The 113013-nt window shown below is 37.6% G+C and overlaps 4 protein-coding genes across 9 annotated transcripts; 1 reads left to right on the top strand and 3 right to left on the bottom strand.

The window, feature by feature from the left end:
* Positions 1-25274: 25274 nt before the first annotated feature.
* MKKS (MKKS centrosomal shuttling protein) lies at positions 25275-30483 on the bottom strand. The gene is made up of 4 exons (XM_065632871.1): positions 29483-30483; positions 28792-28967; positions 28007-28117; positions 25275-27531 (listed from the first exon to the last, which is right to left on the bottom strand). Exons 1-4 carry the CDS (start codon positions 30471-30473, stop codon positions 27091-27093), a joined length of 1719 nt encoding a protein of 572 aa, XP_065488943.1. The 5' UTR covers positions 30474-30483; the 3' UTR covers positions 25275-27090.
* Positions 30484-30503: 20 nt separating this feature from the next.
* LOC135987745 (uncharacterized) lies at positions 30504-30852 on the bottom strand. The gene has a single exon (XM_065632876.1). The coding sequence runs from the start codon at positions 30850-30852 to the stop codon at positions 30700-30702; it is 153 nt and encodes a 50-aa protein (XP_065488948.1). The 3' UTR covers positions 30504-30699.
* A 1022-nt stretch (positions 30853-31874) lies between these two features.
* LOC135987744 (uncharacterized) lies at positions 31875-33447 on the bottom strand. Of its 4 annotated transcripts, none has more exons than XM_065632872.1 (2): positions 33359-33447; positions 31875-32083 (listed from the first exon to the last, which is right to left on the bottom strand). In XM_065632872.1, exon 2 carries the CDS (start codon positions 32064-32066, stop codon positions 31875-31877), a length of 192 nt encoding a protein of 63 aa, XP_065488944.1. In that variant the 5' UTR covers positions 32067-32083; positions 33359-33447. The 4 variants fall into 4 exon arrangements, with proteins under 4 accessions (XP_065488944.1, XP_065488945.1, XP_065488947.1 ...); XM_065632873.1 differs by having other exon boundaries at positions 31875-32079; positions 33359-33440; XM_065632875.1 differs by having other exon boundaries at positions 31875-32079; positions 33298-33376.
* Positions 33448-33699: 252 nt separating this feature from the next.
* On the top strand, positions 33700-109599 carry SLX4IP (SLX4 interacting protein). Of its 3 annotated transcripts, XR_010605981.1 has the most exons (10): positions 33700-33756; positions 34955-35135; positions 38374-38422; positions 70813-70902; positions 73911-74034; positions 90229-90306; positions 93030-93118; positions 105784-105893; positions 107385-108266; positions 109389-109599. XR_010605981.1 is itself a non-coding variant. In XM_065632007.1 (9 exons), the coding sequence occupies exons 3-9, from the start codon at positions 38396-38398 to the stop codon at positions 108196-108198; spliced, it is 1332 nt and encodes a 443-aa protein (XP_065488079.1). In that variant the 5' UTR covers positions 33700-33756; positions 34955-35135; positions 38374-38395; the 3' UTR covers positions 108199-109366. The 3 variants fall into 3 exon arrangements, 2 of the variants coding, with proteins under 2 accessions (XP_065488079.1, XP_065488080.1); XM_065632007.1 differs by lacking the exon at positions 109389-109599 and having other exon boundaries at positions 107385-109366; XM_065632008.1 differs by lacking the exons at positions 70813-70902; positions 109389-109599 and having other exon boundaries at positions 107385-109366.
* The last annotated feature ends 3414 nt before the right edge of the window (positions 109600-113013 follow it).

Here is a 113013-nt window from a genome sequence, read left to right as displayed (position 1 = left end):
TTTTTGGGATTTTTCCTTTCTTTGTTTCTGTTTTGGATTCCTTTTTTCCCCCCTCTCCTCATTTTTTTTTTTTTTAATGATGTTTGCTGAATTGACAACACTGTTGGAATGCTAAACGTGCTGTTAACCTTTAAATATACAGTATTGTTCTTGTAAAACTGTGACATTCCACAGAGCTACTGCCATGCTCCTGTCTTTGGGTATCATGATGTTTGAGCACTTAAACCTGCTGTCTTCAGTTCTTCATTGCCATTATCTGTTGTTATGATTTCATGATTAGACAATGTGGAATTATATTACTATAACAAGCATTGCACTAAAAAGTGATGTGATTTATGCATTTATGCATGAGGAATAAATAGACTTTTAGACTCCTACTTAAACAAGAATTTTCCCATGGCAGTAGCACACCAACAATGACAACAAAAGCATGCTCAGTATTCGGACTCTTTTGGGACTATGTTATACCAGCAAGTTTGCAGTTGTGCCACTTTTTTCTTGTTGATATATATATAGTTATTAATCATGATTTTTTTTTTATTATGAAAAAAAGAGGGATTTGGCACTCACCATTTAGCCATTGCCAGCAAAATAAAAGCTTGGCTGAAAATACGTCAAAGACAAAAAGAAATAAGTGTCATATATTGGGTTTGTCTGCTGCTTTTGAAGACTATCTTTTGGAGGAAACGACTACCATACGAAATGGTGCAAAGAAATGTAATTTTTATAAGGCTCTCTCTTACTAGTCGCTATCCCCATGTGGTTTGTTATTGGTACAGTTCTCTGTTGCTTACCTAGAGCTATGCACACCAAATCGCTGAGATGTTTAGTAGCTGACTTAATTAAAAAAATAATTTAAAAAACCTAAATGAATGAACTCTAGATAAACTGTGAGATAAATATCATTTACAGCATGTAATATGAAATTCCTTATGTCTCCTGTCAGTTTGTGAAGTGATTGACATTTTGTAGTTAGTTTAAAAATTATTAAAAATTATAGATCTCCGAATCCATGTTTGCTTTATCTATTTGTTGCCCTACTTGTCAGTGACAACTATTTATTTGCCACTTACCTGGGAAAAGGAGAGGTGCAGTCTAAAGAATCTTTACAAACTGGATCTGTATTACACGTGGGAAACTAAAGATTTCTGTTTGCAATAATGTATAAAAGTAACTATTATAAAACCAGCATTTTACACTCAGCACATTCCAAGTGAATATTCTTTTAAATAACCTGTCTTGGATTGCCAAACACTGAATCAAAATATATTCTCTTGTTCAAGGGCAAGAAAAAAAATATAATAAATGTTATGGTACAAAAGGATACAGTTCTTTAGTCATTAAAAGCTATTCCTGTAGTGGATCTAGCCACGTGCTAATATACCTCTTCTCAGCAAACACTTTGAACTACGGAGTTTGTATAGTCTGCTAAGAATAATTTTCTCAAATGACTAACAACAGCTAGTGTTTACTGCCAGTGAAAAGTGTTAACATATTTTCCCAGGGTTTTTTTTTCCCTATATGGACAAATTATAATTAACTCTGCATGAGTGACAGTGCACTCATGTGTCTCACATGGCCCTAAGTCAAAATACACAAAGAACATAAATGCTTGCATAATTAAAATCGCATGATAATGTAGACAAGCTATATTTTCTTTACCAGCTTCTTATTTTTAGTATCTATTCAAAATTCATTTATGCAAATATTTTCTCCCACTACTTCAAACCAAAGAGTAAACTTCAAGGGAACATTTTTAATCTGCTGATCATTTCCAATCCTGTTCATTTAGGGATTCTAGTATTTGTGACAACACTATCGTTCTGCAACGCCAAAGGCTACTGATGGAGGGCAATAATCCTACCAGAAAATGCGTCACTATGGGAACATACAAATACAAGGACATTTGAGAAGGGCAAGAAATATATAAGAAAGTAATGAAGGTGATAATTGAGGTATTATTCTCATCTGTTTGACAGGAATGCACCCTATCTGAACTAGATCAGCCTTCCCAAAGCCATTCAAGCTCATAAAAAATGTAAGCTGTTACTGGGAAGGAAGTAATTATGTTTTGACATCTGGTTTTTGTCTTGAACAAAGATCAAAAACCAAACTATTGGAACTTTTTGCCAAGTGGAAAGTTTAAAGGATAGAAATATTGAAATGTTTCATTGCATTTGTCTTTGTATCTTCCTTCACTTTTTGCAGGGTCTCTTAGGAGTTGGCTGAAAATGACTTAAGTAAAAAAGTTTAACATACTGCATTTCTCTGACACTTTTGGAAATTGATTTATGTAGGATTAATTCATCTCAAAATAACTCAAAGAAAGGCTCAATCTCATGCAGTTTGTCATTAACAACAATCCACTTTTGTTCATTACGTTTCATGCACACCAAATCCTTGATGTAGCAGCCAACTCAATACGAAAAAAAAAAATTAAACACAACATTGCTTCAAATGTGGCACTTCCCTTTTTTCCCCCCCCTTTACCTCTCTGATCCGCCCCTGTTTTCCCTGAGGCTGGACAGGCACAGGGCACGTTTATCTGTAATGCTCGCTAGGAGGAAAGGGACGCTGCAGGAGCTGGAATTACAACTCCCCTAAGATCAAATGGTCACATTGATTGTGGAAACAAAAAACACTTAAGTTTTTCTCAAGCCAAAGCGCCTTTGCCTGGTAAGAAATTTCCCTTTGACCTTGTTGGATTTTGCAATCAGTCATTTCTTTTTGTCTCTGTACCTGTGCCGTCCGGAAATCCAGCTTTGAAAGAAGGAATTAAAAATACAAGGCTTCATGAAATATCACTTTTTTTCCTAGACTTTCAATGCAATTTCACCAATAGTTTGTATCATAGCAAAGATCCTCATGTTGGTGTTGGTTTAAGGTAGTTACAGGGAAAAGGTTTTTACATATTCTCAAGTGCCATAGCTGAATGAACTACCCAGCTGGATTACTTAAAATTTTGTTTCAAAACGGAAGTTCAACTAAAAGACAAACTTCTGTTGAGGTCTGCAAATCCACGATTAATGACTTCTTTGATTTCATGCATTCTCCTCCTTTGCTAGTCTAAGCTGCAAATGGAAATACCGAAGTAATCCCAAGGAAGGATATTTGAATGTTATTCTTCAACAGAAGAAAATTCGTAAGTAGCATAATATCTCATGTAAAAAAAAAAAAAAAAACAAAAAAACCAAAAAAACCCAAAAACACACACAAAAAAATCACCTTAATTAAATACCTGGCCTGATTTCAACAGTGAGAAACTAAAAGATAAATCTGGAAAAGCTAAATAAAAGTCGAGGTGGCATATCTCAAGGAAACTTTAAAACTTTCAGGATGTTGATGGTTCCTAACATTAGCATAAACACACAATTTCTAAACTCAAGAGAGACCACTACAGCTTTCTAGATTGATGTAAATGCAAGAAAAGAAACTACAGATCATACACAGCACCTTGTGGTTTGATAGAGCATATCTTATGAAAAGCAGATGGACTTGATGTAAAGGTACAGAGTAAAAAAAAAAAAAAAAAAAAAAATTATATTCCTTGAAGATTTAGTGGTATTACTGTATGTAGCAGACAATGATAACTCTAAAAACCAGTGATGAGTTGTTTTTTTTTTTTTTTAAGAAATGTAAAATTTATTAGCTTGCATGGGTTAAATAAAATGCATCCTTCACTTCTGAAGAAAATTAAATATGATGGAGTTTGCATGGTGAACTGGAAAGCATCCCTTTCGAGAGATGCCTGTGACAGACTTATTACAGAAATACCTTATATCTGGAAATATAGATGACAATTATTCTCCAAAATATTCTGTGTGCCCCACTATTAACTGATATCTTCCACAGGCTTTGGATTTGGACCCAAATCTGAAGAGATCACTCAAGATTTCTATTTGAGGGATTTAGAAGCAGACAAACCAATTCCTGCGCATTTCCCCCCCCCTCTTTCTTCACTGTGTGCACATGTGCTCGTATAAATCTTTTATTTTAAAGGCACTGAAAAGGGGAGAGACAAGTACTTAGTAATAAGGAAAATTATGCGTGTTAGAGACAGCTTAAGTATATGCACTGCTGCTGTGCATGCCTGTGGGCGTAGGTGCTCAGGATGTGACTCTTGCCTTCTGAGCCATTCTGTTGCCTTTCTAGAGAGAGATGGGGACAGTTTGCTTGGAAGTTGGTAGAACACAAATAGTATTTTAAAACCTGCAAATAGCTACAAGAAATGCAGATACAGGAGGTAAACCCTGCTGAGAAGTTAGGGCGTTGGGCTTGTTTGATTCGGGTGAGTGGGCCGTGTTCTGGCTGATTTATTTTGCCAAGCACTTGCCAAATAGTGTTAGGTTCTCTCTGCAACAGTATTGAGAGGTTACCTTTGTGTTATAAAATATGAAGCAGTTTTAATGTGTTTAGTTTGGAATGTTATTTTGTAATTTAAAAAAAAAACCAAAAACAACCAAACCAAAAACCACCAAAACCAAACCAACCAGCACACACAAGATGGCAGTGAAGGAAATAAAAATAAATCATTACATGGGACTACACTGATTCCAAGATCACTGCTGCCCATGCAAAACCTTTACATAATGGGTACCTATTTATATCAGGGCTCAGTTACTGCTGTGGTTAAAAACTCTGCTCTGAGTTCTTTCATGGGAGAGTCCCAGCCTTGAACTGTCTTCTCTTCATACCTACCAGACCACTGGCTCCTCTGTCCCCTTCTCCCATGGATGCTCTCAACTCTCCTTCCTCCCTCCTGCATCCCCCAGCACCCACCCAATTCCTCATTCCCTTCCCCTTTTTCTTGTGCTGAATTATCCTGCATCCAGTCCTGCCTCTCATGGCACTTGCTTCACATTGCTCCACCTGCAGATTTTTCATCCCTGGGCTTTCAATCAGGCTCTCTCTCCTCTGCGATTTCGGCAGGAGACACACTGAAGGAACAAACAGCCTCCTGCTTTCCACCCCACGCCGGCGTCACTCGCGGGGACACCTGCAAGCAAGTCTTGCTCAGCCCTGACAGTGCCACACGTGTTGAAAGAAGAATTTTTTGGATGGTCTGTCCAAAAGGATCTAAAAAGTCTCCATAGGCTGATGCAAACAAAGATGTTTGGACAGTTGAAGACAGACAGGCAAGCACTGGGTAGGTATTTCACAGCAAGGCAATAGCTGAGAGGCCCTCCAGCATGCTAAATTTTATTTTTCTGGTCCACAGCACTAGGAGATAGCAGTGCTTCAAGACAGTAGGAGAATCTTTTGTAACACAGGCAAAACAATTCTCCTTCCTCCTTCTCCAAATTTCATTCGTAAAAACTACCAAGATTTTGTTATGTTGTGTTAGTTTTGTTCAGTGTTGTGGATTTTTGGTTAGTTGGTTGTTTGAGGTTTTTTTTAATAACTGAAGCTTTCAAAAGGCTGTACTTTTAAAAAGCAGGTAAAGGAAGCAGGTTTCCTGGGATGGATATCCAGTACTGGGTTATTTGTTAAAATGAAATACTATATAAGAAATGGTTTGGTAAACTTCGCTACATGCATTCCTTAAGTTAATTTGCTAAGTGTTAACTTAAACATAGGCAAGCTGTAAGTTCCACTTACAGCACAGTAGGTTTTCCATCTAAATTCTGATCAAAAGTTCATTAAAACAAATAAAACAGTTCTTTTCCACATTTGTGGGGGGTTGACTAGACCTCCAAAGTGTGAATATGCATAAGTCCCACTGCACTAAGGGTATTTGGTATAAAAACCAACAGTATGCAAACATGAGAAAAGTATCTTCAAGGAAATTTACTTATTTTAACCTTACTGTACAGTACTCCCAGACTTTACTATACCAATAACAATAAATCCAGCTGATGACAGTATTTTATTAACTACTACTGATGCTCTGCAGGACTCCTAAAAGCCTAGGTGGCTCTAAAGTCAGCTTATAAACTCCATGAAAACACATGCTGAAAAGTTAATTTTGAAGAAACAGCATCTATAGTTCTGACACTCAGCCTTAAGCCTCTATCTTAAAACGCATTTTCAGTGTCCACTGCACATTTCTGTTTCTTGGATTAAATTAGAATATGAGCAGAAACTAACCAGAGACAGAATTTAATGAACTGCTGCTCCTCTTGGGCAAACCTTACAGCCTTTACCCTCAGAAGTCAACCCATGTTCACTGACTCTTCCTGGGCCTTGAGGTGAAAGACAAAAAGCCTTAAGCCCTAAAACCAAAATATAATTAGGTTTTAAAAGTCCCAATCACACAGCAGAAGTGCTGGTAACTCAGACAGCTGGAGAAGAGCAGAGGGTTGAGGCCAGAGGAAGACGCAGAGGACAAGAAATCAAAGCTGAAAATGGACATCAACCAAACACATGCTGCGAAGTGGAGCTGCTGCAAGAACATGGTGGGAGCTCAAGCCATAGCCCTGCAATAGTGTTTTGCTCCGCAGTGACCTGATTTAAAGACACAGAAACCAAATGGACAGTAAGAACTTGATAGAAGAAACCACTGTACACATGGACAGTGAGCAAATGCTTGAGTAAGAGTGGGGCCCCAGATGATATTAAGTTGGAAACCTATAGACTGTATACTATATTATGAATTTACTCTAGAATAGTTCTGCTGATGCTCGTTAGTAAAATTTAAAGCAAGAAAAGCAATCTAGTGGAACAAGAAAACTCTACCAAATTCTCAGTAACTTTTTCAGTCTATTTGCTTAAAATTTCCTTTAAAATACCAGGAGAACCTTAATTCAACTCCAGTCAGCCACAGCGTGTTGCAAGAGAGGGGCTGACTCGTTACGCAGTAGGTGCCAGCCAGATGTTCTCCCTGCCCATCAAACCCTCTGCAGCAGCATCAGCGCTTGTGTCACAGCAGCACCTCGAGGCTCCCACTGAGGTCAGTGTCCCTCTGGTACAGGCACGCACAGTCTGACGCTGCCCCAAGAAGTTTCCAAGCCTAAGCAGACAAGACAGGCAGAGGTGTAGCTATGGAAAAGGAACCGCATGTAGGCAGTTTGCCTAAAAGCCAATATCCATACATTGGAGAGAGAAACTGCCCTGGCACGGGGCGATCTGCTTTTCTTTCAAGTCATCTCTACCGATAAAGGTTCATCTTAGTTGAGTCTGGCTGGTAAATGTGTCAACAGAGCAGAAATCAGAATGAACACAGGTTTGTTGGGTTTTTGTTTGTTTGTTTTTTCCTGGCTATCTAGAGACTCTGCAATGATGCAAGTCATCCTACACTGATCAAAATCTACCTGCTATTTGTGGTCCGACACATACAGCATGTTTCTGCAGAGTTCTAGAAGTGAGAAATGCTGCGGAGAATTGAGCTCATTATTAAAGGAATAACATACCTAAAAATATCATTGCCATGTACCAGCTTTGATTATTACACCTTATTTAACTGTCCAAAACAACTAAGCACATTATTAACTATTCAGAGTTCCAGCCCAACAAAATACTAAGGAAAACCTGAAAAATGAAGAGCAGGGTTGCTGCCACCACAGGAATCTTTCAGGTGTCCTTCACCTGTTGGCAGCCCCTGTACAGTACCGCCTGGAAATGCTGCGTTAAATAGGGCCTGCGTAAGACAAACTCATGATGCTCTGAATACCATGAGCGGTAGGAGACACTTTAACATAATTTTAAAGTTATATCCACAAATTCTTCAAAATACAGAAAACCTTTTGAAGGAAGAAAAAGTGTAAGATGGGGTGGCAGGATGAGAGGTTTTATGGGTTTAAAGAAATCATGACAGAGCACTCAGCAGAGCATTTGTTGTCTTTTATTTGCCTAAGTCTTCTGACAGCAACTGCTAGTCAAGTATTCAACCCTGAGCCAGCGTGGCCCACTAGCTAGTTTCAATATTAAGTCTGAAATTGGATTCCTCAATCCTATTTGACTTAAAGGGAAACTAACTTGGACACAAGACTTCAGTCAACGAAGTGACACAGGTAACAGCAAAATTAATCTGAAAATCAAAGAATGTGCAGGTCCATACCAGCTCTAACACACATCTCCTCAAACAAAAACACTCTGAACTGTCACTGTTCTGTGAAAACTCTCTAGAACTAAGAATCCATTTTGTGTTGTACAACACAGTGATACAATCAGCTTTTTCTGAACTTAGTGATTCACAAAGCACCCAAAATCAACGTATCATAGGAGTTAAAAGAATTAAATATGATGGAAATGTCAAAGTAAATGGTTACATGATACATGAGGACACTGACTTGCTGCCAGTGAGTCGCATGAACATAGAAAATGTTAATAACTGCGGCAAGAAAAAAAAAAAAAACAAAAAACCACAAAACAACAATAACAAGCAGAAAACAAGGTGAGCTCTTAAACAAGCCCCATCCATCCTTTAACTGAGGAGAGGCTGGCAGAACTTCAGTCTGAACCGAGCATTTAAGAGGCAACACAAAACCCTCAAACCTCCTGGGTCTGGTAGAGTCTTTGGTTTTGGCCCATCGCTTACAGAATATCTTTGCAAATATTTCCATCCTCTCCACAGGTGGTACTTTCTAACACATCTATCTGCTTACTTGGCTGACTAGCCACATTAAATCTATTTTTACACTAAAGAAATGAAGTCTTTTGAGCAATTTTTCTCATAAGTGTTTTTGCATAAAGAATTTTCATTGTTCAATTAAAAAAAAAAGGTTAAAACAAAGTCTAGTGATTTCAAAACTTAAAAGTTCCACCACCGTTTCTTTTGTCTGAACCAAGGTTCAGTGCTGACAAGTAACGCAGTGCTGGTGCAGTCATAGGTAATAGGAAGCACTCTAGGAGAAGGAAGATTATACCTGGGGCAGCAGAAGAGTTATTGTGAGGTAAGGAAAAACAACCAACCAAACACCACCACCACACCAAACAAACCGCCCCCCCCCAAAAAAAACCACCACCAAACCAAACCCACAAAAACAAAACCTCAAACAACCTCAAACACCAGAAAGTGCACAAAACACTTGGGTGGCAACTTCCGTGGAACAAAACAGCAGCATTTCTGGATCAAATCCCGTTGTGCATTTTTTCCCCTGTAAATTTTATCTTGGTTTCTAGGTGAGCTACATATTTTATTTTTTCTCCTTTTAAATTCAGATGTTGGGATTTTTGGCAGGAATTTTTTTTCCCCCAAAACTGTTCCTCCATTTTCAACCATGTCTGTCTCTTTCAAGAAATGCCCAACACCTGCAAGGGCATATACACTGCAGCATCTGATTTTCACAGCTGAGAGTAACTTTGGCAAAAAGGTTATTTTGCAGCTCTGAGAGTAAAGAATATGCTGTCAAGACAAACGACAGGTGTTTAAATCATTCCTCTGTGAAGCAATGGTTTCCCACAGGGAGAAATCCCAGAAGTGTATTTTTGCATCTGCAAACGCCTTAGCCGCTCTTCTGCCCAGCACAGCGTGGAGAAAACGGAGACGATGGAGTCATTTGGGTTATTTGTTGTTGCTGTTTTTGAACAAATACTTCAGAAGAGGAACAGAACATTTCTCCTCTCCAGTCTGAAGCAGCTGAACTAAAATCAGCGTGGCTGTACAAGCAGTACTAAGTCTTAAAGAGAGCACATATGGATGTAAGGGTAACTAACAGCAACACTGAGAAAACACTTATGGATATTCCATCTAGTTTTGCTCCAAGGTACTTAAGTGCTTGGACAAGTGACACCTCCAGGAGACCACCTGTGACTGTCCCTGGGCCAAATGCTATTCAAAACCACATGAATTGTGACCTGGAATTGCTCGTGACCGCAGATAGTTACACATCCAGGTCTGTGGCAAAGCTTTAGGTCAGGCTGTGGTCTCTTGACTCTGGAGACACCAGGTTGTGCCATTGTCTCCATCAGAGCAGTCTCAGGACAAAAATCAAACCTAAACATCTATTATTTGTCCAAAAAAAAAGATTAAAAGCAATAAGCTCCATTTTTCTTTTTAGGCTGGGTCAAGATATGCAGAGCCTATATCAGGAAAGTAGGGCTATATAAATGCATAGGTAGCAAGGGGAAGAAGAAAAAAAAAAGAGTCAGAAAAAAGGACATAAGGGCAAATTTAAAGAGAAAACAGCTTTAAGTCTGTCATTTTCAAGAAAGAGGTGCTAAGACCTGCAATAATGAAAGAAGGGGTTCTGAAGCAGCAGCTTGAAATTCACCAGTTTCTGTGGGAGTACAGCCTGAGTTCTTGGCTCTTTCTGGCTCCACTTAAGGGGCACATGTTCAGGTGTTCACTGCTGCTTAGGAGAGCTCCCTTTCCTCAAGGGCTAGGAGGCATCTCCTGAGAGCACAGGTATTAAAACGAAACCAAACATACAAAAAACCCACCAGCCCCATGCGCCACATGCTGTCCAGCGGAGCGCTGGCTGTTAAGGGCTGAGCTGGAAATGCTGAAGCAAGATTTGTTAATACCGCTCTTCAGGGAAGCACTGGATTAGCAGCTGACATTGTGGTTGCAAAGAATGAATTATGTAAAATGGTCGTGTTGGTGTAAAGCAGATGTACCACCCACATGACTTCAGCTGCAGACACAGCAAGGAATAAAACAGAGTGGATTCAGTTAGGGGGAGGATTAAAAATATATACTTCCCAACATGCACCGCATCATATTGCTTATTCCAATGATATTTGAAAACAAAGCGATACATCAATTTCAGCATGGGAAGGAAGACAGAGTTCACCACTTGCAAACAGGGGAAACCATTTTCTTTTGCCTCTCTGTTCAGTTACATGACCCAGGAAACACCGTAAGAGCCTCCAGGAACAGCAATCAGCTATAGCCACTCTTGAAGAGATACTGAAGATACAGTCTAATCATTTTCCACTTCAACAAAAATTCTTTCACCTAATAAGATTAGTCTATGCACTTTGATAACAAGCTTCCCTTCAGAATTAGGTCTTCTATCAACTTAAACGAACCCAACTGCCAATTAAACAACCAGCACAGACATTCATCAGCCAGCAAGAATAAATATGGGAAAATTAACCACCGGGAAGAAGGAAAGACAAGACAGCTCATGTTTTCAAAACAAACATAAATGAGATTAATTTAGATTGAATCGTGGTCGACATCCCCTTTAAGTATTACACATGGAAACATTCATATTTGAAGAATATGATACACAGACTGACTGAGACTCCAGTGACAGCCACATGCACACATCATTCTTCTATTCCTTTACCTTATACAACTTACTACTCATGCTAGCCGTTTAGACAAGCTCAGTTTGTGGATGAAGAACAGCCAAAAATATCTGAGGCTGGTGGGAGAAATACAGAAAAAAAAGACTTGGTGCTTGCTTTGTTCAGTCAGCACTTTATGCCAACAGGAGATATTGGTCATGAATCCAAGAGAGATTCTGAGATTTCACCCCATCTCAGGGAAGAGAAAGTGCTCAATAGTCCGAGCAAGACAAAGTCTTCATCTGTTAAAATGACTTGTTACAATACACTTCTATTTTTCCCACTCTTTCAAAACCACAGGTTTCTGATTTGTTTTTGCCATTTAAATTGACTGGTTTCAGAAGAATGTATTTTATATATTTGAAGTAATAGTCATCCTCTCTATGGGTATGGAAGAGGAAACAGTATTATTAATGCTGCTCAATTCAGAATCTAGATATTAGTCTGAAAAAAAAAAGTAATAGTACTTGATTAAGAGAAGATTTATGAACAAGCAAATGAAATGGCATGGAAGTTGCCTAGAAATGTACGCTGCAGCATTTTATCTTGCAGCATTCTGAGCTGCCTATGAGCTCTGTACATTTGGGCAATTTTCATTGAAATTCAGCGCACTAGGCTGCAGGCAGGGAAGCCTGCCAACGATTTTATTTTAAAGATGCAGCAGCTCCATGACCTATTTATGCCTTCAAAAACTAGCAACTTCTCCCTCAAAAATAGAATAAAATAAAACCCAGTGCAGATTTCAGTACCTGTCCTGTGTTTTGCTTTCTACCCTTGCCACACAGATGATGTGGGAAGGCAGCAAGAATTGACAGTAGACAGCTATTAAGATCTGGCTGTTTTCCTTCTTCTTTCTTACATTTTTAATCTCCGCATGTCCAGAAGAAAAAGTGAAAGACTATGAGAGAATCTATTTTGTTAACTGCCAAATAAATTAGCATATGCCTATTATTTGATGAAAATATTAAAAAGAAAAGGGAGATCTTGTCTGACAGCACCAGGATAACAATGGCATTTGCCATCCCCTCCAAAACAGGTGGGTGCTCTTCTACCCCCGTGCCCCCGAGTTAATGCTGTGGCTGCACTGGGCTGGTCCTCTCACTGCAGAGATGGCAGAGGTCTCGGGAGCCCATTTTTTATATAACACTACAGCAGAGGAGAACAGGCTGTTCCTCAGGCTTCCTACGGCTCACACTTGCAGGAAGAATTGCACTCACTGCCAACAGGAAAGAAGAAAAGTAGCTTGTCCAAATCCTCAAGCTGGGATGGACATGGCAGAGTCAGAAAGCGTGAGGGCTGGGGGTAGAAAAAACCAAAATATATTAACCCCCCCAGCAGATACAGAGCTAATAGACATGACTGACTGTGCTATAGGAAAGTGTGTCTCACTACACACATCAGTGGGGAAAGCAAATGTGCTCCTCGCGTATCTCTCTCTGGGACAAAAATTTATCATGACTCTCCACTTAAGTCCCTTGGCACATACACTACTCTAACCCATGCTTTTAAAAACCAATATTAGTCATATCCAACCTCTAAATCCCCTACAATGCCTGCCCCCCCTCCCCTCTTAATAAGGTAGACCAAAAGACTGGTCTAGATTGGTCAAGATTAACTTACTTGGAAACTGTCAGATTCATATTTTCAAGCTGCTCTGTACTGCAATCAGTAAATGTGATTTTTTTTTTTTTTTTAAAACGGAAAACTGGGACTCCAAGTGTTCGTAACTGCAGGAAGAAGCCAAGCTTGTGAAAGCTTTTGCAGGAACTGCAGGTATATGCCTATTTCCACTGCTTCAAGACAGAAATCTAAAGAGTTAAATTTTGTGTATCTGCCAAGTTAAATCACTACAGCAGATTATTTAATGCTGCAATGGAAGAGTACTCCAGTCTTTCCAGACAAGAAGAGTGGACACTTGCACCATGATTTACATTAGATTAATCAGATACACACTAAAACTCCTGCTGCCAAAGGGTGGAACAGCTTATGGCTGTTTATGGACACCGTCAAACCCCAGAGGATACTCAAGGTCAGTAAACGGGCATGAATGTAAAAGTATCTTAACAGAAATTGAAGATTATCCCAAAACTATTGATTTGGGACAGGTTTCTTGCTGTACAATGCCTGCATTTGCGCTCTATTGCACATACAATATCCTCACTATAATTCTATTAGCTGTACAGGCTAGGCCTTGCTTATGATCCAATTACATCAAAAAATAATCACATTTTTGAGCAGATTAACAATAGAATACTTATTTGATTTTCCACTGTACATCTGTAGAGATGATTTGGACTCAACTTGAGATAAACAGTTTATGATGGCCACTTCTCTTGACTAAAGCTCCAAGCAAAAAAACCATTTATATACATTCATATAGATGTACATATATGAAAACATATTTAAACATAAAAATTAAGGCAGTGGATGACTTCCCAGGAATGCAGTTGGCTGATGCTGTGAAAACCAACAGGACAAGAGGAAACAAGGCTAAAGTAAAGCAGTCTACCTAGAATGGAGGGAACCCTCCTAATTGAAAAGAATTTGAATTAATTCACTTGTTACTTCTTGGTGGTTGATTTGTATCTTTAACAATAGTTCCTATCATTTAAGCAACCAATCAGGTTCCCCCCCCCCCACCCCCCAACCTCAGAGTGCAGCAACTTTGATTCCAAAAGGGAACTTTTTTAAAGAATAGTAAAATATCTCATCCAAACTCACTGATTTCCCTGTTTCCTGATACATATTTCAGAGACTCAATGTTCATCCTCTGTTCTAACTCTCAGGGCAGTCTTATGTTCAGATACCTTCTGGTGGTCCACACTCTACAGTCACGGTTGTGAAAAGTCACTTACTGCCTCAAATTTTGCTATGTATTAAAAGAAAACCACCAGCGTGATGTTTCCCCCTTTCTGCAAAGTTTTTGCAGCAGCTTTCTACTGTGTTTGCCGCTCCAAAGGTTAAGAGGCAGCCTTCCTAGGAGCAACAATATTAATACACGATGGTTGTCTGAGAATCCAAATAGACCAGACGTCACTCGAAGCAGTTCCCTAAAAAGATCAAGGGACAAAGATCAGTAAAACAGGGCTGGGATGAATAACAGTCAATCCACTACTGGGATGAAGTGAATCAGATCTTCAGAGAGCTCTAACAAATTTTTCAGGCTTTCTATATAGCTGAAGGTCTTTCACAAAGTCAGAAAAATGCAAGGAAGAAAAGGAGAACACTGATCTCAGTAGTTCTAGTCTCGAATCCAGTGTCCTAAAATATATGGAAGAACACCTCAGTCACTTTAGAGAAGCAACTGTAGCATTTAGAAGTGTGTCTAAATTCACAGAGTCACTGACAGAGTATTTTGGAAAATTTTGCTTGAAAAGCTTAATTTTATCTGGATAGAAGCAGAAGCAACATAGGAAACCAGTTCTAAGAAATAAAAACTGAAAAATACCTAGCAGCCATTTCTACAATAAATCAATCGGCCAAAAATCCTGGTAGTTTATTCTATGGTTGCCCATGAGTTTTTGTGTTCCTGGGGATGCAAGCTGAGGAATCTTGGAGTCTCCACGCATAGCAGCCAGAATGAAGAATCCCCTTTGTGTTTGTAAGAGGGTGCATGATCCTATTATTTTCTTTTTTTGAGATGGAAGAACACAAAGCAAGCTAGTGACATGGACTGTGGCACAAATTATTTTGTTAGATTGTCTCCAGCAAAAAAAAATTTAAAATCCTTGCTTTGGCTGGCTAAGCCTAGAAACCTGGTGATCAGCTACTGGACCAAGCACACTAAGACGACAATTCTGTATCCTGTGATCTCTGACTATTCCTGGACAATTCTGTTTCCCACAAGTTCCTTGCTTGACTTCTAAACAGAATGATGGCACAATTTCTTCATTAACTTCAAATATATCTATGAAATATCCTTTCTAAAAAAAAATATATCCTTGTAATTGCTATATTATAACTTAAGGCAGCCACTTAATATTCACCCTTATTGAGTAACCTTTAATTTAATGAGCCCATTTTGAGTGTCTAAACACTCAAATTGCAGAGCACCAGTTCTTTTCCCCAAAACCCTACGCTAATCCTATTTTCACCATATCCTTGGGTGATCAAGTAATGTTTCATTGTATTTTAATCTACAACGCACTGTGAAAAGAGGTCAGAAAGCCATAATCTCAAATGGATTCGATCAAGTTCCTACGGTGAAACTAGTTTAGTTAATAATTACTTTAATCTTATCCATATTTCCTTCCATGTTAAACATTCATTTGCTCCATGCTACTAAAACAACAAAAAGGGCTTTGTTATTTTTACTTTTTCTTTTATTCTTTGTGCAAAACTCCATATTTTCCTCACGAGAACACTTCAGTAACAAAACCACATTTTATTCCCAAGAATTCTTTCTTTTAGCAAGCAGATTATACACTATAACATTGAATTCTGAAAGCTGAGTTGAGTAGTTTACCTCTGTCAATCCTGCCTTTCAGATTTCAACATTCAATTAACCAAGCAGGTGGAATGAGATATCCAAGTAAAATGTAAAGACAATTCTTTTTTTTTCCTTTGTAAAAAAATTCTGCTGACACAACACACCAATACACAAGTCATCCAAGCACTGGATCAGCTACAGAGATAAGATGCCTTAGGATCACTGGAAAACGAGAAGCGCATGCAGAGAAAACACACAAGAAATTGGAGAGTAAGAGGTGTGGGTTTGAGTTTTGGGGTTTTTGTGTGTGTGTTTGGTTGGTTTGGGGGTTTTGTTTGTTTGTGGGGTCTTTTTTTTGTTTGGTGTTTGGTAGGGTTTTTTTGTTTATTTTTCCCCAGGGGAAAAAATACGTCCCAGTAAACTCAGGGCAAGCACTGGCCTGTGCAGAGCTCAGAGTTCACATCAAATAATCAAAATATCTCTGAACCAAGTGGACTGCCTGGATGTGAAGTGGCAAAAATATGCCTGGCACAGCCCCACACCAGGCATGGAGTTGCAGAATCACTCCAGCTGCTGAGTCACAGCAACAGGGGGTTGTGAGCAGCTGCAAAGCGCTTAAACCACAAACCTACCACAGGAGGACAATTTTCAGACACGACCAGTGATTTCTGCTATAAATCAGTTTGTGACCAGTGCAGATATCTGAACATTGGGATTTTTTTAAAAAGATAACGCACGGCACCTTTAGGAGATCAGGTCCCTTTGGCTATGGCAGGTGACTGTAAAGTCACAGTCACTTTTCCTGTCAGATACTGGATGTCAAGGTGACTCAATGCAAAACATCTTAACAGGACATATAGCTCACAACCGGCTATTTTCCTTTGTAATAAATATGCAAATTTAAGCATTGAACTACAGTAACAAGTACGTATTGAAGTGAGCCCAGACTTTTTCTAGTCTGGGAAGACCCATTTTAAACCAGAGAGCATAGTATGGGTTACACGGAGGGGATTTGCTTGAGCCATGACAATGTCATGTAGTGAGATGCTGCGGGTTATAATATAGGGCACGGCCCCAAGCCTATATTATTATCCTTCACATGACAGAAATATTGAACATGCATGTAACTCAGCTTTCTGAATCTCATGATACTCCTGGCTGTGTAATTCAAATTACTACCAATAAGAAAGAACATTTTCTCAATTTCTCCAAGTACACAAACCAAATATCTGGCTTTTTGCTTCTGGAGATCACTCCCGCTAATCTCATGGAAAAGAAAGTCATTCCCCACACTCTCCATCCCCTGCCAAAATTAGGACAGACCAATAGGTGAATCTATCAAATATATTAGAAAATAATTTGATCACAACATTTTCAGACATAGCCCAAAATGTATTTGCTTGTATAAGGAAAGTAAGTTTAAAATTTTGCCTTAAAAATAGAAATCCTGAGATGCAGTCATGGCCAGATATGGAAGGAAAATTGATGCTCTCGGTCGAAGTTCCTTTACATATCACATTAAAAAAAATGAACTTCTTAAATACTCATTTTAGATAGAAACCTTACAGAGTGAAAGAAATAGTACCTGTCATCCCAAAGCAATAGACTTGCTTGACCTTATGGAGAGAAAAACACAAAGCCCCACCTGCCCCCTCCAAACCACCACAAAAAAACAAACAAAAAACCAAAATCAAAAGCTAAACAAAAAAGAACCCCACAAACAACCATGAGAGAGAAAGATGGAATTCACACCACACTGTCATCATGAAAAGAGTTACTTGCATTCATCCTGGACACTCTGGTAAAACAGAAAATTCAAACTAATCTGGATCCCTAGCTTTTCTGCTTTGAAAACACAGAAAAAGCATGGGGTTTAGATAGATCTTGGAAGAACAGTAGCATCTGGATACACTGTGCATAACTTCATATATTGCTATTACCCAATGAAAAGGAAAGGGAAAAAACCAGACCAGACATTTCATAAAACGCTTTTCAGCCATCAGGACTTGTTTGATTCTAGATTTGTCGAAACATATGGCATAACAGCACCTCCTAAACAGAGGTATTCATTAAAGAAAATGGTCATAAACATAGATCCAAATAAACAGATTTCAGTGTGAAAAAGTCTCCAGCTTTATCCTCCTTTGTTTACCCAGGCTAGTCCTTCCTTAGAGCACTGTATACCACAGAGATAGCTAATGGTTTAATACTAACACAGATTATTACTGAGCACCATTACTGTTAGCTTAAAATTGACTTTATACTTTCCCTTATTGCTGACTTCTCTGGCTCCTCTTTTCCGACAACAGCCCTTGGCCGTCATGTCCCCGGTGTTACTTTTAGTGTACTGGCTATTATTTTCTAACTTAATCCACTTCGCTTTTAGAAACAAAACCAAACCACCACACCTGAGAACCCAAACGATTGTTTATTCCAAAGGGGATAACAAGAAATAGGAAGAATAGGCTAATGGCTGGCATGGACAATGGCTTAAAGATCTGTTCAATGAGCAGACATGGCACAGTGGGCCACATCTACTGTACAATGGGCTGAACTACCCGAGAATTAAGCTATTGAAAGCCTTAATTTAGAGCACAATATTGTTTTAGAGTCAATCACTGATTTGCATTAAAAGGCAAAAAGGATAAACTGCTGGAGTTCAGCAATAAAAGCAAAGGGACAGGCCAGACCACTGGGGGTTTTTAACATCTTTGGTCTTGCTATTCCCACCCATCAATCAGAACCAAAACACTTAGGGAATCCTGTTCTTTTAAAAGATTTGTCATGATACTTGCATATTTCCCTTGCCAGTTTTTGAACCAACATAAGCAACACTGCAATGTTTCACTGGTGTATTGAGGCTGGGGGACAAATACTGCTAAGGCCTGAGCTGCTCTGGAAATAGATGTGTCCCATACCAAGATAAATGTAAAATGTATATTTGCAACCCAACTTTATCACCATTCAAAATTCTACACGCATTTTGCACAAATCAAACCAAAGGATTAGCAGTAAGGTGTTTATCTTACTACAGCAGCCTGACTCCCATCGCATGACAGCGTTGCAGCAAGTCAGAGTAATTGATGACTTAAGTCTTATCATAGCAACCGATTTTGTTATTATTTTTTCTTGTTTTGCTAAAATGGGATTGGGTTTGGAAGATTTGGACACCTGCCACTTTCTCTGTCCTTCACTTATTGCCTATCTCCAGCAGACAAAAGTGTTAAAGTATACAAATAGCAGAGGGAAGAAAAGCAGCAAAAGCAGAGCAGCAGATCTTGCCTTTCATTTGCATAGTTACCCCAGACATAAATTCAGCAAAAGGCACTGGTTTTCTCTCTTATGCTTGTTTCCCTGGTCTAACAATTTGCTAAAAAGTGACTTCTAGAAGAATGGAGCTTCTCATCCTTGATATCAAGGGCATCTCAAAGGTTTCAACCTTTGATGCAATGTGAATTTCAGTATTAACTTCACATATGAGTACAGGAGAACTGTCACATATAGAGCTGCAAACCCCAAATGTCCAGATCAAACAAACCCCTACAGTTTAATTTATCAGGATGTGGATGTAAATCAGAAAACCTCAGGCCCTCTGTAGACAAAACAATAGTTTAGGACTCATGAGACAAAAGATCTAATACCACCTCTACTCACCCAAAGTGTGACCTATAGCATCTTAAATTAGGCCTCATCTTCTATCTGGAAGCCACATCTCTCTGCACCTGCTGTGTTGTAAGGATTATCTAAAAAAGTGAGCTTGGCTCTGCCCTTCATTGCATATGCAGGCAGCTCTGGTTGAAGAACAATTGGTTTTGTTTGCCAAAACAAGCAAACAAACCCACAAAAAAAAAACCACCCCAACCCTACAAACAAACAAAACCCAAACACACAGAAAAACCACCAAAACCAAAGCACCAACCACAAAAAAACCACCAAACCACACACAACACACACCAGAAACCAACAAAACAGAAAACTCCACACCAAACCCAGGAAATATGAGGTTTTTTTCTTCTCAAAAGACTCAGCCTGGTAGCTCAGGTTCTCCCACAGACCATGGGATGCTGCCACATAGCAGAAGGATTTTAACTAGATTCTGATGCAAAAGCCCTAATCAGTAGACTGTTGACTTCACTCAAGTGGTTCTCTAACTTCCTTCATCCCTAATTAAAAACCAAAAGCAAATAGGCTTATTTTACTGTATTTACTATAACAACAGCAAACGAGTCTGAAGTGAAGTTCCCAGTGTCCATTCAAAGGTCTGTTAAATTCGCCTTGTGGTCTCTTACTACCAGCACTTGCATTATGAATAATTTGCAGTTTCTCCTGCCGCAGAGGACGCTACTGCATCACGGGTGGTTTGTCCAGCCTACACTGTGCTTTGCAGGTGTATTTTTGAAGCCGTGTTTTGCAAGTTTATAACAACTTAGCACATTGGTTTACACAGAGCAATGTGACCGTTTAGGCATCGGGAACCTAAACCACTTAAAATACTTGCTATTGCAGAATAGCTAACCAGGCTGGCATACATTTACTATAACGTAAGTTTGCTAGGCATGCTGAAGAACAGGGACACCGAGAGAATTCAAGAATAGGATGTGCACATCTTTCAGATTTCTTTCCCTGCTGTCACACAATAAATCTGTTTGGACCTTAAGCTCAGCCCCCAAAGTAGTTAAAAGTGACCTCCATGATCTCATGATTCCTATGACCAAAGCAGAGTCTGAAAGTCTCCCACCAAAGCGTGACCCAGGGCCACAGAGACAGCCCGTATAAACACTTTATCTCATCCTGCCATTCTAGGATTTTCACCGTGACTTTTAGGTACTGGTGTTATTCAGAACTAGGCCGAGCAAGGCTCAGCCCTCGACATACGCCTTCACGGATCTAAAGTCTCAACTGAGCGCTTGCTTGCTTTATTGTTGTTCCGAATGCGGACATACCTAAAGAAACACACATTTAGGCATAACTGAGAAATAGTCCTAACAGCACTTATTATAACTGACAATCCAGATGCAGCCTGACCCAGAAAGTCCTTAAATTGCTGATTGACAGAAGCTAAGAGGGCAGTTAGGAAAGTTCTTGCTGTTCTTCCCTCAGCAGTTAAAGGCCACTGCAGAGAATAAAGATAATTGTGTCTCCTCTGAGCGTGTGCTTACTTTGTCTCATCCTCTGTCATATCTTGTGAGGTCAAGGACCATCTTTTTGGTCTGTGTCTTGTTTTATGCCTTCAGTACACAAACAGTGTCAAGGAATAAACCAAATTCTCAACATGGTGGTAGAGGAACAACGCTTTTCCATGCTCCTAGGATGCATAAGAGACAAAAGTCTCCTTGACATTCATAAGATCTGGCCCAAATTTTGAACATTTTGCTTTTTAGAAATCGGAATAAAAATCAGATTTGCAGTTTTTCTTATCATACAAAGTCACTGTAACACTTCTGTAACAACACAGGGTCATTAAGTCTAATTTTCTTAAACCAGAATGACATGGGGCTATACTGTTAGTTTACAAAAACCACCACCACCAAAACCACCACACATAAACCAAAACTAAACCCCTCTAGTTCTTTTCCTGTACAGCACATTTTGGCATTGCAAAACTTCCCCCCCTCCCAGTGCAAGAACAACTCCATCTTTCCTTAACTCAGGCACATCCCAGAATGCCCCCCTTGTTTAATAGGCACTGTGCCAGTACAAAGTAAATCTAGACAAACTCACTTTTTGGAGCCTCCTCATGGACAGCAACGCTCACGTGATGATAGAATGGTTGTGGGATCCTCTGTGTCTATGACATATGTGCTTGAATCATCAGACCGCGCTTAAGGAGGTGCAGGTAGGCCGTCTTCTCATCTGAAGTGCAGCCAGGGAGCCCCACACAAAGCAGCTTTTGGGCCGTTCCCCTTCTCAAAGATCCTGGGAAGCCACCTCAGCCTCCCCAGAAAGCTCCTCAGTCCTTCAACACACCTTCCACGGGCAGGTCCCAGAGATCTGCCTCTCAGGGGAACATGGCACCCTGTCACACCTGCCCTAGATAACAGCCATCAGCAACCACACCTTCACACCGCCCACACCCAAAAGACCTTGGGTTTTTCTTCGCCCCTGCTGCCCGCTTTTGGAGGTCAGCCATTAGGGCCGGTTGATTTCCAGGAGCGGCACACGTCCCTCCTGAAGCACTCACCGCTGAGTAAAATCTCTACTTTCCCAGCACCTCCTCCAGGATTAGGCTTTGCTAATGTCTCTAGTGCTCTTCCTTAGTTCTTCCCCCCACTCCAAGTTTCTTTAAAAATCAGCATTTTTTTCTACATCTTGCAACAACGCCTAAGAGCGGGCTCACAAAATGGCGCCCTGTGAGGTATCGCAGAGGCATCGGCCAGCGGTCCCTGCAGCCTCTGTGGGGAAAAGCCGGTTCTGGCCAGTCCCAGCAGCTGCACCACAGGGCAGAGCCCAGCCCCTCAGCCATATATATATACATGCATAAATAGATCTAAGAATGGACAAAACACCACTTGGCAGGAAGAAGCGAGGGGGGAAAGTGTGACAGACACTGGGGAAGGAGGTTTATCTCGACACAGGAGGTTTTTCATCTTGTTTTCTCCCTCTGTCCTGTTGAAACAGGGAGAGATTCACCTGTAGAAGTGCACTCATAATCCAATCAAACATACCAGAAACCCCGAGACAAACACTGCTAGAGCTTAGGGCCCGCTGGCACATGAACAAGGAATAATAAATAAGAGTGTAATAATTTTGTTTCTGCCTCTCAAAAGTCTTTTGAGGCCTGGAACTACCACAGTCCCTACAATTCCCCCAAAATCACTCTTATCACCCTCACGTACACCGTCCGTCAGCAGAGGATCCTGCACAATCCTCTATGCACAAGTGACACCTCAGTCTTGCCAAGACCTCACTACAGGCTAGTAAAGTCATATTTCCACAAATCTCCCATTTTTTTTTCTTACCCAAAACTCACCAAGTGTAACAGATCAGACTAACAATATCATAAGCCTTTAGGAGAAGATACTAAGGATGGCTTTTAAAGATTAAAAGCAAAGTGATTCAGCTACTCCCCTTACAAAAAGACTTAGCGGTTTATAAAAAGAAAGTTATTAATAAGAATAGCTGTTGATGTTGTGGTATGCTGCCACACGACATGTAACAGAGTTACAATAAGTAGCTAGTATCTAGTGTGTACCTGAAGAGAGACAATGTTTTCAGGACAGAAAATAACAAAGACACCAGTAACCAGCCTGCAGAAGCCAGGCTGTGGCCTTCAAAACATACAATGAAAGCTCAAATAAAAGGTTTTCACATGCGAGCAGATTTGAAAGTTCAAATTTATAAAGAATTTTGTGTTAAGGTATGAAAATAAAATTCCACAGGAAGTCTACAAGGTATTTTTGTATGTTTAATGTAAATCTAGGTCACAAATAACGTGAGTCAGCATAGTTAAAGATGCAAAGTTCCCAAGCCAGTTCAGGAACCTATTCTGCAATTAATTTTATTGAGGTCTGGACTAATGACATGGTGGCTCTGCCTACGTATGCTGTGACTATATTTATGCTTCCAGCATAAAGAATACATCTGTATATACTTTTGAGCTTGTAATGTGCATTACTAATTTATAGAATGCAATGTATGTAGACAACAATAAATGTATTTCTTAACTGATAATTCAATAATTAGAGAATTTAATTATTGTGTAATTCATCTCTGCTGACAAGCAGGTAGAAATAACTCTATTTACATCACTGCATAAAAGGTACTAAAATTCTTGAAATAGACATTGTAATGTGACTAACAACTGATTGCTCAAAAAGCCTGTCTGCACAGATTATAAGCAGGCTGGAGGCAGTCTTTTTGCAATGAAAACAGGCTGTTTCTGCACCTTCAGAACAGTAGTAAATGCAAATCCAGTTAAAGTTGTTCTTATGACATTGACTAACTCATGGATATTGATTTTTCTGAGATTGAAGAGTGTAGTATTTACATGACTCAGTTCACATGGCACTGCTGAAAATGTGACAAATAGTACATTTTGCTGTTCAGCACAGCAAAATAAGGGCACAAGTAAAATTCAGTAATCCACTTTTTGAGTAAGGTGAATTGTTTCGTATGTGCTCTACTGTGTTTGTGGTATTTCAAGTAGTATTTTTTCTTACAAGCTTTGGCAACAATAAATACTCTCTTCCCTTGCAGGGACAGATCTAAAACTATAACAACTGGCTAGCCTGAAAATGCTCAAACACTTCTGGAAAAACAACAAAACAAAATTAAACAACAAAGTGCTACGCTACCAATACAGTAAGGTTATGTTTCCCAAACCTTGACCAGGATTTTTGCAGACTCCTTAAACTAGTCTGCTAGGTAAAACTCCCCTGTTCACCCTGTATATTGAAACTGGATTTTTAAGGAGTCAACATAAATCCTGGCCAAATTTCCCCTAATGAAATAACAATTTTAGCATGGATTTGGGTTTGTTTTGAATTATCTATTTCTTTGTTCCTGTGCAGCAAGTAGTTCTTCGCTTCACATCTGGATCTTACTTAGAACACTCCACTCACAAATTTCCATGCCTTAAGAAGAGTTCTCTTTGTTCCCATTTTATAGGGCAATACAAAAATACTCCAGATACTGCTCAGCCTGACTCCACAAATCCACAAATCAGTAGCAGAGTCAGTGAAAAGCAGGTATTCTGCATTCTTTGCCAGTGCCAAAATAGCAATGTTTAATGGTATGTCTACTTGAAATAGGAGTCAATAACAGAAATATTAAAGATCCCTAAATTAATCAGCATTTTCAGGTCTTCTTCACTTGGAAGTTTTAAATAGCAAATGGAAACAAATACTGAATGAAAACTGAAACGCTGAAGAGCAACTATATTAAACTATCACCTTAAATGTGCTGATCTGATTTATTATAACATCAGCACTGGTTTTGCTCCTGCTAGGCCTGGAGCACTGACACAGCTGAGACAGCTAGAGATGAATGTTTTACTTCTTGCGCATTACCAGTAGAACTATTAAAATTTAAATTAAAAGCCTCTGAGTAAGCTGTGGAAATCAACAGATATGACTGAGGTAATGATCAGAAAACTCTTGCCTCTTAATACTTCTTGTGTAATGCTGATTTTTCTCACTGAACAAACTTTAAATGCCAAGGGGAACAGTAATAAAACCATAGTGGTTTCTCAAAGGACATACAACCACGGATATTTTGTTCTGTCAAGTTTAAAACACGGGAGAAAATCCACAATTTTTTGCACCCAAGTTTTATCAAGAAACATGGGAGTTAGACAGTTATTTTTATGTTGCTCTTGGACTGAGAGTCAAAATTCTATTTACTTGAATTCTAAACAGTATCCAAAGTTGTATTCATCCTGTGTGACCCAGTACAGTTAGGGTAACACTGAAGGCTGAGGAATATTTTAGCACAACTGAGAACTGAACATGAACTGCCTATAAGCAGCAGTGGCAGCTGCTTCTTTATCCTCAGTCACATTGAGAGACAAAAATTGTTATTAGACCTATCTATCTATAAAACAATCTTTGGCTCAGGTATAAGTGAATTTTTACCTACTCACCAAAAATTATTTTTTTTTTCCCCCCACAATTTTCTAATGTGTGATTTTCTTAAAACTGTGAGGGGGAAGAAAAGAAAAAAAGAATAAAGTCAGAGCTAACAATGGTTTTATAGGAGCTGTGAACCGACCTTCAGATACCAAGACAAAAGAACACCAGAGCAACTACCTCTACTTAAATATTGTTTTAATTTTCACTTCACAGCTGTAGTCACTAAACTCAACATTTTTGCACTGCATAACAAGCTGCTATTATAGGAAGTAAAATGCTCTAATTCAACACTCTGAGTTAGAGACTCAATTATATGAAGTATTACCAAGATTCTTCTGTGCCTTAAGATCTACACCATCATTTGGCTTCATTATTCCTGATGTGCTCATATGGTTCACAATACATGGGAGGATCAAGATATGAAAGCGGCCTTTTCAGTAACCAACTTTGAACAACCTCCATCTCAACCCTTGTAATATTCTTCCACCAATTCCCAAAGGATGCCTTATAGCACTGAAGCAATCATTTCAGGTCATAAAAAGATAAAGAACTTTAATTATTTTCTCACTGGAAAAAATGAGAAGTTATTTATTTATGCTCTTAAAATGAAAAATACTTTTGTACAAAAGGTCTGGAATTATCTGGTTTTAATTACGCATTTCAAAACTGAGTTACACAAGACAATTCTACTGCTTATACTCAGTAAATACATTAAACACTTAAGAGACCAAGAAATAAATAAGCAGGCTAGTCTATAAGTAACTTGGATGTTTTCTGGAAAAACACGTCAGGAACAATTTGTCCCTTGGGCCTGAAAATAAAGAGGGAGAAGGGGCAAAGAAAATGAGTTCAAGCAAGAAACTGTAACACTCATTTTGATCTTGCATGCAAGCTGAAAATGAGAAAAAGTTTCCATCATTCAGTTTACAGCCATATTTAAAGATTAAAACAAGTTTCAGCAGCTTAAAGCCAAACTTCATTAAAAGAAGAGAAACTATGCACAGTCAAAGAGTTAAATGAATAATAAGTGGGACATTCTTTCTTGCAGCTTTGCTTAAATGACAGAATCATCATTATTGATAGTGTCCTGTATTCTGCAGAAGACAATCAAGGTCCAATTTATAAGTGTTTTTTCCACCCAGTTTGCCATTTCTTTTCAAATCTTCTGTTGCTTACCTGCTACCTTAAGATCTCCAGGTTGAGTTTTAATAATTTGCTAAATAAATTATGTATATGAATTAAAATATTCCAGCCATTTAGAAACAGAAAGTGCATGTAGTATACAGTGATAAGTTCTCCAGAACAAAATTTGAAAACAAACGGCTCAAGATATTTACCCAGAAAAGCCTTCTTTTTCCCCTCCAAAACTAAAAATACCAGTGATAAAGTTCTGCTGCAACAAGAAAAATCTCAGCTTTTGCTGAGACTACATAAATTCTACTCTATAACATATTTTCTCAGCAAGTGAATCCATTTTCCTCATTCCTCTGAAGAAGCCACAGAGCTAACACAAACATCCCAAACTTTGTTTAATGCAGAGGGAATATCACACAGAACTTCTTAAATTCAGCACTTAGTTCCTGAAGGAGAACATTGAAATTGCCCAGAAAGGAGAAACTCAATTTTTGAAGTGTCATTCACTCTTCCGAACACACTAATTTGAATATGCGTAAGTCATATGTTACTATGATTCATTGTATACTTGGCTAATCATTTAACAGTTTCTAACAAAATGTTAAGCATTTGAAAATGCCTGAGGGCAGAGCAGAGTAACAATAAGAGTACTTAGTGGTCAACTGTTTGATTTAAAATTTCTGTCTGTTACTCAAATTCTAACCACTTATCTTAACATGTCATGTATTACCCTGCTTTCAATTGAGTATCCTGCTGTGCAACACAACCGACATAAAATCAGAGCTAATTTTGATCTTCAATTACATATGAGAGATCTAAAATCAGATTGGCTGTCTCTAGAGCTACTTGTAGGCCACTACACTTTGCAGCAAAACAGTCCAGTGTCAGAAAGTCAGCAACCTTTACTGGGGGATCTTTAAAGCAACCCAGTATAATCGGAGAGCCAACCTGGCCTTGCAAAAGCCTCCAGTTGAGATTCTCAGCATTGCCATTAGTCCCACAGCCACATTTTGAAACTAAATCTGACCAGTTAGAGACAGAGGGAAAACCTGATGGAACAAACCAACAGTGTCCATAAACCACGTCTGTCAGAATTTCTCCACCATCGTGACTCAGAGAGCAAGCTACAGACTCCAGAGAACGGCAAAACCCATCAGCGACCAATTGGTACTGTATCCGAGAGCAATCCATATCTTTAAAACTGCTGGTGGACAGACTACAGGTCTAAAACAAACAAACAAAAACCAACAAAAAAAAATCAGAAAATTAGAACACTTACAGGAATAATTGTAAACAAGCAGATATAGGGCTGTTACTCTTTTTTTTTTTAAACAGGTGGTTCGGTCTTAATGAAAATTGTTCGTGTGATGATTATGCCACAATAGGAAGGACTTCTAGCCAAGTCAGAGCTGAGTTCTGCATGATTATCTTTCAATATAAAAATTCTAGTCATTTTTATTTTAACACTTAAAGCAGCACCTATTGTAATAGATACCTAAAGATTAACAAGTACAAATACAGCATTAACAAAAGCCTGAAAGATGTCCTCAACACCAAGTGCTTCAAAAAGACCCTTTTGTTTTACATTAGACAGCAAAAATGCAACATATCAACCTAGAAGTGTTTTAACTGTAGCAGTGATTCTACAGGAATTCTTAAGTACATTAAGCAGCTTCGAAAAACCCCTTGTATTACATACCTTGTGTCTTATGTACGAAGCCAAATGAGTTTCCGTACAGCCACCTCCTAACAATGCCAAAGGTTCCTTGATTGTTAACTGTAACACGTGTTCTGCCGTTTCACAGGCACGCTGAAAATCATACAAATTTGTCATTAGACATACCACGATTAATAGGATTTTCCCTCATTAAAAAAAAAACACCTACTGGAATAAGATTTTCAATAGTTTCTGGGACAGACTTCACAAACTTGAATTACATGTGGATACAAAGCTGCTGAGTGATTTCCAAACCCATGTTCACTTAATGAAAAATTGTCTTTGTCCACACTCTGTATGGAGAAGCAGAAATGAAAAGCAGCCGTATTCTATTCCTTCTTTCTGGAAACAGGTTTATATATAAGAAGTCAATCAGTACCAATGACATTTCTAGAGCAACTATTCAATACAAAACTATGCTTGACTACCACTGCAGGTATTGCTGCTGACATTTTGCTGGGCAATTTTTTCTTTATGCTCTCATAGACCAAGTAATGAGAATTAAAGTGTTTATCCAGTCTCAAGAACGGGTGAAAAATGTTTGTCTTTAAACAACTTATTATATTAAAATAGAGGCTTTAAATGAACATGAGCACTTCAAGGATTTTGAAATTCTGGAAACAAGAATTGTTTTCTTGAAATTGTATACCTAAACATTTATGTACTGAAAAATCACTTCTCTAAACTCACTGTATCTATATTTCTCATTAATTTTTTAATTAAAACCACATTTTTAAGAAAAATTCAAAAACAAGAAATCTGCCTACCTTCAATTCATCCCACGCTGTTTCATTTCTGTTACAGAGTATCAAGCTGCAGACAACTGTGTCGTTTGGAATTATATGCACAAAACATTTTGAAGCAAAATTCTCAATGCGCACATCTTTTGAACTGCCATAACAACTGGGAGACAACGAATGTATAGAAGCTATAGGGTTTGAACCTGTCCAATCAAGAAGAGCAAAGAACAGTACGTGTTACTGTCATCAGAACAGCTATCTGTTGCATTTCATAAATGAATTTTCCTCTTGGCTTTTAAAATTATTTATACATTCTTGAATACCTGTCATTTCACTCTACACAGGAAATCACAAACAGAAACCAACATGTTTTCAAAGTGCAAGACCTAGTAATAGTTTAAGATAAAAAAGTAACCGCTTCATTCTCATTAGTTTGAAAATAATCTACATTTGCAATCAGTTACTGTAATCGGATATTCCTCATGCAGCACTCAGTAATCACAAGTGCTGTTTGTCATCACTAGAGCCCACAAAAGACCAATCTCGCCTTAAAATAAAATTTTCAGACTAGAAAAGAACAACTCTTGCTCAGCTACTAAGGCAGGATACAGACAGAAATAAGAGAACCCTTACTCTGAAACGACACCAACCTAGAGAGCTTTTCCTTATGACATGAACATCAAGGACAATTGTTCAGCACATAAAACTACCTCGTTACCTGTCATCCGACTCAGGGGTTCCATCAGAGACAGCCCAGCTCTGTCCACAGCCATGACGTGGTTCTCTTGCAGGTACTGTTTCAAGGAGGGATGGATAACTTTCTGGCACACCACAAGGCCAACCTCATCATCAACCAGCTGTTTTCCAAGATTAAGCAACTGATTCAGCTCTAACATCTCTAGAGAAATTCCTTGAGGGACTGTTATAGCTCCTTCTTCAGGGTTGCAGAGGTCTCCCGACATGGACACACAGAAAAGTGCTGTCTTGATCGTACTTGAACAAGTTCTTTTGACAGTAATTGGTTTTGCCAATTGAATTTCTGGTGCTTCTATCAGCAGCCCAGGAAGAACTGTAGAATCCACAACTTTTCTATCTTTCACAGGTACTATGACACACTTTCCTAAAACAGCGTTCGTCTCAACATGACATGGAACAGTGAACATAAAAGCCTTTAAAATCAGCGTGGTGAGATGATCAACTTCTGGTTTATTAAGCATGCAAGCAGGTTTGCTCATTAATACGCTACGTACCAAACAAAGAAGAGTCTCAACACTGCTAAAATCCACAGATACTCGGCAAGCACAGGCCTCGGATTTGAGGTAGTCCATACATAAACTCAAAAGATGTTTGCTTATTTTAACAACAGTGCAAGGTGCAACATTAAGGCTTTTAAAGCATTCAATCAAATTACAGCAAAGAATGGCAGTAAATAAGCCACAGTCACTGAAGCGGGATATATGGTTCTGTACAGAGGCCGTCAAAACCCTTAGCAGAGGGTGACTGACAGAAAGACAACTGAATAAGGCTGACGATTGTGAAGTTGTGCACACATAACCTCCCACACCATTGTGGAGCTGTTTGAGTCTACCAGCAGGACCATAACAAGATTTTAATATTCCACTTAGCAGGGACAGTGACTGACTAACAGTATCTTCAGTTAAAGGTTCACTAATAAATAACGGAGGCTTTTTAGCTTCAAGACGAGCCATTTTCAAAGTGAGATTTTAATTCTGACCAACAGATTTCATTTTTACTTGGATCTATAATTCACAGCACTCTTAAAATTTAAAGTAGTATATTTTAATTATTTGCAGCCAAGGATTATTTTAAATGTGAATACATACACTACAATAATGACACTTCTGTGACTGCTCATCATCTGTCTTTTAAAATTAGGATTGTGAAATTGGTACATAATGACAGCAGTAAGCTATTTCATTCACGATGATCTTCCTTTTTAGCTTCCGAATGCGATCGAACAGATTTTTTCGCAACAAAGTTTACGAGCATGCTTCCAAAATGGACACCTATAACTGACAGTCCTGCCACAAGCAGAAGGTTCTTTCTGTTCCAGATAGCTTTCCTCATCTTTTCTTCTGGTAACACTCAGATGAAAAACTTCAAAGCCAGCTACACCTACAAGGAAAACCAGAAAGGCATTAGGATAATCTTATGACAAGATGGCATAGCTTGAGTTACTATTTTTCCCACAAAAAAACCTCATGTAAGGACAAACAAATACCAAACTATAATGCTATTTAATTGAGAAAATCTATTATTATTATATATAATACAAGCACGTAGTACACAAATTATACATGTTTGTTAGTAACTCCAATTCCGATCCTCAGTTTATATACTGGTGTACCAGTAGGTCTACGAGTAAGAGGCCACTATAAACTGCACTTTATTGTATGAATGTGTCAAAACTGTAGTGATATTAACCTGTTTTTACTCAAAATGAAAATAAATTAACTATTCAGCATTGCTTCCCAATAAACCACTTTGTAAACAAAAGCTTTTAATGTTCAAACAACTTTAAGAAATCTCCACTTCTGAAAGGAAGGTTTCTAACTTTAGGATGCCCAAGACGCACATTTTTTTTCAGTTCTTAAACAATTCAAAACTTAAAGGGATATTTATTTACATTTCTATTTAAGGGTACAATATTTAGACTTCTTTCATGCTTGAGTTTCTTTTCTACTGTAATCACCATCCCTACTAACACCACGAAATACATTACTACATAGAGTCACAATTATTTCTAGGCAGTTTTGAACCTGACAGTTCCGGAGACCCAGTCACAAGAGTCTGACTGTTGCCTTGAGGTTATTGGAATTTATTTTTAAATAACGTTTAGATCTACAATAGCACCACTTAATCGATCTTATCACATGGAACTTAGAAGTAGTTTTTGAGACGTGATACACTTTTGAGTGCTCGAAACTAGCAGATTAACTCAGTTAAAAAGAAATAAAACTCTGAAAGACTGAAGTCAAAGCAGCAAGACTGTGCCTTTTAGAAAAATCTTATTTAATTGACTCATCTCCTGCCTTAAAGATATAGATACAACTAATTAGGTAACTTACCTACAATACATAGCACTAATGCTATTTTTCTTTATTTTTCTGATCACTTTGCATCACGTATGCCACAATGCCAGGTTCTGGAACAAAGCTCTCTGTCTTCACTTGGAAAATAGGACTGGACTTGATGTAAAACCAACCCCAGTGCACCAGCCCAAGGCCAGTTCCCATAACAATCAGAACTTTGTAGTCCTTCCAGATGGTTTTAAGACCCATTGCAAACTGGCATCTACCTAGGTAAAGATAATTTATTATTTTAAACATATTCTAGAAATGCCTTTTTTTTTTTTTACTCTATAATAATAGCACAGTACAGGTAAACCTGAACATTAATATCTTTAATTACAGCACAGCAGATGATTAAAACACAAAATGACACAAGAAAGTGTTACTTTGTGGACTTCAAAAAAAAAAAAGGCTATAAAAATAACCTCAATTCAGACATCTCAAAATGTTAATTGCTGCATTTGCTTCGAGCTTTGGCATGCTAAATCCTAAAGCCTTGTTAAGCTTGTGATGTTCATCTAATTACACACTACTGCTTCAAGTGGTAAACATTTGAAGTCTAAAACAAAGCCGTTTCAAAATACACCATTTTTTCCACATAGTTAATAAAATCCAACGACTAACCGAGCACCTAACAGAACATGGAACTTCTAATGGAACTCCTAACTTGCAGGCCAAACGAGCTGCAATGTATCTGACATCATTTTACGCCACCCAGAGCAGCAGCTCCACCTGGCTGCTTCAGCCCTCTTTGCCCTTCATCTTCAGAAACTACAAAAGTATCGCTACAAACATCATAAATACATCCTTGTCTGAAAAGGATGCGGACAAGAAAAACAGCCAGCAAGCCCTAAAGCCATTTTTTGTGTTGAAAAAACAAACAAACAAAAAAACAAACCAAAGAAACACAGATACATTGCACTATTTGGCAACAAGGCTGTTTCATGAATACCATACCTGTTGCAAACTAATGTGAAAATCTAAACTGTACATAAGGAAATGCGAAGTAAATAAGAAGCTATATATATTTATATGTTAAAAAAAGGTATTTATAGTATTTCAACATCTAAATTTTTGACAAGCAGCCTGTACAAAAACCCCTCTGCCATGCTGTGGAGATTTCACAGCTCCACACCACTTGGTACACGAGGCAAAGCAGACTCAAATAATAATAATAATTTAAACAAACAAACAAACAAAACCACAAAAAAACAAACCAAAACAAAAACACCCCACCCCCACCCCCAACCACCAAAAAAACCCCATAGAGCCTTGTAATATGTGTGGGGCAGCCGCCCCCCTGCTGGAACCTGCTGAGGAGACGCCGAAGGAGCGGCCTGAGCAGCCCCGTCCTCTGCCGGACCCACCGCCCTCGGTCACCCCGCCGAGCTCCCCCGTCCCTGAGCGGCCGAGGAGAACCCGCACGGCGGGACCCACGCACCGGAGGCTTGTCTCCCCCTTCCCCCACACAGGAGAAGGCGGCGGGAGGGGAGGTCGCTCACCTCGGCTCCCGCCCCGGGAAGAACCGGGCAGCCCACCCCAGCCCGACGGCCGGCGCCGTTAAACCGCCAGCGGCAGGAAGCGGCCCCGCGCAGCCCGGAAATGAAGCTGGCGCCCCGCCTCCCCGCCCGCACGGGACTCCTCTCTCCTGCCCGCTATTGGCCGAGCCCCGCGCCACGTGACAATGAGGCGCTCTCGCCCCTTTGGCGGGTACGCCGCCGGTCACCCGCGTGCGGCCATTTTGTGTCCGGGCAGGGAAGGGCGGGCGGTGGCTACAGCGCGGCGGGCATTTTGGATAGGGGAGAAGAAGCTCGCGCTCGGCAGCCATCTTACTTAGGGGCAGCGGGAGCCGTTAGAACCGTTGGCGGCAGGCGCGGCGCAGGGAGGAGGTGCGGAGGAGGTACTGAGGCGAGAAGCTGCTGCCCGGCTGGGACCCTCCGCCGGGAGGCTCCTCGGTCTCCAGGCTGGCTTTCCTCCGTAGATAAACGCGTGAGGTGACGCTGCGGGGGAGCCGCTGTGGTGGCGGCACCGGGCTCCCCCGCTCCCCCCTCAGGCGCCGCTTCCCTCCCGTCAGCCCCGCCCGCCGGGCCGCGGGCATCCAAAGCACCGGCCAGGCTTAAAAATAGGCATCTCTAGCTTATTTTTCTCCCTTGCTTGACTCCTGCTGCGGTCGCTCTGCGTTAAATTCTGATACACGTGTCTGCAGCGTTGTCTTGGCTGAAGTATCACAACGCTTGTTACCTGACCTCTTCTAAATGTTTTTCTTAGCTCTTCTGTACCTTTTCTGTATTCGCTCTTCTCTCCTGCTCCTCCTGCAGTCGCCGTTAAGAATATCTTGTATTATCTCCATGTGTTAGTGGATGGGTTTATTTTTAGTTTTGTGCATAGTTGCAGAGTTTACAACTGTAACCAAAGGACAAGTTTTTAATGCCTAATCTTACGGTTTTGTTTTTTTTTTTTTTTTTAAGTTTTGTGGAACAGCTGAATGTAATGTTCGTTGCATTCAGCTGTTCCACAAAACTGGGAAAAAAAAAAAAAAAAATTCATTCAGTGATGCAAAAGGCTAATAGGCAGCACCTGTCTGTAATGAGCACTCTGGTGTCCCTCAGAGTCTCTCATTCCAGGCAGTGGTGAATGGGGAGCGTTTTTGAAAGTGAACTGTTGAACTATAAAGGTGAATTTCCAGTTCATGAATGAATGAGTGGAGATAACAACGAGCTAGAAATACCTTAAGCTGCTGGAAGAGTAGTTTACAAAGGTTAAGTGGAGAAATTGGGAAACAGTGGGCCCTAAAAATCCTGAAGCTGCAAAAATGTGAAGATTCTGGTATGTCTTTTCAGAACTAGAAATGCTTTACTAAATATGTGAGTAGCTGAATATTACGCTGCTCATCCTAAGCTTGGGATCAGCTCTGGGAGGCCGACAGTGCTGGGTATGGGCTGGACAGCATTTCTTTCCCATACCTGAGGACTGGCGAGTTCAGAAAAATTATCTTTCATGTTGCGAGAGTGAACTTTGAACCCCCCAAATAGTTAATACGATCTTATTCTAGAAAGTTCATTATTTACCAGTTGTGTTTTTGTTTCTGCCTTTTTCAGGTGCCCACTGCACCCCACACATAGTAGAGGCACCCAAAGACAGGCAGCGTGCGAATAGTTTGTAGCTGTTGCGTTAGAACCTGCTGTATCTTCAAGTCGGCATGTGCAGCAGGAGTTTTCAGTTCCTTATTCCTGCTGAGTTCCAAATTCTTTCACCACAGGAAGCTACTTCTTTGCTAAGGTAAGATGCTCTTCATCAGCTGTCAGAAAACACTTCAGCTCACTCGATTTTCCTGAGTGTCATTCCACTTAATGTAAAACTTAGGAAAGAAAGATATTCTGCCACATTATTTTTGAAGTGTGTCTCACTCTAGCTAAAGGGAACCTAACTGTTTAATTCCATATCATGTTTTCTTGTACAGGCTGCTTATCAAAACTTTAGATGTTGAAACACTACAAATACCATGTCAATTTTTCTTAATATATGTATAGTTTCTGCTTTATTTGCTTATCATAACATTACCTTATGTACAGTTTTCTTTAGAGATTCACATTCGTTTGCAACAGATATGGTATTCCATGAAACAGTCTTGTTGCCAAATAGTGTGATTGTAATATGTCTGCGTTTCTTGGATTTTTTTGTTGTTTGTTTGTTTTGTTTTTTAAACACAGAAAATGGCAAAGTATTTGGGCCTTGCTGGCTTTTTTTCTTGTACAATTCATGAGTGTTTTTCCTCATTTTCTGATGTCTTAGTATTGCGTATTTTCTTTAATCTGTGACAGTTTGGTGACTCCTGATGGTTCACACAGTAGGAGTATTCTTTTTAGTTTTCTAAGGATTTACTTACATTTATTCTGTCTGCTGTATTTCCTTTGTCTTATCTATGCGGTCAATGCAAAGAATGAGGTAGTTGGCAAACTCCCGAAGTCAGCTTACTCCCATGAAGAGCAAATTGAACCAAAGGTAGCTTTTCTCGTGCACCTTTTTTCTTCTTACTTTTTTTTTTCTTCTATTATTTTGTAAATGAGATTTGGAGAGGATTTCTGCCTGCCAGCAGTCCTTCTCACATCAGTAGTAGCAGACTTGTTGCAACAGTAGTTATTCTGGATGGCAAATAGTTACGATTGGTGATGCCAGGCTAAGTTCAGCTGACTTATCCACCTGCTTTGTTCTCAAGCAGGACATGAGCATTTGGCCTGTTTTGTTGCAACTCTTCTTCGTATTATTGCTACTGTAAGGATTAATGATAAAACGTTAGCGGTCAACATATTGTTCTTCAGATCACAGGCCTCCTGCAGCATCATTATGAATTGTATGCCATGTGCAGCTCAAAAATTATGTACAGTATAGGTAAACTGTATTCCTGGAAGCATGAGGTGAAATACATTGTGTTCTACCATATCCGAAGGAACAGGTCATTCTGCGTAAATGTTAAGTCTGTTAAATACTGTCCTTGCTGTTGTAGGAACTCATTGTTGATGGTACGTTCCATGGCAAATAGTGTTTGTAATTACAGATATCCTAACTTCAGCTTATGATTCTAGCTGCTTGAAGAAGAAACTATAGCATTTAACGCTCTTCTACTTTTTGCTGTTTCTTGCCTACTGTTTTTCCTGGTTTGGGGTTGTGGTTTGTTTGGGGTTTTTTTGGTGGTGTTTTGGTTTTGGTTTGGTTTTTGGTTATTTTTGGTGGTTTGGTTTTGTTGGTTTTTTTTTTTTTTTTTGGTTAGGAAGAGGCGATAGGGGTTGTTAATAAAGCTCTAGATAATAGCCTTTCATTAAAACTACGAACCCAATCCTGAAATGCTGCTGAGACTTTTCTTTTTAAGAGAATCTAATGAGTTATACTTACTCAGGTTTTGTGGTGTTTTGAAAGGACTGTGACATATCTTATTATTTGCTTTTTGGTGTTGCATGATGGAGTGGGTGGTCCTTTCTTTAAGTTTTTGAACACCAAGAATAAACAAGGATCTGAGAAATACAGTTGGTTTTCATGTGGCAGCTGCCATTTCCCTTTAGCATCTTTTCTGACCTAGTTCTGGCAGCTGCTGTTTCAAGAATTTCTGAGTTTTATGTCCTACTGATTCTTTTTATGGTTGTTCTACTATGTTTACTTCTATAGTAGTGGCACCTTAGTACCCGACCGAATTGAAATATGATGACCCAAGTGGTCCAGAGTGCTGCTCCTTACATTGTGTTTCTCAAAATTGCTATCGGTAAAGCTGACAGAATTTACTCTGATAAGATAGAAAGGTTTCTGGGGCTGTTTAGCGCAAAGGAGAAGGACGGTTGTGTGGCACAAGGCATGGTATTCCAGCTTCTGTTTGCATGACTGTTATTTAAAACTCAGTTTGCTCTGTGTAACTTTCTGCTTAGTATTACTGTGCAGTTGTTAACAGCTCTACCTTTGAGATTTTTCAGAACATAGTCAAAACATTTTATTAACTATATTAATGTTTATTTTGAGTAGTAGCTTGCAGAATGGTTCTCAGTTCAAACACATTTTAACCTGGTTACAGTAACAACCATTTTACTTCGCATGGTTTATGATACTGTTACTCTTTCTGTTTCTTGCTACTTGCATATTGATATACAGGAAAAAAATCATTGCAGTAATTGGGATTTTTGCTAGAGCTAGTATATGGAATTGTGCCCTTGTTACTTCCACACTTTTTGTACTTGCTAAAATCTGGGGTCTCAGCGTTTGGATATTTGCAATGGAAGCACTGCACAGAAGTGTTTATTTAGTTCAAAACAATTGCTGTTGAATCTTAAGATCAAAATTATCTGTGCTATGCTATGGCGTTGTAACATCAAAATTATCTGTGCTATGCTATGGCGTTGTAACATCAAAATTATCTGTGCTATGCTATGGCGTTGTAACGTGGGTCTTTATCTTGTTTTGCGCTTTTTTGAAGTTAAATAAGGATAATGACTGCGTTGTGAAATGTGTAAGTGTAGTGACTGACAGAGACACATGTCACCAACCTGACTCGCGTCCTGAAATTTTGACAGCTCTATCTCAGTGTTTTACAATAACTTCAAGTATACAGTGAGGAACGGGTGTGTCTTCCTGTGTTCACACTATTTTCCTATACCATTCTTTACAAAATTGACCAGATTTGTCCATCTTATTAAGAGACTAATATTTTAGGAAATTTCAGACTGCAAAAGGCAGCTCTATTCTCAGTGTAATTTCTGTTGCAGGTACTGGTCTTAAAAATAGTTCTAATTTTGTGTTTTATGTGTTTGATGCTAAGTGCCTGAACAGTTATAAGGTTCACTGAAAGAAGCAAACACAGGTAGCCAAGTATTTCTCCTTTAAATAAGAGTTTTACCTGGTTTTCTTAAAGCAGAGTATAGGGTTTGACAAACAGCAGTAATGAAAAAAAATAGTAATAGATTTTAAAAATTCTTCTTGGTGTAGAGATCTGAGGTTTTCGTCTAGTGCTGATTGCTTTTAATTGATGTTTTTATAGGACCAAGTTACGCTGACCTATCATGGCATCCAACAAATTTGTCATTAAGGTAAGTAGAATGTCATAGCTTTCATTAAAAATAAAAAAATCTGTGATACTACTTAGAATGTGTGTACATTGATTTTTAAAACTTAATGCAAAGAGGTACATCCTTCAGGCTTCTGGTCATAGTAGCATATTTGGATCAGCTTTTCTCTCCGTTTGGAAGCAAACTTCTTGAATCACTGCTGCATCATGGCAGAGTGTGTCTGAGGTCCACTGAAGGTTAAAATCATGTAACTAAAAGTGATTAGTTGTGTAGGTAAAATTAGAAACTGCATGAATTCTCAGTGAAACAGTATTTGCTACCTGAAATAAAATTTAGGGTTGATTCTTCTGTTACTATAATCTTGCAATATTATTTGTGTACTTCCCAGATAATCTAGGAGTTCCTGGTTTAAGGCATAGCGGTGTTCTTAAAATATTTATCATGCTTGACTCCTCATTTACGTATTTTTTGCCGCTTTTCCCATTTTCAGGGAGTAGTTGTCTTACATCCGGTAAAATGCCTTTGCAGTTTATTTTGCAGACAGTCTCTGACTTTTGGTTGTGTATCTGAAGAGTAATGCTTTTCAAAACATTCTCTAAAAAACATAGCACTTAATTTTTCTACCGTAGCTATATCAGCTGATCAATAAATAAAAGTAGTTGTGAAACCTTCTCTTTTGGACTTTGTCTCTTGTTTCTGTGTTCCCGTATGTCTGGGCTAGTTTAGGTAATGCATACATTTCAGAGTGACTAATATAATATTTTATTCCCATGGAAATGTTTTTTCACATCATTTTCTTAAGAGAAGAGACTTCTTCCTCTGTGGATAAGCTTGGGTTTTTTGGAGGGCAGTTACAAAAACCTTCCTGACTGATCAGGCTGTGGAAGCTGTTGAAGCTTGGTTTTGTGGGTAACCAACCCGTTCAACAAGCAGACCAGACACTTAATTTTTGTGTGCTATGTGTTCTTTTCCAAGGAAAACTACTGTCATTTAGTGGGATGTTTGCTTTAATTTTTTTACCATTTAGCATTATTGTAAGCCTTAAATTGTTGATTGCTTGAGGGTAGGAATCGCCCCCTACAGCTATCTGCAAGGAGGTTGTAGTCTGGAGGGTGTTGGTCTCTTCTCCCAAGTAGCAAGTGATAAGAAGAGAGAAAATGGCCTCAAGTTGTGCCAAGGGAGGTTTAGGTATGATACTGGGAAAAATTTCTTCACTTGAGAGGGTTGTCGGGCATTGGAACAGGCTGCCCAGGGAAGTGGTCAAGATGTTTGAAAGATGGGTAAGTGTGACACTTAGGGACATGGTTTAGTGGTGGACTCGGCAGTGCTTGGTTAACAGTCAGACTTGGTGATCTTAAAGGTCTTTTCCGGCCTAAACAATTCTATAATGTCTATACTATCCATTACTTCTGAATTGATATAGGAGTTAGGAGAAATATCTTTGATTTTGAGCACATCTGAGCTGATGCTCTGAGTCTATATGCCACTGATGTGAGTAACAACAAGAGCTGAGGCCGAAGGCATTGTTTTTCTCAGCTGAGAACTCTTGATATCATCAGTATTAAGTTTCCAAGAAGACAAGTGGTGTGAGTTGAAATATTGTTACTAGATAAAAATCCTTAAGATATTTGATTACTGACCCGCCTTATTACAGCTTGCTGATTAGGCATAGACGCTTTACTGGTGTTCAGCATGTACCCTGGCAGTCACTAAGCAGTTTAACATCACTGAATATCTGAGCAAATGGATAGGTTCTTGTTGAGCATGCATTTGTAGGTAAGCAATATCACTGCAAATTTTGAGAGTGCCAGTAAGATACAACTTTATTTTCTTTCTGATAGCATTTGAGAAATGGGGATAAGTTTTTGCATGTACTGAATACTGAGAATTAACTTTGCCTTGACTAAAACGTATCAAATATATAATGTAAATATGTGAAAAGCTGATTGGAATTTATTTTGTGCACTGATGTGTAACATTCTACTTGTGAGATCAGGAATTTTATGTGTGAATTTTTGCTTCTTTACATTCACTGGATTTGTAGTTAATGTGAGTATTCCCTTTTTAAAGACTATACAACTTTCACATAATTTTTTTGAGGAAGATCCCTGTGCAGAAGATGTGCCATTAAAAGGCAGAGAATATTCTCAATCCCCTCTTCAGGGGAAGTATAGAAAATACTGTAATCTTACTTTCAGCTTCCTTGTGTTTGAAACTGATAGGGGTATTTTACTGCATCTGAAAATGTTTCATGCATGATGCCTCGTCTTCTACATTCTCCACTTTTAAGATTTTAGATTTTTGTAAGCATGTGTATGGTAATCTTTCTGATAAGAAAATGAAAGATACAGCTTATCAGTCTTTCAAGTCTTAGCTGACTGGAATGTAATTAAGAGGAAAATACCTATAACGTGTTTAAATGGCTTTGCTGCTTAACAACACGTATTCTATATGAGAATCTCTGTACCTCCAGTGTAATGGTCAGGTTTTTTCGGTAGAGGGAGTAGTTGGCCTATTTTTGAAAGGCGATTTTTAGCTTGGTTTTATGGGCATTTAAGAACGATTGAAATAAAAATAATTGATGGAGTAAAATAGCTTTAAACCTCAATACAAAAACTAAAGTTAGCTCCTAAACACACTTATTTCACTTGCCAAGTGGCTGGATGCCATCGTGTTGTGATGTGCAATAGACAGTATTTTATGCAAGTTAATTTGATCAGCAATTTTAAATTTTAGGAAATATTGATACTTCATAAAGCGTTGCATGGTAAAATACCCCAAATCTGGAAAACAATACATATGAATTTAATTAAGCTTTCTGTGTGTGTTGCTAAAATATTTTACTGCAGTTCTGAGAAATAAATCTTAAGTTTAATTGGTGAGGCTTAAAGCAAAATCATGAACTCTATATGGATTTGAAAAATAACATCACTAGGGCCTTGTTTAAAACCTTGGACAAACTAGAAAGAATTGCTCTTCCAGAATTGTGTAAATTTGACTTTATTCATGCCAAACTGCAGAACTAAATATAGTAGTTTTTATGGCTGTAATAGAAAAATTTCATTTACTGTTTTCTGCAATTCGTTCATTTGCCAGACATTGAAGCCTTTAAGTTGTTGCTACATTTCAATAGCTCAACTCAAAGGGAAGCTTTTTTTACTTTGCTGTTTCCTACTTTGAGAAATTAAGAGCTCTGTTCTGTCTCAGATTTGCAGGCCTTTGCAAGCACATATCTTAAACTAAGATAATTATAGTTTCAGTGTTCCCTCTGGTCATCCAGCATGCTCTGCAGTTGATTTTTCAGCAGTGTTCCTTGTTATAAATTTAAATTACTGCATGCTGGAAGTGCGTATTAAACTTTTTGGTCCTTCCTACTTCAAACTTTTTGCTTGCTTTGAATTGCAAGTTCCTTTGAAACAGCATATTTTTCTGTTTTGTATTGGGAACAAAAATGGAAGTACTGGGTATGATTGGACAGAAAAACGATAGTACAATTATAATGTAGTCAATTTTCCCCTTCATTTTGCTTGTGTATGTGTGTTGATGTGTGCTAATGTAATAGCAAAGATACTGGTTTATAATCAAAAGCATCTTAACATCTGTGTTTGCATGTCTTAGAAGTGCTTCATGAAAGGAAGCGTGCATAGGAAGAATGTCGATTATAGGCCCTAACAGCAGGTAGAAGAAAATGGAAAGATACCTTCCTGTCAGAAGGAAGGATCCATACTAGGATGTATGTACGGCGCTGTACGGGTCATGGGAGGATCTGCTCACAGACCTGGAGAAGGTGTTATTGTCTTTGGGCTGGAATAAGAAAATGTGCAGTTTATTTTGAAGGGGCCTTTTTTGATATTTCCATGCGTGTTTAGATATGTTAATAGATTTCTAATGCTAAAGCTTCACCGTATCTCTGGCCTTTTGAGTGCTTCCTTTCTTTTTAGCTACCAGTTGAAATGTAATACAGTGATAGGATGTCGACAAAGATTTCTCTATCAGATATGTCTGTTTGGATAATTCTTAGGTGACATTCTTTAAGACAGCTTAAAGTTCACATTTCTATGAAGTGTGTCTGCTGAATTAACTAATCAATATTTTTGTAAATATTTAGCTCTGTGAGAAAGTGGTATGTTTCCTTCTTCTTGTAAGTTGTTTGGAGGGGAAGAAAACTAGGGAGATGAGTAGTTTTTCTTATCTAATTTTTAAATTTTTTCTGATTCTATATAATGGCTAATGGAGGATAGTAGGTGCATTTTACTGTCATATTAAGTCTATAGATACGTGAATGCAGTGCCCCCAAGTAGAGAGTAAGAATAAGGATTACCCTTTGTTTAAAATAATTTTTTCATATGTTGTGACTGCTCAGAGTTACTAGACTGATACTACAGATGTTTCTTTTGCATGCATAGTTTAGCATACTGATTTCTAGTTTGAAAGGTAGGGTTTTTTTTAGAATGCTCAGTTAAAATAACTAATAAATATGATGTTTTTCTGATGTCCATTTATTTTTCACCCTTGTAAAACTAAGACATTTGTACGTGAAATTCCTGTAGTTGGAGTACTTACAAATGTTTCAATAGAAATGCGCCAAGATTAAGCTTTCTACAATCAGACAGAATTTGTAAGAGTTCTCCAACCTGATTAAAGGTGGTTCATTTTTAGGTGTACTGTATGTTCTTACATTTGCTTTTTGGGTCTTTAAAACCGAGAAATAGCTATATTAACCATTTAATGGTGGTTTTTTAGGGATGGTGTTCTAAAGCTACATTGCTCAGAACTACTATATATACAGGTGGTTGGAATTGTTATTATTGAGTAGCATCGCTCAACTGTGGTGTTTATTTCTCTATGAATTGATAAAAAATGATACTTGTCTAAAAGGGCTTAAATGTCTTAAGAAGTTAACGAGGGACCTGGTGGAAAATATGATTTAAAATTAAAAAAAGCAGAAAACAAGAATAATAGATGGAAGGACATCTGTCTAGTTTTCTTTAACTCTGCATTTAATTCCCAGTTTCATGGGACCAGATATGAAAAGGCTGAAGTGATGAGTAAATAAGTTCCAGAAGAAAGAAAAAAGGAAGTTGGGAGGTAGAGTTGGGGGGGTGGAAAATTAAGTGTATGGTCTAATTCTAAACCTCCTGGAGTCAATGGAAGTTTCCTCACTGACCTCGGAGGATTAATTTTCAAGCCTAGGGAAATGATGAGTGGATGAAGAGTTGAGAGATTAAAGTGTTAGCAGAAGAAGAAAGGAACAGGAAGTCAGAAGGATAAACATCAATAGTGGAAACACTGCTTTCATGGGGATCACTTCAAATAAGGAATAGAAGAATCATTCAACTTGCAATACTTTTTTTTTAGCAATTCAAATAAATTAATCTGATTAGTTTTAAAAGCTCTAGTTGTGGCATAAAATTAGGCTTTTGCTAATTGTGAGCGCTGTACTACTGTGACAGTGATATTGGATTCTCACACACACCATACTGAGTGATACTAATTTTTTTTTTTTAGACGTAATTAATGCAAAGGTGTAATCTCCATGATAATTGCTGTGTGCTTATTCCTGACCAGCACTATCATATTTTACACCTACACTGTTCTGCTTCTTGGAGTTCTTGGTGGTACTACCTGCTTGAGCCGAGTCCAACAGTGACAGAAGAAGGGATGGCGAACTTAGAAGCAAGACTTAAATCTCTCTGAGTCCAACAAAACATCAGGGCTTAGCAGAGATGCTGCATGGGGTCACTGAATGTCCTTAGGTCCTGGGAGAGGCTTCAGCTTGCACTGTAGGTGAAATTCTTCTGTTCTTTCCAGTGAGTTCAGATGGAGGTTAGTAGGCTGGAAGGTAAAGGGATCCGCATTTCGTATAGTACCTGGTAACGTCACGTACAAACAGTTTAATGATGCGGTGATGCAGTTTTTTGTCTTGAAGTTAGTATCATGAAAATTCAATATAAAATTTTTTGTGTTATTTCATGTGGCTTCTCCCGACGCTGGACAATGTAAATGGATTCTAGTATATGGAAATTATCTGAATATTTGATATATGAGCTTGTTCTGACTGGACTAAGGAGTAAAAGGGAGAAGAGAGACTGACGATACATTTTTATTCTTTCCTTATGTTTCATCCATGTGGTTCCCAACTTCCTTAAAAGGAGTCTATTTTTAAAAGCAGAATTATTGCTTGGTTTCAAGTTTCTGGACATTTTGTGATCACCGCAGCACTTATTCAACCGTGACTTTGCAGTATCATTCTTGACTCAATAGCCAAACTTCTCCTTAAATAATGGTACCACAGGACACAGCACCCTGTTTCGGTATTCTGCTGCAGTCATTGCTAAGCATGGGCTCTGATGACGCTCAACTATTGTGAAAACCCTTTAAACTGCTGACAAAATGATGACTCATGGTCACCTGATGAAAACAGATTCATTACCATGACTCCAGAAACTTTAGATCCCATGTAAGTGTTTCACTTCCCACACTAGTTCTTCTAAAAGGGATGATGATGCAGTTATTTTCTAACAGTTGACAGCTGCTCAATTAAGCTGCGACAGTGTGGTTGGCAAAAACGATAAATTCCAGACTTTTTTAATAATAGTTTAAGGAACTAAAAATCTGTATGAGCTGTGAAGAAGTCACCAGCATTATTTGCAGTGTTACTTGGAGTGTTTTCTGATCAAATTATACATTTCATTTTACCATTTCATTTACCACTACCGAATTAAGTTGGTCTTATAGTGGATCTGACCCAAACCTCACTGAAGTCAATGGGCTTTGGATCTGAGCCTGTAGGAGTGTGTTGGCAGCACATTGCAACTAAGGATGTACTAATTTATTTCACTAGCAGCCTTCCACAGCTCAATTTATCTGTCTTTTAAAAATCCAGTCTGCCTATAATGTCCATGTCTAAACAAGTTAGATTGGAAAAATATTGAAACATGATACTTTTAATTAATAAAATATAAATCGGTTTTAATTTCAATATGGAAAGAGTAAAATGAAAAACCCTGTGTTGCCGAGTTGTGATCAGCCAGGTGCTGTGAAAAGATGGATAAAGTGAAAATAGAATTATAAAAAACCCATGAAATTAGACATCAGGTGTGTATGATTCCATGTTATAAAGCAGAGAAAGGTGCTCAACAAGTAACAGAATGTAAGGTAGTGTAGAATGGTAGGTTCACTCTTAAATGATCTGCTGGTGATTTTTGTCTTATACCAGTTTCCCTCTTTTGACTAGAAATATTTTGACCTTGAAATGTTGAGAGACACCACGCTTAAGAAAATCAAAATATTAAGTGATTTCAAATGTGTATGAGTGAAACTTCTGCTAGAATGGATAATGTTGGTGTGTGTATGGGACCAATATAAAAATATTCTTTTATCTTTCCTTTTAAACAGATGTTGACTAAGTAAAATTCATTCTTTAAAATTTAACATGCAGGTTCCTACAGGGTTTTTTTTTTTTAGTTATGTCCATTTTGGTTCTTTTTTCCCATTTTCCAGGTGATCAATTTCAAACTTAGATGCTGAACACTATGTATTTATTCTGTGCTAAAAACTGGGACTCATCTAGTTTGAAAAAGAATGGTGTGATTAGAATGGAATATTAATTTCAGATGTTAAGAAAAAAACATAGAAGCAAGATAAATTTCTTAGCTACTGTAATATCAGTCATACAAACTATGTCAACAAATTACATATGGGAAAGTCATGGTTTACTTTTTTGTTGGTGGTGTTTGGGGCTTTTTTGTTCTCTGAATCCCTCTCCACCATTTTCATTACCACAAGCAGTGTGGTAACAAAGAGGCAAAAAGTTGCAGATTCAATAAAGAAATTTAGTAACAGTGTCAGAAATACATTTGAAAAACAAACTACAACATGGAGTGGAGCGGTATCTTAATTGACAAAAAAACCCTCTTACTGCAGAGGGCAAATTCTGTAGCATTTGTCCATATTATTCTAGCCCTTCTGCTGTTTTGTATTGTTCTATCCTGGTTTTTAGCAGAGGCTGTCTACTTTTGCCTTTGTGTGATATTGCTTGGCCAGATGAGCAGAAAGAATAAATACCTTTATGTACTGAATTAATACCAGGTTATCTCTGTAGGTTCATTTAGTCAGACAAAGAAAGGGTAAATGAAGATAGGTCTTGCCGAGCCATGATGTCTGTACCTTTGCATATCATATTAACCTATTTTTAAATTACCTGCTTCATAGAATGCAGTATTTTTAATGAGGCCTATCCAAAGACAACTCTGCCTTCTTACTGAGAAACAATATTTGTAGCTGAGAGATTTTCACTTGGGAAAGTGGGAAAATAATAGTTTGTGGTCTTGATCATGTGCAGATGGTTTTGAAACAAAGTCTTAACTTGAGGGGTTTGAGTGCTTCAAGATGATGTTTTCCTGTTGGCTGTGTACACTTTGCCAGGGAAGTACGGTCCATTTATGAAACCTTCAGAGCAAGCGTCATCTTTCTTGGTTTTGTACTTTCTTGTCTTTGTAACTCTTTTCATTGAGGCTTCTTTGCTATTTCTGTTATCTGTGCGTTTTACAGACAGAACCTCTTGCGAGATATCCTGAATCTACAAGCTTCAGCAAAACAAAGATTTTATTCCTTTTTCTATGTTGTTTGCCATGTACATATTATATAGCATTTAGGTGGAGAATCACCATAAAGATGTTGCATCAAACGCTCGTTGAAGAACAGTTAGTTGTTAGTCTTGAGGGAGAGAGAGGAAAAAAAACCAGATGGAAGAATGACATAATATCACTGGTTTCCACACAAGAAAATGTGGCACAGCCACACAACATTTTATCAGCTTTTTCATATTGTTGGTCACTCCATCCTTGTTTTGCTCTAAAAACCTGTGCAATAACTGAACTAAGCTTTATCCCATGTCCAAGGTTCACTTTGCATAGCCCAGCTTAGTTTCCAAGAAGTAATAAGGTGCCTGGCATATCTGCCACCACTCAGCTGGTGAAACAACGGTTTATAGAAGATACACTTAAAATACAACCTTTCAAGTTCAAGCCAATAGTTTCCCATTTTAAACTCAGAGGGTCGTCTTTGTTCATTGAATATACCAGTGATTTAATAGCACTCATAATTAACCAAATATACATGGTTGTGGTTTATCCTGCTTAGTATCACACAGATAAAGGCTGATAGAAGTGTATAGCTCTGAACGTAAAATATTTGCTGAACTAAAGAATTAGGAAAGAGCCAAGTCTTGGGCCATTAAAGAGGATCTGTTCAATGCCAAGATCGCAGGATTTGACAGTTGGTAGGATCATGCAGTATATAACGTTTCCTTCTTTATTTTGACATTCTTATAGTATAAAAGTAGGGAGAGTAATATAAGTAGTTGTACATAGTGCATTGCCTTGCCATAATAAGGTAATCTTCACTAGTTGAAGACAAGCTCACAAGAGTTATGCCCTTTGTGGTATTGTGTGTAAGTCTCTGGTTTTTATTTTCCTGGGTGTTGAAATTGTCATGTAGGCGCAATCCATATCTCAGGTAATTTATAAACAATTTAGATGATAGGAGTAATTCTGACACGTCCAAAATTGAAAAACAAGTCCACAATTAAAAAAAAAATCGAGCAAAACCACATTCTCACCTCAAGTCCTGAGTACTGCATGTTTGTAGGATGATATGAAATAGACTGAATAGCAGCGACTGGTGATTAAATCATCGCTGGCTGCCAGGGGCATCTCAGCAGAGAGAAATCTTACAGGAGGATTTAGAATGAAAGAACAACATTGGTTTATCGATTTCTTCAGAAAATTGTTAGAATTTGTCATTGATTTTAAATCTTTATATATCAATTTATGCATCTTTGTGAAAACTGAATATTTTATTTTGCTTTTATTGTTTTGTGAAAACAGTGATCTTAAAAGGCTTCCAAAAGTGTTAAGGAAAATTTTTCTTTGCCTATATCCTTTCTTCACCCTGATAATTGGCAGGAATTGTGATTTGATTTGCAGAATGTTTGGAGGATACAGCTAGGGGTACTTGCTGATTATGAACTGAAAAGATATGTAGTTACAGATGCTCAGCAGAATTCTACATAGTTCAGAAAACTCTGCTAATTTGAAGCCATTTTTCTGTAGGGCTATTGAGGTCGTTCTTATCATGTTGTTTTAGAGAGGCCTACATTATTAAGCATGTAGGAACTGTTGGGATTTAGTCTGGTTTTGTACACTCCTATTTGAACTACAATGCAGATTTGGGGAAGGAAAAATCCAGTGATGAAGAATGCAGTTAAAAATATTGTAAGTTCAGAAGTGAAACGATATTCAGATCTCATTAGAACCTTTTTGTTCAAGTATCTCTTGCAAGCATCAAGAAATCTCGCAGTCTTTCAAGCTGCACACCTAGAAAATCCCTTAAAGCGCTGTTGTTGTGACAAGGTGAGGCAACTGTTATTCATATGCTGTTATGAGACAGCATTCCTGCTCCAAGCAGAGAAAATGAAGGTGGCAAAATATTAATACAATTTCCAGATTTCTGAGTTGGCCAGGCCATTGGATCTGTAGCAAAGTGTTATGAATACCACTGATTATCACAGATTGTTAAAACATAATAGAAAGTCTGATCTTCCCAGTGGACTTACAAATTAAAACTAGAGGGAGAAAATACTGCTGGAATTACCAGCAGCATTGCTTGTCATGTTCTTTGGAGACCCATGTGTAAGCAGAGCCTTGCCTCACATTCTGTTGCTGTGCCAGTTTGGTATTCCTCTTTAGATGGAAATACTAGGAATAGTAGATTGTCAAACACTTTAGCTTTTTTTTTTTATTAAGAAGCAAAAAGTGCAGAACTTCAATGTCACCATTCACTCTCATTAGCTGCGGGCTCTTATATGGAGTTTTTTGAAATGATGCATAAATAGTAATACAGAACTTGTGCCTGCTCTTCAGAGGGTACAGGTGTTCCTGGAATAACTTCAGCTTGTATCTTCCTCCTGAATATTTCTATTCCAGGTAAGAATTGGTTGTGTCCGCAACACCAGACTTTATCTACATAGGTACTAGTGGCTTCAAATTGATGCAAATCATAGTTTCAGAATAGGCAACATAATGGTATTTAAGAGGGTAAGCTGTGAGCATCTGCTGTATAGTAATGCCCACATCAAAATCTTCTCTGCTGCTGGTGGCTGTCGTCATATTGGTACTTGATTTTGAAATACAACTTCTTTCTCTTTGGATTGCCACACAGATTTAGTGGTTAGACCTTGATCAGCAAGTGGTGTGCTTATTTCTCTAATTCAACCATCTGCAAATCAGTTCAGTGATCCTCAAAACGTTCAGGTTATTTCCTTTGCCTTTTCAGTAATAGTTTGGATCTCTTCAAAAAGTCAGTGTGCTACATGTTTACATGTTAAAGTAGTAAGACATTAGTCCAAATCTATTAAAATACAATGTAGTTTAAATGCAATGCTATCTTTTATCTTACTAGTGTAAGATTGCACGTGAGCAGGTAATGGGATTGGAATGATTATGCTGCCACCTAAACAGAAAGAAAATCTGTCACTGGATACTTGTGTATTCTGGATTTTCCCTCTGTGACTTCCGTAGGAAGCTTCTGCAATCTGATTTGATACAAAATAAATTCTCAGGTCTTTCTTTGTAGTTTGCATCTGTATTTAGCCAATCCATTAATATTTCTGGACTAGAGCAAAAGCTGAATGTTTACAAATAATTCCACCTTAAAGAAATAAATAGCATAAAGCTTTATTTAGCTAAAAAAATTAAGTCCAGCCATGGTGGGCAGGCTCCTCAGCCATGAGAAGGCCTACGTTCTAGACTTCATCCAACTTTGAGCCTGACTGGCCGGTATAGACGTGGTAATCGAGTGATGCTGCTTGGTTTGTTCCTGCCTAGTGTGGTTTAACTAACTAGTCCCCCTCTTCAGAAACAGAGAAATAGCAGGTGGTGTTAGCTCTTTTTGGTTGTGCCTAGTTACAGAGCCATGCTGCTTCCTTTGAGGAAACCCAGAAGAACCCCTTTCAAGGGTCACTTAGTGTTTGTTTTTATAGTGAATTACCCTCCATACATATTTCTTTTCTAATGACTTTCTGATCATTTCTCTAATTTAGGAAGCATACTTTTAAAGACTTTCAGTGACATGTTTATTTTTCTTAAATGCTTATGGAACAGAAACACAACCTTATGAGGCATGTGTGTCCCAAATGGAATTAGAATGGTCCCACAGTATTAATTCTGTTCATCCACTATATCTCTGAATTTTTCTAACTTTAATCCTGTGATTTTAGAGAAGAAACTATTTTGAAGAACCTTGCTTTCCGTGCACACGTTAAAAATATCAGTAGGATATAAGCATATGGAAAACTTAATAGGCAATTTCTCCTTCCCCCTTCCTTCCCATACATGTAAATGAACATTAAAGGGGCAGGGGGGGAGGGCGGGAAGGAGGCAAATAGAACAAGAAATCTGTATCTGACCTTTTTACACCCACATTCTTCATAACAGCCTTGTACTTTCAATCTGTCTTTTTTTTTTTCAATGAGATCTTAGACATTTCAGCCATGGGTAGTGGGGTTCACAGATGCTGCAAAGATGATGGCCTCTGCTTTTGATTCCTGATTGTGGGAGAAAATCTCAATTAGCCTGAAAAATATTGAGAATTCTTGCATTGTCTTGTATTGAGTGACTGAAGAACATATTTTTGATTTATACTGCATACTTGCCTTTTAAAATTTTATGTTTTATTTCTAGACATAAAATGGGAAGAAGGGACAGTTTGATACACTTTACCTATGACAGTTTTAAGATATAAGTGTGTGAATCATAAAGCTACTAATTGATCACCCTGTGGTGCAGGTGGCTGGCACCTTCTTTTCCCTAATCGTTTCACAGTGCTCTCCTGGTAAACCACGAGAGCAGCAGGGCTTTGAGTTTGATTAAAACAAAGTTACCAGTAGTTGCAGAAGACTTTCCGGTAACTTCCAAGTAAATTAGCAACATTGATTTACAGCAAAAAGTTGGTAAAAATCAGCAAATTGGCAATTTAAAACATTCATGTACTAGAGCTGTGATATTAGAGTTACAGTTATAATAAAAATTAGAATAATTTAATACATCGTAGGTACTAAGAGAATATGAGTAAAGTTGCCATAGTTTCAGAATGACTTGGTTTTTAATGTTGATGATGTTTGTTATTTTTAATTTCTTGGTTTTTAATGTTGATGATGTTTGTTATTTTTAATTTCTTGATTTTTTTTTTCCCCAAATTATTTTCCTTTCTAAACAATGTAAGGGGAAGAAAATTAACTTTTGCAAAAAATTAGTAATTTGTTTACTTTCAGAAAACCTTTATTTCAATTTATTTATTAATTACTTTGATAAAGGGATAAAGATGTTGGTAGATGTATGTTTTAATGCTCATTTTAAGAAACTTAAATCTCAGTGCTTCTAATATTGGCCGCCTGGCATTCATTGTAAGTATAGTAGGTTATTTCATGCTGCTTCTCTTTATATTCATGGTTATGATACTGAAATGTTAAGACCACACACAGACAACAAGGTCTCTAGCCACTTACGCATGTAAACAGTCTGGCTTTTTACAAAGTGGAAAAATATTTCTTGTGCAGTTTTTTAACATGATCAGCATGTTAAGGCTCAATCTGCAACTGTGTCAACATTTCTTTGGCTGTAACCATTAATTCTGTAGCCTCTTGATAATATGTAAAATGTGAAACTGGTTTATTTACTACTGGGATTTGTCAGCAATTACTGTCTGCATTTAGATTAGTACTTTCAAATAGATAATAGATCAAAGAATTATTTTGCATCATCACTCTGGTTTTAGTAAAACAAAGGACTGATTTTTTTTTTTTTTTTTTTTTTGCTGGCTTTGGGCTCTTTAAAGGGACATTGGAGCAATAGATGTTGTAAATCTTGTTCTTGTATCTGTTTGATGTTGGTAGACAGAGGTACAATATGTTAAATAAGATTCTGTAACTACTATTTGATGTGAATTTAGCTATAGGACAGGAACGTACATCTCTTTCGGGCCTTGGTTATTGTGAGACCTGGCTTGGCTTCAACACAGCTAGGATTTTTTTTTTTTTTTTAAATTAATTCTTGGGTTTGGCATTCTTATTACTGTTATAACTGCAAGGGTAGTGGTCGTGTGCAATATCATCTAAGCACCATGTCATCTTCATCACAAAGAACTGTGACGACCACAAGTTCTTGATAGATTGTTCTTCATTTGTTTGTCATATGGAGCTAATAGCAGTAAGATTGCATGGAAGCATTTCTATGGGCATCCTATCTAGTGAAATAATGAATGTTTTCATCTAGTATCTTTTATCTCTTTTCTCAAAGTCTTTATTAATATATTTATGAATTTAGTTTCAGGGTGTCTTTGAGGTTTTACAGATAATAAAAAAACCCCAAATAAACCCCCAAACTTACTAGACATATCTACAGAACTTTGGTAAGGATTTTTTTGTTGTTTACTTAAAAATAGGCTGTATAATCACTAACTAAAACTCGCCACTGCTCCTAAGAAATTTGCCATTAATAAATTCCGTAATCTCAGGTACACTTTGTTAAAGTATTCCACCTGAGCTTTTCTTGTCGGTTTGTACGAATCTAAGTATTTGTTTTCCTACGAAAGATAAAAATAACAGCATAGTATGGAATACATAGCAATCCACAAGACTGCTGCTTTAAAATCTCAAAATACAGACAGAATTGCAATATGGATGAGCTAAATTATTGGAGGGAAATTGAGTTTTAGGAGTCGTCAGCTGACAGATTAAGTTACATTATGAAACTGTTAAAAGGCAAACCTGTATTTTTAAAATCACTATTATGAAGTATTTAATAAATGTGTCACTATTACTTTAGTTAGTAAAGCTTTCAGTTTGTGGATCACTCTTTTCATTTTTAAGACTTAAATGCTCTTTCATGCTTAAATTTTGTTACTGAATGTGACTCCAACCAGATGTTTTGTAAGTGCTAAAATTTGAATTAATTTTTTGCCCAGTAAAACCCTAGCATACCATTCTCCCAAACATTATATGAACAAAGAGAATCAATGTGTTTCATCATTCCTGTTCAGCTTTCTGGCCCAGCTTCATTTCTGTTGATAAATGATAAGTATAAATTACAAAGTGAGGCAGCAAATGATCTGTATCTATTAGTTAAAACTGAATTCTTGGTCCTAGTTTTGGTTTCTGAGATTTTAAACATTTAACTTAACTTGTGAGTTTTATGAGAAGAATTTGTTTAGTATGGTAATTGGAACAGAATTATTTTTTCCAGAACCAGTAGATCTTCTTGCTACGTGTGATGGCATAAGAAAGGAGCTCCTTTAAAACTGTTCCTAACCATTTTTTTTCTTTTCATCCCAATGTCAACTGACAACATGTTTGGACTCTTCAACATATGTACATAGTGTGTAGTGTTTATATAATGTTTTTATATTTTTTTATATATTAATATATATATTAAAAAGGAAGTTAATTTTATTTTTTTAGTTTTTTCCCTGCAAATGGTAAATTTTGGACACATGAGCTGTGTATTGTAGTCTGAATGGTAACAAATCATGGGCTTTAAGAAGCAACAGTAGTTGTAAGTCGAGTTTTGTGATGAGCCCTTTGCCATTGCTTTGGAAATCTCCCCATCAAGTTACATACATCTGGGAAAATCGGTTTACGTTTGTTCAGTAGATTCCTTTTTTTGTTAAGAAAACCCTCTACAGAGAGTAAATTTCCTGTGATCTTAGTGGCACTTGCTGGGCTGGAGAGTAGAAGGGTGAAGATGGAGTCTGTCTAATTTGAAAGTGAAGAAGAGAAAGGGTGGGATGACTTACTTAAAGAAAACAAAAAAAATTGGTAATGACTCGATAATGAGATGAGGATTAGAAGCAGTGAAGAATATTCAAACTGATGGAATATCTTGAGTGGCAAGATTAATTTTTGCTGGTCAGAAGACTGGTTTTGGCAGCTTGAAATAGGGAAGAGTTTAGGAACGTCTAGATGCTGGAAAGTGGCAGTTTTGGGGAATGATGAGCACAATTGTCTACTTTATATTCTGTGCTCGCCTTTGCAGCCTGGAAGGAAAACCCAGAGCCCCTGAACTGAAACAAAGTCAGAAAACGTTTTATCCTCCAGTACTAATCCAAAGAAAGGGTGATGGTTTACTGTAGGTTAATTGTATTGGTTTAATTGGTGGACACTTCTGTGGTCCTTCCAATCCTGCTAATTTCCCTGTGGGAGTCAATGTGCCACCATATGGTAGATTTTACTTAATCAGTTTTCTGCCTGCCCATACCAAGGTTGTATTCAGAAACTGTTTAACTTAACGAATCTACCTGCATCACACATGCTACCCATGGCCTTTTTCGAAGTCTTTCTGTGGTATATTGTGACACTGCTGCTTAAAAAAAAAAAGTCAAACCCTTTTTAAAATTGAAAATCTGTATGAATAGATTTTTTTTAATTATTATGTTTTTGTCATCTACAGTTATAGAAAAGATCTAACATTTAGTCCAAAAATTGTATATTTCCCTCAATAGCTTTTAAATGCTTGTAAATTTGCCTGAATATTTCAGAAATGCTTGGTTGATAAAATTGCAGATTTTTTTTGTAAGTTGTTCTTGGTCATTGTTTTTACAAAGCATCAAATCTAAAATTTTGGCCTGTGAAAGGCCTTTCACTATATACTATCAGTTAACTTTATTTTTTTGGTAGTTATGCTTATTCAGCTATTCATGACTTTACTGTATAGTTTCAAGAAGATGTAACTTGTGAAGCTAAGGATGGCTTTGAATTTTTAGTGTAGCTATTTCAGAGTCATCTTCAGCCTAATGAAGGAAGGTTGAAAGCCATACTGGAAAACTTTAAAGCCATTGAGATTTGGAGCATCTAGCACTTTTATCATATGATAATCATTAATATTCATGAATTAAAATGTTTACACACCCTGGTCTCTAGCATTCTCTTTAATGTTAATTACAGTAGATCACATAAATTCATTCTCTGTGTCAGACAAGTAAGGAAATATTTCCTCTTCATTTAACTGTGTCCTGTAGCAACGTAGTAGGTCTTATTAGTTGATTAATAGCGTGGTTTTGCTGTGTTTGCTATATACAAAAGCTTGTCTTTCTGTCTTTTTAAAGAGCTCTGAGTGGACCTTTGTTACTGAATTCAAGTAAAAATTAATATAAAGATGTCAATACATGTCTACTTCAAGTGTAATGAAGCTTAACAGCATTCTCGGACATGTGAAAGCAAAGATCTTTTTTTCTGTCTTCCTCTTGCTAATATGAATCAGATAAAATGGACAGCGCGGTCACTTGTTCCTGGCTCTGCGGTACTCAGCCTTCCTGACGTCCAGAACTGTCATCTGTCGTGTGCTGTCATCTCTGTTTCTTCATTCCTTTTGACAAAGGTAGTTGTGAGGCTTGCATACTCGCAAGTTTTTACATTAAAAAATTAGTCGTTGCTTTCCAAGCGGTAATTCTCTCTCAATCTGTAATGTAGTGGGTTTTTTCCTGTGGAAATCCATGGGAAAAAAAAAAGGTGTTTGGTTTTTTTTACTTAATTTATAAAGTGTGCCCTTTCCTGCGTTGGCTTTTTAAAAAGATGCAGATGCGTAGGAAGTGAAAACTCAGCCATAGCAATGTAGTTTTGCCGATTTTGTTGAACATCCGTAGTTGACAGTGTCTTATCAGCCTTTGTCTTTGGTAGGTGATTTTTGTAGCATGTTAGAGTCCATCCTTTGGTTTTGCTCCTATGATTTTCGCATTTGCAGTTGTAGGGTTTTTTTATTATACCAATGAAATCGCTTTATATTAGTGGCATCTATCATCAGGTGTGTTAATGTAAAATTTCTGACTACCGGCAGGCATTGCTTAAGTTCTATCAGAAATGTTATTGCTGGATACAAAGAGGCCTTTCCATCTTGTCAACCTGTCTTTTTGAACTTTGTGGGTTTCCAATAACATGGGTACAGGTGAATGTTGTAAGAGGAAGAAAAGAAACTTTCTGACCTGTAATATGATCTGTCTGTTGGAAGAATGCTTCATAAATCTGTTTATCTACTGCCTGCAGAGGTTAAAACCTTTACACAGGATACTACTGTTTCACTGCCTTTAGAAGAAAAGGGAAATATATTCCCTAAAAATGACCCTGAAATTAATGGCTGAATGTCTTGAGCGAAATGCCAGTGGATTTCTGCTATTGAAGCTGATTGCAAAGCTTTAAAATGTTAGAGTTGCGTGTTTTCTGGGATTATTAGTCATCTTATTCAACTGTTTTAAAAATTTAATCAGGAATGTGAAACTTCTGCTGGATCTGCTTGTTTTTATGTATTGGCAAGTTTAAAGATCCTGAAGGATATGTTTTGTCCTCCGGTACAAGTTGTCTCTAAGTGTGTCTGTAAACCTTTTCTGCATCTGTGCAGAGATGTTACAACGGCAGAATTTGACCTTGTCTTTTAAAATCTATTACTTTCCAATGCTGCTGCTATTGTTGGTATCCTTTGTTTCTGTAGATGAGATGAATTTTTCTAATGACAATTTAAAAAAAAAAAAAACAAACAACTTTCTTCTTAAGCAGCTGTAACCAGAAATACATATGGGAATTTTTGTTTTTTAAAAGGGATTGTGAAAAGAAATTAATTAAACATAATGCGACAGTGTAAAGATCTTAAAAAGAACTGCTTCTGTGTTGTGCCAAATTGATCTTTAGTTCTACTGTTTCTATATGAGTAAAAGTGCTATTGGCAGAAGTGGCTTATATATATTGATTCATGGAGAATTTCTAAAACGTACAACACTTGTAATACTAAACTGTAAGCAGTTATTCTTTAATTTCCAAGGCATATTTAGGGAGAGTGCTTTTTGAAAATCACTAGAAAGCAGATCTAAATACAGGTTTTATAACATTAAAACTTCAATGGAAAAGACTCTGGCAGGTTACATTTCTTTCATATTTCTGTGTTTTGTTTGAAAGACAAACTTTCCCAGATGGTGATTGCTGGGTACTGAATGTGACCAGTAATTTTATGTAAGCATTTAAGTTCATAGCCCCTGTCAGAATTCCTTATTTGGATATTGGATTCTTTGCAAAGGTTTTTTACCGCTATCTCTACACTATTAAATGAATGCAAGTTGAGAGTAAGATTATCTGCAAGATCATAGTGGAACTTAAAGCATGATGGACAAAGTATCCTCACTGAGGTTGGAACTAGAAATAAACAGACAAAGGAAAGTATATGGCCATACTGATAGTTATAAATTAAGTGTCAAGGTTTCAAATCTGGGAAAGTATCATCAGAATTTATAAAGTTCTATTTAAATAGACCATTTTCCTCACTTCAGACATCTGTTACTGGTTATTGTTTGAGTGACCACCATGTACATTATACAAAAAGGAATGTGTTTTTTGTAAGAGCTCTGCTAATGTGGCAGATAAAATCCCAGTGTTTGATAGCAGTGCCAAAGGGCAAAGAGGTGCTGAGCAATATTCCTCATCTTTACCATAACTTTCCTTCCTGGAAAAACAGGCTTTGACAGTGGGAAAATGAAGACCGAGATAAGGAGAGGTGGAAAGAGGCTTGGGAACTGAGAGTGATATAGACCAGAACTGTACTTCAGCAAGCAGGGGAGAAAAAAAGTCTTCTCTTGTGCTGATGCACCAATAATTATTTTTTGTTGATTACAAATTTGAGTTATAGCTCCTCAGTATGGTAATAAATTAAAAGGACTAGCAAGTTAAGAACCAGTTGTTTTTGTTGGCATGTAATGTAAACTGGGCCTCGTTTTTACAGCACTGGTGACTGATCGTTGACTTTTTTTAACGAAAAATGCACTGTTTTTATTAATGCAAAATGCTGTATCACTCGCAGAATTTCACTTTTCAGAGAAGCAAAATCAAAACTGATGAAAATTATTTACCCCTTGGGGGATATGAAGCAGTTGACAGTTGTCTTGGGATTACAAGCATCAAATTGCAATGCAGCAGGTAGGGATGTTGCATGTAAACTGTATTTCTTTCCCCCTTGCAGAGCTAAGCAGGTAGATAAAGGTTATGGAAAATTATGTGTACTGCAGACATATTAAATAATTCAGGTTTAGTTTTCTATTTCAAAATATTGCTAGATAGACTTAAACATTGCAATTAAGCAAGATTTAATTCAGCTAGGTGACATCTTAGAGGCTCATTATTAGATGGCATACCTTACTTCACTGAGCTGCTTTCTTCTGTCAGTTTTACTATAGCACTCACCTGTTTAGAAGATGCATTAAGGAAGAATTGTGACCTTGGCAGGCACAAAGAAAGTCTTGAATGGTGAACTGATAATCATGAAAAATGTCATTGCAAATTTTTGCGATAGGCTTACTGATAGAGCAAGGAGAAAAATAATCTGATAAATGTAGAAATATATGTATTTTCGGTTAGAAAATTATAAAAATAAAAATGCTGAGAGAGTGTTTTACACAAGATTATCATCTTATGTACAGAAGGTGGGGTTTTTTTCAGCAGTTTGCTTCAGTGGGGGGGCATCTGGGAGAAGAGTGGAACAGAATTAGTCTGAGGGAGAGAGCACCAGCTTGAGTAGGATTATATATTTGTACAAAACAGGAGAAGGTACTAAGATGCATTTGCAGACTTTTGCTATTTACTAAGGTGTCATTAAAAAGCTGGCATTTTTGAAACAGATACATTACCTTTGAAAACTGATTTTTCCAGTTTTGTAGTGGTTTTAGCTGCAAAAGAAACAACGAGTTTTAATATAGTTATCTATTCTAATTAATTGGTACTCTGCACTGGAGTAAGTGCACAGAAAGCCACATTTTAGCATCTGTGTGAATAATAAACCTTGGCAAATCTTGTTCTTTTTAAACTACCCTAGTTCTGTATGTTCGAGAGTGCTGTGTATGATAGGACTTGAAAGCTGTCAGATCAATGTCTAACGCCTGTAGCAGGCAAATTAGCACAAACTCCATTAAGGCAGAATGAATGGATGTACACATTTGTGTAGTACATTGGAAAAAGTAAAAATGCCCATTGTAAGAGAAGTTATGTATCACAGCCTCCTGGCTTCTTTACATGAACTGGTGAGGGTAGGGAACAGGGAAATCTGGGTGCTAGAACCCATTTAGATTCTCCAAAAGTGCTTGACGAGGTGCATCACTAAGGTTGCTTTGAGCTGAAAAAGAAGGTCCTTACATAGACAACCTGACTAAAGGATAAAGGGAGATGGAGGCAGTACTGGAGTCAAACTCTCGAGTGGACACTGTTTGTACTTGTCAATGACCTGAGAATGGAGCTGAATAACGAAGGCTTACAATGAACTATTGCAAAAAATCTCAGATTGCTGACTGACTGTTCAATAAAATGACATACATATGTAAATGCCATGTGTGTGGGGGTAAGGGAAAACTGGTCCAAACTTATGGACACGGTGATGGGGGTTCTGAATAAAGGACCACCACACAGGAATGGCATGTTGAAGTTTATAGTATTTTCTGAAAGCATCAGCTCAATTCACAGCAGCACTTTAAAAAGCAGAGTCTATCTGGGGAATTAGTAGGAACAGAGTGTTCTAATGCACCTTAGTGAAACTAAAGAGAATTAGTGTGGAACTTCTTCAGTATAAGGAACAATTTAACACTCTTCAGCCTGGAAGAGAAAAAGCTGGAGGTGGGTGGATGGGGAATAATACTGGTCTACTAAATCATGGATGGTGGGAAGAGATAAATATGACTGTTTGTTCTACTTTAACAACCGAGGGTATTTAGTTAAACCAACATGATAATTTAAGATGAACTACAAGATACGATTCCTCATGTGCGTGTTATCTGTTTGTGGGACAGCTTGCCGCGGGATATTGTGGATGCAAAAATTCCTGCAGTTTTATATATGAGTTTAACAAATTCTGGGAGAAAACAATCACCGATGACTTCTAAATACAATTATAGCCTATGGGATAGAAACACCCAGAATCTCACATTGCCAAATATCTTAATACATCTACTGAGGAAAGTATTATTTGCTTGCCTTTTTGGACCTTTTCCTGTAGACATCTACTACTAGTCGATGTCAGAGCATAAGGGTCATTGTGGGCCTTTGGATTGACCCAATATAACTTTTTATGTATTTAAAGTGTACATTTTGTTACATAAAATCAACACTATTTATCATTTTAAGTGATTTTAATGTTTTCCACATGTGTTAGGATTGCTGCTAATTATCACTGGAATTTGACTTTTATGAACATAATTGTGGGAAGTATTTCCTGCATATTCCCAATTAGTAACATAATCCAGGGAAAATTTAAAAAAAAAAAAAAAAAAGCTTTGAAATTTAAAGCTTCAACTTTTTAAAAAATGCATTCCCAAATATCAGTTGAAATCCTAGGTACAGATAGTCCTTTTTAGCATTACTAAAATTATCTCTTTCTTTGAGGCAACAGCTTTTTTGATCTCAGTGAAACACATAAATAATTTTTTGAGAATAATTTTGTCCTTCTTGCCATTCCCCTCCTCACATCTTTAATACAGGACTTCTCCGAAATCTTAGCAGCATGTTGTTTCTATTATACTTCGTAATAGGTGAAAATGAGCAGTGGGTTACCCATACTGTCTGTACCTTGTATTAAAACCAAGTGTTTTCTCTTGGGTTTTCATGACTTGATTGACCACATGTGAATATAATACACATCGATGCACTTAGTGTGAAAAAGAATTACAGAAAATGACAAAACCATTATAGATTAAACTATACTTGTGTAAAATATACAGTTTGTTTCTTTCTGTGTCCTTTCAATGTTTGTTTTCATGTTAAGAACAATCATGCTTAGTTTGGATTTTCTTTTCCCCTAGTGGAAGAGACTTGAGTCGATCAACTCATTTATACAAACCTTTAGAAGAAAAATAGTAGGCAACTTGCACCCCCCCAACCTGAGAAACTGAGTTGTAGAAAGAAGAATATTGGTATTAAGTCACTTGTCTTTTTTCTTGGTTACAAATTTTTGAAGTGCCTGCTAGTGGCATGTAAATACTGATTTAATGTGTATGATCTAATGCTGTACGCACCCGCCTGCCTTATAGGTAGATGATGCATTAGTGGGTGCCTCCCGAAGGCCTGATGTTGGAACAGAGTCAGGACTTTTTCACATGATTTAAGTTAAGATCTGCTCATCCACCGCCTGCTTTTCATTGCCCCGGTCACCTCCCAGAGGTTACCACTCCTTAAGTTTGCTAGGAGAGATATATGAATAGTCACTCCCTGTTTATTTCTATCAAACTCAGTAGTTTTTAGTACGCAGGTTAAGTTTTAAGCCTTTCTGGTGGTGAACGCCTCCACCTGGAATCAGTGGTACACTTCACAACTTGTTCTTGCTTGTTGCTAACTCTTCAGTGTTCAACTATGTTAATATGTTACATATTTTTACAAATCAGTCATTTCTCCTATTCCTTTTGTATCCATTTTTATTTATGCACAAAGTCTATTTATTATATACTCTGTTCAATGCCAGATGAAAACAAATTTTTCCCTTAGGCATTAGGAAAAAAAAAAATACTCCTTTGCTTTCCCACTGGTAATTCCTTGAAGTTTTTGCTGATCTGTTTTCATTTTGAAATACCATGTATTATCCATCTGTTTGATTCTGCTTTTTCAGCAGCAAGATTTAGAGCATCACTTGTTCACTTGCAAGGCTCATCTGTTTCTTCCCTTCTACTTGTGTAGATAAAGCACTGATTATTTTGTTGAGCTTTCCTCCACTTTATGTTGACTAAATATGCTACCACTTAACAGAAGGATTTTGTCCAAAGGGTGTCACCTTTGTAATATGCTTTTTTTCAGAAGTGAATCACTTATTTTCTTACGTTATTTCTGAAAAAGCTTTCATGTAGTTCTGAAAGTTTCCTGGCTTTGCTTTGTTTCAAAGACAGATTAGTTAAAATGCACAGTTAAAAAGTACTTCTTTTACGCACTTGGAAAATGTAACATTTCAACTGCTTAAGCAAATTTAACAATATTAAGAAATTTGGCTAGCTAGTCTTTTTTTTCGCAAATAAATACTTTTGCCTGATATATTTGTCTTAAAGTCTGAGCATGTGTAATCAATGTATCTTTAATCTGTTAAATTATTTTGGCATGAAGATTTAACATCTGCAAATATTTTGTATTGAAACATGGGCTGCAGATGTCTGGTTCGGTTTTCTGTTGCCTCCTGCTTCCCACTTAAGTAGCTGTGTACTGCGGTAGGTATCTTCATGGGAAGGGAGTAGATTTTAGAGCAGGTGAGACCATGTCTCTTAGTATAAAAAGGAATCAGAGGCTTTGTGAAATTATAGCAAAGTCAGGGAACATGGAACAATTTCCTGCATGGGACCTGCCCTCACTTCCCTGTTGTGTTTTTGGGCGAGGGAAGTCGGCCCATCCCTGCAGCTGTTGTACAGTAAACTCAAGAAATATGTTACTGGATGCATCATCTGCTTGAGAACCACTGCTCCCTTCATCTTAGTTAAGTGCACATTACTTTACTGAACAAACATTGTGGTTTATCTCTTCTTCACCTTGCAAAAGTTTTGTAAATAATGTTTTCCATGCTATTCAATGGCTGGATTTATTTTGTCTGACAGAGTTTACATCAAAAGATATTGAGGGTGGTGTCTTTGTATGTTAATTTTTATTGCACTTAATTTTCTAGTCATGACTAGCATATACAGAAACAGATAAAATCGGGTGGTACATTGCTAAGCTCCTCAGCTGTCTTGTATGGTGGTTCTTTCCGTATGCTTCACAAATGCAGCCATACCTTGCCAATACATACTTGGTAATCTTTTGTTATACTTTAAAGTTTGGCTCATTAATATTAACATATAGCATGTAGAGCATGTGAAAACCTGTGAAAATTATTTAACAAGTTAAAGGTCTGAAAAAAGCCCTTAAGTGTTTTTATTACTGGCTGTAATTTCTTCAGAAAATTACATTGTCACTTTACTGTTCATGATTTTTTAGGTTTGTTAGCAGCTTTAGTTGTCAGTGCTGTTTAATGGACTTTAATAAGCAAGGCCTTTTTTGTATTATGAATCTCTAATCATTCTAGTGGTTTTAACCTATTGCTAGACCTATGGTAGTTAGAAATAGCTAAATTTGATATTAAAGTCAGTCACTATGAGGAAGTATTGAAGAAGCTGATAGTGAACGAGGCGCTTTTCTGATCTATGGTGCAGAAATCAAAGGCGGTAACAATCATTGTTAGGGTGACCAGTTCTCAATACTTAATATGATGATACCCATTACTGTAGTATCTGATCATTACAAGATTGATTTAGATATGCAGAGCTTTTTGTACAGTGTGCAACCAAGTTCCTTTGTCTTCCCACATGGGTAAGAAACTAAATCCTAGCACTGACTTTCTAGAACCACAGAGGACGTCCCAAATTCCAGTTCAGTACAGCAGTGACAAGGCTGTTCTCATTGTGAGTAATTTTCATAGTACTTCTGTTGTTGATAGCTTAAGGTACGCTAGGTAAGATAGCTCCAAGCTTTATCGGCACCTGCTAACCAAAGATCAGATGATACACAATAATATGTTACTTTGTGACCCTCTACTGGTGTGTGCAACACCAAGAAATGTCCTTTACATTTATAATTGAGAATTAACTGCATTTAAATGCATTGTAAATACGTTCGGCTATCTAATACAGCCTCTCACCCTCCCAAACCCGAAGTGTCATGAGCGCAGGTTGCTGCAGAGATCAGTATTTCTTCATGGCTTGCCTAGCTGTGATTTTACAGATACCACAGTTTTTATGATAATATTTTATGACAAAAGGGTGGAAGCAGCTTGTTAAAATCTCCAATTATCTTTCTATTTTCTTGAACAAATACAGTGCTGCTATTTCTGTTTTTCCAGATGAGTTCCGACACAGGCAGGGACATGGTATATATCCTTTGAAAACATTGTTGAGATTGCACTGTTACTTGGAGACTTTACCCCGAGGAAAAACTTGCTTTTTGCAATTGTTTGAGCTCCAGCTACACGGCTCCTTTCTATACGTAAGCTACAAAACCTCCTACGGAATTGGAACCAGACCAGCATAGATTGACAGCCTAAATTAAGCCTAATTCTTACATGCAATTTAGGCCTCTTTTTCAACATTGTACCTGATAGAGCAGTTCTTCTAGACCAGTTCATATGTTTAGATTAAGTAATTACTGTGTACCCTGACTATGGGTGATGAACTGAAGGGCTGTTAGCACTGAAGCATTCTTATATTGCTAAAAAAAAAAAAAATATGCAGATCGTTTAGCATGGCGGAATGGCAGATACTTAGGGTGTTCTTGATTAATTTATTTTGATCTGTTGATTTGGGTGGTTGTCTCACAATTACATGCTTTAACAACAGCATATTAGTCCTTGATTTGAAAATCTCCAGTATCAAACACAGGTCCATCAGATTTGAAACTACTTAGATTCTTTGCATTTTCCTGGGGGTTGAATAATGCACATCTTATCTTTTTTCTTTTTTTTTTTTTTTTTTTCTTTCCCACCTCCATAATTTCTTACATTTAATATCCTGTTTGCCTGCTTCTTCTAAGAGTCTAAGATGTTGCCTTGATGTTGCATCCTAGTTTATTGTTGTGTTCTCGGACCACGTTTCACAAACGTTTATCCTAAAGGCTTGTTCTCTGCTTGCACTTGCTTGGCATGGAAACCCCTGAATGTGATCTTAATACTCCTGTAGCTCACTGGCTGAATTTTCACATACTACTTCTTTCATTCGACTAAAACTAAACCACCAGAAAACTGAACGCTCCTCCCTTTAGGAATTTATCAGACACGAACTATACTCCTAAAAAAGCAAGCCGACCAGTTGTGAAATATTACTTAGATATAACTCATATTCAGCTTATAAAAGGGGAATTTCCTCCCTGCTTTTGAAAGGTCTGAATGCATTTTAGGCTGATTCCTGCTGAATCTGTGTATAATTTAGTACAGCTATCTTTGAGGGTAGATCTTGAAGTTAGAACTCCTGCGCTATTGCTGTTGATCGAGTACAAGCAGCTGTGAATTCCCCGATACTGTAGTGACTGGCTCAGTGGTGAGGATGGTTTTGGGTTACAGCTCGTCGTCTTGGAGCCAGGCAGTATTTATAACAAACTACATGATTTTCAAAATTTCCAGAACCAAGCAGTTCTTATCCAGAATAGACAAAAGGTCAAAAGCGGAATTTCCTCCCCGCCTCCTGACTTTGCTTCTTAATTCTGGATCATTCTGAGGAATGGACTTTGATCATGAATTCTTTGAGGATTCCTGCTTGTGGCTTCTCCTGGAGCCTTCTCTCTGGTCTGTTCTGTACTCTTTCTGAATCAGCTGGTAAGAAATCGTTTTATAATCACCAGTTACTCTTGTCCAGTGACCTACTCATTAATCTCATGACAATAAAACCAATCACTGGTGACCTTTTGTTTTCTAAACTCTCTAGAAATTCAAAGTTGAAAAACTACCTTGCTTTCAGCAGTAACTGTAGAGGCACTATTTCTGTGTCCTACAGTTTGAGAAACTCTGTATATTACCTTGAATCATAGTGCTCCTTGACTCGCTTGTAAATGAAAGGTAAATTAATTTTGTATAATGACAAATATATCTCCTGTGCTTAAATGATTTTTGCCTCTTGCTATTGCTGAAAAATTGAAAATCATTGATGCTAAATGTGTAAACAAAAGGAAGACGTAGCATTTTGTTTGGGATCAGAAAGGTGAAGGAAAACAAACTTCTGCTTCTAAAAAGCCTGGAAGAAGTATATGTGTGTGTGTGTGTGTATATATATCTGTAGTCATAATGTAGTTGGCACAGTGTATAGGCCAACAACAAAATATAATTGTACTTAGTGCTGTAGATGCTTGAACTTGCATAAGTGAACTTAAATTCTTTCTAAAATCAGTAGATATTCTGAAAAGGGTGGAATATATTAAAATTTTCCTGTTTATTGTAAGAGGAGATATTTCACAAATGCTTTCTTACTTTTTTCCGCTCTCCACAAAATCTCTTATTCATGCTTTTGGCACCTAGAGGCTGATACCTGCTACAAATGATGCCTTTGGAAGCCCTTGCAGCATTGTGACATTTTTGAGAGATCATCAGGAGCTAGGCTATCTTTTTTAAACTATGGACATCATCTGAGAGTAGAATAAAATTGTCACTGCAACTAAATATTACAACTTCCAGGGGAAAAAAGAAACAACCCCTGTTTGCTTAGTACTAAAGTTTTACAGTGTAGGGCGTGCTTTTGTCCCAGTGGAACTGGCAAGCGCTTATAGGAGAGGGTATTGTCTTTCTGTAGACCAATTAATAATATAATGATTAATAATATAACAAACTTCCTAAGCTTTTTGTACTACAAAGACCATTCTGATCTGAAGCAGAGACAGCAAGCTTCAAGCTAACTCCTGCTATGACGTTGGTGTCACCTGTGTTTGCAGGTGTCCTGGAGAGTGAAAGCATGTGTGACAGTGGTAGCCAGCTAGACTCGGTCCTGCCTGCCCCCAAAAGCTGCCCAAACTGTCATATGTTTCCTTTTCAACTGAACTTCAATGAATTCCGACCCTGCAGCCGCGTCCGCACAATAATCACAGAAACGGGAAATGCTGATGTGTGTCTAGGGAGGCTGGCTTGGCAGTCCTGTCGGGTCTAATGATACAGCACACTTGGAATGATGGAACTCAATACACGCTCACCATGCTTATCCGCAGCATCCCAGGTATTTTTGTTTGTAATGACTGTTTTTACGCTATTAGGAGTGATAACAATATGAAGAAATGAGAGTACCCATGTAGAAGCACCCTGATTGTAAAAATGAGTATAGCAATAAAAACTACAGGGTGTTTCAAAAAGATGGACCCGATTTCAAAGCAGTATATTTCATGATTGGGCCCATCTTTTTGCAACACCCTGTACTTGTCTGGGTTTATCTACTCATTAGGAGATTTGAGATAATAACAATCCACCATCTCATATGCGCCTATCCAGGGTCATGGTTTTAGCAGGTTATGAGCAGATTACTTTCCTTGACTGATTTACCACTTTACATTGTTATTCATTCTGTTTACGTGACATGTCTCATTATCATTTCCATTTGCAGAAACTATGAAGTGTTTGATATATTTATATAAACAGTTTGATTCCCGAAAATGTGTTCTGAATTAGATGCCATTACCGTACAACAGTACACTAACAACGTTCTGAGATTGTTTAAAGCTCTTTCTTTAATAACACAGTGAATTATATTAGCTTGTTACAGTAAATAAATTAACATTACAAAAAGGTTTGTAAATATAAAAACATTTTGAGTTCTAAAATTATGGAGGATATCAAATTGGCGCATCTGTTTGTCTTTAATTTTTCAGTGAAATGTTCTTCTAGTGATACTTGACAAAAGTGTTTCCTATCAAATCAGATGTTCAGGTTTCAGTTTTGATAATCACACCCCTAAAAATAATTTCCAGTGCAAATTTTAAGATAGATTGAAAGCACAGAATTAAAAATTTCTGTTCTTTTTGTTTTCCTTTCAGTTACAGTACCCAGGAGTCATGAGTTGCTTCTTGCAGCCACTATGACTGGAAACACTTCATTTCCTCTAAAATAAAAGCTAGTATTTTCATGGAATCGTATGTTTTCAGAATGAAAATAAAAATTATTTAGAAACTTTTATAAGATCATCATAACTGTTAATATAAGCGGTATACTTTTTTTCCACTTCCCTCTATTCCCCACAATTATTTGTATTGGAATTTAGTCTGTACGGAGAACTTTTCCTTTGCTGCTGGAGCAGCCAAAGCTGCATCGAGCTGCTTAGTGTAAATATCGTATATAAAGCTATACCATGTGGAGGCATATAAAGTATAAATACAGGTGGAGGGTATACAGTGTATAATTTCAGAGTGCAAAGGAGCCTGCATGGGAGCTGTTGCTTATATCATGTTTATGGTTTAGGAAAACTAGGAGGTAATGAGACCCAGAAAGGTCTGTGTATTCTCTTACTCCCCTTATTCCTTTTGGTCTGTGTTACGCTTCCTTGTGTCCTGTCCCAAAGCTATTCTGATTGAGTGGCAAAACTGTTGGCTTTTTGGGGTTGAAATAGTTCCAGGCACGCTGTCTACAAGAAAAGTATTCCAAAACTCAAGGGGACAAAACTCTTCCATTGGGAAAGCTTGTCTATTACAAGGATCTATGCATTATTTATATGTATTTGTTTTTCTTTGAAGTACTACAAATGTTTCATCTGTTCCATTATATAGTTTCAAGTATTATTTGTTATTTTCTTTTTTTTCCAGTTGTTTCAAGATCAGCAAATGAGACAAATGTTGTCATTCAAAAGAAATAATTAAAATCATTCTCTCTCCTTGAGAAACAGGTCTATACTTCACATCTGTATCTATACATAAAGTTTCTGTAGTCAAGAGAAAATGATGCAAGTTAACATGCAGCATTTGATAATTTGAATTTTCTTGATGTATCAAAGACTTGTTCGTTGTTCTAAGTGCTGAGCCATGAATAATTTACTGGCTTTCTCTTTATAATATGCAGTGTCTGCTAACTTTGAAGTTCAGTAGTCAACTCAAAAGTTTGCTGGAGCTGACTAATGATTCACCAGAGATTTCTGAGAGATATTTTGTCATCAATTTAAAGCTTGGAGAGGTTTGCTGTTGCAGCCATCTGGTAGTTCTTGGTTCTCTGGAGGAAAGAGAAACCTTTTGATAAAATAGATCAAAGCATTCTGCTCTTTCAGTGACTGATACCTATAAGTAACTTAGAAGTTTCTCTAAATAATTTCTCCATGCCTATCTCATTTACCAAACTTCTGCATTCTAGTTACAATACAATATTGGTCATGAATTATGTTTTTATTTTATTTAAGTCATTATTTAAATACTTCTGTTCATGGATAATTTACAGACCTAAGTGTTTTGTAAACCCAGAGGTATCTAATTTACCAAATATACTGTCACGATCAATAGAATCGATGCAAAATCTTGTTCCTTATCTATTCTAACTGTACATATAATGGTACTCTCAAGGGATGTGCTTCTGCTATACCATAAGCCTAAGATGTAAATGTACCTTTTAGACTGTAGGTGATGTACAACTGTAGTGTAAAAATATATATCATAGTATTTCTATGACTGGTTCTGTTAGCAATTGGAATTCTGGCATGGGATCTACGGATGTTTGGCAGTGAAGAGCAAATATGGAGAAAGTTAGGACAGGAACTGTGCACTGCAACATCCGCTTGAAACAAGACTAATTGAATGCTGGCTTGTACGTAGACATTTGAGATTTGTCTGGAATCAGGATGTTGTTTCTATTCCATCAGACATTCTGGACGTGCAATTGCCACAGCTGCGCATGTCCAACCTTCTCAAAGAGTGAGTTTATTGCATCATAAGTGCGGCACAAGCAGCCGAAACAGAATGATGAAATTGGCTTTTACCTTGCGAGTTGTTTAGTTAGAGGGTGTCTGAGTCATGTTTGGTGCTGTGTTACAGTAGAAGAAAGAGAACACGGAAGCTTGTAAGGCACCATATCTCTGTGTGCGAAGCGAGCAGTATTCTCTTGCTAGGGGTGAGTTAGTGCAGAGCAGAACTAAGATGTGTTTGTGCCGTTATTTTAGAAGGTCACTGCGATGATTGATGCACTGGTAAAAGAAAAGAATTAAACCGTGTATGTCACACTGTCCTTAATTAAGGCCTATCAAGGAATTTCAGAAATAGTTGATGTGGCTTGGGAGGTAGCCTGTATCATCCTAATAACTATATGTAATGTTTATTAATAGGCCAGCCTTATTATCATTTAACTATTCCAAGTATGGTATTGTCTAAATAACAGATGCCAATGAATATTAGGCAGTTACCACAAGTTCTTCAAGCTCGCCATTCTTTTTGTTAGGTAGTTTGGAGAGAGGAAAAGACTTCTAAAAAGGCTGAGTTTTTAAGGACTTAAAATGCAAACAAAGTAATTAGTGTGGTACTAAACTACCAGAAAATAGAATGATGAGAGTTTGGTGAAGGAATAGATAATTTTTCATGTTTTTCGTTTGTTTGAACTCAAATTTAGAAGTGACGTATAAATAACAGAAGAAAGTTCCATGTACTTGTGCTTGTTGTTTAAACTTTTCAGTGAGCTATTCACGTCTGGTGCTCTTGTTTCTCATTGAGTCCACAAACAATGGTAAATTTGTAATTCCATACTTCATAATCTTCTACAGTTTTATGTTTTCCTGCTGTATCTCTGAATCAGTTGCATACGCTTACCTGATTGTTTACCTCCTTGTCTGCTCAACATGTGCTTCCTAGCAGCTACAGTTGAACATTTTTTTTTTTCTTTTTTCTTTTTTTTTTTTTTCAGTGTGGGAACTTTGCTGTTTTGGTGGATGTTCATATTTTGCCTGAAGGCTCCAGTAAAGACACCAGCTGGTTTTCAGATCATGAGAAAGAGGTACAACAAATACCAGTGCTACTTCAAAAGCTTGTGGCTGCAAGGAAAAAGTTGGATTGCCCTAAACTGTTCATGTTTTTTCAGTGTTATGAGAATAGTGTTAGTTATAGCTACTCGTCAATGGTTGCTGTGGGACCCCTAAGTCAACCATATGTGCTTTTTGGGTCACTAATGACTACTTTCAATTTGTCTTTTAATTTTTAAACTCTATGTATGTACATAAATGCATGTGCACATTCTGTTTTGATTCTTCTGAGTTTGAATTTTAAAAACATGTCTCTCACGGGCGTTGATAAATTATCCTGAATCATATAAACTAGATTATGACAGGTATCATTTTTGCAGAGCTTGTTGGTGAAATATCTTTCTATTAATTGTTTTTTCTCCTTCTGAGAAGTGTGATTGGTGTTGCATTTACAGAGTGCAAGAAAACATACCGAGTATGCATGATAAACAATAGTGGAACCATTGTATCTTAGGAAAAGAAACTCCCAGTCTTTATTTCCAAGTATATCATTGGAATGTCTTGACAGGAGATGAAATTTTGGAAAATCAGTGCATCACTGGCCAGCAAAATTATGAATATAACTTTCATCAGATTCTGTGTGATTTTTGCTGCAATCTTGTGAAGAGTTACTGATGGGAGTTTTCCCCTATTTCGGTCTGTGTGGGAACTTGAGAAGTTCCCTATTGAAAACGAATGCAAGACGTGTTTCAAATGCCTGTGGACTTTCCCGCAAGTCTCCGTTACGGTAATTTTCAGCAGATAGCTTTCCTAATAATGGCGTAATTAACTTGTCACTACAGAGCATCCCTATACATCTCAAAGTAATATGTTTAAATAAAATTAAAAGAAACAATAAATTAATATCCTGAGGGAGTTAAAGCAGAATATGTAACAGCATTGTGGTTCATCCCATTTGTGCTTTATTAAGCAGCAAAAGAAAATAGGGGAAATCTTTTAGATTTTTTTTTTTTCTGACTAAATGAATGCTCGTTCCCCCTTCTATTTAAAACCAGTTTTCCTATCTCGATTATCTGATTTTAAGTGTTTTCAAAATGTATTTTGTAAGACTGCCAAAACAAAAGATATGAATTTCAGGAAATTAGATCATGATTGATTTAATAAAGAGGCATGACAGGGCAGCATTCATTGCATTTCTGTGACCGCACATTTTGAGCGAAGTACAAAGGTTGCATATTTTCGACAACTGAGAAGTGCGGTTCCAATAGCTTTACAATTCGCTTCCTGAAAGTCCTAAGCAGAGTCTTTGTTAAACTGGGAAGAGAAAGGTCAGTAAGATATTGTAGGTAAATTATGCCTACGTGTTTTTTTTATAAGAGCTTTTACATATTTATCACAAGCAGTTTTCTACATTTTTGTTGTTTCCAAATTCTGGAAAACACTAATGGTGGTACAGCCCTCTTTGCTTGTCTGTGGGAAAAGCAGATGCCTTAGACCCCTTGTAACACAAACACGAGTTCTGCTCATCCCCTGCTCACCCTGGATGAAAGTCAGCGGCTGTTGTTTGCTGTCACATGTTGTGTATGGATCCATCATCTTGGGGTTCCTGCAAGATGCAAATCGAGGCATTTGGGAGATTTTTCTCTCTCTCTGCCCTTCAAATTTCCCTGCTCTTTCTGTCCTGTCTCTTTTCCCCTGAAACAGCGAAGTTTTGTCTTTGTATTTCGAGAAACATTTATTAAACTGATTTCTATTCATGCCATTGCTATGATCTCTCCTTATGCATATAGAAGGTCTCAGTTACAAGTTCTTTTTAGCGGTGGAAAGTACGCAGAAAGAATTCCCTTGAAGCTTGCTCTTGTTTATACTTTCTTAAATATAGGTCTGTATAGTTCTTTGTGGAGAAACATTTAAATAATCTTTCCATAAGCATAACAGCTAAAATATTTTCTATGTAAATTAAGGAAGTACGTGCTAATCTCTATTGTTGCAGAAGGACCCTAATGCACGTGATGTTTCTACTGCTTTCTAGACCTTTTCCTTCTAACCTGAACGCATCGGCCTGTAAAGGAATGTGTAATGAGATCACTTTAATGAGTTAAACAGAAGAATAAGGAGATATAGTATTTTATAATTGTACTCTTCAAGCAGAAAGGAAAATGTATTTCTTACCGTAAGGAGAAAATAACTGTTTGTGGTTGACCAAGATATGGGCACTGCTTTAATTTAGAGAAATACGTTAAAAATTTGTTGCTCTGCATACTTTCTAGATTAATCAAAAGTAAATTCAAGCCAAGATATTTTAATTAGGATGGTACTAATGTAATTTTGTCTATTATCCAAATGCCGTAAAAAGATAAAATGGTATTTTTGTGTGCGACAAAGTATCATTTCTGTGAGCACATAGTTAGGAACAATGGAAAATGAGAATACCGAGGGAAAAGTCTCAAATATGTGTGTATATATTCATCTGAAAAATCATTCTGGTATTCATGAGATTAATTTTTTGCTTTTACTCCAAGATTTTTCTATGGTTATTCTGGCTGAAGGGTTTGTTCTTCTGGAGTTGTATGTGGTTTTTATTGTGCTTTGCTGAAAGAAGTATGAAAGACACGAACAGTTATATTGTAGGAGCAGAAAAATCAAAATGAACTAGAGAAATTAGGTTATTTTTAGGTTATTTTTAACATGTACTTTTTCCTAATTGCATACAAATGAAACTAATTTGCTGTTCAAAAGTTATTAGTATTGTAGTATTGTGTTTCATCTGTTAAGCGAGAATTTAATAATAATTTAATAATTTAATAGTACTTCCTTTCTTGTTTTGTAGCAAAATTGATTCCCCAGCCTCCCACCATGCTCCCAATTCATTTCCTAAATTACGTGCTTCTCACCCCTATGTAATTCCTCAGTACTTAATTGCAGATAATTTTTTAAAAAAAATGTTTATGTGAAAGGGAGTGATTTTGCATTGATTTCTGTTATATATCTCTGTTCACGTCTTTAAATTTAGCTCCAAATACGCCAATGGTTACTCTTTCAGGAGATTTGCACGCTGTTAGAGGAAGTTGTTGCTTCAAGGGTCAAACACTACTTGGAGGCGCCTAAACAACGCGGTCAATGGAAATCAGTGGAACACGCACCATCTGGTCCTATGTTTCTCACTGGTAAAATAAATTCTTTAACTTATTGTGAAATAAAGTATGGTGGAAACTGCTATTCTTTATTTTTAACGTGAGAAATTTTCCATAGGGAAAGACAGTAAGCCTGAAATAGCCGATGTTTGGGTCTGAAACTGCTTCAGCTATGTTACTGATAAAATTCAACTTTCTGTCTCATTGAAAAAGTGAACATAACGCTGGTATTATTAGTGTCAGAGCCTATAATTAGAATTAAAAAGAATAAATGGTAAAATCCTGGGTCCTCCAAAATTGATGGAAATCTTGCTGGTTTAAGTTAGTTTCTATTTGAAGATTTAGTTTAAAAGTTTTTATTTTAGAAATAATAGCTTCTTCCTCTTCTGACAATCTGTTCATTCTTAAAATATGCTATGATGTGATAAACGGCTTTTTTTCACCGGTGTTACTACAGGCTTGGCAGTAGCGTCGATGGCCTTGGGAGTAATTATTGTGTGGTGGAGAACAGTAGTAAGACCGTTTACCTACTTGGAACTTTTTTTTTTCCTGTATGTGAGGGTGGTGAGACTAATAAGTGCAATTTTTAAACTAAAGATAATGATCGCTATGGCTTGTGCTCTAATGTTAGGTCATCTTTCAGGTGAAATGGCTTGCCAGTTTTTGCTTAATGTTATTTCACTAGCTGTTCTGGTCATCATGGTGGGTTTTACAGTCGATAGGCTTATCTGTTGGTGTTATATCACACGAGCAATTTATTTTTAAGTAGTTCTTAGGAAGTAGTGACTTTTTTTTTTATTGCCAGCTTGGAGCGTGTTATAAACTTGTCACAGAAAAGAAGGGCTGCAGTAGTAAAGCCCTGTGTTGCCTATGGTTTCTCACATTTCCTTAAATGTAGTGAAGTAGATCTGTACTGAAATATGAATTCTGTAATTAGTGTATTTGCATACTTACAATATACAATCAGTATCCTGATACAATTTTTTTAATTCATTGTGTTTCATATTAACAATTTTAGTTCTGAACAAATTCTTTGCCTCTCAAAATGTTTTCAGTTATTGAAAAGGTATATTCCTGTAGAATTCTAGTTGATGGTTGCAGCTTTAAACACTATCATAAATATTACTGAGTATTTTTAATAAAGAAAACACAGGTTAAATACTGCATGGTTGGATTGTTATTGCAAAATTTTAGGCATATATGGGAGCCAGATTGCAATGGCATGACAGGAGGGGTTTTTTCAGCCTGCAAAAACATTATACCGCGTGAGTAAAGTGCTTCAGGACACTAAAGGATTTTCAAACCCTTTTCTTCCTTGCAAGTTATAACAACAATTTATCCCTTTAAAATATTATTAATGTTTATACAACACATGAGCTTTCAGATCCCTGTACTTGTCTGGTTTTAAGTGGACAAATAGACTTTTTTTTTTTTTACAGTGAAAGCAGAGAGATACTACGGAGGGTGGGATCAGAATTTCTGAGATTCATTGAGGTTTTTATGTGTTTTCTTTTACCAAGTGATGTTTTTTGTTATTCACTTTTTAAAGTTTCCTGCCTCAGTAAAGATTTGGTTTTCAAAATCAATGATTTTGTAAGATAATACTGCCAGGCATTATAATTGTCTTTAAGGATGCAGACAGATGCAACACTAATGTGAGGATGTTCTTGAGATTTTAGAGTCTTATTTTCTTTTATATCACCGACTTTTCAGTAAGGATACTGATATGCTGCCCAGCATTGTGAACAGATCTTCTGCTTGACGTTTCCCCTTATTTCCTGAAAATGAAAAACTTAAGGATATACATTTGAGAAGGTCATCAGTAATATCTGTAACAGTTTTAGATTAAAGGATATTTGCTTCAGATGAGGCAGAATTACTGTTCCATCAGTTTTCTGCAGTTAATCTCGCTGTCATTAATTAACACTAAAGAAATAAAGGAAGAAAAGAGTCTGCGATAACGAACATTCATGTAGAACTTAATTTCCAAGTCCACCTCTTTCCGCTTCTTTCAGCCTGCCTTGCTCAGGGCTGTAATTTGTAAGAAAGGAGTGCTTTGTTCACAGCCAAGAATCAAGTTTATTCAAGTTATGTGCAAGTCTGTTCTTACCTGAGAAGGAAATAGCAGAATAGGTGGGTGTTCACCAGAGCAACTGGGACCCTTTTAGGTGAGCGACGTGGCTAATAGTCTTCAGCAGTTTTCATCACTCAAATGGCTCCAAAACCTCTCGTATTTTGCCTTCCTCTCTAGGATCACAGATTGTGTTTGTACAGTACAATGATACATTTTTGTGTTTTTTATCATAAACAGATGAAGTGCAAGATAGCTGGCCAGTGTTTGGCCAGCAGTGTTTTGGAGTACACCAAGAAGTGCGCAGGTTTGGTACGTGGGTAACTGCAAATATGTGCTGTAGGTGCTGCTGCTGAGATGTTTAAGCTTGCAGCTATTGTTGCATTTGGAGGTTATTCCAAGTTTTGAGCTCTTCAAACTCTCTGTGGTTTCTTTTGCTCAAAGTTATGCAAGTCTCTGTCTAGAGTTTCAGTGCTGTAAAACCCCCACTATTGCAAGGAAGAGTGTCTCTCTAGAAGGAATATTAAGATGCTTGTTATCTGGTTATTTACTACTTCAAGTGTCCCAAGTCAGCACTCCACCCCTATTTGAAGGGTCAATATTAGTTTGCTCTCCACATTGCAGGATGTATCCAAAATCTATTAGAATCAGAATTGTTAGACCAATATTAGCAAGATTTTAGAGTACCTCTAATATCAAAGCATGTTGTATTAGAATTTTCTTCAGAAATAGAAGCCAAGCTACCTTACTTGGATGAGCAGATCTCATCCTGCTGCCTTGATCTGCTGAGCAGAGAAGACTTTTGTTAAACTGGCTGCCATAACTATTTTTGAAGATAAAATTTTCACCTATCACAATTTCTTTTTAGTATTAATGTTATATTATGATTTGTATTATTTAATACCACCTTTCAGTTTTGTGGCACATAATATAAATATCCATGCATGTTACTTGTTAATTTACATTTCTTTTTCATTTAAGTTACACCCACACAGCAGTGTGTGGTGGGTCGCATACCATCTCATTAGGAAATCTGTGGGTGTTACACACAGGAGAAGAAAGAAAGAAAGAAAGAATGGAAAAATGAGAAAAAGTAGCCAAGACAAGCAAGTTCTTCCTATTCTTCCTTCTGTCTGAACAATTTCCCCACCCCTCCCAAATGACCAGTATGAACCATTTGCCAAAGTAAGCTTTAATTTAGTCTTTGGATACAAGCTTTGGTATAAACTCTCCATTTCCTTGGTTTAATTAATGTCCAAATGTGTTTGATGTTGGTTTGACTTTTTGGTTGTTTTATTTTTTTAAGAGAAAATTAAAATTGGGTAGATTTTCAAAGATTTCATTTTGCCTGCATCCAATTTTCATGGCCAAAATCAAGCAAGGAGGGTATTGATCAGGTATGGTTCACTTGCATTATTTGAAGTTCAATGGATGCAAGTCACCCAATAACAAACCCATGTATTAATGAATTTCTCTCATTCGTTAAACAAAAAACATTACTTCACTTTACAAATGTATGATTTTTAAAGTCAGAACTTATGCTTTTATCTTTATGCACTGTATGTTTTCACTTTGCACCACTTGCGCTACTCAATATCAAATACTTATTTTTGTGATGATGTCAAGCATCTTGGTGTGTCGTGACGCTCACTTACTGTAGACTTTAAGTGAAAAGCAGAGCCTGTTTTTTCATGTTCCATAGGAGCTCGCTGGTTTTGATTAATAGCAATGAGAATTAAGTAACAAGAGGCTATAAAGAGGACTTGAGTGAAGATAGTAAATGCAGGAGAAAAGCCAAGAGAGGACTGTAGAAAATTAAGGAAAAAGGCAAAGTTTACATGGGCACAGAGGAAAGAAAAAGGAGGATGCGGAAAGAAAATATGGCTGGAAGGAATGTCCATGTTAGAAACGGAAGGAAGGAAGAAGGTATCTTGTAAAGGAGGGATGAAAAAGTTAACTAGGTTTATCCTACAAGTAGTTTTCAGATCTCTTCTCATTCCTTCCCTAGCATCCTTGCTGTTTTTCTTGGCTTGAGGGTAGAACATTTTTGCTCTGATTTCAGATCTTTTTGTTGTACAGTCTCTTCTATAGTGAAAATAGTTAGAGGGCATGCTGTCACATGGCACAGAGAGCTCCCAGCTTGATTTTTGTCTGCTTTCTCTGAGATTGTGTATTTTTAGTGGTTTTAACCTAGTTTTCTCAGGAGATAGGGCTTTTTGTGGTCATGTTTTGTCTGTGTGTGTCTCTCCATCCATCTTTTCCCCCAGTTGCTTTTTGCAAATGTGTTTGAACTTTATGAACAGGTAGAAGTCTCAGAAATTACATTTTCAGACGTTAGCTTCTGATAAACTCTTGAAATGAGAAACTGGAGGAAGTACAAGCACTACTATGAATAGTTCAGCCTTACAAAGATCTGGAGTCAAAGTTCACATCTTATTTAATATAGAAAAATGCATGAGATGCAGTTTCATAAGAAAATACTTTTCTGTTCTGCTTATGAAACTATTTGCTTGGCTTCTGTAAGTACACCAAAAATATACAATAAATCATGATAATAAATGTTCCAAATTACTACAGACCTATTTCCATTTGAATATTATGGTGTTTTTAAGGAAAGCAGCCTTCTCAGTCTGCCCTCCTCTGCTTTAGAAGTGTTCACTGATACTGTAGCACACGAAATGTGTAAGACGTTTGTAGCATATGTTCAACATTAAAATCCTGTAGCAGCAAAACTGATTTATTCCCACCCTCCCAGCTGTTAATTCTTCCTCCTCTGCTGTGAAACAGTTATTTGTTTGGTTTTACCCAGAATTATTTTACCTATCTTGCTTAGAGAGTAACTCCACAAAAATTGGATGGGTGCAACTGGAGGGAAAATAAGCTGTAGCAGATGAGCTATCAGAGGGGACTGGGGAGGACAGAAGCCTTTTAAATGAACTTTGATGTTTGCAGTTGCATATTGTAATTTCTGTCTCAAAAGAATTATATTGCATCTTCTTTACATTTATAATTTGTGGCCTGCAGATTTTTTGTGGACTTTAAACTTACGTTAATCTGTGGAAGTGGCAACAGAGCCACATAGATCCCTGAAGTATGCAGGAACTTAGGCAATAACTTATGAAAAATGTTTTGATTGGTATCGTGTATTTAATATTTCCCGTATTTGCTTTAGATTCCTTTTTCCCCCCATTTTTTACAGTCAGCTAATGGGGAAATAATGGCATATCTTTTTTTTTTTTTTTCCCCACCAGAACATTTTTCTTCTTGAAGATCAGGGTTATATGTCTGAAATTTCTTTTTTGTTCTTTTCTCAGGGTAGAGGATATTTGACCAGAAAAAACCCTCCATACTTATACACTGTTTGGGCATTTTCTTTTTAGCGATTTTTTTTTTTTTCTTACCTTACTTTAATAATTCAATAGAATTGGGAAAAACTCCAAGAAGGGCAACCAAGATGATCCAAGATGAGGAAATGAAATACAGGGAACATACAAAATGCAGGGAACAGTTAAGCATGGTAGGACTTTTCAGCCTGGAAAATACACAAATTAGGGAGAGTGCAACAGAGATCTACAAAATCATTTCTTCTCTTCCAAGTTGAAAACAAGAGAGCATCAAAGGAAGGTGTTGGAAGTGCCATGGTAGCTAGCAGCCCTGTGGAACTCTCTACCAAAGGATGAAAAACTTATGTTGAGTCCACAAGAACATGGGAGGGTGATCCAGGAGGGAACAGAATTCACAAATGTCCTTTGGCTCAATGAAGGGCTGAGCTGAGAGTGCTGGGGAGATAACCATTACACACTGTGCTCTTGTATTTAGTCTCCCCTTGTAGCCATTTATAGCGAATTTACAAGTGAGGAATTTAGCTCTATGGACCTTTGATCTTATCCAGTGTGATCTTTCTTATCACGGTATTTTTCTGCAAAAAGCCTGCACTAGAAACGGAAAACTCATTAGTATAATATTTCCGATAGAGTTGGTGCGTTTAAAAGATTGTCAGAGAAAGTTCTGTACTTTCTAGACTGGAGAATCTACTTTTGTCTTCCTGTTACTACACTGAGATTTGCAGAGACTTTAGCACTTGAGCCCTGTCTTACATGAGACGTTTGCAGCTGCAGGACAGGTGGGCTGAACGCGCTCTCCTTAGTTTTTCCTTCTTCTCTAGTTGCAGCTCCCATGTGAAGTTATTTATGGTCTTGAATAGGAAATGAAATAGTTCCCTTAATAAAGTGTTATATATAGTTAGCATTGTATTGAAAAGAAATATAATTTATTTAAAACAACAGGAGAGTTGTTTGATTTGGTGTATTTTGTGAAAAGAGAGAATTTGGCATTGGTTTTGCAAACAGCCTTGACCTCTAACCTTTCATTAATATCTGCCTTAATTCATTCTATTTCTTTCTCTTCCGTCTTGTTTCCATCTTTTTTTGTCTCTTGTTTCAATATATTTTTTTTTAATTTTATGAAAATAAAAAAATATGAAAATTACTCTTAAGGTATATGTGCATGCAAAAAACAAGTGTGTTTGCATGCAAAAATGTTGACAGCTCCTATCTTGTATACCTGCACAAGCTATAAAGGTCTTTCTATAGCATCCAAGTAGATCTGCATAGTAATTTTGCTGCTAGTACTTCAGTTTATGAAAAGACACATATTTACACAAATTAAAGGTTATCTTTGGAGTTTCCATTACATAGTTAGGCAAAAAGTCAGTATCTCTTAATTGTGTATTTACCAAATGGAATTATGTCTCCTTTTTCAGTTTATAAAAGCCGTCTAGGAGTGAATAGGCAATTAATCTCTATCAGCTAAAAATGAAGTTTAGGATGCTGGTTTGATACAGATGTTGTGAGTTAGGCAAGATGAATCCCACCTTTAATTTCTGATTTGATATGCACTGGAGAATATGAGAGTGACTCTCCTCTAGGCCAGGCAACATCCAGCTACTTTTGAAAGAGCCCTTAGCATCTGGTTATCCCAAATGGGAATTCAGCAGGTTTGGAATCCACGTGGAGTGATTTTAAAAATCTGTTCCTAAGCACCTGCCATTTCTTATTTGACTGCCTGGTTCTTCTTGACAACGTCTGTTCCTCTTGGAGGTGCTTTCTCTTATGTGCTCTGCATAGTCTTTTAAAGCTTCTATGGTCACCTGGAACAGGAATGCAGGGGATGGGATATCAGTATACAGCTTCCTTGGATGTGTTTTTTTTTTAAGTGCTTGCAGTTTGAAGACTTTAAATTATCTTCTCCCATCCTTTGTGAACATGGCAAATAGGATTTCCGCTAGAAGCATTTTATAGATTCTGTGGTCTGCATTTAATGCTCAAATTCCTTGTGTTGGAATGTCTAAAATACCAGAGACAAAATTATTTGGTCAGTATGACAGACCCGACCTCCCTCAGCTGTCTGACCTTCACAAATATGTGTGTGGGGCAGCTCCAAGTCTGCGCTGCCTGGAATAAGCTACACATAAAGTACCGGATTCATCCTCTTCTGGTGAGGGCAGTCCAATATCATACATGCATTCTGCTGAGGCAAAGCATTTGCAAATAATCTCTCAATCTGGTCATATCTTTTGTGTTCAGCTAAATTTTTAGCGTAGTGTGAATATGCCTTGAGGTTTTCATTTTTTCAGCTTGCGTATGTATGATTGCATACATCACCTGTTAACATAGATAGTATTTTTTAGCAAGCACGTAAATGTTTGCATCAGGACCATTGTCAGCATCGTAGGTTAGAGGAGTTTTTGTGTAACTGCCTGAGAGGGGGAAAATAGCTTGATTTAGTAAAAAACCCAGAAAACCCAAACCAAACCCTACTACAAAAATACAGATAATGAAAGTGAATGAAAAGGGAAAGATTATTTATAAGGGGAAAAGAAAGACTGTATATATATATATTTTTTTAATTAACTAGGTTTTATAGCTGCTTTTGCCTTTTTTTTTGTTAATTAGTTCAATTGTATATTCAATTAGATTAAAAAAATAAAGATTTGATTTTTATTTTGAGACGCAATGTCAGGTTCCTTTAAGAAAAGTTAAAGAAGAGTAACTCGTCTTTATTAAATGTTTCTAAAGAGAGCAATATTGTTTTGCTTACAATGTAAGCAAGAAAGAATAGGGATTTAAAATAAGACCTAAAAGAAATATGATTTCCCTCGAAATGTTTAGAGGAATTTACTTAATTGCAACCAGAAGTTTGACCTGGAAGTGTAATGTTTTGACCTTTTGGCTGTCTGGCTTCCTAAATGTGTTGTTTTGCTCTCTTTAAACTGTGAGAAAATCTGTTTTCCACACCTTTAACCCTTGCATTCCCTAAAAGTCTCAATATAAAAGTCCGCAAACTATCACCAGCAGCCCAAGAAAAAGAAAATTGTCATTACGTTTTAAGGAAAAAAATCATTATAGATACGCATTGAACATTGATGTCCTTTCTATTTTCATTATAACTGGAAGTAATTGTGGGTGTAATTTCATGGTTAAATATGAATGGGAATTTCTTTTAAACGTTCCGTGTTACCATATTACACAAAATTCCTTTGTGTTCTTTCGTTCTTAAGTTTCATTATTGTATGACGAAGGTAGAGAGAAAATAAAGCTTTTTAAATTGCAAACATTTTTGTGGGTTTATTTATATTTGAAAAATTTTCTTAAGGCTTTACAGAAATCTATCCAGATAGAGATGGAAGGCCAATTCCTGAGAAAAGTTGTGTGCACTCTCTTTGTGTAAGTAACTCAATGAGAAGAGTTATGTGCATTTGATTCACTGCTGAAGGTACTAGATACGTCGTGTTTATTACACCCTGAGTATTTCCATTGACTGCCTTTGCATAGGTGACTATAACCAAACCTACACCAGCAAAGCTTTGCAGTGCCTGGGCCTTAATTTATTAAAAACATATAGAAGTAAATAAAAATGTAGTAGTGCAGCAAATAATACAGGCTTTTGGTTGAAAAGAGTGGGAAAAATATCCAGCGCAATCTTGAATATGTGTTGTGGGCATAGTAACAGGGCTTGATGTATTCCATCAGCTTCAAACAGGTAAGAGATACTCTAATGCAGAGCAAATTACATTTATTCAGAGAAAAACATTCTGCCTTTGAAATATTCACCATACAAATCCATGGGGAACAAAGTTCTTTAAATGACAAAGTTTGTTTTAGAGACAATCAAAGGTGACAGTCTTGTATTTGTTTACAGAGTATCTTTCTCTTATTGTTTTAATTAAGATATTTAGTTTTATATTTTGTGGGCATGCGAGTTAGAGGATATGGGCAATGCCCGTCTGTCCTTTTCTGTTGTCTTCCCATGGCACTAGACAGGCTCATGGTTTTCAGTCTTTTGTATATTTGTATAAAAGACCTTAAATTTGCTATTCAATATTGAGAAAGAGGATGTTCTGTGTACCTTTTTTTTTTTCCCCTCCACTCAGCGTATGTAACATTGATGCCAGAAAGTGCCAGATACTGAGCTGAGTAATTCAGGTGCTTTATTGAGTAAGCTAAAATGAGCAGTTTATTACAAACCGGTTTGCATTGAGTCTCCAGCTCTTTGCACCACAACCAGCACCTGCTTCACTGCCAGACCTGAGCGGCACTGGTCAGATGATCACACTTATGGGTTGTTCTTGGTCTTTTTGATGGTATCCCATTTGCATCAGAGTTCGTGAGAGCAGAAAGATTGAGACTTATTTGGAAATAGAGCCTTTCAGCAGCCGACTTAATTACCATCTATTTGCCAGCATTTGAAAAGCGAAAATACATTAGACTGCATTGTGGTGACTTTCCACCTATTTGCTAAGCTCCAGAATTTTCTTTTGTTCTGAGTTATTATAAAGCCAACAAGAGTGTGTTGGGTGAAAAGACAAAAACCCGCAAACCTCTGGCACAACTTACTTTATTCAGACAGCAGCATGAAACGCGTGCTGGTTCAAGTCCACACGTGTCTATTAGAACTCACTCTCTTTTGAAGTGTCCTCTAGATGACAGGGTAGAAGAAAAGAGGAGTCATGAGCACCCATGTCTACCGCTTAGCCCCACTGGGCTATTCTAACAGGATTCCTCAAAAGAAACAGACGAGAACATTTATTGCTGCTGTGTATCAGTATCAGCTTTGAAGAAAGGACCTTTTCACATTCATACCATCATTTTAAAGTTCTGCCGAAGGTACCTGCTAGTAGCTTTTCTTTCCTTCTCATTGTCTCTCATCATGTCTTCAGTTGCAGACTGTCAGGCTTTTTTCACCAAACCCTTAGGTTTTGTAGCCATGTGGTGCAATATATTCCTGATATTTTTAGTGACCCTTGCCTAGAGACATGGTTACTGGTAGAAGATGAAAGTCTTGTCAGCTGTGGGAGCTATAGGGTTAAACCCCTTTCCTCTCAGGGAAGAAGTTTTGCAGAAGTTATTTCCTATTACCAGGGAAAAAAAATAGAGCCTGGAGATCTGTGAAGGGTCTGATTGACTTTATTTGAAAGTCTTTCGACATTGTAGTATTGGCACCCACGGTCATGTTGTTCTAACGAACAATAAGAGGAACCCGTCATGTCTGTTAAGTTCTGAAGGCTCATTTCCACGTTTTGGTTGGATTTCTGTGCTAGAAGAGACTTTGCTTTGTGGAGATTCCTGATGTTTAAAATACAAAATCCTCCCTTTCGAGTATTTCACAGCATCAAAAAATTTTTTTAAGCTCATGGATATTCTCAAGGAAAAAAACACAGAGGCTGAAAGGACAAATTTTTTTTTTTTTGGAAGAGGCATGTGCTCTAAAAGCGACTGGATTCCCTAGTACCCTGGAAGTCAAACTTGTCACCATTGCAGTGTCTGTGTTCCGTTTTAGCCAGAATCTGAGGAATTCGGTGGTGTAAGTAAGTGACATTGCTCCATTTGGATACAGCTGTGTCTGGCCAGCTTGGGAGAGATGCTCAGCTTGATGTGCAAATGGAAATGTAAAAAGCTGCCTCAAAGAGACTTTAGATTCTCCTCTTGTCAGACAGAGTTTGTTTTCCAGCTCCCTCTGGCTTTTGGCTGTTAGCAACTGATGCCTTTCTCAGCCTTTCTCTCAGTTGTCGGGCTCGTTCCAGTGGTTTAAGATGTCTGGGCACGTGGTTTCCTCTGGAATCCAGTTTTTATGTTCCAAACAGTGAGGATTCATAAATAGCTTGCAGTTCATGTGTTAAAGCCCATCACATGCAATTAATAATATGGACATTGAGTATGAGATCAACAAAAATCAAATCTTGTTTCCTATTAGTAAACTGTTGTCTGTGGTAACGGTACACTCACCATCAAATAAATTGCTTTACGTTTATCTGCTTGAATGCTTTAGCAGGTGCTGCTAGCTATGATTGCTTATACATTATGGATGGCTGTTGAGAGACTGTATCTTAAGAGCTGTTTTCCAGGACTGGATCTGCCTCTCCTTCTCCGTCCCAAGTGTTAGTGAGGGGACGACGCTCTTTTTGCCTCAGAGGTGCTTTGTTCTCAGGACCTGTGTCAGGTGCATTTCTCACCTTCCAGCCAGATGGTCTCATACGTGCTTTTCATTTCAGTTCTTTCTTCCAGAATACACATGACAAGCAGCAGGCTAAGAAATGCCTTATCCTGGATCCAGTTTGGACAGTATAGTTCTGGTTTTGGAGTGAATTCTGCACTTCTGCTAGAGGAGAGCCCTATAACCTTGCTTTTGTATTATATAAAATGGCTCAGTCCAATTTCACTGTAATTTCTCATATTCTGAAGGTTTTAGACAATATGCTATGTCCAGCTATCAGAGTTCTGAGAACAGAGAGGATTCTGCTGGGCATATTTCATCCTGTCTTGATCAGATTCTTTTAAAGGTTAATGTCTTTTTTCCAATCAGGGACTCTATTCCCTGACAGGAACAAAATCTTATCCCCACATCCTTGATGGGACAGATCTCTCACCTATTTGTGAAGGCAACTGGCCTGTGTTCAGAAGATTTAGCAGATAGAAGAATAGCACTAATACTAATAAAATTGTGAAGCAGGAAGGAGAAAAAAAATCAATCTGGTTTTGTCTCTACTGGTCAACTTGCATCTGTTGTCTCTGGTCTATTCTAGACTTTGCCTTAAATTTACGTGCCAACATTTGATTTTGAATCTCTTCTAAATTAGAAATGGTGACCTGCTGTGGAGCAAATGCTATGAACAGGTACATTTGTTTGGGGGAAGGAAAGCTGCACAGTTAACAGTAGGTTTAGAATAAAAGGTTCCTTTTTTTGTTTTGTTCTCTTTACAAACAATCAGGAATTTGGTTTTGGTGATGAATAATTTTAAATGAAGACATGATGGCTAAAAAGCAGTGTAATAATATGTCTGTAGAGTACTTTGAAGATGAAAAGCTCCATATACTGTAAACATTATTACTAGTATAGCTTAATCTATGTGGAACAATTAGTGGAGATTTTTAAATGTACAATATAGTATTTCAGAAAGTGTAATGCACTTCTGCATTTACTTTCCCATTGTAGCATAAGATATTAATCCTCTTATTTTTGTAATATCTGTGTGTTGCAATGATTTACTTTGTTGTTACTTTCCAAACATAGAGACAGTCCTAATCCAGAACAACCTGTCAGGAATGCGAAACATCTGGGCTGGGAAGAAAAATAGATGTTTTTTTTTAAAGATGGTTTAAAAATACTGTGTGATGAGAAACAGGTACGTGTGACGTATGGAAGTGCTGGGGGGCACTTGGCCTTCTTAGGTTTGCACTGCAGCTTTGGAGGGGACTCAACTGAATTTATTAGCGGAGCGTGCAGGTGCTGAATCGCGTGGGGCAGCGAACACCTGCCAGGCTGCTCCCGATAACTTGGCAGCTCGGGGGCGTTTTCCCAGGCTCCGGCAGAATGGTGCGGAACAGCCGTGGGAGAGACGGCTTCCCGCTGCTCAGTGCGGTGCCGTGGCCTCTGCTTGGCAGCCGTGTGGAGCTACCAGTCCCCTTGGCTCCGACTGCTTCCAAAAACGAGCGCTGCTGGATGGTTTCGCAGTAAAGAGTCAGTGGCTGAAGCTTCTTCTCGGTGGCGTGGGACTATGAAATATAACAAGCAGGGCAAATTACCATTCCCTTAAAAGGCAGCACGCGCTGGTGTGAGTTCAACTGCAACTGAACTGTGTTTTTTCTAGAACCACTTTAATTCTATCACATTTTGAGTTTCAGGTTTTTGTTTTTCTTCTTCTTTTGTTTTTGGAACTTGGATCTGATGATTTAGGTGCACAGTTTTGAAATAAGAAAAACAAAACTCAAAATCACTACCAACACAGAAGCAGAAATAAAATTGTTGGTGATCTACAAATGGAGCTTTGTCTACCTTGCATGACAAAGAGGAAATGGAAGATTGAGCCAAGTGGGTTTGCCGAGCCTGAGATCAGTGAAATTTCTCTCTATATTACTGGCTGCAGAACAGTGTTTGCAGCTGAAGGTTAGAATTTCTATGATGTGCTTAAAAGGAGTTAGTGCTGGATCATTTGGTACATATCACTTGGTCTGTCCTTCCAGACATCATGAACAGCAGCTTTTGGTCCTTGCTGAGTGTACACTGACCATGTTCCCTGGAGCATAATCCACAGCTTGCCCAAAGCCAACATTAGCATATGCTAATATATAAACAACAGTGATGGTGGATGAGTCTGGAATTGAGAACAGACTTAGACTCATACTGAGTAACTGCCTAGAAAGATTAAAAAGCTGCAAGGGGCATGAAGTTGTCAGATAAGAAGGTTTTCTTGTGGGGCTTATTTTTAGTGTCTTATTTCATAAAGCAGAATGGTTAATTGGATAATATATTTTTCTTGAAGGAAGCAGAAAGAGGATATCACAGTTTTTATAGTTCTGCTGTAACTCTGGAAACTTTAAAACTAGGGAGGTTTTGCAAACTCCAGCTGACTATGGATTAGGTCAGATGTTACATACAAGAGGCTTTCAAAACCCTGTGATACTTTGAAAATATAGGTATCTTGAATGTAACACATCTTAACGTTTTCTCACAGTTAGCAATAAGTAACGGTAAATCATCAGTTCAGGCTTTTTCTGCAAAGTCAAGTAGTAAATAGTCACGGAAATTAAAATTATTTTCTAGCGTTAGTCCCTCTGGGCTGATCTTGTTAGCTCAGGTGCAACTCCCTGTGAAGGTTCTGTGGTAATTTCAGACTTGAGCTGACACTGCAAAAATAGTGTCAAGGTGTCTTGATCTCTTACTGAATTATTTATTTTGTTAGACGTGAGGTAGGTGTTCCCTTCCAGAGAAGAGTCGCTGGCTGAATCCAGGGCCTTGAAGAGGAATTTGAGGCTTTGTTCAGGCCATTAGTTGATCAAATATGATTAAACGCTTAACATCTCTGAGAATACCAGGACAGCCACAAAAACAACCAGATGTACATGTCACTAATGCATAAAAGAATTTCAGGAATGAAATATTGTGCTTTTCTTTGTGAAAAGCGAAAGATTCACACTTTTGTGTTTTAAGTTCTCAAGAAAAAGATATTTGGAATAGCCCAGACAAATGGAGGTGGAAAGACTCTAAATATTTACTGTCTATTTGAAGATTTGTTTGTAAAGTTGTGCTTTTATCAGTGTTACTTTTTCAGCATTACAGAGGTCACGTTAATTATCACACTAATAATTTATTAACACACAGGGCAAATTCCTTGATTTGGCTAACACTACTAACAGTGCTGAAGAATTGTGGATGCCAAACTGGAAATAGCTAAAAGTAATTTTCTTTAATTGTGCTCGTAAATATACACTTAATAAAGCTGGTGGATTACATCCAAATTTTTCCCTAGCGCTCATCATTTTTAAGGGAAGGTTCAACTTGTCACATCTTGACTCGATCTCTAAAGGGAAGTCAAATTTTAGATATCTTCCCGAGGGGAAGGAAAAAAGATGGCTGATAAATTTCAAAGGGGTTGATTGTGATCAATAACTATAGTTCTTAATGAGAGGTGATGCTGAACAGCACTTGCTGGTGAACTCCAGATCGTGTACAAGTAGGAGAGTTGTGGACTCTGCAGGAGAGGACGTGCATTTGGGGGCTTATTCTTAGAAATAAGTCATGCCTTGGCACTTGCTCAGTAGAGATTGAGACTGGAACAAACTTTTCCTTCTTTCTTAATTAAAGCTTTCCTTACTTCTTTCTAAATGGTTAGATTAGAAGAACAGCAGTAGCACTTAATTTTCTAACTTTCCTGTGGTAATTGCACCTAAGGTATCTGACTTGTCTTGGAAGCAGCAGTAATTGAAGTCTTGCAAAACCCATCAGAGTGATGGGAAATACCCTCTTTTGCATGTTCGTTTTAGTGAGGTGTACAGAGAAACTACGGAGGAGGAGTCACTGATACAAACTGCTCTCCATTCGGTGGGAGCTGGGTTGCTAAATACCTTTATGAATCAAGTTTTAACTGATGTACTCAGGTCACTTGGGAATTTGAGTAGAACAAAAGGCAAAGCTGATTTCCTTAGCCATGGCTCTTTGCTGTCATATAATCTTTTCTGTACTTTTCTTATGTTCCTGGTGCACAAGGATTTCTGTCCTTCTCAATAGAACCTGAAGAAGCCTCTGTGTGTGTTACAGGTCGAGGAGTTTAAACGTTTGCACTTCTCACTTAATTCAATTGAATTTCAGATAATACCTTCCATGTTTATTTGGTGGTTGTTTGGTGTGTGTTTGTTTGTTTGTTTTTATAGCCAGCGGTTTTTTTTCTATCAGCTTTGAGTAGGTCACCGCTCTTTAGAAGGCAGTTAAGTAAATGACCATCTGTAGTTTTCTTGTAGAATATGTATGAAAACATTGTAGTGAATAGGACCGTAGCCTATTGAGCTACTGACCATGCCACTAGGCTGTTAAGCAGATGACGTCTCTGATCAATTAATTGATTTTGATTTATTTCTGTGGGTGGTACTAGAACTTGGTGTCTAGTGATTTGTTTAGATTTTTCCCCTTTCAGATACTAATTTTTAGAGATTTCAGTATGAGCAGTATCTTTTCCAAAAATATTCTTTTAAAGTTATATTTTCTTCTGTATTCTTGAGCTGCTGCTTTCTCTTGATCCTGTCTTCACAGATGTGCAACATCTGGAGACCAGAATGCCCAAGATAGCCTTACACTTATTATTGTCCCTTTGTTTTATGTTGCAGCCAACGGTTTTCACATTACTGCCTACTTTATGAAGAGATGGATTAATCTCCGTTGTGCTGTAGGGAAACATTATCGTGGTAAGAAATCAGTTTCTTATACTGCTACTTAAAATTTTACATTTCTGGAAGAGAAAAAAAAAAAGGAACATAAACTAATACTTTGTTAGATTTTGCTCTACTTAATCAGAATTCCTTTCAGAGCTTGGTTTTGTTTTTTTTCAAGAGGATGTTTGATTTAAAAAAAATAAAAAAAAGAGAAATGTTTCTTAACATATGATGGATTTTTTTAAACTGAATTTTAGATTCGTGTATGGCTTGCCCCAGGGTAATCAGCTAAGCTACACCAAATTCTGTAAGTATGATGAGACTCAGCGTTTTACTGAGTCTCTGTAGGGTGAATCAACTCGAGGTTACAGTATGAATCACTTCATTATTGCTCGAGTGTCTTATGACATCAACTATACAGTACAAGTGTATGCAGGAAAAGGCTTTCATTCTCCTCAGCGCTATAAAACCTTTACATAGGTGATGTCATTGGACCAGACCTTTTTTTCATGTTTTCTCAAGCCAAGGTGCTCTGTAAGGAAGTGATATCAATCCTGTCCTGCCAACAGCAATGACGATGATCACTGCCCTTTGTGTTGAGCTTTTGGTATTAAAAAAGAAGCAAAATAAATCAATTAGGTACCCTGAAAAATATTGAATACTTGAATGGATATTTTTAAAGAATTTTTTATTTTTATGGGAATTCGTTATATTCTTAAATACTTAAATATCTCTTGAAATTCCAACTAGTTCTCCGTATTTGTTGAAGAGATTGGAGTGCTAATTTTACATATTTCATCAAACTTGTTCTCTCAGCCTCCTGGAAGAATAGTTAGAATAGAATAGCAGAGTGTCTGCATTGGTATTTCAACACTGGTTTCTGTGTATTAAATTATAACTTTTTGAAGCGTCATTGAATACCTGAAGATACTTTCATTTGGTTAGCCGGCAAGTGAGATTGTTACAAAATGTAACAATAAAAATGTCTAACTGGAATGAACTTGCCCTACTAGTGCTGCCAAAAAGAGACGCTCTGATGCTGCAGTCTTCTTCCACATGAATTTCCTGACAAGAAAGGAACTTCATTTTCCTGGGTTTTGCTCCCAATAAATAGCAAAATAAGCACATATCCTAAAAGAATAAATAATTTGGCACTAATGTTTCCTTTCTGTAAGATACACCTAGTACTTCAGACAAAAAACCAGATGTTGAGCCAAATAGAAGAAGAATTTTTCATACTTTAATTAGTGATGCTCGATATCTAAAGTAAACTTACCTAAGAGGCTATTATTAGAACCCCACACAACAAGTTCAGTCCGTGCAACAGTTGTCCAGCTTTTCTTTTGTAGCCCATTTGGAAGGTGTCCATAGACTGCTCGGAGTTGGAAAGCTGTTGTACTAGACCTTGGAGGGTGGCTTTGCAGATCCTGAGGACACAAGCAGTGAAATAAGTCTGGACATCAGGCATAGCATGAATACTTCCTTGGACACAGTTCTGCCAGCAGAGCTGATATTTCTGCAAACATTAAGAAAGGCTCATATTCATTATCAAGTTCTAGTAGCTTAACAAGCTGTTGTGCAAATACAGATGCATCTGAGATCTCTGTGTATGCTTTTTTAATCAATAGGTAATCAAGGTAATATATTTCCATGTCCCCATCTTTCATTGTAATGACACCAGAAAAGTCACAGCTCAGAGGGATTTGTCACATCCTACCAGAGATCTGCTGGTGGTGAAGGAGCAGCACCTGGTAGAGAGGCAGTCACCCATATGGGTGAACCTCATTGTCACTGGCAAATTGTGCCCATCATCCCTATACTCAATTTGTTGTAAGGAGATATTCTTAAAAAAATGTATATATACACATATATATATCTACAAGGTCAACCTCATGTTTTTTTCTGCATGCCTTGTCTCCTTGTCCCTGAAAACAGGGTGTTATGGCTTGTTTTTGAAGTATAACATACTTTAAAAATTAGAAACTCTTTTTATAGACCCAAACCAGAACAAAAAACAATGACCAAAAAAAAAAAAAAATCTGAGCTGAAATTATGAAGCTAGTAATCTGGAAATAATCTGATATGTAAAATAACAAAATATCTAGTTAAGCTCATTTCATGGCCTTGCCAGGTGCAGAATAAAGCTTTGTCTGGTCTAGTCTAATCTGAGAACCGTTCAATTTTAATGCTTTGTAAATAGAAACTTTGCTGTGTTCATAACAAAGCATGTGATCTTGACTAAAATACGTAATCCAGTAGTAGTTAACCAATTTGTTTAATGACTTCAAAACCTGCTGTAGTCGGAAACATGAAACATGTAGCCTTATGCTGAATTTTTATTCCAAGTCCTGATTGAATATGATGTGCTGTTTTACAAACATAATTTACAGCTTTTCTGATGAAAAGGCTCCTCACCAGAATAGCACAAAAGAAATCATCATTAAGTGGTTTGTCTGTTGGTTCTGTCTGGTATCTTTGTGCAGGGGTGCAGGTGGACTAATTTGCAGCCATGAGTGTCCTCTTGGGAACTAAACTTACTCTGACATATTGATTTTTTGGAATGGCTTAAAAAAGCAAAACAAAAGGAGAGGTGGGGATATTGAAGATAGGTAAGAAACTAATAGAGTGTATGAAGTGGGGTAGTGTGCGATTTAAAAAATAAATTTTCTTTACCAAAATAATATGTATATGTCATCATCTGTAGTTTTGAACATGCATATAAATTTTGTAATCTTCTTTTCATTTTTTTTTGGTAGACCTACGTGTGTTTCCAGAGAAATTCATAGTTTGTGTCAGTAAACTTGAATTTAACCCAAGCGCTTGGACATGTGAAAATGGTGTATTGGTATGTAGAAAACTGTTCTACTAATATAAATTTACTGGTTTATTTTATAGTGGTAAGATGAATGTTTATATTTAGATGTAGTTATTCACACATTTGTGATTGTCATCTTGGAAATAGAAAGTCGCCTTAGCAATTGGGCCAAAGTACTCAAAAGGAGATTCTGAAGTGACTCTGAAACAGACAAAACTGGTGATTTTTAGAAACTCGGCATTTTATGAGCCGTATAAGGCTCAGAGAAAAAGACCGTGTATTTAGAAAGCTAAGTATGATTTTAGCAGCTTGATTTAAGCATGTTTTTTTTTCCTTTATATATTTTGTCCTTGTAAAATTTCACTTTCCAAATTATGCTGAGGTAGTTTATAATGTCTGTGGGTTTCTTCTATGTTTTCTTGTTCTGCAAAACAACTCAAGTGGATCAGTGCTGGCCCAGCTGGGAAAAAAAAAAGCCCCAGACATTTATGGAGAAAAAGGCACTGGTGTGTAGTTAAATACCATAAACAATTCTACTTAAATATTTCATCCTGGAGGCTTTATCCAGGGTCAAAGGCTTATGAATTTTATGCTGCAGTTAACTGCTGATTGTCTCTGGAGTGCTCACATTGACCAGGCTGTTTCTGCTCACAGTGAGAGTCAGAATTACACACCGAGGTCTATGTATATTTTAGTAGTTTATCTTAGATGTGTTGAAGTATATTTCACCCTTGGAAGAAAAAAAATTCTCCTACTCACTCAACCTAGTATGTTTTTAATATCAGGCAGGATGTTTTTATTTATTATCGTAAATATAGATTTTATTATCTTCATTCTTAGATTGGTGAGTATCCTTAAATATCAAAGGATCAAGCAAATGTTTTTCTCTCAGAAAAAAATCAAACTGCTTTAGAAGTACGTGGCTATTTTGAAAATTATTGCTTCTCAGTATTGTCTTGAAAACTACTTATGTACTTTAAGTAGAAAATCACATCTCTGCATTTTGACTGAGCAATAATTATAATTTTTCATGTTTAAATATCTCTCATGAGATACCCAATTCCCCTCTTTGGAATTTTTAATCTTTCCATAAAATAAAAGATGAGAAGTTTTCTTTAGTTTCTTTCACATGATTCTGTCCGGTAAGGAGAAGGCAAATGAAAAGTATAATGATACGGACTTCAGCTTGACTTTTTCAAAATTTTATCTGATCTGTGGAATCTCCTGGTTTTTTAAAAAGCGACTTTAAACATTTTTATGTTTAAAAATAAATAAATCTTTTAGTGGGATCATACCCTATTCAATAATAAAGTCTTGGGAGTTTGCTTTACTTACAGATGCAATAGTACGTGTGCATAGAACTGCCTGGAATGGTCAGTGTAGTATGTTGGTAGGAGAGAATAAGATAAAGTCATCCCTAAACCATCTTTCCTGATTTGGAAAACTAACAAGATGTGAACAGCCTCTCAGTAAATGTATTGGAGTATCTTTTGAATTCTTGCCACTTGAAGTGTCCACTTTAGACTGTTTCGTTGATTCAGAATTTCTACAGCGTGTTAGTACCAAATTTGTTGTATAATCCAGTTCAGTACTTTGCCAAACTGGAGGAGTGTTTGATTGCCACTGAGAGGCGATTTCAAATTTTTGGCACTCCAGAAGTAAAAACTAAAGATCTGCACATTGTGTGTGTGTTTTTCTCTTCGTGATTTAGCGGTGAGTTTGCTTGAACTCTACACCAGACTACAAAAGACCACCCAGAAGACCTTTCTGTTGATATACTCCAGTGAATTCTGTCATGGGCTAAAAATGAGGCATATGTTTTGTTTTCCTCTGTATGTTGTTTGGGTTTGGATAATTTCATAATGTTGCATGCAAGTTCTTTTTGGTTTTGAGGGCTTATCTGTGTTTTATAAAAGTGGTTGACTATACATTAATAGAGAATTTGTCACTTTTCTGTGTTGCTTAATGTCTTTGCAACTGACTTAGTCAAGACTTAACAATCTTTTTTTTTTTTTTTTTAATAACTGCTTGTGTACTGTTTCACGGTTTGGGTCAAGCTTTCATTCCTGAGCTCTGTCAAGATAAGCCAGGCTCAATGCCCTCCTTCCCAATTACTCGGAACCAATTTTATGTCAGTCTGACACAGACACATTTCTTTTACTCATTGCAACTCTCTTTTTTTATCCATCTATCTTCAACACTCTTCTTTGCCTTTTCACTGCCTTTTAGGCTATTCTCTCTATCTCTGTAATAGGCTGTGCTTAAACCAAGAGTTTCAAGGGATGTAGCCAGATATGAAATGAAATTCTTATGTCCTACATATAAGGAAAGATCGTAATTAGGTTGCTCTTGAGTTATTCACAAGGAAAAACTTTAGCGTCAGTTGCTGCGAGAAGCAATTTGAAGCCTTCTGGGATGCATCTTGTAAGACTGAGGAACAGGTGGATTAGGCAGCCTGTCAAATTAGCTTAAAAAATTGGAGAGCACTCCTTAGGAGTAGAGCTGAAATAAAATAGAAGAAAATCTATTGATATGTGATTTTCTGTTTTCTAAAATCTATTTAGAAATGGGTGTTCCTGTGGTCACATGTAAAAATCAGTCTGCAGGCAGTAATAATAATTTTGGAAGAAGGGGAAGCTTTATTAAAGAAACAATACAGCAAGTTATTGAAAATACATAAGCAAATTGGAAGTCTCAAGGAAAAGATGGAATAATAGCCTGGCGAAGTTTAACCATAAACCCCTTGTTTCCTGTTTTGCCCAACTATATTTGTAATCTTGAATAGTTTTATCTTGAAAAAGACTACAGTTTTGGGAACACGGCAAAAGAGGAAACCCAGGGAAATATATAAGAGCTCTGGAGAGATTAGTCATCTTTGTCAATGACGACATTTTCTTGATGATTATTATGTAAAGAGCTAAAATGGAAAATTGGAAACGGGTTATCTGAAGAAATTATCTGGAGAAACAGTGGAAATGGAAATGGGTGGAAGGCTTATAGGAGGCTTGTGAGCGTTTGAAAATGTGCTAACAATGGAGTATTCATTGATAATCACATCAGCTTTATACTAGAATCTATGAGAGGAAGCAGTTGTAGGGAAAGCATGAAGTTAAGCTAATGATGATATTAAAGTGGAAATCTGAAATCACAATTCATATGAAATCATTACTCTTAAAAAAACAGCCAAACCAAAAACAAATGTAGGTACACAAGGAGAAGAAAAATGCTGAAGATATACCCACTACTTATTAAAACCCCAACAGAGAAATAAAACCAAGCTATTGCATCATCTTCATACATGTCTGTTTTTATGAATTGTGTTATTGTAACATGCTTCAGGTACATCAGACAGTTCTCTTTCTTAAAACTTGTATTATAAGAGTGTAGGTGACATGATTTGCTTGGCTTTTGATTTTGCTGGGAAGAGGCTTCTGGTTCTTTTGTGAAAACATGTACATTTAGCTGTAATTAACAGGGGACTTAATGTTTAGAGTATGTGCTGCTGGAACAGTGTGTCTGTTGGAAGGTAGAATGAAAACTTTTGTCTAGGTAGGAGCAATTTGTAAAGATTAGTAGAAGACTTTGTGTGGAATTATCTTAAATAATTGAAAGACTTTTATTGCCAAGTGATATCAGATTGAGTAGGGGAAGAAGGAAACGCTGTGGAATACAATTGCACGATTCATAGTGTATAAATGCTAATCTTGGCATGGAACTGTGTGTGTATATGTGCGTGTATATATATATATATATGAAATATCACAGTTAAACAGCTGTAATAGTGGACTACTACTGAATAGGTCAGTCCATAACCCCTATAGTTCTGGCTACATATTCCTTTCCTTTCCAGTTACAATGGACCAAGTGATTCTTCAGTCGAGAATGAATTAGTTCAGTGACTTGATCCAGCAGAACACAATTTCTTTGTGAAGCTTCTCTGGTTTTTATTGGAGGATTAATCTTCCAGCATGTCAGTTCATTCAACCAACTCATCCTGTACCCACACAGTTGCCAGCTGTGACACAAAAAAATGTCGCAGGAGCACGCAGCCAGGATTTGGAAGAAGAGAGCAGGACCACCCCTTCTGGTACCAGCTGATAGTTACCCCGGTGTGGAAATAAGATCCAAAACCACACATTAATGTTATATTTGTTATAATACTTGTCTTATGAATGGGTTTTTATTTCATTATCCTTTTAAAAAATTTCATTCAGTGTAGTTTTCATGTGTTTTCAGATAGTATGCTAAAATCTTTTCAGTCATTGTAGGAAACATAGCTAGAGGAAAACAATATTAAGCTGTCATTTGGTAACTGCATGAACAGGGTTCACTACATTTTTTCAAAAAGGTAGAGGCGGGGAGACAGCAGGCTGATGAACTGTATCCAAATACAACTTAATGGAGCGGGTAAAGAATGGTGTTTCTCTTTGAGTTTTCACTTTTGACACTTCAAACTTCTGTCACTTTTTTCTACTTATCCTTCATATTCTGCTCAAGCAGATGCAAGGTGGATGATACTGAAACATGCAGTCCCTCCAGCCTTCCTTTCCCTTTTCTCAGCCCTTGGCGTCTGTCTGTACTGGCATGTGTGGGGAGCTGGGTTAATTCATTGATCCCTCTGAAAACAAGGGATTTTTTTTTGTTTCGAGGGGGGTTTTTTTGTTGTTGTTTGCATGATTAGCTTTCAGCTGCATTGCTTCAGTCAGACTCTTGCTGCATGAACACTGGTGTTGGTACAGAGGCTTGGCAGGACCATGTTTTGGGTAAGGATGAGATTTCCCTTTCAGTGTCAGGATAGCTTTAAATTAGACTGCTCTCTCTGAGAAACTACATCACAAAGTAATGATCCTACCGTCTTTGACTCGGTCATCAAGAAGAACACTTCAGCAGTTTTACAATATTCCCTTTTGTCCCAGTTGTCTGCCCTTTTCCTTGGAGATCTCCGCTCCTAGAGCAGTTTGCCAGAAGGGCTGTGAGCTTGCAGCTCGTCTTGCTGCACATCACAGTCCTGTGGGTTCGTGCAAACCAAACCGCCCTGGTTTCTAAGCTGGAGCTTTGAATTGGAGCAGCTAGGGCATGTGTTTGTGTGTTCCCTTCTGCCAACTCCGTAGTGTGGGTAGGAACCTCCTGCAAAAGGGGAGGGGACGATACCTGAGAGAGGTAACGCTGTGAATTGCCTCAGCGAGATTTGCCTCAACTTGTCGTAGTTTCTTCTTATAGCTTACAAGCTGACTGATTTATTTTCTGTGTGGCAAAAGTCTAATAGCTGTCTGCTGTTTGTTATATGAATGATGCAGAGAAGAGGACAAATGATGAAATGAAATCTGACACAATTATTTCAATTAGTCAAGACTGGAGAAGGCTGTGGAGAATTTCAGAGAAACCTCAGAGAAACGGATAGAGGGGCACGAGGACTAGAAATGAAAATAATCTGTTGATAAATGCATAGTATTTTTAGTAAAAAGAGCAATTACAGTGTTTATGCGTACCGCTGAGTGAATTAACTGTACAAGCTCTGGAAAAAGGCCAAGATATTGCGACAAGGAACTGATTTGAAAATCTTTATTCCATAGCACTATTTATCTGAAAAGCAGAGAGAATATTATATATGGAGTGAAATAAAAAGTGACGCTTAAATTGTCTTCATGCTAATAAGTAAGTTGAATAAATCTTCAATAAAAGATTATGTACCTCTCATTGTACAAAATCCAGATGAAGGACAGTAGAAATACAAAAGGTCCTGTAACTGCAATATAAATGATTAAGCACATAAAATGATTTCCATATGAAGCAATCTTCAAAAAGTAGGGACAAATTGAGTAATCTTTTACCGATTTTGGTAGTTACTTGTTATACGAGTGCTCCAGTTGATTTTAATGTAACTACTTAGCAGCATTCACAAGATCTCATTTGTCAAATCCTTGTGGTTATTTAAGATATTATCATCTGTCATCATCCTTTCACCTCCCTCATTTTCCTCTCCCTTCTCGCTTTCTTGCTGTCACAGCTTATGCTGCTGGTTAAGGCGGATCTGAGCTGAGATTTCTGGATTTTGCGCTGAATGATGTTCTCTCTGCGGACTTTGAGAGGTTTGGCACCTCCAGCAAAGGTGCAGGGGGGAAGGCTGGGGGAAAGCTACATTGAGCTAAAGGTTTTATTTAGCTTCTGTGCATCTGTGAGATTTTGAAGACTCTAGGACTTAAAAAGATTTCAATTACTTCAGTTTTTCATAATAATTCTCTATATTCCTGTTGGGCAAAGAATATTTGATGGATTTTTAAAAATTGTTTTAAAGAGCAATCCGTTCCTCAGCCTTCAGCAGGAACCTCTTACAACTAATAGGAATTTCATAACTTGACTGAACAGTAAGCTGAAATATATGATGGCAAAGTTCACAGAAGGATTTTTGAACAATTTGTAATGATTTGAAATTATTTGGATCCCCAGGGATGGGGATGGATCCCCAGTGTAAGCTCAGAAATCTTGAGGGCCTTGGGGTGGTGGCGATGGTGGTGTTTGCATTGGCAGTCAAGCTAAAACACTGACTAAGTTGTTGAACAGAGTAATTATCTCCTGGGCTATGCGGTTCTGCCTGGTTTACATATTTTGCTTCTCTATAACCAGCAAAATCAAGAGTATTGGTTATTCTTTCCACGATCTTCTACAGCTGTTAAACGCTATTGCAATAGTATAAAGAGAACAGTTTGTTGGTTGGTTTGGTTTTTGTTTGTCTGTTTTACATTGTTGTATTCTTTTCGAGATATTTTTTCCTGTAAGCATTGAAGTTCTAAGTATAAGAATCATGTTGTACACGTCATGTACTATAAATAGTATTCTGTTATGTCTTATAGCCCATGCTATATCTGGAAAGATAAATACAAAGTTCAGTATTACTGATAGGTGTTTAGACAGCTGTACAGGTTGTCTCTGATACCCATTTAGATTTGGAAGACAGAGGATCCTCATGTCAGACTGTTAAAAGCTGTAGTACAGGATACTCATGTGACAACTGAGTAGCAAATTCCTTCCCTCATGGTTTGTAAGTGAGGGAAAGGGGTTGAGTTCTGCATAAAATCGCTATCTTTTTATAGAAAAGTCTTTAAAGTATAAAGCATGTATATCTTGCATGTCCTCTTTTATAACTACTGGAGGCAGGAACCTTAAAATTGATGGGATAAGCTAGCTAAAGATACATTCTTTTAAGACATTGGTTTTCTTAAAAAAAAATCAGCGTTAATATACTTTACATTTTTCTTCAGTGTCATTGAGAGAAGGTATTTTGGTTGAAAAGCTATTATTTTTTCCTCCATTTCTTATCAGTGGCCACTTCCTCTGAAGATAGAATCTGAGTCTTGTAGCATCAGTATATAAAATCAGAATGATTAATAGCTCAATTACTTTACATTAATTTTAATGCTTTTGCCTTCAAGCAAAAACACGCAGCATGTGTCACGTGCTTCTCAGTATGTAAATAAATCGTGTGTTTCAGGAGCACCTTCTGTGGCTTTAGAAAGTGTTCTGTATGTTCTTTTTATCTGTGTTACAGTTGTGTATCGATTTTTGTAAAGACCTCCCTGCAACTTCAGTTTTTCTGTGAGGTATCACGTTTTATTTGGTTTGTGCCATTTACAGCTTATTAGGAATTTTTCTATTTTCTATTATCTAGCAAGTGTTCAATACAATAGTCTGGGATTTCTGCTATATGTAAGAATCTTATTAAAATCCAGACAAAAAGACTTCAAAGGCAAGAAGGCATTTTCCTCATAGAAGTCATATATTTTAAGCTAATCTGATGATGCTTTGGGGACCTTTGGAGTGTGTGGAGTTGCCAGGACTTACCTATCACGCGAGAAACCCAGGTTCACTTTCTTGAGAAAGTGGAATTTGTATCACAGGGGCCTGTAACAGACTCAGCGAAGTCTGAGACTAAATAGTAAAGTTCACGGGGATCTTGACAAGCAAAAACTTAAGATCCATGGTGTCAAATCAAAATGAATTTTGGTAGTAGATAATGAAGACTCTACTGATCCAGGAATTAGATTTTAGTTTCCGTACTAGGCCACAGGTGAAGATGCAGTTTTCTCTGGTCCTTACTCAAATTCCAATCTTGTCTAAAGAGTGTATTTTTAAAACCATTAGCATTCCTTGAAAATACCCATTTCAAATGGGAAATCAGTAGTCCTATGCGTAACATGGGATGATCCTAATTTTTTTTTTTTTTTTTTTACTGCAACTTACATATGTAGCAGGACATTCTGTTTTAAAATGTAGAGCAATATTCCACAAGTCAAACCAAGGAACTGTATTTCGAGTTAAGAACAATATCCATTTCTTGGAAAACGTCTATGAATGCTTCACAGTGGGGTTACAGTTCATAAGTAAAATTTCTAGGGCAGATGCATCACTGCATTAAAAACCGTGACAACTTTCCATCGTGAAATCGCGGGAAGGTTTTCCTTCTTGTGGGATTGGGGAGGGCAGAAAACAAGACCCAAAGCTCCGTCCTGTTGATTTTTCTATCAGTTAGATGACAGGATCTGGTTCATCCTTCCCTGGCAAACATCCTCACGTGCTTTAGGGAGCCCTTTTCTATTTATCAGTTTGGAAGGTGTCCTGGATGACCTCTCTCAGCTGCCAGTCATCTCTTAGAACACTTTTGAGATGTAAAGGTTATCTTAGATGGTTGAGTGTTTGATACTGCTTAGAGTGGCATTAAAAGAAATGCAATTGCAAGCTCCCATAAAGCTCCCCTAAAATAAGTGCTTCTGTCTGATTCCTTTTACTAATTTTAATTTTATTCATTTTTTTGTGTCTGGGATAATACTTTATTTCATTGCTTCATCTACATTATTATATTCAGAGTCCCCCCCCATATGCCACTCTGATACTAAATTTGATTTATTGGACTCGTTGATGTTTTCTATTAAGTATTTTTTGATGAGCAAGTTGAGCCACATTGATAAGTGCAATTGAGAAACAATGTGTGGTTTTTATTGTGGGGTGGTTTTTTTTGTTAACCAGACATGAAATTTAATGATCCCATAGTGTTACTTTATTGGTGCATAAACATGTGCAACTGTTATCCTGAGAAGAGACAACTAGAAAGTATGAAACCAAATGAGAAGTGGGAAGTGGGGGCTGTGGTGTTCACTTCGGAAATTTTTCTTTCAACCCAGCATCCCAAAGCCTAGACTGAAGGGGAAAAATGAAGAAAAAAAGAAAAAAAAACTCAAGTTTTGTATGAGTATTATTGTCAGGCTGAAAAGGCCGAACCTTTTGCTCTTCTTTAGGATAATGATTTGTAAGGATTCTTCGCAAGTGCACATCCACGAGTAGTTCTTTTCCAGGTGTTTAACGCTGGAAAGAGCTGCAGATGGCAGTCACCACTTTTATATTTTTGAGGATTCCTTTTTCATTATGAGAGAGATAGCAAGTTGAGTAAGATGGTAAAAAAATGAATTTTCAATTTGATAAGCCCTAAAGCAAGTATGTCTTGTGCCCAACAGTCATGTTTCTATGTATGTCTTAGTAAGAAGTTTGGTGTGTGTTTGTGGCTTGTTTTGTTTGTTGTGTGGTGTGTGTGGTGTGGTGTGTTTGTTTTTTTTTCCCCAGACATCTCTTTGAATAAGTACTAAGGATCTTAAAGTGAGGTTTTGAGAGGCCACTATTGTGAGCAGGTAGGGTAGTAAGACTTTGTCAGCTTCATTTCTGGAGAGTTTTAGTGACAAAAACAGCTGAGCTTACCCTGGGATTTTAAGAGCACATATTTCTAATAGAACTTGGCAGTTCAAGGGCTAAAGAAGCATTTGAATCTTTTGTGCCCACCCAGTCTCTATACAAATGTAAATATGTCTGTCTTTAACAATTCGCCAAGAAATGTGGTTTTAATTTGTTAGCAGCAATTCCACTCCCTGCAGCTCTTTCGGAGTCAAGTCACAAGTCTGGCGGTGCTTTGACGTTTTTCTCTGTCATGGTGTCATTGTTTATATGATGTCTGCTTCTGCTGTCCTCCTTTTTATGCCTGGAATATTTTTCTTTAATTATTTCACTGCCTAAAAGGAATTTGGGATTACTAGACAGGATGAGAGCCGATTAGCTTTTTTTCTTTCTTTAACAAGTCCCGAAGTTCCCATAGGAAATAAATAGTATTCCCAAAACAGACGGCGTTTTTTATTTTTTTTTAATTAACTAAAATTATTAAGTCTAATAAAGAAAATAAAGGAAGTATCACCAATAATGGCTGAGTGTCTTGGTAGTATATGGAGTGCCCATTGTTGTTATTTATGACTCTCTTTGCCTTCTATTGTGGACTTATTCCAGCCTTAGGGAGTTTACATCACTCCTAATAGCAAAAGGCTCTCTGGTTCCCACAGAGTCTTTCAAAGACTGACTCATATGCCTTATGTTAATTGTTCAGCTCTCAAAATACAGCACTTAGAGGGTGTGGTTCCAAGGGGAAAATCTACTGTACTTAGAGGGCATGTTCAGAAGTGTTTCACATATAAATCATTTTGATTTTTTTTAATTTTTTTTTGAACGCCTTAACCCTTTTCTGTCACTAGGTGTTAAGTTATTTGAAAACAAAATAAAAAGTTGACGATGGCTTGGTGAGGGAACATGTGAGCCCTTCAACTCTGGACCATTAACTCCAGTCTGACTCAATTCACAAGTGACACGGCTTCGTCATCTTTGCCTCTCTCCAGGGTCTGTTCTTTACACCGTGGTGTGACGATACACTCCAGGCAACGCTCGTGCCCCATCCATAACCAGATGCAAGTCAGAACTGAGCTTTATTGCTTATTTGCAGCACTGAGTTTGGCTGGAGAGGAACTGTCCCACGTTCTCCTGGATTTTGTACAAAGTGCTGTTTTCCACCCATTTTTTACCTCATCTACACAAATTGCCTTAGTGGACTGGTGATCCTGCCCCAGTGTGCCATGTTGATGTCCTCAGCTGAGGACTGAACATTTCAGAGAATTAGCCTTACCATAAAGCAGAATAAGGAAAGTTGAAATGCTTCCGCTCGCGTGTCTGTTCTCTGGCCACGTCCGAGTGTGCTCCGGCTGCTTTGATGCAGAACGATTGTGCAAGATCATTCAGTCTGAACGTTACTGGAAATCAGAATAGTTTCTACAGACTTTACAGTTCGGAGTCTTTGTCCTCTCTTGAAAATAGCAAAGCCCGTGACTATCTTAATAATATTCCCTTCTTTAATAGTTTACAAAATATGAAAATGTATTTAGTCAAATTAGGGGAGTCCATACCTCTAACAAGAATAGAAGCAGCAATTAATCCCTGAGATTAAACTAGTTAGGCTTGATTTCTGAGGTTGAAATCACATTGCATGTATGTCTCGTGTGTTTTCTGCCCGCTGTGTTGCAGCATGAGTGGACAGAACCTCCTGCATCTCTCAATACACACAAATACGTTTGCGTAACTTGCCTCTGGAAGGAAGGCTCAAAACAGCTGTAATTTTTTTTTTTTTTTTAAACTGTTGAAATGGCTTTATTTCTTTGCCTGACTACCCTCTTTCTGCTTACAAAACAGGAACTTCTCACTGGCTTATTCTTCGAGAAAGAGCTGTAAGGTTTACCCCCTCTCCTTTAAAACAGAAATAAAAATACGAAGGGGGAGGGCTTAATCCCCTATAAGCGATGGGTTCCTGAGAGGGTGTTCCAGGCAGCGGTTGTGTACATGCTTTGGCCTCTGCAGTTTTTCTTCTACTTTCTTCAGTTCTTTCATTACCGCCTGGCTCCAGTCTGCTAACCTCATAGTGCAGAGCAAGAAATGGTCAAAGTAAGCACCTCCTATGTTTGAGCCCCGATCAGAAGTTGCATCATGCGGGCTGATTTAAGAAATTCTGTCAAAGAAAAGGAGATGCACAAAGCCTCTTCTCTTCTGGACTTTGCCACGTGTTTTTCTCCCCTCCCCATAGCCTCCCAGATAATACTTTTTTGAAGTAGTTGATAGCGAAGTCAGCAAATGGCCCTTCTATCATTGAGATTGTTTCATTGCGAAAGGAAATGCTCGCAGCTGGAAGAAAAGGAGCGTTTTCCTTCCCTCCCTCTTGCCTCAATCTCATATTATAGAAAACCACGACGCTGCTGTTAGCTGAGACCAGAAAGAATTCCCCTGTTGTCCCGTAGTAGCCAACCACTACAAGCTGCGAGTGTTTGAATGTTCGTATTAAAAGTTTTAACCCTTGCCTTCTTAACTGAGCAAATAACGCTCTGTATGTTTTTTGGTAAGCATGGAAAATTATGGGAATTCTTCTGAGAATAATTGTATAGACCACTGCGCCAGTCAGTCTCTTCAGAAAAAAAAACAACTGACAAACATGCTCCTGTCTGCAAGAGGGATTCCTGGCATTTGTCACAGTTTGAGCCACAAAGATGTCAAATATTTGCCAACAGTTTCCTCAGACGGTTTGGAAAGCTACATCCCTTACATTACAGTCTTATTTGTTTGTGGTATATTTTAGCATATGAAATATGTTCGTTGGGAGTCTGAAAGGGGAGGGAACTGACTAGACTCCCAAATATTAAAAGGATTAAAAATGATTTTGTTTCTCTTAGGCAGCTCAGATTAAAATAATAAAGAACATCTGTAAGTCTTAGTATTAGAAATGGAGTTTTATGTTGAATAATCATAGCTTGATGTGTCATGTTTTAAACCTGTATTTTCTTTTGGAGCAGAAAGAAGAACTTTCCAATGGGACGTCTGAGTATTTTGCTGAATCTGCTGAGAACAAGAAGGTTAAGATTAGTCTGAATGAACAGATAAAGCAAGACATCTTGAAAGAAATGTACGTCACTATTCTGTCTAAGGTGTTAAATTTATAATCTGGTAAAATTTAGGTTAAGGTAACCTAGCCTATGTAACAAAATTTCAAATAATATAAACTTCTTTACTAAAGATGATTTTAAATTACTGAGAGACTGCTACTCTAGCATGGATAAGCACATAAAACGATCGTTGTTGTTTTGTACAGCATGAAAAAAGCTATTACAACCCACGTAGAGATCTCACGTAGCACTAGGCAGAATCAAAACAGGGTGTTTTTGCCTTGAATGAAGCTCTGAGCCAAAATAAATATCTGATATTTGAATCTGGTGAAAAACACTTTGCAAACATATTTTCTTTGTTCATTTTGAGAGTCTGCAGTGTATCGTGGTGTTAGTCTGGATCTTTGGTCACAATTTAAGGGCGTCCCTGCTATGGTGGATGGGGAGGCTTGGTTGGCGAGCTGAACATTTTCCTGGTGTTCTGCTGTACCAGGCGGCCATTCTCAGTTGCTCAAGCTGCCAGCAGCCCCAAATCAACTGCGGAATCGGGGATTAGCTGTGAACCCTGGCAACTCTTTACCCCTGTTGTCTCATCTGCGTTGTCTTTAGAAATGAGGTTAGGTTTGGAGGGTTGCTAGCTGTACCTATTTTGGAAGAGCCCTGTTTCTGAGGAGCTCGACATCTGCATCAGCAGAGCAGCAGAAAGCGGTCTCAGCCTGGCAGAATCCACAGTAGTATCTTTAGACTCAAAATCTTACATAGGCAGCTTCAGAGCTTGTGCATAAGCCCATGTGAAATCCAGGTTTGTAGGTGACACGCTGCTGAGGAGCATTTATGCACTGACGCTCCATCAGGTCCCTTGTGATCCCATTTTCCTCTAAAATTCCTTTTAGAATATCATCTACTTGCATTACCTAAGTCCTCTCCAGATGAATGGGCTTGATACTAGATGAGTAGTGGTTAACTTTAAAGTAACGCTTTGAAATGTCCTGGGAAAAATTCCAGAGGAACATTCTAAAATAGAGATTAGAAACTCTCACACAGAGAGAGGCGCACGCTGCCCCTCCCCGCCTGCCCCCCTCTATTCTTGAGATGTACATTATACATGTAAATGTATGGGAATGGTTTGTAATCATTTAGGCACTTATGAAATACTATTTTATCTAGCCAGTTTGGGAAGGAATTCAATATACTTTTGCAGTGTTGACCTTTCACATCTGTAATGAATCCAGTTCTGCCTCTTGGAATAGAATGTGAACTCCTTCATGGCTGAGTCATTAATTAATAGGGTTCCCCTAGTGCAGTGGAAAATCGGATGGATAACGCTTGATATTATCCACACTAAACAAACATTACTGCTTGTCAAGATGATACACGGGGTTTTTTCCACATTCAGAAAGAGGGTTGCCCGAGTGGTGTTTCAGAGCTTGCAAGAAGGGCAGATTGATGCAGTGAAGATTCTTTTTTAATTTAAAAAAGAAAAAACAAAACAAAATTCCTTTTTCTTGCAGTGTGAAAAGGACAAAAACAAAGCAAAGTAGCACGAGCAAACCCCAAACCAGCAAGGGCTCTACGAATGTGTATCTTGGCTCAGCGGACTCGCAGACAGAGACCGGCAAGAGCGATTGTCGGACTTCTCTCCGTCCTCAGTCTGAAGTGAAATGTCGGAGCACGGGACAACTAAAGGGCTGCATCAATAGAGCTGAAAGCAACTTGGAGCTTCCTGTTTTGGAGCTGGAAAATGATGTTAATCAGAAACAGCCAGCTGATGTTAGCAGCCAGCAAAAACCTCACTCTGCGGGGCGGTCGAAGTCAAGTCCTGTAAGCGAGAACCTTCCTTGTAGCTGTGAGTCAGCACTGCTGGGTCCAAAACAAAGTCAACAAGTGATCCAAACACAGGCTCAACAAAAGAGCTGTGGTTCTGAAAAGAAGTTAGAGCATTTTAAAAAAGTATCCTCTGAAGGGGCTCCTTTAATTCCTAGCAATCTGGAAATGAGTAAGCGTGGTGATGGTTGTTTAGGTTCATTGCTGGAGGAGAAGACCCCACTTAATTCGAGGCGGTTTTCTAAAGACGTGACAAACATTCTATCTGATGAGGAGTCACTAACTTTGGGAAAAAACCTCTCCCAGCCTCTTTCTGTGAGGAACAACATAGTACAGACACACAAAACTGAGTCAAACGTGACCACTGAAGAATTGCCTATGATGCCACCATCTTGTTTAGAACCGCAGCCTGTGTCTTTGGAGAAGCTCACCCAAAAAAGAAAGAAAGAAGCTGAAAATGGTCTCAGGAAGTTAAAACTGCGAAGGCTTAAGAAGTCATAAAGTCTGAAATACTACCTCGGTGGCATGAGTGGCCAGCCACATTTGTGTTCAGAAAGTATATGCAAAAAGTAGGAAGCAATTCAAAATAATAAAAAATAATAAAAAGTCAAAATTAGATAAAACTTTTTAAGACAATTTAGTTAATTAAGTATTTTAGTCATTTGGGACTATAATGAAGATAATTCTGTTAAGTCTTTAGGAATTAGACAGAAATATTCTACAAACCAGTGTTTTATTATAGAAAGAAAAATCTCCTATAATATCTGCTAAGCAAAATTTTAGATCTGTCTATGTTTTAGTACTATTATAAAGTCATATCAGCTAATGACAGCAAAAGTCACTTTTGTGATCTGTCAGCAGCTGCAGTTATTCAGTGTTTTGCTTGTTTCTGAACACGTAGTTTATTTTAGTAAAAATTAATCCTTTGTCTCTCTATGTTGGGAAGTTCATGGTTTATTCATATGATCTTTACAACAGTAAGGCGAATTGAGGTTATTTCGAATAAATCTTTCACCAGGATCTGATTGCTGATAATTTAAGATACACTTTTTCAGTGGGATCTCGAAAGAACTATAGTTTTTGCTTGTGCAGGTTTGATCTGAACACTGATTTCTAACCCGAGTTGTGATCATGCATTCAATCTTTGGAAAAATGAGGATTCATTTTATACGTTCAGTCACCTGGATGTACAAGCATTGCGACTGGGAAAAGTCCATACATAACCATGCATACACGTCTTCGTGCATTCATGTTTCAAAATCAGGCCTCGTTTGTGTGCAAAGAGTTTTTCGGGTGTTAGCGATACTCAAGTTATTTCTTAGTTTAAGATAGAGGTGATTTTTAATTGCACAGTGGTTTTTAATGATACTTTTGTAACTTGTACTCTAATGTGCTAAGGAAATGTAACTTTTTATTTCATGCTTATCTTAAAAAAAAAAAAAAGTTTAAAATAAAATTATAAGCAATTTTCTTTCATCCTCTCAAAACCGGTGTGACCACAGACATTTTATGCGAAACAATTCTGAAAAATTTTTAATACGGATTCTCATGAGAGTTAGTGGCTCGGCAGTTGACAGCTAGACACCGTCAACTGAACAGCATCTTTCTGCTAGAAATAATTACTGCTTTTGCAATAAGTAGAAAAGATTCTACATGCCTGCTAAAATACATTTTCTCTTTTTTTCTCGAAGCCAGTTTGCGTGATGTTTCTCACAGCGCTTTGCAGGGAGGCTGCAAATGAGCCTGGGTTTGGATTGAGAATATTCTGAGGTATGTTTACTGGCGTCTTCTCCACGGGCCAGGAAGGGAGGAAAAAGCACCTTTTTTATGGACTTAAGAGAGGTATAAGGATATTTAAATAACTTTTTATCACAAAAGTAAGAGTAATTAAAATAGAATAACAGTTTATATTGGAGTTTTAGCGTGTATTTTCAGGATAGCTTCTTTAAGTGCGTGCAGTGAATAACTGATAAGAAGTGGTACAAGCACATATTTCAGACTGCAGTTACAACTTTTCATTATTTCTCCTTTGCTTTTGCTTAGATCTTTGTGAATTTCCCAGTATGTTCCTGGTTGTAACAGATATCTACAGCAGGTTTGGAGGATTATGCAGTGACAGACACATGCCGAGTTTACAAAATCAGTTCTTTTCATTTCATTCCTGTGCAGAAAAAAGACCTTGTGTTTGGTTTTCTAAACTGGGAAACACATCGGTTGTATCTGTGAAAATTGGGGATCTTCTTGAGCAGGAACCTCCCAAACTGTCACCGCTGACAGTTTGGGATTCTGAAGCTTCTCTCCTTCTTGCCTCTCTACTCTCCAAATCCACTGAAGTATTAGAAACCTGAGAGCAACCACATATATTTTGTATCATTGCATACTGTTATTATATATAGTTCAACCTTATAATTACAATTAAGTTTTAATCAGAACTGAATAACATACCTGCATGCACCCTCACAAATGAATGTTGTACCTCCAGAGAGCACTTGGGTAGATTCAATCCTTGTGTCTCTAGCTACAAACACCTTGATTTTTCCTTTAGGATATTTTGTGATATTATTTACAATGCTGGTTCCTGCTGGCGTGGGAACATCCACATTTTAAAGCAGTGATCTTGTAACAGTGAGAAATGTGGCGTTAGGTTGATTAAAGGCGTTAGGGCTTAGAGATATTCAGAACGAAGGCAAGTGGACTTTCTCAGAAGTGCGCAGCTGCATCTTTCTTACTGTAATTCCAGACTTCTTAGGTTCCTGGGCTCATTTGAAGGACCCTCTGCTTTCTAGCTGCCTATTTAGAGCTTAATCACTTCAAAAAGCTGTCTATTGGATCCTCTCAGAGGTGTGGTTATTCAGGGAAGAGCTTTGAATTCATGGTCATTTCTGGATTTGCGATGGTGCCGCTGCTCGAAACTCTTCATTCTTTTGGCTGCTATGAAAGTTTCCCTTTTGCAAACCTGACATGTGAGGCTGTGACATCCAGGCCGTATTGTTACCAGATGCCTCTGCTATCTCTGTACGTTAAGCCCAAGGTTGTCTTCTCAGTCCTTGTGTTTATCTCCAATCCACCTGCACCTGGATCACTGGTCTGATGGGAAAGAAAAAAAAACAAGCTGGAAACTGGGCTGGGGTAAAATTAGCAATTAGCCTCAGAGCTGAGTTAGCCTGTCATTCTGTTAAAAGTAATAAATATTTAAGACAGTGTTCTGTTCCAAAACTGCATTGAAGCACAGAAACCATTTATTTGATCGGCTGGTTTTTTTGGTTTGTTGTATTTTTTTTTCAGAGCTCGTTTGAATTGCTCTGAAATATGTGTAGGTCTGAGACCGGCTAAAGCCCACAATGCAGAGCTTACATTGAAAAATACATATATTTATTAAAGAAAAATAACAGCTATTCCAAACTAGCCAATTTTTTTTAATGAATCATCTGGTTAATTCGCTCTGTGCTGTTTGCTGATAGTGAAACAGCCCTTTCCTAGCCAAGCACTTTCTCCTGTGTGCAGACTATCGTTTCCATTATTCTTTACATCAAAGTAGTTAAAAATATTTGTTTAGTGAACTTTTGTGTTTAAACACACATCAAAAGCTAGACCGGCCTTGTACATATTTATTTATAAAGAGGAAGCCGGCTGATGTAAAATCTCCCTTGCCCAGTGTTGATCAGCAGGAAGGTTTTAACTACTGCAAGAGTTATTTTGACTAATTAACTTTTTGCTGGTTCTGATATTTCCCGTCAGGTGGTGGTTCTGCATAGCAGGGGCTGGAGCGTGCGTTAGCACCTTATTTCCATTGCATAGGCGCATTTCTTTGTTACGCTTGACTTGAATAATTTCAAGAGTGCCTATTTCTAACAAAAAAGGAAAATTTTAAGAATCAAACTTTTCCTTGCTACCGAGAGTTTTGACCAGGTGAGGTGTTAAAGAGCCTTTATTTTGTCAGCGTGTGTTTCTTCCCTCTCGCCGCTCTTTGTGTGGGTCGCATTGGCTGAGTTTTAATTGACATTTTTGTATCATCTTCTCATAGGCTTTTGAATGGAAAATGGATTCTTTTTAAGGAAAAAGACGGAGGAAATAATTTGTTGTTTGCAATTGGAATAAGAAAAATGTAAAATGTCATTAGACTATCCCAGATTGCACGTTACAGGTAGTTATCTCTTCGCCTGTATCAGTACCTAATAAAAGGTTTAATGCAGCATTAAAAGAGGCTTGAGCAAACAGAGTTAATTGTATCAGAACCTTGTAGCCAGCAGTGGGAAGTGTGGGTTGGCCTCAGAAATTAGCTTTAATAAAAGGCACTCCTCACTTCTTTGCTTTCTGCTTTTTTCTTCTCTAACAAGCATTAACTAGCACCCAAAACGCGGTGTGAAGGCGGAGGTGTGGGACGGGGGAGCAGCACCCGCAGCCTTTCATCACCGGGATATCAAAGCCTTGGGCAGCGTAGCCCGGGAGGGACATGAATATGCTGATTTTGACGGTGGGGCAGCGCTGAGGTGAGCAATTCCTTCAAGGTAAAGCAAGCTGGTGAAGGAACGTACTGCAAATTCTTTCATCTAATCCCTCAAGGATTTGTGAACACGGTTCTCCCATCCTGTTTACTATCTTATTTATATTTATTTTAGTTTTATAATTTATTTTATTTCTAATTAATACGGAACCAGCTAGTGCATGACCTCGTCGTTTCCATAGTCGCAATAAGGTGACATTTTTACGTGGAGACTTTTTGTTTGTTTAGTGTTGGCTTGTGCTGAGAAATCGTAAAGGAGTGGTGAGAATGCTATAGTGTCACAAAGGTGTTTCAGCTGTAACCTGTCCAGGGAATTAACATCCCCTGTCCTCCCTCCTTTACTGTCCTTTTCAATTGTTCCGGAGCCAGGAATTGGTTCCTGTGAGAACCTTTTTTGAATGAGAATTCCGTGATTTGCTCCCGTTCTCTCAAAGTTGGATCCTTTAGTATAACTGAGACATAGTTCCTCAGCAGTACGAACTGGAAATCTAGCTCCATAACTGCTTTATTTGCTGCCAGAGTAATTGTTGCCTTGATTTCTGCATCAGATCTCTAAAGAAAAGTGTCTTGTGCTGTAACTCCAGAGATGGGCATGCCCCTGTTTTAATCTTAATATGATCTCATAGCACTCAAATGAAAAGAATAGAGATTTATTTCTCCACCCTGTAGAACAACTGGTTGAAACAATTTGCACATCAGAGAGAAGCTGTGGATTGGAGCTGACACCGCATCGCTCCAGCGCTGCCCCGTCTGCTGAACCTCCAGCTGGTGCCCAACGGGCTTTGCAGAACCTTCACCGCTCTCCTCCTCCT

The sequence above is a fragment of the Caloenas nicobarica genome, chromosome 3, assembly GCF_036013445.1.
Source record: "Caloenas nicobarica isolate bCalNic1 chromosome 3, bCalNic1.hap1, whole genome shotgun sequence".
In the NCBI taxonomy this organism is placed as follows: domain Eukaryota; kingdom Metazoa; phylum Chordata; class Aves; order Columbiformes; family Columbidae; genus Caloenas; species Caloenas nicobarica.
Note: the sequence above shows the minus strand (reverse complement) of the source record. Positions and strands in the feature narration are given on the sequence as shown.

What these genes read in the sequence shown, in the direction of transcription:
- MKKS (XM_065632871.1), bottom strand. Translation starts at nt 30,473, where the DNA reads ATGGCTCGTCTTGAAGCTAAAAAGCCTCCGTTATTTATTAGTGAACCT. An exon ending in CAGCGTGGGATGAATTGAAG is followed by an intron (nt 28,118 to 28,791) that starts GTAGGCAGATTT and finishes TATGATTTTCAG; the next exon opens with CGTGCCTGTGAAACGGCAGA. An exon ending in CTTCGTACATAAGACACAAG is followed by an intron (nt 27,532 to 28,006) that starts GTATGTAATACA and finishes TGTTTGTTTTAG; the next exon opens with ACCTGTAGTCTGTCCACCAG.
- LOC135987745 (XM_065632876.1), bottom strand. Translation starts at nt 30,852, where the DNA reads ATGAGGAAAGCTATCTGGAACAGAAAGAACCTTCTGCTTGTGGCAGGA.
- LOC135987744 (XM_065632872.1), bottom strand. Translation starts at nt 32,066, where the DNA reads ATGGGTCTTAAAACCATCTGGAAGGACTACAAAGTTCTGATTGTTATG.
- SLX4IP (XM_065632007.1), top strand. Translation starts at nt 38,396, where the DNA reads ATGGCATCCAACAAATTTGTCATTAAG. An exon ending in TTTCAGATCATGAGAAAGAG is followed by an intron (nt 70,903 to 73,910) that starts GTACAACAAATA and finishes TTACTCTTTCAG; the next exon opens with GAGATTTGCACGCTGTTAGA. An exon ending in TGGTCCTATGTTTCTCACTG is followed by an intron (nt 74,035 to 90,228) that starts GTAAAATAAATT and finishes TTTATGTTGCAG; the next exon opens with CCAACGGTTTTCACATTACT.